The sequence below is a fragment of the Choloepus didactylus genome, chromosome 6 (assembly GCF_015220235.1).
Source record: "Choloepus didactylus isolate mChoDid1 chromosome 6, mChoDid1.pri, whole genome shotgun sequence".
Lineage (NCBI taxonomy): Eukaryota > Metazoa > Chordata > Mammalia > Pilosa > Megalonychidae > Choloepus > Choloepus didactylus.
This window is the reverse complement of record NC_051312.1, coordinates 89,573,676-89,714,195: the sequence shown is the minus strand read 5'-3', so window position 1 is coordinate 89,714,195 and position 140,520 is coordinate 89,573,676. Positions and strand designations below refer to the sequence as shown.

Below are 140,520 nucleotides of genomic sequence, written 5' to 3'. Positions count from 1 at the left end.
GCCACCACTGGTGACCCCTCCCAAACCAGGGGGCCTCAAGAGCCAGGACCCTCACATTCCAGGAAAAGCCAAGGCTACTCCACCTCATTTCATACCACCCAGCTCCTACCTTCAGCAGGAGGCTCAGATGCCCCCCAACAAGCCTATGAGGAGGCTGTAGCCTCAACTCCAGAACTGGAAGCACCTGGAATGCAAAGCTGGCCTGAACCCCCAGTGGATGCTGGAGGGGTCCCCAGGCCCCATCTCCTCCCTGGCCCCCGGCCCTACTGTCTTATCTCTGCTATCCCCCCAGACTTCTGGAGGCTCCTCCACTTTGTCCAGATCCTCCGGGCTTCCCATCCCGACTCTGATTTTTGCCCCAGCCCTCAGGCCCGCTCCCCCCATCACCATCTAGCTCGATCCCGAACCCTCCAGCTGGGGGCTTTGGGCTGGCCCCCATCCCTCCTGGGAACCACCCGCCCCTCCGCTCCCTTGAGCACCCCCAGGGCGCCAGGCGCTCTGCCCCGGCCGCTGCTGCCGCACCCCGGCGGGCGCCCGCCCCTCACCTGAGCCGGCCTGGGCTGCGCCGGAACGCGAGTCTCGCTCTCGGGCCGCGCGCGCAATCTACTCTCCACCCGCTCCCCCTCTCCCTTGGAACTATATATGGCGCCCCCACCACCACTCCCGCCCGTCCCGAGAAACTTCTGGAAAGTTGGAAAGGCTTCCGGAGGGCGCCCCTGCTCCGCCAAAAAAAGCTTAAAGACCTCCCCCAAACCGCCCGGGCCGCCGCCCCCGCCCTCTCCGCGCGCTCTCCCGGCCCCTGGGTCCTACTGCCCCCGTCATGGGTCCGGGCGGCGGGGACGCGGGGGATCCCGGCGCCCTGGACCAGGACGTCCTCCAGAGCGCGCGGGCGTCCTTGGATTGGAGACTCAGGATCCTTGCAGGGAGCTCGGGCCACTGAGCCGGAGGGGACACCAGGCCTCAGGGTCCCGCTCCCCCGGACAGGGGGCTCCCCCACACACACCCAGATCCCCAGCACAAGCCGGTCTCCTCCTGGCCGCACATTCCCACAGACGCCGCTTTCCTTTGCGGATGCTCTGCCCCAGAGTGGATCTATTCCCCCATTTTCCAGCCGAAAGAAAACTGGGTCTCCCTACAGTCCATCCTCTCCTCGTCCCCCCCCCCCCAGCTAGTGTCCTGCCCATTTGCTCAGGGGAGGAAGCCAGGCTTTGTGGGTAGCGCCCTTCAACATCTGCCGTTCATCCTAAACACCTTGGCTGAACTCAACCTCAGTGCCCGCAGGAGGAGAGGGGCGGGGCCCAGACCCACTACCTGACCTGACCCCGGAAATCTCAAGTCTTTCGGGTGACAGAGGCGGAGACATCTGGGCAATGTCAGGATTCACGGAAAGAAAAACCCTGGCTCCCACTAATAACCTGCTGTGTGACCTCAAGCAAGTTCCCTTTTCTGGACATGGGTTCCCTTGGCTGTGAAATGTGGTGCCACGTGGTCTTGCTTCCTTCCTCTGTCCTCTCTCTCCCCTTGGTCATGCCTGTGCCACTCTCTAGAGGCTCCAGGTCTTGCTGTCGACTCCTTCAAGCCCACCCTCCCACCACTGACAGCTCCCCAGGCTCTGAGTTAAGCTGGGGTATTCTTTTCTGTTCCAGGTGCTGAGAACACCATGGAGAAAGGACAAAGTCCCTGCCCTCAAGGCCTGTACATTCTGAGGGAGGTGTGTGCATCTTAGTAAGGAACGCAGTAAGGCAGAACATTATTTAGGACACCCTCCTACCCCCAGATCTTCCTTAATAGTGAAATGATAGCTAACAGATGGGCATAAGTTGGAAAGAAAAGGATAGGGTGGAGAGACACTTCATTCACTCATCCATTCATTCAGTCAACAAGCTGTTGAGCCTCTTCTTTCTTCCAGGTGCACTCGAGACTCCTGAGGTGCAAATGAATCCCAGCACCCAGCAAATGACTCTTCTGGGTCCCTGACCTCAGTCAGTTGCCTGGGGGGTGTAAAGGGTCCTTTCTGTTTGCCCCAGCCTGATGCTGGTGGTAACTTCTCAGTCTGGTTAGGCTGCCACTGCTCAGTCTTCTGGTTTCAAGGACTGTGGGAAAACGTAGATCCCAAAAGCTTCAGATGCTTTGAATCAGGGACAAGGAATTGGAGATTACTGGGAATCCTAAAGTAGTAATCATAGAATATATATTAAAGCCCCCATGGAATCTTACAGCTAAGAATCTTAGACTATTAAATTCTCAGAGTCAAAGGATCTACAAAATAAATATATTAAAGACTGTGGGCTGGAAGGAATCTCGGAGGTCAAGGATTCCTGTCCGCAGCCCCAGGCAGATCTTCTCTACAGTATCCCAAAAAGGCAAGCATCCAGACACCTTCAGGAATAGGGAACTTGCTTCCTTCAAAGGCAGCCCAGTGTTCTGTTTTAGGGCAGGTTCAGTCATTAACAAAATCTTCCATCTTTGGGGTGGCTTTCCTGGTTCTTGTGTGCTTCCTCCTGCATCAAATGTGCATTGCTTCTCAGGATGAGTCCTTGCTAAGGAAACAGCCTCCCTGCCCTGGCACTCAGTGTTCAGCCCCAGGTTGTGAGTTGGTCAGAGAGCTAAGGGCTGGGCTAGAACAGAGAGGGCCCATGGAAGCCGGCAGAATGGAGAGGTTGGCCTTGGTTTCCAGCAGGTCCAGATTTCAAAATCCCACTCTCACATTTCTTAGCTCTTAGGCCTCACCAACTCTTGAGGGGTACACTGAGAGTGCTATAACTATCCCATTTTGCAGAGGAGTAAACTGAGGCTTATGCAGTTAGATAAACTCAGAATCTTGGAAGGGCAGAGTAGAAAGGACCATGCCCTCTATTTACAGGTAGGGAAGCAGAGTCCCAGGAAGGGGGTTGGGTCTGAAGACCTGCCAGCCTCCCAGACCCCCAAAGCAGCCCAGACTGGGTCAGATGCCTCCTCTGCAGCCTACCACAATGCCTTATCACTCTATGATATACAGGTTATCACTCTGCATTGTCACTGGAGGCTCTGGAAGGGCAGGGCCTTCTCCTTGCTCTGAGTCCCCAGCACTTAGCACAGGGCCTGGCATGGAACAGACACCTGAGAAACGTGGCCACTGCCGCCTGATGGGAAGTGGCTGACTGAGCATACTGGGCCACAAGCATGGCCTCCCTGAGGAAAGAAAGGCAACGGCTCCTTTAAATTTCCAGGAGTAGCAAAAAAAATTTCAAGAGCCTTTGCCACATTATTCTTAGCTCTGAGCCCAGCCCAGGAGGCTGGCTGCAGCCCTTCCCCCATACTCTGAGGCTGCACTTTCTGGAAAAGCACTCTTTTGGGGGAGAAGGACTCTGAAGTGCAGAGAAGCTCTACCATTTCCTGTCTGGATTCCTTCAGTGCCTCCAGCTCCCGAGCTGTGACTGCCATGCTGCAGGAGCCTAGCTGGAAATCTTGTAGGTCCCAGGAGGTGTAGACAGTCAGAAATAGAAAACTGAGTCCAACTGCACTCACATTGTACAAAGAGGAAAACTGAGGACCAGAAAGGGACAGGAATTTGCAAATCAGAGGTGGAGTTGGGCCAGAGCCCACAGCTGTGGACCCCCAGCTTCTTTCTCCCACACCACCCCCTAATCGACCCAGTGAGGTAGATAGGCCCAGATCTGGTTTTGCAGAAACAGTTTTATTGACCCCAGAGGCTAGGTTCATGTGGTCCTTGCCCCATAGAATCCTAGAAGGGACACTAACATGTCATCTAAGTACTGAGCATGTTCACATTTGTTATTATCATTTAATCTTTCTGGGTTAGTAAGAATCTCCCCATTTTAAAGATGAAGAAACTCAGGATCAAGGAGGCTAAGCATTGTGTTCAAGGGCACATGGCAAGTTGGAGTCGGAACTGGGATTTGAACCGAGGGAAGGGAAGGGAAGGGAAGCAAAGAAAGGGGAGGAGGGGGGAGGGGAGGGGAGGAGAGGAGAGTGACATTTATGGGGCCCTTTGCCGTGGCCAGGTCCTGAGCTGGGCACCCTAGACAGTATCTCATTTTTAATTACAGGCCTTTAACTGGAAGGAAGTTTAATCCCCTTGTCCTTCTCACATAGGAAAAAAAATGGGGCCCAGAGAGGCTCCAGAAAGCTGGTCCACAGTCAGCCAGATCTTCCAGGGAGCCAAAGGCAGCTCCTCTTTGAGCTGCTGTCCTGGAGCCAAGAATGTGCTCTCAGCCCAAGGCATGAGTCAGGAAATTTGATTTCTGAAATCTCTGATTTTCAATCCTGGAGTGTGGGGCCCTCTGACTGAAGGGCCTGCCCCATGTACAGTGTTGCAAGGTGGGGGGCTGGGAGTGGGGTGGACACATGATTCCTTTCTTCTCCCAGAGCAGCTGCCCTGGTGCTGAGAGAAGCTACACGGGAACGGCCCCTCACCCTGGATACGTGACACAACACCCAGGGGACCCATGTCTGCCGACATGCTACATACACGTGTTTCCCCCCGCTCCCATGCAGAGCACACACAGCACACGGGCAGCACCTTCATGAAAGCCACATGTATACACATATACACGTATACACATATAGATGTATATGTATTGTTCTGGTTTGCTAATGCTGCCTGTTATGTGAAATACCCAAAATGGATTGGCTTTTATAAAGGGGGGGTTATTTGGTTACAAAGTTACAGTCTTAAGGCCATAAAAGTGTCCAAGCTATGGCGTCCACAAGTATACCTTCACCATACCAATGGTGCCTGGAAAACCTCTGTTAGCTGGGAAGGCACGTGGCTGGCATCTGCTGATCCCAGGTTGTGTTCCACCTACTCTCTCAGCTCCTGTGCATTCTTCAAAGTGTCCCTGTTGGCTGCAGCACCTCCTTCTGTCTGTGAACACTTTTATAAGACTCCAGTGATTCAATCAAGACCCACCCTGAATGGGTGAGGTAACACCTCCATGGAAATCATCCAATCAAAAGTCTTGCCCACAGTTGATTAAGCCACATCTCCATTGAAACAATCAAAGGATTCCAACCTATTCAACACTATGTCTGCCCCCACAAGATTGCATCAAAGAACATGGTGTTTTGGGGGACATAATACGTCTAAACTGGCACATGTATGTTTGGGTAACTCTCCAGTAAGCCACATGCACCACACGTAGCACATGTGTATGTGCCTCACATATGCAAGTCCACAGACACGGACTTGGGAGTGGGGAAAGGGATTCCATTTTCATCTCTTCACTCCTTACTTGCTGTGAAGCCTTGGGGATGTGTCCTCCCCTCTCTTGGCTTCAGTTTCCCATCTGTAAAGGGAGAGTGTGTGACTTCTCCAGAGCCTTTCCCTTGCCTCCCCACCCCCTGCCAGTTGCCGTCCCTTTCCGCTTCATCTCAAAACCTACAGGCATTCCTCGAGCATCTTCTATGAGTGGGGGTGCTGTGTGCAAAAACCCTAAAGGCAAGGATATTGTTCCCACTGGGAAAGGCAATGAGCCAGGTGCAGAATGCAGGGCTCCTGACCCCTAGCCCAGGGCTCCATCCATTGCAAGCTAAAGCCCTTCTGTGGCTCCCAGTGCCCCCAGGAGAAAGTCCAAGCCCCTCCCTTGCCCTCATCGCCTTGAATAAGATGTGCTGGTTTGCAAGTCCAGGTCCTTGGTGCCCCTGGGCAGAGACCCAGTGCTCAGGGCTAGTGAAAGGGAGGAAGCTCCCAGAGAAAGCTCAGCTTGTGGGGATGGGGGGAGCACATTTTACTTCTGAGTGGACTGCCCTTTCCAGCCCTTCTCTTGCAGCCCTTTGGAAATGACTCCAACAACCTGCAAGGCCAGGCCTGGAGGGCTGGTAGGATGGTTCTTAAGAACTGCTCTCATCTTTCTCTTCCCATCACCTCCTTCCCAGCCCCCAGCCCTTCTCCTCTCCCTCAGATGCCACAGGTGGCTGTAGTAATTGTGATGCCCTCCTGACTTAGCATATCTGACCCTCAGACCCACTGACTCCTGAACTCCCCCCCACACACACACAACTCCAATTTGCTTCCACCCAGCGCCACACACTGCCCCCACTGTTATTGGGTACAAAAAGCCCTATCTGGGGGTCAGTAGACTGGGGATCCTGTCCCAGCTCTGACACTTTGTAGCCATGTGCCATGATCTAGTTCTCTCTGTAAAATAGGAATAATAATCCCAAGGCTGACAAGAAGCACAAATAAAAAATGAATGGGAGAGCACTTTGTGAACTCTACATGACGGAGGATCTCCACTCCATACCTCTGCTCACCTCACCACCTGGTCAAATCCTTCTAACCTGAAGAAGCTACCTCTGAACACTCCTGCTCCTTCCTGTGGGTTCCACTCACCTGGCCTTGCACATCCACGCGAGGATAGCGAAGGGGTGTGGCTGCAGTGGGGCTTTCCTGGAGGAGGCTCAGGCAGAGGGTGGCAGCCTGCAAAGGGGGAAGGACCCAGCCTGGGGGTCAGAATCCATCCCTACCTCAGACTCTGTGTGACCTTGGATGGCCACGGTACACCTCTATGCCTCAGTTTCCTCATATGCAACATGAGAGTATGAGCAGGGCCTGGAAGCATCTGAAGGATTTAATGTTAAACAAGAAGAGTTCATACATACTGCAGGCTGAAGGAGAAACTGCATAACCTTTCACACTTCGTGGTGTGGGCTTAAAAAAATGTTACTGAATAATAATTCCCTGCAATGTTTGTCATAGCAAAAGTTGGAAACAACTGAACTGTCCGTCTGTAAGGAGTGTGAATAGCACAAAGCTGGGAAAAACAAAAAGTGAGGAAGTTGTTTATGAACTCTTAGAGAGGAAGAGCAAAGTGAAGAAGAGTGTATAGTATGCCACCATACAAAGTTATTTGTGTAAAAAAGAAAAAGTGTGGGGGGGCACGGGGAGGGGTATTTCTAATTGCTTAGATATGTGTGTGCTCTCTCTGGAAGGTCACATATGAAACTGGGAACATCCGCTGCAGGGTGGAATGTGCTGGTTTGAATGTATTATGTCCCCCAGAAAAAGCCATGTTCTTTGATGCAATCTTGTGGGGCAGACGTTTTTAGTGCTGATTAGATTGGAATCCTTTAAGTGTTTCCATGGAGATAATGACCCACCCAACTGTAGGTGATAACTCTGATGAGATAATTTCCATGGAGGTGTGGCCCCACCCATTCAGCATGGGCCTTGATTACTGGAGCAGTATATAAGCTCAGACAGAAGGAGCAAGCTTGCTATAGCCAAGAGGGGCGCTTTGAAGAACACACAGAATCTACAGATGAGAGAGTTTGAAGATGGCCATTGAAAGCAGACTCTTGCTCCAGAGAAGCTAAGAGAGGACAAATGCCCCAAGAGCAACTGAGAGTGACATTTTGCAGAGGAGCTGTGGCCTAGAGAGGAACGTCCTGGGAGAAAGCTATTTTGAAACCAGAACTGCGAGCAGACGCCAGCCACGTGCCTTCCCAGCTAAGAGGTTTTCCGGACACCACTGGCCGTTCTCCAGTGAAGGTACCTGATTGCTGATGTGTTACCTTGGACAGTTTATGGCCTTAAGACTGTAACTATGTAACCAAATAAACCCCCTTTATAAAAGCCAATCCATTTCTGGTGTTTTGCATTCTGGCAGCATTAGCAAACTAGAACAGCAGGAAAGAATTGGATGGGAAAGTGATGGAGAGGCGGGAGATATGTTTCATCCCTTAAAAATTTGGGGGCTATGTGATATATATTCTTTTCATATATTCTTTAAAATTTGGAGTTATTTGTGTTCATTTTGCAAAAAAAAAAAATCAACTTTTAGAAATTTAGCTTAAGGAAATGATTTTTAAAAATATGAGCTACATGTACAAGGGTGTTCATTACAGCTTTGTTACAGCTTTGGAACTATGAGAAATTAGAAAGAATGTTTGTCAGTAAGGAGGGATATTGGCAGCCATCAAAAAGGGGGAGGCAGAGAAAGATAGCCTGATGGATGTTTAATAAAAAATAAAGTAGTTGATAAAACAGTATGTTTACCAAAAGTCTATGTGTACATCTCTTTCTGGGTGCAGAGGTACAGACAGGATGTTCACATTTTACCAAAAAGTCAATGCAGGGTATGGGGTGATTTCCACTTGATTGTTTAAACATTTCTGCTATTTGAAAGTATTTTTTTTAATGAACATGTATTATAAGTAAATAATAATATATATAGAGAGATGTGTATAATACTCATTGAACATGACTAGAAGGAAATTCTTTTAAATGGTGTAAAAGTGTTTATCTTTGGACATGGGAATAGGGGTCACTTTATTTTCTCCCTTCTGCTTCTCTGATTTTTTTCAATAGCATGAAATATATTTTTAAAACATAACCTGATTCTTTTTTCTTGCTTTTAGAAAAAAAAAAAAATTGAGGTAAAATTCACATAACATTATATCTATAATCAGTTTTAAAACATCACTAAAGTGAATAGAAAAGAAACTTCTAGCGAGAAGTCAAGTCCAGCCTTGGGGTCCCCGGGTCAGATACCTGTTCACCCCCCTGCTGTTCTGAGACAGAAGGGAGAGTGGGGCTGCAGCCCCCCTGGCCAGGCCTGGCATTTTCCACCAGCGCAGGCCTACTGGTCTTGGACCTCGGGCAAGATTGAACTAGATACTGACAGGATTTCAGGGAAGCAGCCAGGGCAGGGCAGGAAAGAGTCCCGACAAAGGTCACCGTGTGAGGGGGTGAGGTATGTGTGGGTGAAGCTGCAGAAATTGGCAGTGCCGGGTCTCACGGGGCTTTGGGCCCAAGGAGCTTGAAAATTCCTCCGAAAGTACTTTATCAGGAAAGCGACCAGATCACATTGGGGTTTTTAAAAAGAGCTCTTTCCAGCTGAGCGGAGAATGTTCTGGAGGGGCAAGAGTGAGAGAGGGAGGCCAGAGAGGGGAGTGTCACAGTGACCCACGGAGACGGGCTGGTGCCTGGCCCTGGGCAGGGTCTGGGGGCTGCAGGGCTCGGGGCTGGAGTGGGTGTAGAGGACCCCAGCGGAGGGGGAGGGAAGGGAGACTCAGGTTTCTGGTGAGGGTGAGCACGTGGGCAGTGGTCCCCTTCCTGAGCTGGTGACTCTGGGTAAAGGCGGTGGGCTTCGGGGGAGAGATGGTTGACTTGTTTGTCTGTGGATTGGAGCCATCCGGGGGGGCTGTAGCATCCGTGTCTCCGGCACTCGGTAGAGCGCTGGGCTGGAGACCACGATTCCGGAGCCAAGCACAAGAGAGTGATGGCCGCCATGGGATGGAAAATGTGAGTCAGAGCAAGTGCACTGGGCGAGGAAAACAGAGGCTGGGGAGGCAGGACAGGCTCACCCCGGGCCAAGAGGGGTCTCTGCCACCTCCAGGAGGGGAACCGAGGTGAAGCTGCAGGGCCACTGGAGGGGGCAGGGGGCAGGGGGCAGCGGGAGGAAGGCCATGCTGAGAATGCTGAGGGAGCACCAGGGAGGACCAGACTGCCGCGTGGTGATTCCACGGCGAGTGGGGTGGGCCGGGGCCGGGGGCTGTACACTCGGCCCGGCCCCATTGGCTGGCGGGCGGGCGGGAGCCTGCGCGGAGACAGGCTGAGCTGACGCAACGTGGGCCTATCATCGGAGGCCCTGCTGAGGGGATGCAGCTGTGCTGGCGCTGCCCAGAGGTTGCAGCAGGGAGGGGGACTGGCCCTCAGGGCAGCCTGGGCTCAACGGCTGGCTGTTCCGGGTCTGCTCTGACTCAGGAGAGAAACACGCCTTGCATGCAAGCACTGGGAGCCCTCAGCTGTGTGTGTGTGTGTGTGTGTGTGTGTAGGAGCCTACAGCTGATGCTGCATATACAGCTGGTCCTTGCAGGCTCATTGTTCCCAAGGCCAGATGGAGAAACCAGGAGGGGCGCCTGCAGCACCAGGCACTTCCAGATCCTGGCCCTCTGGCCCGGAGTCTGCACTCAGCCTCTGACTCTGTGTGTGACTTTGGACAAGTCCCTGATCCCTCTGAGCCTCAGTTTCCCCATCTCTCTGGCAGGATCAGAGAGTTGTGATAAAGAAAGAACTCAGAGGCTGGGGGCTGGAATGGAAAGGAAGTCACTCAGCAGACAGGTGACCAGTCTGAGCACCCGAACCAGGCACAGGAGAAAGAGAACTGGTATTTTTATTGATGGTCCTGGAATCCAGAGGCTCCTGCGCTCTCTCTCTCTTTTTTTTTTTTTTTTAATTAAATTCAGTTTCATTGAGATATATTCACATACCATACAATCATCCATAGTGTACAATCAACTGTTCACAGTACCACCATATAGTTGTGCATTTACCACCCCAATCTATTTTTGAACATTTTCCTTACACCAGAAAGAATCAGAATCAGAATAAAAAATAAAAGTAAAAAAGAACACCCAAATCATCCCCCTACCCCTCATCCCACCCTATTTTTCATTTAGTTTTTGTCCCCATTTTTCTACTCATTCATCCATACACTGGATAAAGGGAGTGTGATCTACAAGGTTTTCACAATCACACTGTCACCTCTTGTAAGCTCCATAGTTATACAACCATCTTCAAGAGTCAAGGCTACTGGGTTGCAGTTTGATAGTTTCAGGTATTTACTTCTAGCTATTCCAATCCATTAAAACCTAAAAAGGGTTATCTATATTGTGCATAAGAATGTCCACCAGAGTGACCCCTCGACTCCAGTTGGAATCTCTCAGCTACTGAAACTTTATTTCGTTTCATTTCACATCCCCCTTTTGGTCAAGATGTTCTCAATCCCATGATGTCGGGTCCAGATTCATCCCTGGGAGTCATATCCTGCATTGCCAGGGAGATTTACATCCCTGGGCGTCAGGTCCCACATAAAGGGGAGGGCAGTGAGTTTACCCACCGAGTTGCTTAGCAAGAGAGAGAGGGCCACATCTGAGCAACAAAGAGGCACTCAGGGGGAGACTCTTGGGCACAGTTATAAGCAGGTTTAGCTTCTCCTTTCCTGCACTCTCTTTTAAGTCCCTCAACCCAGCTGTAAGGTAGGCATTTTAGCCCCTAATTTGGAAATGAGGAAACTGAGGCTTCGCCTGGGAATGATAGAGCCTGCATTTGAAGCCAGGTTTCCTCGCTTGGGGTCCAGGGTTTGTCGACTGCAGCCAACCACGCCATACCTGAGAGGGCACCCGGAGGCTCACGCTGACACCAGTGTTGCCAAGGACTCTGAGAGATGCCCAAATCTTGGGCATTCTCTAGTAAGTCTCAGGACAAAGTTGGCCTCTGAAGGGATCGCAGCCTAGGCCATCAAGAACTCAGGGGCAGCTCCTCAAGCTCCCTGACGCAGGGTCCCAGCCCTGGAAAACCAGCAAAGGTAGAGCTGAGAACCAGAAAGGGTCTCAGGTGCAAACCTAGGCATGGTCCCAAGAACAAGGCAGGGAGCCTGATTACTGAAGCAAGACAGGGAGCGCCCCAAGGTTAAGAGGTGCCCAGCACAGGGTGTGGCCCAGAGATGGAGCCAAATAAGGTCTGTGGAGTGAGCGAGTGAGTCAACAGCAGGCCCAGGTCGGGGCAGCACCAGCCCCAGCTGTGAGGGCACCTGGATACCAAAGCCCTGACATCACCTCACTCTGCCTTCACCCATGCCCACAGCACTGCCCCATCCCCACCTCCAAGCCAGCAGTTTGCTTGTGAGAGCCCGTAGTGTCCTGGGGAGGGGGGCTGGCAGAGGCTGATCAGGTCTGGGGCCCACAAAGCCGGCTCTACCACCCTGGGCATTTTCAGAGATGGATTCTTGCTAAATGAATACCCCTATAGGGTCTTTACCAAGAAACTTCTGGAGACAGGAAGACTAGATGCAAGACATCATCTTGACAGGAGAATTGCAACCACTGGCAGGTCACTCCTTTCCTGGCAACCAACTTTTCCTGGGCAACTATTTGGAGCCAGGCCCTGTGCTGAGAATACAAGTGCAGGGATCACACAGGCTGCTCAAGGATGTGATAGACGAAAGGAAGCAGAGGTCCAAAAGTACCGGAACCCGTGTGTGCATGGGGGATGGGGTAGGCAGTCAACGAAGACTTCCCAGAGGAGGCAACAGGTGGCTGAGGTTGAGCAGGAGATCATACCAAGCAGAGAAGGCAGACGGGGACTAGGGGGAGGAAAGTGAGGCACTTGTCACAGACACAAAATTAGTAGAGACCCCCAAAAATGTCAGTACACAAATAATATTTTAATACAATATACTTAAAAACTCAGTTAATGCAAAAACGCATGATGATCAGTAGAAACCATAGAGGCAAGAAGGAAGTGGTGTGATATATTTAAGATAATGAAAGAGAAAAACTGCCAACCAAGAATCCTATATCTAGCAAAACTATCCTTCAAATATGGGGGAGAGCTTAAAATATTCTCTGACAAACAGACAATGACAGAGTTTGTGAACAAGATACCTGCTCTACAGGAAACACTAAAGGAAGCACTGCAGACAGACAGGAAAAGACAGAAGTGAGAGGTTTGGAACACAACTTTGGGTGATGGTAGCACAACAATGTAAGTAACTGAACAAAGATGACTGTGAGTATGGTTGAAAGAGGAAGGTTAACACACCAGAAGGAAAAAAGGAAAATAAGGACTGGGACTGTATAACTTAGTGAAACCTAGAGTGCTCAAAAATTGTGATAAAATGTACAAATATGTTTTTACATGAGGGAGAACAAATGGATGTCAACCTTGCAAGCTGTTAAAAATGGGATGGTATTGGGAGAAAAATACAATCAATGCAAACTAGAGACTATAGTTAACAGAAACATTGTTTTATGTTCCCTTTAATGTAACAAAGGCAATATACCACAGCTAAATGCCTATAAGGGGGATATAAGGGAGGGGTATGGGACTCTTGGCATTGGTGATGTTGTCTGACTCTTTTACTGTACTTTAGTTTAATTCTATCTTTCCTTTTGTTGCTTTTTGGCTGTCATGTTTTTTCTTTCTTTTTCTTTTTCTTTTGTCTCTCTACCCTCTTTGACTCTTCCTCTTTCTTTGTGGAAGAAATGGAGATGTCCTATATAGACAGTGGTGATGGTGATGAATACATAAATACATGATTATACTGGGAACCACTGATTATTTACTTAGGATGGAATGTATGGTGTGTGAACAAAACTGTTTAAAAAAAATGGGTCAATGAAGAAACCTTGAGGGCACTATATTGAGCGAAATAAGTCAGACACAGAGGGACAAATATTGTATGGTCTCACTGATATGAACTAATTATAATATGTAAACTCATACATGAACTATAGGTTACCAGGATATAGAACGAGGCCAAAGAATGAGGAGCAGTCACTTATTATGAAGAGAATGTTCTACTAGGGTGAACTTTAGTGTTTGGAAATGGACAGAAGTGAAGGTAGCATGTTATTGTGAGAATAACTAACAGTGCTGAACAGTGTGTGAATGTGGAGGAAAGGGGAAGCTTTGAGTCATGTATGTCATCAGAAGGAAAGTTCAAGGTTAAAATATGGGAATGTATAAAACAGTGAATCTTGTGGTGGACAATGTCCATGATTAACTGTAGAAATATCAGAAATCTCTTTCATGAACTAGAACAAATGTATGACACTAACTAGAAGTTAGAAATAGAGGGGTATATAGGGAAAAAATATACCTATTACAAACTATGTACTACAGTTACTAGTATTTTAACATTCTTTCATCAACAGTAACAAATGTACTATACCAATACTGAGTCAATAATGGAAGGGGAGTGGTTAAGGGTATGGGAGGTGTACCGGTTTGTATATATTATGTCCCCCAGAAAAAGCCATGTTCTTTGATGCCATCTTGTGGGGGCAGACATATTAGTGGGGATTAAGTTGGAACATTTGGATTAGGTTGTTTCCATGGAAATGCACCCCACCCAACTGTGGGTGATAACTCTGATTGGATAGTTTCCATGGAGGTGTGGCCCCACCCATTCAGCATGGGCCTTGATTAGTTTACTGGAGCACTACTAAGCTCAGACAGAAGGAGCCAGTTTTCCAGAGCCAAGAAGAATGCACAGAAGCCGAGAGAGTAGCTGCATATGAGAGACAGTTTGAAGACAGCCATTGAAAGCAGACTCTCTTGCTCCAGAGAAGCTAAGAGAGGACAAACGCCCCAAGAACAACTGAAAGTGACATTTTTGAGGAACTGCAGCCTAGAGAGGAACATCCTGGGAGAAAGCCATTTTGAAACCAGAACTTGGAGCAGACACCAGTCATGTGCCTTCCCAGCTAACAGAGGTTTTCTGGATGCCATTGGCCATCCTCCAGTGAAGGCACCCCATTGTTGATGTGTTACCTTGGACACTTTATGGCCTTAAGAGTGTAACTGTGTAACCAAATAAACCCCCTTTATAAAAGCCAGTCCATTTCTGGTGTTTTACATTCTGGAAGCATTAGCAAACTGGAACAGGAGGATTTGAGTTTTCTTTTTTGTTTTTATTTCTTTTCTGGAGTAATAAAACTGTTCTAAAAATTTGAAAAAAAGTTAATTGTGATGATGGATGCACAGCTGTGTGATGGTACCATGGGCAATTGATTGTGCAGTTTGGATGATTGTATGGTATGTGAACAATCTCAATAAAATTGAATTTTTAAAAAGTGCAAAATGAAAAAAATATCAAAAATTTAAAAGAAGATAGGATCAGGGCCAGCTTCATGGGCCTGTCACCACTGCGGTCCCACAGGACCCCACACTTGGTTCAATGCTCTTCTACATCCTGTTGAAATTCTTAATTTTTAAAGAGGTGGCTCTGCATTTAAATTTTTTTTTAATTCAGTTTTATTGAAATATATTCACATACCATACAATCATCCATGGTATACAATCAACTGTTCACAGTACGATCATATAGTTATGCATTCATCACCACAATCTATTTCTCAACATTGCATTTAATTTTGCACTGGGCCCCACAGATTATGTAGCCAGTCCTAGACAGGCTCAGTAAAACAGTGCCATGTCAAACCATGTTGGAACATGTTCAAACCTGAGGCAGAAGGGGGGATAAAAGTATTTACAAATTTGATATTTTGTTCATCATGGATTTTCTGCATTAACTTTGACTTTTTAAAGTATATTGCATTAAAATATTATTTATTTTGATTACTGATGTATTTGTACCCCTTGAATTTTGCACTCACCTCCCCCTAGCCCCAGCCCTGAGAGAAGGCGAGGGGAGGAGCACCCAGGCAGAGGGAACTGCCAGGGCTAAGGCTGGAAGCCTGAGTGGCAGGTAAAGCTGGCCTGTGAGGCACTGGGAAGGCTTGAGGAGCAGGTGGAGCCTCCAGACAACTTCCACTGGGTTCTGGACGTTCCCCAGCTCTTAAATCATCATTCAGAGCCTCTGTGTCCCCATCTGCGAGGTGAGAACAATGGTTCCTTTCAACAGCCTGTTTTATCAGGTTGTTCTAAGGGACAAAAAAAGACACTGGGTTTGAAGTGTCCTGTAAGCTAGAAAGTGCATGCACAAGTTTTGTGTAAGGTGCAACTCCAACTCCCCCAGACCTACACCATGTAATTCTCCCTCCCCACTCCGGCCATGCCTCTCTCTCTCTATGCGGCAGCTCCTGAGACCCCTTCTGCCTTCTCCTAGCCTGGAGGAACCCCAGCCAGCTACAGCTCCTCCTTTCCTTTGCCCTCAGTGTGCACACAGAGGGAATCATATCAGTCATTCATTCATCCCTTCTTTTATGCAACAGGTATTTATTGAGAACCACTATGTACCAGGCACTGTTCCAGGCACTGGGACACAAGGGTGAACAAAACAAAGTGTTTGCCTTCAAGGAGCTCCTATGTTGGCTGGAGAAGACAGACAATAAACTAAGAAACAAATATGATAATTTCAGATAATGGTAAGGGCTACAAAGAAAAGGAACCAGGTGGTGGAGGTAGGGAAAAGAAGACTACAGAGCAGGCCTCTCTGATGAGGTGACATTTCAGCTGAGGGCTGAATGATAAGAAGCTGTATTAATTTCCCATGGCTGCTGTAACAAATCACCACAAACATAGTGGCTTAAAACAGAAACTTATTCTCTTACAGTTCCAGAGGTTAGAAATCCAAAGTGGGTCTGCGCTTTGGAGCAGACAAAATCTGTTTCCTTGCCTTTTCCAGCTTCTAGAAACTGCCTGCATTCCTTGGCTTGTGGCCCCTTCCTCCACCTTCAAAGCCAGCAGCATGGCATATTCAGGTCTCTCTCTCTCTTTCTTTCTCTCTCTCTCAATCTGATCTCTGCTCCTGTTGTCATATCTCCTGCTCTGACTCTTCTGCTTCCCTCTTTCATGGACTCTTAGGGTTACATTGAGTCACCCAGTTAATTTGGAAGATCTCTGCATTTCAACATCCTTAACTAAGTCACATTTAAAAAGTCTCTTTTGCCACGTAAAGGGTAAGAAAACAGGTTTTAGGGAGTAGGAAGTGGACATCTTTTTGGGGGGAGCGCTATTCCGCCTACTAAAAAAAACCAACCTCTTGAAGACCTTGGGGTGAGAGGAAAGTATCCCAAGCAGAGAGAACTGCATGCACAAAGGCCCCAATGCCAGAATAAGGTAGGCATGTTCTAGGAGAACAGTACAAAGACCAGCCTTTTAAAAAGTAATGGTCCACTGACTCCCAGGGCTGTAAATCTCCCTGGCAATGCAGGATATGACTCCTGGGGATGAATCTGGACCCGGCATCGTGGGATTGAGAACATCTTTTTGACCAAAAGGGGGATGCGAAATAAAACGAAATAAGGTTTCAGTGCCTGAGAGATTTCAAATGGGGTCGAGAGGTCACTCTGGTGGACATTCTTATGCACTGTATAGATAACACTTTTTAGGTTTTAATATATCACAATAGCTAGAAGTAAATACCTGAAACTATCAAATAGCAACCCAGTAGCCTTGACTCTTGAAGACGATTGAATAACAATGTAGCTTACAAGGGGTGACAGGGTGATGGTGAAAGTCTTGTGGATTGCAGTCCCTTTATGCAGTGTATGGATGGATGAATAGAAAAATGGGGACAAACTAAATGAAAAATCGGGTGGGATTATTTGGGTATTCTTTTTTACTTTTATTTTTTATTCTGATTCTGATTCTTTCTGGTGTGAGGAAAATGTTCAAAAATAGATTGGGGTGATGAATGCACAACTCTATGATGGTGCTGTGAACAGTTGATTGTACACCATGGATGACTGTAGGGTATGTGACTATATCTCAATAAAACTGAATTTAATTTTAAAAAAAGTAACTCTCCAGTTAGCTTGATTTCAATCAACTTCATCTGTGTGGCCAATCCTCCCTCTGCAGACAAGTGTGATATGCTCCGGGAGCCTTGAGCAAACAGACAACCTGCTACAGGGCACCTCTTGACACTCAAGGTCATCTCAGCTACCCCCCTGCGTCTAGCCGGCTGACCCTTCACATGCTTAGAACTAGAGCCTTGGGTGTTTGAATAAGGTGCCTGCCCGGGTGCTCACCTGGGACCACAGGCCAGGCTGGCTCTGGAGGAGGAGCAGGCTCAGCCCGCAGTACATGCACATAATCCTGCTCTTTCTTCCCTGCTGAAGGCCAGGATTGTCTGGTGAGGGAGGATGGAGGCAGGAAAGGCTGGACCTCAGGCAGTGGCAGAAGCCTTCAATGGCAATATTGTTAGCTCTGGGCCATAGCTGGGAGAGCACCAGGGTCTAGCTGAATGAGGCGTCTGTGCTCGCTAGGTCTGGATGCTCAGCTCAGGGGCTCTCCTGGGAGGTGCCTCCCACCCCCTGCACCCCACCCCATGCCCCCACGCCACACCCTGCCCCACCTCCAGCCTTGCCATTTGGCTTCCTCAGCATCTCTTGCCCTCTTCCCTCAGGGTCCACGGCTGTACCTGGCTGGCTCAGCGTGCCACTGGCCTTCCCTGTTAGAATGTGAGCTCTCCAAGGAGGCCAGGAACTGTCTTGATCAGCACCCAGCACCCAATCCAGGTACTGGTTCAGAGAAGTTGTTCCATACATGCATGCAGTGAATGAACAAGTGGACGGACGGATGCAGGAGAGACTGCTGCCACCCTACCTTTGCCCACTGCACCAGCCTCCTTTCCAGCTTCTCTGCCTCCATTCTCTCCTCCTCCCTGCCATTCCTCCTGCCCTCCCCGATCTTTTTCTCCCTTATCTTCTTAAAGCCCTCCTGGAGCTCCCTGTGACCCCAAAGATCTAGCCAAGCCCCACAGCCTGGCCCCAAAGCCCTTAGCAGCCCCTGCCCGCCTCTCCGGGCTGTTCACCCACCCATTCTCTCTGCCTGTGCTCCTTGGCCAGCTCGCCCACTTCGTCCAGCCTGATTCCTAGGCCCAGAATGCTCTCCCTCCCTTTCTTCCCACCTGGCTGACTCTATCCGTTGTCCAGGCTCCGTTCAGGTGACACACTCCTCCAGGAAGACTGCCTGATGGCCCCCTGCCTCCCGTGGGCTGCCCAGTCTCCGAGCTCCCCTCCATCTCAGCACTGACTGTAATTACCAGTTAACATCCTCTCCTTCTCTAGCTCCTGAGCCCCATGAGGGTAGGGACTGAGTTTGACCCTTGTCTTTTGTTGTCCTAGCACTGGGGACATGTTAGGCTCAGAGAAAATGCTCACTGAAGATGTAAGCCCATGCTGGAGGCATGGGTGGGTCCCAAGACCTGACTAATGGGTGCTTCTGCCCTCTGGTGGTCATTCTGGGTCACTGCATTCTCTGTGTGCTACTTGTGGGCCTCACTAGGATAATGTTCACCTGAAACCATGTGATTCTCAGAGTGCAAATTCTTGGGGTCCACCCAAGACCTACTGAATTAGAAACTGTGTATGGGGCTCAGCAATCTTTGTTTTAACAAGTCCTCCAGGTGATTCTGATGCGAGCAACCCTATTCAAAGAATCCTGTGCTTGGTTTAATGCTCTGCTGTTGACATCTTGAAATTCTTAAATTTTGAACAAGGAACCTTGCATTTTCGTTTTGCACTGGGCCCTGCAAAATAGCCAGTCCTAGGAAGGATCTTGTTCCAGTGTGCTAGAGCTGCCATTATGCAAAGTACCAGAAATGGATTAGCTTTTATAAAGGGGGGTTATTTGGTTAAAAATTTATAGTTCTAATGCCGTAAAAGTGTCCAAACTAAGGCATCAACAAGAGGATACCTTCACTGAAGAAAGGCTGATGGCGTCTGGAACACCTCTGTCATCTGGGAAGGCATGTGGCTGGCATCTGCTGGTCCTTTGCTTCTGGATTGTGTTTCAAAATGGCATTCTCCAAAATGTCTCTCTCAGCTTCTCTCTCTCTCAGCTCCTGTGCAGCCTTGCTTCTTTTTCCCAGGGTGTTCCACTCTAAGCACCAGGGGTCCTCTCTTAGCTTCTCTGGGGCAAACTCTGGGCTTTATCTCTTAGCTTAGCATCTCCAAACATCCTTCTGTCTGCATCTCCAAGCGTTTCCAAGTGTCAGCGTCTGCCTGCATCTGGGTCTGTGTCGGCTCTTAGCTTCTCTCTTAAATATTCCAGTGAACTAAACAAGATCTACCCTGAACAGGCAAGGTCCACACCTCCATGGAAATAATCTAATCAGAGTTCCACCCTAATCAACAGACTACTCAGTCTGCCCCCACAAGATTGCATTAAAGAATATGGCTTTTCTGGGGGACATAATATACCCAAACCAGCACAGATCTTTACCTAGGAAGTTTTCTCACCTGAAACGCCCAGAACCCAGAGCTCAAAGGTGAGGGGTAGGCCCTACAGCAGCTGACTTTGCCTGCGAGTTTTCCCAGCCACCTGTCTCACCTACATCCTCCACATCTCCCTTCCCAGATAGGTCAACCCTCATCCCTTCTCTTCAGATTTTGGTGCCCGTCTCCTCACTGTCTCGCTGCCCCCATTCTCACTCGTATTCCACCTTCCATATGTAAAGTGAAGTTCCCAAAATGTCTGCCCATGTCACCCTCCTGGCTCAAGATTTTTCTCTGGGTGTCTCCTTACAGCTGCTTTCTTGACACAAGCTGGCTGCGGGCCTGGAGCACTGAGCAAGGCTGGTTGCCTCATTGTCTCCTGAATTCCACAGTCCAGTGGTCCTGCCTCTGGCCTATGCCCTGGGGTGAGGGCAGGGGGTTGGGGTGGGGAGGCAGGGCCTGCCTGCAGCCTTGCATGGGGGCCCTGACCCAAGAAGAGCCGCTGCCTGGGGAAGCCCCAGAGGAGCAGGTGGAGCAGGGACTCCAGAGTGATTTGCTGAGTACATAGTACGTGCTGGGCTCTTTCCCACACAACAGTGAAAATAGAAGATATGAATGGAAACACAATGCTGAAAACAGCAGGTATGAATCCCACCTCCAGTGGAGTGGCTCCACGGATCCCTGCTGGCCTTGAACTTCTGATCCCAAGTTTACAAGGCCAAGGCCCTAACCCTAGTGCCCTAGTCAAACAGTAAAGGATACTGGCTCTTTTTAATTTTAAATTTTCAGAGGCAAGCAGGAAGTTGTGCTATTCTTTTGATAGCTGGATAAGTAGAAAATATTCAATATAATTCTTTAGTTGGAAAATGGTTAGTATAGTCTTCAATAGCCAATAGAGGAAAAAAAAAAAACTGCTTATTAAGATCACTTCACTCAAGCAGCTTTGAGTTATTCTGACCATGAAAAGCCCTTGTTAAAATAACTTGCTGTTGCTCTAATCTCAACAACAAAAACTTATTCTCTGCTCCCAGGAACTCTCCCAGCATTGCCTGCAGTAAGATATGAGGGATGCAACCATATGGTCTCATAATCAGTACCTTGAAAAACAAGCCTGATTGAGGGGAGGACCTGAAGATAACAAGAAGATGCTGACCAAACAGCTTTCTCTCTTCTATTTTTTTTTTTTTCCTTTCTGCTTTCTTCTGGCTTCTAGCCATTTCTTTGTCTGTTTGGGGTTATAAAAGCCCAAATAATTCTTCTCACTCTGAACTTGTCTTGGAAAGCTTTTTTTTTCCTCCAGTTCCTTGTTGATGCATCTTCAATAAACTCACCTTTTCACCAAAGTAAAGAAACTTGTTTCTCTATTTGATGTGGGATCAGGCGGTCCTAACTATTTAGAACCGTATTTTCAAACAGTGACACTTGCTCACAGTTGCTCTTTACCACCTGTGCTTTGGAGTTGCTCCTCTCTGCTTCTAGCTTACATCTCCAGGGGATGCATGGCTGTTTTTAAAAAATTAATTTGCATAAAGAAACCCAGTTTTAAGAGAATAATTCAATGAGTTTTGACAAATATATATGGTTGTGTCGCCGCAATCATTTAAGGGGCATTTTCAATCACCTTGAAAAGGTCCCTTGTGCCTCTTTGTAGTCAACCCTCCCTCCACCTGTGGCCCCGGGCAGTCACTGACGTGCTTTCTATAACTATACTTTGGCCCTTTCAAGAATTTGATATAAGTGGAATCATACAGAATGAGGTCTTTTGGGGCTGGTGTCTTCCACTCGGCATTGTGCTTTTCAGATCCATGCATGCCATTGTATGTATCAGTAACTCATTTCTTTTTGTTTCTGAGAAGTATATGCCACAATTTGTTGAATAATTTACCAGTTGATAAAGATTTGAGATGTTCCTAGATTGGGGCTCTTATGACAAAGCTGCTAGGAACAATTGAGTGTGAGGCTTGTGTGAATTATTGTGTTTTCAATTCTCTTGGGTAAATACCTAGCAGTAAGATCGCTGGGTGTTACGCAGGTACATAGTTAACTTTCTAAGAAACTGCCAGACTGTTTGCCAAAGTGACTGTGCCATGTAACATTCCCACCAGTGTGTGTGATGGTTCTAGCGGCCCACGGCCTCACCCACACTCGGAATTGTCTGTTGTTGGATTATAGCCAGGCTACTGGGAGTGTAATGGTATCTCATTTTGATTTTAATTTGCATTTTCTTAATGAGTAATGATGTTGAGCATCTTTCCATGGGTCTAAAATGCCATACTCATGTCTTCTGTGATGAATCATTCAAATTATTTTTTGCCCACCAGTTTTTTGTTTTGTTTTTGTTTTGCCCATCAATTTTCAGGTTGTCTCATTACTGAGTTAAAATAGTTCTGTACATGTTCTGTATACAAGATATATCTATTATAAATATTGTCTCTCAGTTTGAGGCTTGCCTTTTCATTTTCCAAAAGCATGGTTTAAAGAGCAAAAGTTTTTTTTTTTTTTTTTGTTCTGATGGAGTCCAATTTGGCAATGTTTCCTTTTACGGTTCATGGTTGTCTTCTATCTCAGAAATCTTTGCCTATCCTGAGGTCACAAAGATGACCCTGCTGTTTTCTTCTAGAAGGTTTAGAGTATTAGGTTAGACATTTAGATCCATTATTTCAAGCTAATTTCCATGAATGAGGTCCTTTTTCTCACTTGGCCCCTTTGTTGATATAATTTGATCACAAATGGGTAGGCCTGTTTCTGGATTCTATTCTGTGACATTGGTATATGTCTATCCGTTCACCAATTGCACACAAAGCTAATTATAATTAGCTTTATTTATTGAAATCAGGTGGTATGAATCCTCTGATTTTATTCTTTTTCAAGATTGTTTTCTGTTTCCAGATCTTTTACCTTTTCATAAAAGTATTAGAATCAGCTTGTCAAATTCAACAAAAAAGTCTTCTTGGATTTTGATTGGGATGGTATCGCATCTATAGACTGATTTGGAAATATCTTAAAAATATTGAGTCTTCAAATTCATAAGCACAGTATATCTTTCCATTTTCTAAAGTTAGTTTTAATTTCTCTAAGCAAAGTTTATAGTTTTCAATGTTCAGGTCTTATATAGTTTATTAAATTTATCATAAGAATTTCATATTTTTGTTGTTATAAATGGTTTTTTTTTGAATATGTAATGCTTCATGAATCTGTGTGTTATCCTTGCTCAGGGGCCATGCTAATCTTCTCTGTATGTTCCAGTTTTAGTATATGTGCTGCCAAAGTGAGCACATAAATGGTATTTTTACATTTCAATTTCCCATTTATTTAGAACTTCATTTCCCCTACTGCTAGTATATAGAAATACTAGTTTATAGAAATATAGAAGTAATGCCCCCCTCTGGTTTTCAACTTCTCCCCCAGCCATGGTTTTCAGCGGTTCCCTCTTTCTATTGGGATCTCGCATCGCCCCTGCCAAGTGGTCCTTAGCAGCTGGACACTGTCCGGCTCCCTTCCACAGGCCCTCACCTGCTCCACTGGAATATCAGGCGTCCTTTGTCCAGTCTACACCCGCAGTGTCAGTGCTTTCTGGAGTGGCCTTGGTCCTCCCCATTCGGCCACACCCACAGCCCCCTGCCTTTAGAATCTACAATGTGCAAGGCATTTCTGGTCCCCGGGTCCCCTAAATTCCAAGTGCACATGTTGTGATGGTTTGAAGCTGTATGTACCCCAAAAGAGTTCATGTTCTTTTAACCCATTCTTGTGGGTTTAGACCCACTGTGGTGGGACCTTTCGATTATGTTAGTTCAGTTGAGGAGTGCCTCGGGGTGGCTCTTAATCCTCTTTCTGGAGTCCTTTATGAGAAGATAAAAGACAGAGAGAGGACACAGGAGAAAGCCAGAGAAGTTCACAGGAAAAAGCCCCTGAGAAGCTCAGAGAGGAAGCCACGAAGCCAGAAGCTGGAAACAACGAAACCGGGAGAGAAGGGAGAGACCAGCAGACATCACCGTGTGTCGGTCTTCAGGGAGAAGGTATTGTCCTGTTGATGCCTTGATTTGGACATTTTCACAGCCTAAGAACTGTAAACGTGTAAGCTGATAAACCCCATTGTAAACGCCAACCCATTTCTGGTATATTGCATTTTGTAAACTTTAGCAAACAAAAATATGTGTCAAGTTGTCTGAGCAGTTACTTAAAACTCCTCATTTGGCTTAACGGGGAAGAGGGGCAACTCAGAGCCAACTGACAATTCTCTCCGAGAAATCACCGGTGGGTGATGGGTGGAGGTCGGCGGGACAGGTCTGGGAGCACACCCTTTGCCGGTCCTGCAAATGGCCTGACAATCCATTCAGGACGCGGGGTGCTTGGGCCCTCCTGTCCTCAGCCCCGGAGGCCCTGCTGAGACTCCAGCAAACCAGAAGAGCCCCGTGTCCCCTCCTGTCACATGACTAGAGAATCTTAGAGTGGCGAGAAGCTCCCCTCCCTGTGCCCCCTGAATCCTCCTGGCAAAATGCGACTCCTCTCCAAGCTTCCTCCCAAGCTCTGCCTCCTCCAGGACGAATTCTCTGACTACCATGGGCCCCCTAGAGACTCCCCTCTTCCTCGGTGCTCCCACAGCACCTTGTTCACTCTTCCATTAAAGCAACTGTTTCCATTTATTAATTGTCTTGTGTCACATCTCCCCATCAGACTGTGAGTTCTCTGAGGAGTCCCTGGATGGCTTCTGGTTGACCATCGGGTCCCCGGCATCCAGCTCAGGGTTGCCTGGCACAGAGAGGCTGTCATACGATAACAATAGCAACGACAACAACCTTGTCATGTGTTTGCTGTGTGCCAGGCACCGTGCCTCGTCTCATTAATCCTTGCTACAACTTTATGATATGGGTGCTGTTATCCTTTTTTACAGAAGAAGAAACAGAGGCTCAAAAGGGGAAATCACTGGGCCAAGGTAGGGTTGGGATTTGTCTCAAGCCTTTCTGAGTGTGAGCCCCTGTGCTGTACTGAGTCGGTGCCCAGCCAGGCTTGGTGGGTGCTTGGATGGAGAGATGGATGGGTGGGCACCTGCAGGGTGAGGAGCTCAGCTGACTGCCTCTGACCCCAGCAGGTAGACACTGCTTTCTTGGGCTCCCAAGATATGCAGAGTCAGGGGACAGTGGAGAGTCAGGACAGGTACAGGGGCTGCTGTCCTCCAAGGCCAGTGCAAGAGCAAATCAGGATGTAATTTGGGCTGTTACTTCTTGCTGGCCTAGCAGAGCCTCATTTCCTTAATCCTTTAACCTCCTGCCCCAGCCCTTGACCAGAAAGCTCTCACGGCGGGCTGGGGGCTGGGATGGAAGGGGAGGTCGAGGAGATGATTAAAACAGTTCACAAATGCCTGGAAATTGGCAGGTTATGATGGCTCAGGGTTGGGGTGTCCACGGGGTCAGCAGCAGGTACTGGATGGACTACGGCCAGTACCAAGGGGTTTCCTGGGACGTGGGACTTTCAGTGCTAAATTCAGGATAGTCGATAGTCCTGGGCAAACCAGATGGTTGGTCACCCTGGGACAGCCCTGACCAGTCATAGCTGGATTCTTCCTGCTTATTCGATGTTTTTGGACCCTGGGAAACTGAGGGGGTTGGTCAATCCAAAGCCCAGGCACCCAGATAGGTCAGCCTGGGTGTGGTTCCAAGGGCTCCCAGAGAGAGAAGGACCCAGGAATCAGAGCGACCAGTGCGTGACTCCACTTTAGCCTCACACTGGCAAGGGAGCCTTAGGTCACTCGCTTAAAATCTCTGAGCCTCCTTTTCCTCTTCTTTAAAATGAGGTGAGTAGCATCCACACAGCAGGGCTGTGTAAGTGACAATGAAAACTACAATTCATGCAAAGTGAAATATCACTGTAAGTAAGCTGTAACAGAACCCCAGAATAACAGTGGCTTAATTGAGAGAATTTGTTTTCCTCTCAGATAAAAAGCCAGAAGTATAGAATGTTCAGCGGTTCTGACAGCTCATGGCTCCACCATTCCTAGTGAGTGGACTTTGTCTTCAAAGATCAAGATAGCAGCCAGAGCACCAGCCATTACATCTATGTTCCAGGCAGCAGGTTGGAAAAAGGACCAAAGAAGTATACCTCCCACCCCCTTAAGGACACTTTCCAGAAATTGTCCACAGCAATTCTGTTTACATTGCATTAGCCATAATTTTAGTCACATGGCTACAGACAGCTGCTTGTGAATCTGAAATGTATTCTTTATTCCAAGGGATCATAAGCCCAGGTAAAAATCAGGAATGCTATTCCCATGGAAGAAGGAGGGCACAGATATCAGGGAACTAGCAGAAATGTTGGCCACGTGTGCCTAGCACAATGCCTGACAGGCATCAGAGGAATTCAGAAAACACGAGCTCCTTCTCCCTTCAACATTTTCAGAGAAAGGCCATGATGTCTAGCTCCGGAGCTAGCCAGGGTATTCTGGGTGCCTTGATGGGGGGCAGGTGGGAAGAGGAGGGAGCTGGGGAGCCGGGACTGGCTAGGAGGTAAAAGGCAAGGACATCCTTGGGTGGGCCCAGCTGGCTGGTCACAATAACCCGAGGCTCAGCATGTGCCACCCCAACTCGGCAGGACAGCTCAGCAGTGGGGCTCCAGAGTCCAAGGAATACTCAGAGCCCAAGTCAGGACCTGGAGGCAGGGGAGGACCCAGGGAGGGGTAGGTGCCTGGTGGCACCCAGCAGGACCCCCAAACCCAACCACATGCGGTGGGTTCAGGGTGGGGAGACACGGGCAGGCCCCTGGATGGAGCCCAGGCCTTTACCAATGCCTGACACGGAGAAAAGAAACAGCTGAGTGGAACTTGTCCTGTTTTATTTTAGAAGCATGTGAACACATGTTAAAAAGTAATTTAGGAAAAGTCGCCTCTGCCAAAAGGGCAGAAACATAAGTGCAGGGAGAGTAAAAATCAGACAGGGCAGCCTAACACCAGCTCTTATCAGCAAGATGGGCTCTCTGTTTTCTAACGAGCTGATGGTGACAGGGTCCACCCTCTGGGCATGTTACGGGCCCTGGCATTGGGCCACAGGAGCATTAGAAGACCACTCCAAAGAAGCTTTGCTAGACAAACCCTCCCCCCCGCCCTCGCTCACATTCTGTTCCAGTATGGAACAGGGAGGGGTTGGCTTTGCTTAAATATGTAAATACAACCCCAGAAGACTGAAACTTCCTGGGCCTGTTGCTTCTCCCTACACCCTGGCCAAAGTCATGTGGTCGCATGACCACACTGTCCTGCCTGGCCCACTAACCACCAGGGAAGAACTTGTAGTTCGGTGGAGGGGCTGGGGTCAGAGCCTCACCCCCCACCCCCCAACCTCCTGGTGCTTCATCTGTGTCCCCTGAGCCCAGATGCCCCAAGTACATTCACTTCTCTGGCTCCCCCACCCCCCCCAGCCCCAGTGCCAAAGTCTGGTCCCCACCCGCGTCCCAGCTGATGCTCTTGCTTCCTGATTCACTGAGAAAATGGAAGCAACCAGGAAAGAACCCCCACGGGCTCCCACCACCCCATCTGCCGACCACCTGACCTGTGTGGAAGGCTCTACCTGCCACCACCTCGCCTAAGGCTGCCCAAGCTCCTGCAGAGCACCCCTGTTCTCTGTGCTAGACGCCGCCCGCCCTCACCCACTCGGGCATCACTCCAGCATCTGCTCTTTCTCTGAGATCTTCAGCTTTTCTCTCTGGATCTTTCCCATCAGTACACACACATTCTATCTTATAAAAACCTTCTCTGGTTTTACCTCTTTAGCCCCCTTCTTTCCTTCCATTTACATCAAAACTCCTAAAAAGAGTGGTCTCTATCTCAGCCACCAATTCCTTTCCTTCCATTCTCTCTTAAGTCCACTCTCCACAGTCTCTCGCCTCTGTCACCCCACCGAGTCTGTTCTTTTAAGGTCACCGAGACCTCTGTGTTCCTAAATCCAAGACTGAGTCTCAGTGCTCCTCTCACATCTGCCCATGCAGGCCAGATCCCCGGGATACACATTCCTCACTTGCCTTCCGGAACCCTGCACGCTCGGCCTTCCCCACCTCCTGAAGGCTCCTTCCCGGTCTCTGTGGCAGCTCCTCCTCCTTCCTCGATGTTGGAGCCCCGCAGCTCAGGCCTTGGTCCTCTTCTCCATCCACCCCATTTTCTTGACAATCTCATCCAATCGCCAGGCTTTCAATATTTTCTGTCTGTCTACAACTCCCAAGTTTCTGGACCTCTCCCAGACCCCAGATTGTATAGCCAACTCTGTGCTCGACATGTCCACTTGGCTACCTAAGAGACACCTGAAAATGAACACATCCAAACCTGAAGCCTGATCTGCCCCCCAAACCTACTCCTCCTGTCCTCTTCCTTGGGTCAGACAATGGCAACGCCATCTTCTAGGTGTTCAGGCCAAAAACTTGGGGTCATCCTTGACTCCTCTCTTTCTCTCATAACATCCATGTTCAATTTGTCAGAAAATCCTGTGACTGTGCCTTCAACAGACATCCCAGAACCTGATTACTTCTCACACCACCACTGCCCACACTCTGAGCCCCCATCGCCTCCCGCCTGGGTTGCCACCTTCTGCTCTCCCTGCCTCTACCCTATGCCGCCATGGTCTGGTCTCAGTCCAGCAACCAGAGGGATCCTCTCAACTCACAAGTCAAAGCATGACACCCCCTTGCTTAGAACTTTGCAGTTGGAGTAAAAGTCAGACTCCTTATTGTGGGCTCCAGGCCCTCTGAGATCTGGGCCTCTGCGGCCTCGGAGACCTCATCTCCCCCCACCACTCCCTCCATTCCAGCCACGCTGGCCTCCAGCTTGAACATGCCAGGCATGCCCCACCTCGGGGCCTTTGCACTGTCATCTGCTTCAGGTTTTTACTCAGATGTCACTATGGCAGGTTGAATCATGTACCCCAACAAAAGACATGTTCTTAATCTGAATTGCTGTAGGTATGAAACCATTTGTAAATAGGACCTTTTGAAGACATCTTTTAAGGCGTGGCCAAATTGAATCAGAGTGGGTCTTAATCTCTGTTACTGGAGGTCTTATATAGAGAAGAAATTCAGATGCAGTCAGTCAATAGAAACCAGAAATTCTGGGAGTAGCCAGAAGACATAGGAGCCAAAAGTCAGAGAAAGCCACCGGAGACCAAGGACTCACCATGTGACAGAAGACTGCTGTCCCAAGAATGCCACAGACTCCTAGAGAAAGCATGACCTTCCTGACACCCTGATTTGGGATTTCTGGCCTCCAAAACCATGAGCCAATAAATTCTTGTGGATTAAAGCAAACTCACTGTGTTGTATTTGTCATAGCAACCCTGGCAAACTAAGACAGTCACCTTCCCTGACCACTTTATTTAAAATGGTAGCTCCCCTCACCTCAGCCTGCGCTGTTCTTTCTTTTGTCCTCAGCACACATCCCATCTAATGTACCATTCATTTAATTTGTTTTGCATATTGTCTATCTCACTCTGCTGGAAAGTAAATGTTAAGAAGGCAGGGATATTCACAGCTGGCTCCCCAGCATCTGGAACAACACGGAACACAAAGTAATATCTCTCTTTAGATCGATAGATCGATAGATAGATAGATAGATAGATAGATAGATGATAGATAGACAGACTAAAGAAAGGAAGGAAGCAATGAAGAGAAAAACTAATTGCTCTCCCCACCCAGGAACACTGGGCTGCCCATAAAGTGCAACAGTAAAAGGAGGCAACAATGGCCATGATGGAATGGTCCCTGGGTGCTGGGGACATGGGCTGCTGGGGAGGCACACTTGCAAACTGACATTCACAGAACCAGCTGGTAAATGAGTGGACAGAGGGTAGCACAGGGGCCTGTGAGAGTCCAGAAAAGAGCTTATGCTCCATGGAAGGCTTCCCGGAGGAGATGACACCTGAGCCCTGGCTTGAAGTCCCACTTGCCATTCTCTCACCCATTACACCCAAGTCCAGCTATGATTTCAAGTCAGCAACAAGATAGAAAAGTGCCGAGTTGGGAGTCAGAAAAACCTGGGTTTGCATATTGGTTTACATGCTGGGTGACTTTGGGCAAATCACTTCCTCTTGCTGAGTCTCAGTTCTCTCACGTGTAAGATGGGGCACCTGCTGGCCCAAGCAGTTCTTAAATCCCTTCGAACATTAGGCATCAATCAAGCTATGGAGGTTCACTGCTCACATCTCCCTTCAAGGGAGAACCTGCAGCAAGGAGGTGGTTAGCCGCAGCCTCCACTGCAGTGCTTTGGGACCTGCTGCAGCATCCAGGGTGAGCTGCACTCTCCTGGGTGGCCCCAGCTAATAACCCAGCACGGCAGGAGAACCAGGGCCCAGTCATTTCTGCCCAATGTGGGGCTCCTCTAACAGGTGATGTTTTGCTCTGGGGCTCCCCACCGAGCTCCCCGATTCTCTCAGAGCTGCACTGCAGACTGAGGCCCTTCCTATTGAATCCTTCCTTCCCACTTTCCTTGCATACTTACCCAGAGGCCGAGGGAAGGCATCCTAGAGGAGGGGACACTGGGGCTGGGTCTTCCAGGTGGACCAGGGAAAAGACACTCCCGGTAGAGGGTCTGGCATGTGCTGCTGAGGGTCCAGGAAAGGGGAGCCCCTGCAGAGTTTCAATCAATGGAATGTTACAGTCAGATCCGAGTTAGAAGGGGTGGGAGATGGACGGGGGAGGGCAGGAGAGGAGGCAGGAAGAGAGTGATGAGTCTGAGATGATGGAGCCCAGCCTAGGGCTGGGACCTTGGAGCCACAGGGTCGGAGAGTGGTTGGAAAGATGTTTAGTTGTTTTGGAGACAGAATCTCTAGAGTTGGAAACTTGGGGACTCCAGGAGCTCCAGTTGCTCTTTCCGAGTTCCCATGGCAGACCGCCTATGGGGAGTGGTGTCTAGGAGGACCTCAGGGTGCTGGCCTGGTGGCCAGGTGGGAGTGAGGGGGCTGTCACAGAGATGGGGAGCACAGGAGGAGGAGCGGCTTCAGGGGGAAAATGATGAGCTCAGCTTGGGACATTAGACGGTGCATCAGACAGGACGGTAGATCATCTAGAAGGAAGCTTCAGAGAGAGATCCTGGCTAGAGAAAGAGATGGTAATTAAAGTCGTGGCAGTAAAGGACAGCACCCATGAGAACTCATAATCGTGGATGGCTGTTGAAGAATCCAGGACCAAATATGGCAGGCTGTATCATTTGTTCTCAATTCTTCCTTCCACCATTGCCATGGTCCACTGAGCATGGAGTGTACTTCCCTGTCCTGTTGTCATTGGGTTTGGTTTGTTTGGGCCAATGGAACGTGGACAGAAGAGACAGCCTGACCAAGCCCAGGCCTTAGAGGCACTGCGTGTTTCAGCTCGCACCTCTTGAGTTTTGTCATTCACCATAAGAAAAGCATGCAACTAGGAACCATCCATCCCAGAATAAGAGACACATGGAGCCAGCCTGAGTCTGAACAATAGCCTGAAGCACAGCCTCCCGGGGCATTCCAGCCTATCTGCAGACCTGCCGGCAAGAAAAATAAATGTGTTTTTTTTTTTTTAAGGCACTAAGATTTGGTTTTTAGTTTTTATTGTGGTAACATAAATACAATAAAACATTTCCCATTTTAACCACCTCCAAGTATGTCAGTGACGTTAATTACATTCACAGTGTCATGCTATCAGCACCTCCATCCATTACCATAACTTTCTCACCATCCCAAACCGAAACTCTCTACCCATTAAGCAGTAACTCCCCCTTTCCTCATCCCGCCTGCCCCTGGTACCTGTAATCTAATTGAAATCAAGCAATATTTGTCCTTTTATGTCTGGCTTATTTCACGCAAGATGAGATCGTCAAGGTTTATCCATGTTGTAGCATGCTTCAGCACTTCATTCCATTTTACAGCTGAATAATATTCTATCATATGTATATTCCACATTTTATTCATCCATTCATTGGTTGATGGACACTTGGCTTGCTTCTACCTTTTTAGCTATGGTAGCTAAATATGCTGCTATGAACATTGGTATAGAGATATCTGGTTGAGTCCCTGATTTCAATTCTTTGGGGTATATACCTAGATGCAGGATTCCCAGGCGACATGGTAAATCTGTAGTTACCTTTCTAAGGAATCACCACACTGTTTTCCACAGTGACTGCGCCATTTTACCTTCCCACCAACAGTGCACAAGGGTTCCCATGTTTCTGCATCCTTGCTTATATTATTTCCTATATTTTTAATAATAGCCATCCTAGTAGGTGTGAAGTAGTATTTCACTGTGTAACAAACACCAAGATTTCTGAGTTGCTTGTTACAGCAATAGCTGACCAATACACCAAAGTAGAAGGGATCACAAAAGGTCACATTAAAAGTGCTGAATGTGTGAAAGTTATCATCACTTGGAAACACATATGAAATAATGCTAAGTAAAGTAAGGGAAGTCCATGACATTACATCCAAACCTCATTACAACCTTGTAAAAGACATGTCTGTGCATTGATCAGTGCAGGTGACACTGAGCAGATTATATGCTAAGCACCTTTTTCTGGGGATTGTCCCTGCCAGTCATAGATTTTCAAAGTAGGTTCCATCCTCCTGCAAGTTGACCTCTTGGCCTCAGTGACGAGGAGGAAAGACCAGAGCCAAGTGGGGCCAATCATCCCCTTCCCAGGAAATTCCATCTAGGACAAAGTGAAGAGTTCAGTTTCTCTTTGGGTGAGTGAACCATAATAAGATTAATCTAGGGCCTATTTTCTGGCCTTGTTTTTAGCTCATCCTGAGGTCTGACTGCATCCCTGCCCTTGGAGCTTGGGAGACTCCACTGTATCCCTCAACTGAATTCTGAAACTAGTGCACCTCAGGTTTCTGTTACAGACCAAAGAGGACTAATACAAACAGAGCCCTGTGGGAAGCAGAAGATGGAATTTTTGAGTCTATGAAATTCTATTTGATAAAGTGTATATTATTATGCTGCTGCCATTCCTCGAGGGCCAAGGAGAAGGTCTGATTCCACCTTGCATGTCCAGCGCCAGTCTCAGGCCTGGCATAGACTGGGTAATCAGCAAAGGTGTTTTGAATTGAGTAATTACAGGAAGCCGTGGTGAGCAGCACTATCCCTGTGGCTGGTTGGGGTTTTTCTAATTTTCTGCTCTGAAGAACAGCACCCAGGGTTCCCTCTTAAGCACACGACGTCAGGGGACAGGTTGTCACCTCCTCAACTCTCCTTTTCCCTTCCCCTCCCCTGCTGTTCCTAGAGATACGAGATGTGTTCCGGTTTGCTACTGCTGCTGTTACGCAAAACACAAGAAATGGATTGGCTTTGATAAAGGGGGTTTATTTGGTTACAAGTTTACGGTTCTAAGTGTCCAAACTAAGGCATCAACAAGAGGATACCTTCACTGAAGAACGGCCGATGGCGTCCAGAACACCTCTGTTAGCTAGGAAGGCACAAGGCTGGTGTCTGCTGGTCCTTTGCCCACGGATTGTGTTTCAAAATGGCTTTCTCCAAAATGTCTCTCTCAGCTTCTCTCTCTCAGCCTCTGTGCATGCTTAGTTCTTTCTCCCAGGGTGTTTCTAAGCATCTGGGGGTCCTCTCTTAGCGTCTCCAGGGCAAAATCTGGGCTTTCTCTCTTAGCTTAGCATCTCCAAACATCCTTCTGTCCGCATCTCCAAACATCTCCCAGAGTCAGCAAGCATTTCTCGGGGCATTTTTTTTGTCCTCCTGCTCTCTGTGTGAGCTCCCTTTAATGCTAATGCCTCCATTAAGCAAAATACCAGAAATGGATTGGCTTTTATAAAGGGGGTTTATTTGGTTACAAAGTTCCTGTTCTAAGGCCATAAAAGTGTCCAAACTAAGGCATCAACAATAGGATACCTTCACTGAAGAACGGCCGATGGCGTCTGGATCACCTCTGTCAGCTGGGAAGGCTCGTGGCTGGCGTCTGCTCCGGGGTTCTGATTTCAAAATGGCTTTCTCCAAAATGTGTCTGGGCTTGTCTCTCTTAGCTTCTCCAGAGCAAACTCTGGACTAGCATCTCTTAACTAAGTGTCTCCAAACATCCTCTGTCTGCAACTACAAGCATCTCTAAGCATCAGCAAGCATTTCAGTCCGCTCCTAGCATCTCTTAAAGGACTCCAGTGATCTAATTAAGGCCTGCCCTGAATGGGCAGGGTCAAATCTCCATGTAATCATTCAATCAAGAGGTCACACCCTAATCAAAATGATTAATAAGTCTGCCCCACAAGATTGCATTAAAGAATATGACTTCAGGGGGACATAATATATCCAAATCAGCACAGGATGCTCCTCCTTGCCTCGGCAGGATGGTACAGGGAAAAATACCAGATGCTTGAATCCTGGCTCGATCACCTACTAGCTGGGTGACTTTAGGCAAGCTACTTAACCTCTCTGTGCCTCTATTTCCTCATCTGTAAATGTAGTAATGGTGCCTACCTCACAGGTAGGTTTGTTATGAAGTGTCAGAGTAAAATGCTTGGGCCAGTGCCTAGTACACAACACAGACTAGAGCCACAGCACCAGACCCATTCAGGGGGATCTGTGAGCCCAAACTCTCTCACAATGATACCTAGGCATTATTTGCCTTTTTCCACTACATTGACCCTCCACTAATGGTGCAAAAGCAGTGGTGGGTAAAACTGCAGTCTCCATGCCCTGAATCAAGGCAGTGGCAATGAACTAGTTAGCAGTCTTTGAGTTCCTCACTGACATCCACTCTCAGTAAAAAAAACTGTCTGGACCGATCAAGAAAGCCCTTGATGAAGCAATAAAAAATATTTGTTTCAGTATATCTCAACCCTTGAATGCATGTCTTTTTAATATTCTGCATGACAAAGTGGAAGTATCATAAAGCACTTCTGCCCCATGCTGAAAAACAATGGCTGCCTCCAGGAAAAGCACTGGTGTAACTTTGAATTGTGAGCTGACCCAGCCACTGTTTTCATAGAACGACTGATAGCTAGATTACAGTTAGAAAGGCTTGGGTATCTGGCAGACATTTTCTCAAAAATAAATAAAGTGAGTAAGTCACCTTAAAGAAGACTGACAGTCTTGTTGCTAAGGACACAATTCAAGCTTTCAAGTGAAAACTAGAATTTTGGGAAAATTGTGCTCACTACTGTGAGCTCAACAACTTCCTAATACTTCAAAACTTTCCGATGAGATCAGTGGTAATATTAACAAATATGTTTTTTTATATTGTATACTGAAATTTGTCTATATTGAGAAGTTCCGCATAATTTGATGAACCCAGTTTTTTTTCCCCAAATGACCAGTGCGCATCATGCATGGGTAAAAGATACATTCAAGTTCAAAAAAGACCAATGGTCTTTAATGTAACTTCTACAAAAAACTCATGGATCTGATTTCAGATCCTAAGCTCAATTAACCTTCAAAAAACTACCACTTACTTGAAAGTGGTTAGAATGGGAAATTTTATGTTGTATATATGTTACCACAATAAAAAATTTTTTAAAAACCAGAGAATTGTACAACACAAAGAATGAACCCTAATGTAAATTATGGATTTTAGTTAATAACCTAATTATAATAATATTGGTTCATCAATCATAACAAATATACCATATCAAGGCAAAATGTTAATAATAGGGAAAACCACGTGTGAGAGGAGGGAGAGAACTCTGTACTTTCTCCATGATTTTTCCATAACCCTACAACTGCTCTAAAAAGTAAATATAAAACATTAAAAAGAAAAGAAACTACCCCTTATCTAATTGAGCTAGTATCATCAAAATCATTTTAAAATGCCATTAAAATACTTCTATCTTTTCTCCCCATATCTGTCTGAGCCTGTATTTTCTTCATAAACCTCAATCAAGAGAAAACATTGCATGAGACTGTAGGCAGAAACATATATGAGAATCCAGCTGGCTTGTACTAAGCAAGATGTTGAAGAAATCTGTAAACATATATAACAATGCCACTCTTCTAAGTTTTGGTTTTGGAACATATAGCTCCTTTTCATAAAAATATGTTATGTTTTGTTAATTGGTAACGATTCCGTAAATCTACAACTGCTCCAAAGGAATATCTAATTTAATGTTATTTAAAATGAATTACATAATTTTTTTTTAATTTCTCAGTTTTTATTACTGATAGATACAAATCATGTAAACAGAAGTTCTTCGGAGTCCTCCATAATTTTTAGGAACATAAAGAAGTCCTGAATCTCAAAAATTTGGGAACCACAGCTTCAGTAACCCTAGAGCTTAGTATTACTATTCTCTACCATCACCAGGCAGCAGGGGGCAGCAGAGGCAGCCAAATGAAGGCAGCCCCTTAGCCTTTAGTTAAAAGTATTGTGCGCCTCCTGGCGGAGACAGCAGCAAATCTGACAGACTTCACAGCTCAGGGGGTAACAGACTCTGGCAACCGAGAGGGATGGGGCCAAACGAGACACGCACTCCCGTGGGGAGTCTTAGGTGCTGGTACAGGGTAAGCTTGGAGTTACCGCAGTCATAGTTATTCTCATCGGCAGGTGGTAAAATCTGGTGGAGGGAGGGCACCCCAAGGACTGGGGGTCCGAGCAGAACATAAACCTCCCCAGCCCTTCGAGACTAGAGCCCGATCAGGCATCAGGGAAAATGAGAAGAGGGGCCAGGTATCATTTTTTTATTAACTTGACACAGCCATGTCCTGAAGCCACCATCCCCGGCCCCTAACGTCTCCACCATGTGAGGGGCCACCACAGATTCTTGGCTCCCACCTTGGCCAGGCTTGTTGCTGGACAGCTACCCTGAGACTTCCTGCAGCCCCGGCTGCCAGCTTCGCGCTTCTCCTCATGGCTCCTGCTCCACCTGGCCCTCTCCTGGGCAGCCTCACTGGGGCACCGTGGACCCCAGGCCTCACCTCCCCCTGTCCCCATCCTGACACGGCCATCACCCCAACATTCCCCAAAGAAAGTGCTGCCCCTCCTGGGTCCAGGTGGGCCCCTGCCCCTCCGACTCTTCTGGGGCTCACTCTGTCACCTCCTCTCTCACGCAGCTTTCCCTCCTCCTCCAACATCCCAAATGAAAAATGGAAAACAACAGGTCTTGGTGAAGATGCGGAGAACCAGGAATACTCGGGCATTGCTGGTGGGAACGTAAAACAATGCAGCCTCTGTGGAAGACGGTTTGGCAGGTCCTCAGAAAGTTAAGTGAAGAACTACCATAGACCCGGCAATCCCACTTCTAGGTTTATACCCCAAAGCAGGGACTCAAACAGATACCTGCACACCAACGTCCGTAGCAGCAGTATTCACAAGAGCCAAAAGGTAGAAGCAGCCCAAGTATCCGTCGACAGATGAGAGGATACACCACATATGGTATATGCCCACCATAGAATAGCATCTAGCAGTAAAACTGAGTGAAATTCTGATTCATGCAACAACATGGATGAACCTCAAAGATCACATGTTGAATGAAATAAGCCAGACCCAAAAGGACAAATACTGTATGATCTCACTTAGATGAAATAAGTAGAATAAGTACATAGAGCCAGAAAGAAGACTGCAGGATACCAGACTACTGGGGAAGGAATGGGGAGTTAGTGCTTAATGGGTGCAGAGATTCTGGGATGATGGAAAAGTTTTGGTAATGGATGGTGGTGCTGTAGGCACAACACTGAATATAATTTAACATGACTGAACTGTATACTTGAAAGTAGTTAAAATGGGAAGTGTTATGTTGTATATATGTTACCACAATAAAAAATTAAAGAAAAAAAAAATCCTAAACTTAAAACCTCCTCCAGCTTGGCTATCTCTTCCAGTTGCTCCCAAGCCTGCAGCTCTTTGTTATTAGCCTGAGGGAGCTCTCTGCACTGTCTCCTAGTGCACCCCTGTCCCTGCCCCCACCTCTGTGCTGAAACTGCTCCCCAAGTCACCCACAAGCCTAAGAGACTCCTAACTGCAGTCTTTACCCTCCCGGCCCTTGGAGACCTTTCCCTGAGTTCGGCTCTTCTCTCAGCTTCTGCTCTGCACTCCCCTCTATGGTTCTCTAATGGGCTCCAGCCCCCGGCCCACCCCCTTTGCTGCTGGTTTTCCTCATTCAGTCCTTAGCGTGCCACACTCCCTGGGGCGCCCCCCACTCATCCTAAAGGCTGACGACTCCCAGGCTGCAGCCTCTAGCCTTGACTCCTCTCCTGAAATCCAGACTTGCCTACCTCAGACATCTGCCAAAGGCCCCTCAAACTCACCATGCCCCAAACCACATCGCTGCCCTCCCCAATTCCTGCCATCTCAGGGTTCCCCGTCCCAGTGAATGGCAACCTCCCCCCTCCCCGATTCCCACCCCCTCCCACGTACCCAGCCCAACCCTGGGTGTCACCCCAGGCTCCTCCATCTCCTCCCACCCATCCCTGCCAATAGGGATGCAATCAGTAGGTCTTGCCTCTGTCCCCCTAGATGTTCTTGACTCCCCCACCCCATAGCCAGGACCCAGAATCGGATCCTCATTATCTCCTCGTCACCTGAACTCTTAAAAATAGTCCCCCAGCCAGTCTCCCTGCCTTTTCTAACAGTGGCCAGGACCATGTATCTTAAAAAGCTCATCTGCCTTGTTACTTACCCACACTCAGCCCCCCAGCTCCTGTCTGCTCTCAGCACAAAAGCTAAATTCCATGACAAGGACCTTGTGTGACAAGTCCCCCTGCCCACCCTCCCCAGCCATGGCCTTTCTTGACCTTTCTGCTGTGGCACTGATTTTGGCTTCCCACCCCTGCACCAGGCTGCTCCAAGCCTCTGGGCCTTTGCCTAGGCTGGCGCCTCAGCTTGCAATGTTCTTTTCCTCCCTCGTCCCCCAGCTAACTCCTATTAATCCTGCAAGACCCATTTGGGGCTCATTCTTCTTGGGAGGCTTTCCTTGGGTCCTAGGGATTGTCTAACATTTATCAAGCATTTCTGTGTGCCAGGCCCTGTCCTCAGCACATTACCTGTATTCACTCATTAGATCCTCACAATGACTCTATGAGGTAGGCACGATTATCATACCCATTTTACAGATGAGGAAACTGAGATGCAGAGAGCTGCCCCAGGTCACTCGGCAAGTAAATGATGGAGCTGGGATGGGAGCCCAGGAGTCTGGCTCTGGGGCTCAGTTCGTCAGCTACCTACCACCCTGTTCCGGTTTGCTAATGCTGCAATTATGCAAAATACCAGAAATGGATTGGCTTTTATAAGGGGGTTTATTTGGTTACAAATTTACAGTCTGAAGGCCACAAAAATGTCCAAATGAAGGTAGAAGGAAGGCCAATGGCGTCCAGAAAACCTCTGTTAGCTGGGAAGGCATGTGGCTGGCATCTGCTGAACCCAGGTTGTGTTCCAGCTCCTCTCTCAGCTCCTGTGCTTTCTTCAAAATGTTGTTCTTGGGGCATTTTGTCCTCTCTTAGCTTCTCTGGAGCAAACACTGGGCTAGCATCTCCAAAGCATTAGCAAAAGTCTGCTTTCAGTGGCTGTCTCCAAAATGTCTCTCTGAGCTGCTCTTCAAAATATCCCTCTCAGCTGCTCTGAGGTCCTTCTGTTTGTGAGCTTTTTTATAGGGCTCCAGTGGTTAAATCAAGACCCACCCTGAATGGGTGGGGTCCATTTCTCCATGGAAAGAATTTAATCAAACATTTCACCCACAGTTGATTGAGTCATATATCCATGGAAACAGTCAATCAAAGATTTCCAACCTAATCAACACTAATACGTCTGCCCCCACAAGATTGCACTAAAGAACATGGCATTTTAGGGGACATAATACATCCAAACTGGCACACGCCCCATCCCCAGGGTTCCCAGAACCTGGTGCTGGCCTCCCTGGTGGTACCACCGCTCCCCAGTGCAGCTGTGTCAGGACCTGCGTCCCACACCCAAGCTTGCCCTTGCCCTCCCACCTTCACCTCTAAGGCCCTAGCACCCAGTCCAGACCTGGCACAAAAGAGTGGCTTGGTGAAGGTTTGGCCGCCTGGGTTCTGGTCAGGGTAGGAAATAAAGAGCAGCATATCTGTGGTTATCAGTGAGCTTATAGTCTAGTGGGCTGGGAGGGTCCTTTACGCAGGTGAGGCCAAGTGGAGAGGGAGGCTGAGAGGAGGGGAACAAAGGAGCTTCCTCCCAGAGTGGCTATTTTAGGCTCACGGGTGTGGCTGGAGGGAGAACAGCAGGGCCCAAGCTGGGAGAGGCCCAGATGGAGGAGCAGATCCTCCGCCCCTCCCGCAGCCAAGAATTTTGACAGTCTTCTTGGAGCAGGCAAGCAGCCACACCGAGAGCTCTATAATCAGGCCACTGCCAGCGTGAGGCTGCCTATATGGGGCCAGGCTGGCCCTGCCCGCCGCCACCAGATTCCTTAAGAAACCTGTCAGAGTTTACACACTGGGAGGATTATGGGTGCTTGGAAACAGAGAATGTTAGAAACAGAGAACCTTAGCACCTTAAGAATGCTAGGATCACATGGTTAGTAGTTGCAGAGGGTTATAGTTATAGAATATTAGCAACATAGATTCTGAGTGTGAAAGAATTGTGGGGTTATGGAAGTCTGGAGCCGGGTGGACCCACTGAGTCACCCAGCCCAAGCCTGTCATTTGCAAAGGCAGCCGGAGAGAAGGAGATGAGGCCCTAAGGGCTAGGCGAGGGTGCGAGGCTCCTGACCCAGGCCGGTGTCCTTTACCAGCCATCTCATCTCAGACATCAATCAGCAAACTGCTGCTCCAGGCCATGGCCTAGGAGTGGGAGAGGGCCAAAGTGTGGGGGTGGTTCTAGAAATATAAAAAGATAGTGGCTCTAACCCTGAGGGGTTTTTGTTACAGGCCTGTACAAAAAATGACTAGTAATAAAGGTCACTAAGTGCTGACTGCTTCATGAAGGTGATCTCATTTAATAATAACAGCCTTATGAGGCAGACATCTAATTATTCCCATTTTATAGATGAGAAAACAGGGATTCAGAGAGGTTAAGTGACCTGCCCAAAGTCACACAGCTAACAAATGGTTGGTGGAATTTGAACCCAGGCAGGATTTGAAACCCACATGCATGACTCTAGATTATACTGCCCCCAGGAGTATGTTCATGTGACAGGATGTGATATGATATATGAAAATAATAGAATAACCATATGATTGAATAAGTGATGTGAAGAGACAGACAAAGCTCTGTGGGAACATAGAATCGTGGATTCCCCAAGGCTTAGGAGACCTCCCTGGCCACTGGTTGGACCCCTCTTCCTGGGCCTCCTGACAGGGTAAGCCTGCCTGTGCATCTCCAGTGATGAGATCACCCTCACTTGGTCTCAGATCATCCCATTCCAGAAAGTTCCATCCTGTACCAAGCCCAAATAGGCCATCCACTGAGGGGTTCTTGGCTGCCCTCTGGGCCACGAAGTGTACCCCATCCCTTTCGACACCATGACTCTGCCAGGATGGGATACAATGGACAATGATGTGTCCCCGCCACTTCGCATGCCGAGCTGACCTGCTCTCCTTTCCTGGCTGCTGGCCTGGTTCCTCTGGCAGCCACAGCCTGGCTTGGCGAGATGCCTCCTCTGTTGACTTCTTCCTTGTGTCTCCTTTGAAGCTATCATCTATTGAGTGCCTATTAGGAGCCAGGCACTTACAGATGGCAGTTTACCTCTAGCATCCTGGGTGGTGGGTGTCTGTGCCTGACTAACAGAGATGGAGACAAGCTCAGGGCAGTGAGTTACTTGCCCAGGCCACACAGTTGGGGGGAACAGAGCCAGGGCAGGATTCCAAGTCGGTGCAAGTCCTCGGCCCATGCTCTCTCCTCTTGCACGCTGATCTCATTTATTCCTCACCACTGTTGAGAAGGGCACCATTTTCATCTTCATTTACCCACAGGGAAGCTAAGGCACAGAGAAGGGAGGTGACTGGGCCAGGCGGTGCGTCTGGTTCTGAAGCCCCAGTACCACATCCCACATGTTCCACATCCAACTGGGCAAGTGGCTTTGTCACCCCCTTCCCCTCCTGCCTCCACCATGGGCATACTCTTACCCAGACCCCCCACCCTTCCAGCCCAGCCAGGCTCAGGTTTTCATCCTGCCAGTTCCCCTCCCTGACCTCCTTCGGCAGTAAATTGAGCATAAAGTTTCCCTGGGCGTGCATGTGTGCATGTGCATGTGTGTGCCCCAGCCCCCACGAGTCTCACTCTGCATTGGACTGATGCTTCAGGGCCACTGGGGGGCAGCCCCCAGCCAGGGACTGGGAGGGGCAGGAGGGCTGGGGGCCGGCAGGAGGCCCTTGGAATGTACGTTGGTGGGCAGGAGTCCGGCCAAGCCTCTTCCCTCCCTTTACTGCCCACCTCTGTAGATGCTCTGATGCCCTTAGGATAAAGTTCAAGCTCAAAGCTCCACCTCACACAGCCTCCACCTGCTCCTCGACCTTCATCTCATTTATCAGACACTCACATAGGGCCTACTGAGTGCCAACACGATCCTAAGTATTTAGAAAAATCAACTCACTCAGTCCTCATAAATACCCTATGAGGTAGGTACTAATATCATCCCTGCTTTACAGATGAAGGGACTGAGGCATGAGAAAGGATTCAAACTCCTGCAGGTGGCTCCAGCCTATGTTCTTATCTGCTCCATTACAGTGTCATGCTACTTAGGCCTCCCTGGCCACAACCTCAATTTCTCCCTTCCCGCGTCATTCCTGTTCCCCTAGACACACCAAACTTCTGTCCACCCGCAGTGCACCTGCCCATTCCCACGTTCACGCCTCTACCTAGAACACTCTTCCCCCGTCTATCTTGACAGGTTCAGCTTATCCTTGGATTCCCAGCTCAAGTGTTACCTTCCCTGTGAAGCTGCCCTTTACCCCACCCTGCCCTTCCCCTGCCAAATCAGGGAGCCTCTTCTCCACTGCAGAGAGCTCTGCTCCACACTTGTGCCTGGGACAGGCCTCGTCTGACTGTCCATCCCTTCAGGCCCCATGCCTGGAATAGGACCTCGTGCAGCTCAGGGGATGCAGTGAATGAGTGACTGGGCTGAGCCCTGCTGGGGGCACAGAGAAGCCAGATTCCATCCCTTGCCCTCTAGAAGCTCGTAATCTCGTGGGAAAACCGAACCATGAACAGCCCAAGATCCAAGAGAGTCCCAAGAGAGGCACCAAGAGCCTGCAGGTGACACTCTCTGAAGGAGGATTTGAAGACTGCCCACTGGGGATTCGGGGGACTCAGGATGTCGTGTGGGCCTTGGAAAATGCCCACTGACCAAAGGGGGCACCTGCAGGCAGGGGAGATGAGAAAAGGATTACAGGCTGGCACAGAGGTAGGAAAACACAAGGGATGTCCAGGGCTGGGTGAGTTCAGTTGAGTCGAGCAGCCCAGCAGCCAGTGAGCTGCAGGGGGCAGAGCATCTGCCTGATGCCCCGAGGTGTGCCCAGTGCCATCAACACTGAGCACAGAGCCTGCACGGAGCAGGGGCACTGTAAGGATTTGCTAGAAGCCAATCTCGTTGGGGTGAGAAGCCTTATACAATGTATACTATTTAAGAAAAATAATGTAAAATTACAACTATAAATGTAGGCATGAAAGTGAATGCTTATTTGTAATGAGAAATGGGAAGGAGCTGCTCAGTGGGAGGTCCCTGAAACTTAAACTGCAGTGGCTTCACAGTTATTCCACTTCTGGTTAGAATATAAGGAGGGTGGAAGGTTCTTGGGAGCAGTGGGCACCAGGCTCAAAAGGCTGGCATTTTCCCTCAGCCTAGAGGCACCAGTTCAGAGCAAGCCACCAAAACCATGACCATGTCATGCTACTTAGGCCTCCCTGGCTGCAAAAAGGCCCAATTCCCCCAGGTCAGGAGCTCCACCCCTACCCCAAGATGGTGGTCAGAGGGTGAATGTGGGCGTATGAGGCCTGTTTGCCTGTCACTTCCTGGTGACCTTGGGCACTCCTCTGCTGGGCCTTAGGGGTCAATGGAGGGGCTTGGCTGAAAGCCTCCTTTTCATTCCGGCATTCTGCTCATGTTGACCCACTGATGAGGCTCTCACAGCACGGACAGCCAGAGAACCTGTCTAAGAGCCTCATTCATTCATCTCCAAAGCTGAGGACTCGCAAGGGCTGGCAGGGCACTATGCTGGGGGCGGGAGGTCAGGTACTGCCCTGGAGGCGCCCCCAGCCCAGTGGGGGGAGCCAGGCATGGGATTAAATACAGAACTTTCAAGCCGAGGGAGCCCAGACCAAAAGCAGGCTGCCCAGGGGGGTCCAGGGAGGCTTCTCAGAGGAGGTGACATTCAATTTGAGAGATGGAGCATTCATTCAACAATCATTTACTGAACACCTACTACGTGCTGGGCTCTGAGGCCACAGCACTGAGCAGGACAGCTGGGCATTAAGCCTCATGTTTCTCTCCTTCAGCCCAGCAGGGGAGCAGGAATTAACTCAGGAGAGAAGGGGAAATGGCACCCCAGACAAGGGAAAGAGCAGGGGCAAACACATGGAGGAACAGAAGAGCATCCCACTTGTTGATGGAGCTGAGAGAAGCCTGGTGTAAGGGGAGAGGGGAGTGATGGGGAGATGCTGCTGGTGGGATCAGCAGAAGGCAAATATAATGAAGGGGCCAGAATGACAGGCTAAAGGCTTGATCGTGCTGGCAATGATCAAGCAGAGAAGCAGAGGGAGAAGTCATCAAGTTCAACACTTAAAGCAAAACTGCCCCCTACCAGCCTTCTGGCCAAGGAGGCCAGTCCAAGCTTTCTGGAACCACGCCCCCCCACCCCCACCCATCCCTGGGCCTGGCTAAAAGAGGGCACCCCGCTAGCCTGGCTTTTGGCCTCCAGCTTACCCACACCCCTGTTTCTTCCAACCAGACTCTCAGCCCTAAGGCTGGTGCACTCTAGAGGGGATTTGGTCCAGGCTTCAGCAAGGACTCTGAACCCTCCTCTGCCAGGCCCCCCACCATTTGCCTCTTGTGTACTTTATTTTCATGCTACCTGGTTTCCCAACAAACCTCCATCATTCCCATATCAATTCCTGGCTTCAAAACCTCCCAGATGTGAATATATCTCAATAAAATGAAGATTAAAAAAAAAACAAAAACCTCCCAGGGGTCCCCCTCTGACAACCAGTGAATCCAAACTCAAACTTCTTCAAGGCTTGAGCCTAAGCACATCCCTTCCGAGTTTGGGAGCATGAGGAAGACCCCAACAGAGCTCATGACCCTTAGAATCAAGTTCAAACTCCCTCCTGCCTGGCCACGTCTGCCTCTCCAGACTTCTCTCACCACACCACTGCTTCTGCTGTCCCTTCCTAGGTAGCTCCAACCACCCTGAGCTTCTCTAGGTTCTTTGAAAGGGCTATGCTCTCCCTCACCTCCAGGTTTCTGCCCCGGCTGCCCTCTCTATCCGACTCCTGTACATTCCCTGAGGCCCCCACTTAATCTGGCTACCCCCTTACTTCTGGCCTCGGCTTGCCTGTCACTCCCTCAGGGAATCCTCTCCTAAGCCCCCAGCCTAGGCCAGGGGCCCCGGAGATGTCTTTCAGACTCCACACCTTTGCATGTGCTGTTTCCTTTGCTAGAAAGTCCTTCCCTCCATCCTCTGTAGGTAGCCCTGGTGCCTGCAGGGAATTGTTTCCCTGGCAAGCAGCATCTTTATTCCCCCCTTATAGATGGGGAAGGCTCAGAGAGGTAAAGTAACCAGTTCAAAGCCATGCAACTTTTCCTGGGGGATGTGTGGATAGAACCCTGCACCAGCCGTGTGGTTTTGGGACCATCACTTTGGCCTCTCTGTGCTTCCGTGGTCTCATCAGTGAATGGGGGTACCTACTGCACAAGGATGGAGTGAAGCTTACGAGAGCTGTACTGTGCCACTTCCATTCCTTCACTCCTCAGGCTCATTAGTGGCTTCCACATCGCCCCCAAAGCACATTCAACACTCATTCATTCATGCATCAACCCCGTCCGACGCCTGCTCTTTGCTCAGCCCTGTGCAGGGCGCTGGGGCCCGGGAGATAAGTCAAACATAGCTCCCGCACCCACGACGCTGGGGGTGGGGAGGGGCGGGCATGGCCAACAGATACAGCACGATTCAAGGTCTCTGAGTGAGCTACCCTCGCGCACTCTGCTCTCGACTTTGTATTTTTAAAGCTGCGAATGCCGCTCCTCCCGGGGATAGGCGCTGGGAAAAAGGAAGTGTTGAAGAGAGAGCCGCTCTGTATTTTCAAAGACTCATTTTTCACCGCTTCCTGAAATCTGAACATTTCACACCACCCAACGCTGACCTCCGCGCGCTGAGCCCTAGAGACTTGGAGAGGAGGAAGAGGACCATTAGGGCGGGGTCTCCGGCTTCCCTGGAGACATCCCCACTCCACCCTGCCTTTCCCCTCCTTCTTTTCCTCCCCTCCCCCCTTCACATGGCAGGTCCCTAGGCCCCGTTTCAGACCCAGCAGCCACCTCCCCTCTCCCGCTACCAGCTTCCAGGTTCCCCCCATCCTCTCCCTCCGCTCTTTAGGAGCCCCCACTCCCTCTATTGTCCTCGCTCCAGCCGCACCTCTCCATTACCCTGCCCTCTCCCAGGCAGAGTACGCTTTCCGCAGCGCTCCGCTCTCTTCCCACCCTCTGATTGGCTTCTACCTCCCGATGGCGCGGAGCCGGGGAGGGGACCAGGAGCGCGCCCCCCTCCCCACCCCGGGGCCCGGGCGAGAGGCGGGGCCCCCAGTGGACTCCGCCCCTCCCGGGCGGGGCCCGGCTGGCTGGCGCACGGGCGCTGGGCGGCGCTGCTGCGGCTCCGGCTCCGGCTCCGGCTCCGGCTGCTGCTCGGGTGGGGGTGAGCGGCGGCGATGACAGCGGCGGTGGCAGCGGCTGAGGCGCGGGGCTGAGCGATTGGCGAGCGAGCCGCAGAAAGAGGAAGTGGAGCCGCGGCCCGGAGCCGGTTGCCGTGCCGAAGTCCGCTTTATTTTGTCCAGCGAGCAGAGTCCGGATCTGGGAAGACTTCCCCGCGGGGCTCCTACCGGCGCCCTGCCCTGCCCGGCCTGCCCCAGCCTCGGGCTCTGCGCCGGGACGCTCCCAGCCCCGCGGTCCCGGGCATCGTGGCCGGGACGCCCCGAGGCCCCGAGCCTGATTCGGTGAATCAGTGCGGGACGCCCCTGGTCCGGTGGTTGCCGGCTCCTTCCCAGCCTTTCTATCCATGTGTGTCAGAGACCCCAGCCCTCCGCCCCGGGGTTAACGCACGGTGCCCCTAGCTCCCCGACCTGGGTGCAGAGGAACCTGGGCGTCCCCAGCCCCTGGCTCGCGGAGACCTGAACCTTCAGCTGCCTCCGACCTGCTGTTTCGGACTTGGGACTGCACGACCGCCCGGCAAGCACCAGTCGGGGGTCCAGCGCCCCGTGAGGGGTCCGGGCGGGCAGGACAGTTGGACTGAACCGGACTGGGCTGGTGCTCGGAGCCCAAGCGGCCACCTTTTTTTCCGCCCCAGCTGAGGGACTCAGCGCTTGCCCCACAGAGGACTCGGGGCCAGCCTCCGCCCCGGCGGCCGGCAAGAACCGAGAGCTGCAGGTGAGAAAGCCCCAGATGGGGGCGAGGGCAGCCTCCGACCCCTCTGGGGCAGCGCCAGGGCCAGCTGCGGGCGTATAGGGGGCACTGGCGGAAGCTGGAGCTGGTGAGGAGGGGAAACGGGAAAGGGAGGGGGAAGGGAGAAAATGAAGGAGCATTTATTGAGCACCCATTGTGTGCAGGTCCGTGCCCTGCCCTTGCACAAATGTTCCCTCGTTTAAGGCTCCCTGGTACTAGGTGAGATATGTATCGTTATGGACACTTGCAGATGGGGAAATTGAGGCTTAACAGATTGTTCTTTTCACTCTGAGCTTGAAACTGGGGAGGAGAGAGAGTGGAGAGGGAAAGAAGCAGAGAGTGACAGGAGGAAGAAAGAAAGAGTATAGTGGGATAGTGGAAGTGGGGCTGGGGATCAAGACGGGAACACTGGAGCATCCAAAGGCTGATCCTGAGGCTGAGGAGGTGACTTCTCTTGGTCCCCTTCCCTCCTGCTCCCTGGCCATGTCACCTCCTGGGAAAGGTGACCCAGAGTTGAGGGCAGAGATGAGAAACTTCCCAGTTCCACAGCTTCCCTCTGTATGGGCCCAGGAGAGAGCAGCCTCCCCTGGCCCCGAGCCCAGATCCCATGTTCTGGGTGTGCCAGGCTCCATGGTCTCTAAGACACTGAGGTCCAGAGGTTCGGAGGTGATGCTTCTCTGCTGAGGAACTGGCTGTGGAGGTCCCCAAGCCAGAGCCTCTCACCCAGCTCACTTCCTTCACATCGCTAATGGGGAGACTGAGGCCCAGAGGGGAGCACCCAAGGTTCTCAAGTGAGTGGTTGAGCCAGAAGTAGATTTGAGAAAACCTTCCTGAACATCTGTCAAGGTGTCTACTTCTCCTCCCCTGTTACCATCCTCTGGGTGGTTGCCTGGGGTTTCCCCTACTCCTGATGTGAGGTCAGGTTGACCATGTGTGATGCTGCCGTGAGGGTCTGTGTGATCGGTGCTGCGATGTGCTAGCAGCCTAGTAGCCTTTGGGCCAGACAGAAGGTCCAGCCTCGCCCTCTGTAGGGTAGGAAACCCACAAGATATCTCTTGCCTTGGAGGTGGAGGGGGGGAGGAGGGGGTCTGATGGCAGGTGTGGGGCTACCAGGCTTGTGTGCACACAGCCCCAGATGTCTTGTATAGGGAGAAAGGTGTTATGAAAGAACCCTGGGCAGGAACTCTGTGCGCTGTTATGGGGGGGAGGGGGATGGCCTTGTCTGGTACTAGTTAACCCCTTTCATACCCAGTTTTCTAGAGTCACAGAGGAAGCCACCTTGGAAAGCCCCTAGGAAGCAGAGGAGGGTGGTGAGGGGTCATTTGAAGGCTGAAAGCTTAGGTCGCTGGGAATGGAGGTTTGGGGGAACTTGGAAGAGAAGGTAACTGAGGGGTTTGGGATCCCCCCCACCCTACCCTCAGTGAGGATTCAAATCCTTGTAATAATGCTTGTGCCTGAACAAAGCACCTCTTTGATGAAATAATTTCCCACCTGTGATCTCACCTCGTGGTGTGGTGGAAAGAGCCTGGAACCTGGAAGAAGCAGAGCAGGGTTGGGGAGCCACCTGGGACCTGTGGTTCCAAGCCTCACCTGTAAAATGGGATCAGGGCAGGCTGTGCCTCACCTACTCAGGTGATGGGGTGAGCACAGTCTGCTAACTACCAAGTGCTAAGAAGGAATCTGTTGTGTTTTCCAGGTCTGGGTTTGTTATTAATGGCTACATTGTGTGGGAAACTGAGGCTCAGAAAGGAGAAATGACTTGTCCAGGGCCCATGGGTTTGCTTCAGGAACTGAGTGCTGACTGCATACCAGTGCCCTGAAGGTTACCCAGGTAGAAAAGACAGTGTGACTACCAGCTCACGATCAGGTAGGCTAAGCAGAAGCCTGGAACCAAAACTGGAAAGAGACAGACAGTGGGAAGTTGCCGATCAGAGGACAGTGGGAATCTGCTCTGCCCTCCAACTGGACTGGCCATGGGGCAGGAGGCAAATCGCTTCACTCCTCTGAGCCAGTTTCTTCACCATAAAATTAGAATACCTCCTTTACCAGGTTGTTGTGAAGATTAAATGAAATGCAAAAATACAGCAGCCTGGCTAAATAGTGTTTGCTTCCCTGCGAGGAAAGGAAGCTAGAATTTTGACCAGGAAGAGTCTTTTAAATGGAAATCTGGAAAAATTCTCAGAGTTGTCTGTTGCAGGCTCAGAGACATGCTTTTGCTCACCGCTCAAGCCGTCACCCTCTGCCCACCTCTCCCTCCCCCGTTTCCATAGCCTTCTAGAATCTGCTCCGGGATGAAGGCAAGGGGCTCTGGATTCCACTGCCTCCCTCCCAGGCCGTTGGTTTCCTTGGGGCTGGTGTTCATTCCCTCTGGCCCATTGTCTGGCCTCCCTCAACACAAAGGTACATTTATTGCTCCCCTTACGCTGGGAGGCAGGCTGGGGAAATTGCACTGTGCTCAGCTGAGCTGCTGGATCCCACCAGAGGAGGTGGGTGGATCCTGTCAATGATCTTGGATGTGGGGATTGGGTTGGGGGTGGGGGAGAGGGGAGGGGACAAGGAGAAAGTGACTTATCAACCCGGCTCTTTCCTGTTGGGGGTGGGGTGTGAGACAATGGGAACTGCGCTAGCTGAGCTAGATTAAGCTGTGGGCTTCAGATTCCAAGTGGGTGGTGAAGGGGAGGAGTAAGGGTAAGGGTCCAGGGTCCAGGTTGGTGGGGAGAGGTCCTTGAGGACTGGAGGAACCAGGAAGGCTTCATCGAGGAGGAAGGTGTCCAGACTGGAACTGGAGGCTCCTAGCTATAGAGCAGGGGGTAGGGGTCCTCTCATCATCAACCCTGACCGTGGGCAAGACACTCGACCCCACCAGGCCTGTGTTTCTTTCTCTGTAAAACGAGCGTAGGGAGACCCACTTCCCAGGGTAGTTATGAGTGACCTTGAGGTCACATATGTAGAGCAGGTAGCATGACTGCTACTCAGCAGAGGGGAGCTTCATCACGAATACAACCGTGGAATGGGATGTAGAGGACTGGGGGCGAGTGGGATGGTGTAGTAAGCAGAGAGGTGGGGAGAACTCTGGGGCAGGGAACGTGGTATGAGGGGTATGGAGAAGAGGGGTGGATGACCACACTGTAGAGGGTCTTGAATGTCAGGCAGAATTCACATTGCAGAAGGCATCATGGAGCCTCCGCTCAGACCCCTCTGGGGCTGCTTCTTGGCTAGAAGGTGAACACCAGGCTCCTGGTTGTGGCCTTCAAGGCCTTGCCCACAGTAGCTGCTGCTGGCTCTCCAGCTCAGTGCTCGGCACTGTCTCCTGAGTCCTTCAAGCCAGGCATTGTGCAAGGTGCTTTAGGGATACACTCATTCACAACTCAAGGAGTAGCTACTGTTATCTTCCAGAAACTGAGAGAGGGGCCGTGATTTGTGAAGGTCACCCAGCAGGGAGTTAAGCCCATGTCTGTCTGAACTGGAAATCTCCATTCCTATCTGGGAGTAAACTCTGCCTAGACAGCCTATGGGAGATGTCCTGTTCCTCAACTCCACCCAGATACCTCAAGAGCATATTTTACAGTAAGAAGCCTTAGCTTGAGAAGAAGCTAAGAAAGGGCAGTGCTGGAGTCAGCGTGGGGCCCAGGAAGGAACCCCTCGGCTGGAACCCTGGGCTCTCAGCTTGATGCTAATGGCTATGTGACTCTGGGTGAATCAGCCCCTCTCTCTGATCCTGTTTCCAGAGAGCAGTTTGGTGTCTGAGCCCTGCCCTACCGCCCCCCCCCCCCCGTCACTTCAGCTTTCTGCAGTGTCCTTCTTGACCCTGGAAGAGGAGGAGGTGACCACAGCACCAAGGCCAGAGGATGTGGTGTGCCAGGCGGCTGTGATTTTTGGCCCTGCTGCTCTGTGGTTAGCTGCTGCCTCACCCCAAAGGAGGGTGGCGGCGTGGGCTGCAGGCAGGATGGTCATTAGCTTGGCAGAGGAGACCCTGTGATTTTGAGTCGGCTGGGACAGGGCAGGTCGGCTGGCTGGAGGTCGGCCAGCCCCGCCAAGGTAGGGTCATTGGCGGGGCAGCTGGCAGGGCAGCCAGCCGCTCCCTTTGCAGCTTGCAGGGTGGTGGCAAGCACCCACGCGGCAGCAGTACTTTGTAGGCTGAGGCTCACCCTTTCTCCTGTCAGGGTGGTTGTGGGAGGAGGGCAGTGAGGAGCCCAACCAGGCCCGAAGACACTTCCTCCTAGAAGCTTCCTGGGCACCTCCCAAGCGGGCAGCATTCAACCCTCCTCCTCTGCCACCCCACGGCCCTCCACTAACATGTTCTGGTCTGTGGACTGGGGCTGTGTCCTTTGTTTCCCTTGCCAGTTGTCAGAAACAGATTCTGTGCACCCCCCCGCCACCCCCCAATTCTCAACTTTCCTCAAGTGCCCGGCAGCAGGCCTGGCAGAAAGTAGCAGGCCGGTCAGTAGGGACAGTGTCAGCCTTTGGGCAAGTTGCTCAACATTTGCACTTCTGTGTCCTTCCCTGTAAACTGGGGCTGGTAATACGTGTTGTGAGGGTTAAACAAGAGGACGGGAGTGAGACACCCACCCAGGCCTGGCCCACAGGCAGGCCCTCTGTCAGCATGACTTCCCTTGCCCATCCCCTCGTTGGCCTCGTGAAGGAGTGACTCAGTAAGAAGCTGAATGAAGAGTCCAGTGAGTGATGCCTGCTGGGAGGGTGTGCCCAGTGCAGGGAGGACCGTCCATAGGAGGACGCTTTGTTGCCTGGAGAGGACTCCCGTGTGTCAGATGGGATTTTCAGAGATGTGATCCCCAGCCCCCTTCCCAGTGAGCCACAGTGTGTGAGCAGGCAGCTGGCAGACTCAGGGGAACCCTGAGCTAGGGTCAGGGCAGGGAGCCAGGTTGGGATGTCCAGGGACTGGGTTTCCTTCTCAGTTTAGCAGCAGGAGTGACCCAGCTGGGAGGAGCTGTCCTGAGTCCAGGCAGAGGATGCTGGGCAGAGAGTGTGAGTCCTTCCTTAAAGGTGCCTCTCTCAGTCTGTTTCTGTCTCTGGCTGTCTGTCTGTCTTCTCTCTGTCTCTGCCTCTCTCTCACACACACACACTATAACATGTTTGAAGAGTTTGGTCTGTGCAGGAAACAGACATTAAACTAGTAAACACTCAGATATCAAACTCCCAACTTGTGAAAAGTGAGTTCCTGAGGCAGGGGCAGGCCCACCAATGTCTGTGGATGTGGTTTGGGGTAGTGCTCAAAGCTCAGCCTGAGTTCGAATCCTGATTTTTCTGTTTACTAGATGTGTGACTTTGGCAGGGGGTTTAACCTCTCTGGGCCTGTTTCCTGTCTGCAAAATTGGGGACTGTTATAGTACCTGCTCTATTAGGTTGTTGTAAGGATTTAATGAGTTAATACACATAAAGCACTCAGAAAAATGCCTGGCACATGATAGGCCCTCAATGAATGTTAGCTGTTTTTTATCTGTATCTCCAGCACCCTGCAGAACATCTGAAAGAGAACAGGTGCTCAAGAAGGGTGTGTGGAATAAATTCCCAGCATAGTGCAACTGCTCTGTAAAATGAATGAATGAATAGCCTGGTAGGGAGGGGTGGACACAGAAGCTATGATAACACAGAATATGACAGGATGTGACAGGGAAGGCCAAGGACTGGGCTTGCCCAGTGCTGGGGGTGGGCAGTCAGGGGAGGCTTCCTGGAGGCGGTGCTCCTGGAGTTGCGTTCGGGAGTGTCATTTAACCCTCCCAAGCACCACTGTGAGGTCAGCACAGTGAATGAGCTAGGAGAGGACTGGTTCCTGCCCAAGGTCACATAGCCAGCGTGGGACGGAGGTTGGTCACACCCCAGACCTGCCTGCCTCCATGGGCCTCCCTCTGCTCACCATCCCATGCTGGCTCCCGTCTGTGACGTTCTGCTTCGAGGGCATGAGGCCAGCGAGAAGGCAGGTGGGGAGGAAGTGCAGGCCGCTGGTCTGAGAGTCCCAGCTCTTCCCGGGCCTAGGTCCAGATCTCCTGCAGAAGAGAATAAACAGGCCTTGCTTGGAGTTCTTTCATCTTCTGGCTCCCAAGGCACACCAGCAGCAGAAGTGGTCTTCCAGCAGCCGTTCAGCCTTTGAAGGAGTGGACTCTTAAAGAAAAACGCCATGAAGAATTTGTCTCACCCTCCCACCCAGGAGGCTCAAAGAGAAAGTTTTATCCCACTGTTGAGGGAGCCAGGACCTCCCCCTCCTCCCCTGTCACTATAAAGGGGCTCACCCCAGAGGCATCCTGAAATCAGGGGTCCCCTCGTGCTACCTCCGCTTGTAGCTGGCTGTGGGACTCTGAGGCCTTATCCCTTTGATCTTGCCTGGTTTTTGCCCCTCTTGTAAAATGGGATCTGGGTAATAGATGCCGTCTTCCCTTAAAGAGGTGTGGGCTGGGGAGCTTCTGAGGTCGGAGGGGCTTTAGTGGACATCTAGACCCACGGCTTTCAAACTCTGCCATGCATTAGAGCCACCTAAGGTACTTTAGAATATCCTGCCCGGGCTCCACCCCAGAGTCTCTGGGATGGGATCCAGGCATCAGCAGTTTCGGAAGCTCCCTGGATGGTTTCAGTGTGCAGCCAAGTTTGAGAATGACAAGTGTAGGCCACCTGCCTGCCCTCTGAGGCTTGCCTCCTGCAGCGTCCCCAGGAGGACACTTGTACATCTTCCTCATTCCCTCTGAGGCTGTTTCCTTCCTCCGTGGTAGTGCCCTCCCTGGGGCCTCCCTGCTGTAGAACGAGGGAGAGTGGAAAGGCTTTGCAATCCGATAAACCGGGTGCCAACATTCCTGGGCTCCCTACTTGGGTGTCTTCTCTGAGCCTTGGTTTCTTCATCTGCAAAACAGGAATAGTAATAACCTCTGTCTGAAAGGGCGGTAGAGACCACCAGGGGCCATTCAAGGAAAGCACCAGCATCATCAGTACTCAGTAAAAGTCACTGAAAGAGCAACAGAGCAGAATTAAGAGTCAGACCCCAGATTCCCCATGCGGGCTCTTCCCACAGCCCCAGCCACCCGAGGCCAGGTGTCAGAGGTCGGGGCTGGTGGGGGCAGGGGTCTCCAGCCAGTCCTCGGGCCCTGCCCACTCCTCTCCTCCACTCTAGGAGATAAGAAGGGGCAGCACGCATGTTGTTTTGCTTGGTTTTGTTTTAATGGCCGAAGTGTCTGACTCTCCTTAACAATGAAGCTTTGTCTGAATCTGCTTGTTTTTCCAGTCCAGATACCCAACAGCACCGCCTGCTTGGGGCCCCTGTCCCACCTGGGAGAACTGAAGAATGTCAGAGGTTTTTTTTTTTTTTCCTTTCCTCCAGAGAAGGGTGTTGGGAGGACATTAGAGGCCTCTGCAGGCTCTCACTGATAATCGACTCCACTCAAGGCAGCCGCCTCTTGTGAGTCAGTTCTATAAAAAGTATTTCAGTGTAGTTACCAGGATGGGTTTTGGAGGCAGAAGAAGTTGCATTTGAGTCCTGGCTTTGTCACTTACCATCAGTATGACCCTTGAGGTGTCATTTCATCTCTAAGGACCAGTTTTCTCTTCTGTAAAATGCATAGGTAGGATTTACCTCCTTGGGTTGTTCTCAGAAGCAATGGGGGTATTTGGGGTGGACTTGCAATGCCTGTGTTATGATCAGTAAGAATTAAGGAGCCGGACTCTGCCTCCCACCCCTCCCTTCACAGGCCAAGCCCCTCACAGGTCTGAGCACAGACTCCCTGCTCTGTGCCTCCTTGTCCCCATCCGGCACCACGGCCTTAGCCAGGCCCAGGCCGAGGCATTGGATGCCTGGACACTTCAAACTGCGATTCTTTAGAATTTGTTCATTGGAGGATCCGTGGGCTCTTCAGGAGACTGGAAAGGGGAGCCAGCTTCGTCTCCTCACTGGCTCTTCTGCTCTGTCCCCACCCTGGCCCCACCAGAGAAGGCAGATCCATCCTGGGTGAGCCGCACAGGCCATAGAGGGTGGAGAGCCAGCAAAGGGGAGAGCAGTGCTGGGGCCAGCAGCAGCTGGGGGCTGTTACTGGCCGGCTTGAAGGAGCATGGGGAGGAGGTGGGGACCTATATGGGCGGGAGTGTGGCCTTCAGTCAAGGGACCCAGCCAACCCAGAGTCCCAGCAGGGAAATAAAACTTCAACTCGGTTTCCTCCTTCCTCCAGTCCCATTGGTGCTTCCGTTGGATTAACCTACCCAGAAGCCAGCGGCTCGGAGCCCAGTGCAGTCCCTGGAGGCCAGCCTCTGGGGCCCTGAGTGGGGAGGAGAGCAGATCTGGAGAGGAAAATGGAACGGTTCCTTACTCTGTCACCAAAAGCTAGGGAATGCACGGCCTCGCCCTCCTCAGCACACGGGTGCAGGTTCATTTGTTGTTACTGGGCATACCCCTTAAGGAAGGGGAACTCGACCTCCACCCCAAAGGTGAATCAAAGCATTCCAACTGGGCAGCCCTCTTGGGGAAGGGCTTCTGGGGAGCCCACCTCTCCATCTTTGTCTCACCAGAGGTGCCTCAGCACCTGCAGAGATTGGTGCCCTGAGCCCCACCCGTCGTGCCCAGTCCTGAGCCCAGGCCTGCCCCGCACTGGTCCTCAGAGGACCCCTGGCCCTGAGTGTTCTCCCACCTGAACACCTGTTTCTGGACAATCTTCAGTGTGGACAGTGGTTAGAGCACAGCCTCAGAAACTAGACTTTTTCCTGAAATTCTGAGTCTACCATTTAATGTAGCTGGGAAACTATGTAATGTGCCCCTTACTCTCTCTGTGCCTCAGTTTCCTTGTCTTTGAAATGGGAATAACAACAAAGAGAGCCTCCTAGGGTTGTTAGGAAGATTAAATGGGTGAAGACAGGCCAGGTGCTTAGAACAGTGGCTGGTGAGCGGGAGGGGCCCACTCAGGAGAGCCGTTCCTATGACCGGGGGGTCCAGTCACAGCGCACAGCTGGACCACCTGCGGGAGGACAGGGGCCCTCCCCTCCTTCAGTCCAGTCCCCACTCTGGTGACAGTTCCCTGCAGGCTTACCACTTTGTTGAAGCTCACCTGTCAGCTCACCCTCCACCCTGAGTTCTTGCCTGCAAACCTCGTCCTGCAGCAGTGGCCTCTTCAACCAAGCCTCAGCTCTCCCATCTGTGTAAGAAGGAGGTTGGACCAGATGTCCCCAAATTCTGCCCCAGAATCTGTGCTGGGAGCTGTGGGTGGAAGATGAATCAGGTGCCCCTGCCCTGGGGAGCCCCAAAGCTGGGGGGGGCGGCAGGGTGGTGGTCAGGGCACAGGCCAGTTCTCTTCGTCACCAGGCAGGCTGGGCAGTTGTGAGCAGGAAATGGGCAAAAATGGATGAAAGAAATCAGGGAAGGCTTCACGGAAAAGGGGGCATTTGAGATGAGTCTCAAAGGCAGGCTAAGACCTTGACTGGTCCAAACTGAACAGGAAAGGGGTTCTAAGAAGGGGTAGGAATAAGCATAAGGCAAGGGGTGTGACCACAGGGTCTGCAGTCAGGGCGTGAATGTGTGCAGGGTGCCAGAGCATACAGGAGGGATTCCAAAGGTTGAATGATGTGGCAGGAAAAATACCCAGCTTCTGGAATACAGCAGGCATGGGTTTGAGTCCTGGCTCAGTTTCTTATTGGCTTTTTGACTGAGCAAGTGGCTTAGCTTCTCTGAGCCTCTGTTTTCCCAACCATGAAATGGGGATAAGGTCCTTGGAGGGCTGGGTCAATGAGATGCCAAGTGCTCAGTATGGCTGGGAGAAGTCAGGCTGCAGAGGGGAAGTCAGGGACCTCAGGGGCCTGCCTCAGTCCCTTCTTCCTCCCCCAAATCAGGCTGTAGGTGGCTGCCAGGGTGCCCTCGCCAGGGGCAGCCTTATCTCAGGAGTGGGGTGAAGGTCTCGGGCAGGCGAGCTCAGGTACACAGAGCAGCAAGTTCAACCCCAGGCTGGTCCAGTGTAGTTGCTGTATACACTCTCCTCAGAGCTGGGCTCCTGGCGGCGGCTCTAGGGGCAGCCCTGGTCCCAAATCGGCCTCTGACTCCCGGAAGGGGCCATGCCCCAGAGCTCAGCCGGCCCTCCCAGGAGGCTGTGAGGGCCAGATAAGGGGAATATGGGGCCTGGCAGGCCTGGGCCAGGCATGCATGGAGGGGTGGGGCTGGGGTGGGGGTGCATCGTCTTGACCGTTCACACTATTCTTCCTCTTTGTATTTGTTCCGTGATCCCAAAGGGGCCACTCTGGGGCAGTGGAGAGAGCCCTGGGCTGGGAGGCTTCCATTCTTGTGTCCATTTTACCCTTGTTTTGCTGTGTGGCCTGGAGCCAGTTAGCAACATCTCTGGGCCACTGTAGGACTGTGAGGATGCCTTTGCTCTGGGGTTCAGGTATCTCCAGTGAACACTTTCTGCAGTTCTATCTGGAGACCCTTTCCTGACCTCTCCCCCTGCCACCCTCAGGCCCCAGCCGACCTGGAAGGTGGCAGATTAGGTCCTGCTGGTGGCCGATGACAGTGGGAGCTGAGCCCACCTCTCAGACCAGGGCTCCCAAGGGCACACCGTGAGTTCAAGGTTAGATGGGAATTCCTGGTGGATGGGGTAGTACCTTCCTCCTCAGAGTGGGGACTTCAAGAGCCTGGAACTTCTTTTCCTACCTGCCCAGCTAAATACATCCAACTGAAGGTCACTCACATTTGTTGAGGCCCTTCTTTGAGTAGACCCTTTCCCATCCAAGATCTGCTTTAATCCCTCATTTTATGGGTGGGAAATCGGAGGCTCAGAGAGGTGAGATGCCTGCCTGAGGACCCACAGCCTGTCAGCGGGGAGTGGCGAGGGCCCTGGAGCTCTCTGATTCCACGTGGCCACCGATGGCACCACCCAGGCCCATGCCCTCTAGGACCTTGGCAGGGCTGGCAGGAGAGGGAGGTGGTCACAAGTGAGGCCGTCTTCTGGCCTGGGAGGGGGCCCTGTGGTGACCCGGGGGAGCCCTGCTCTCCAGGGCCGCTGCGCTCACCAAGGGGCCCTGCCGTGGGCCATGAGGGGTGAGCTGGAGCTCCTGGGACTGCTGGGTCCCTTTCCTTGGGGGGTATGGACCAAGGAACCCAGGAGTCCAGGGCCCAGGCCAGTTCTGAATGCCCCTGTAAACTTCTGGGTTTGGTTTCATGGAGGAATCAAGACTCCTTTCTTGTTGGCTTTGGACACAAAATAGTTTAACTTTACAAAGCACTTTTATATCCATTCTGTCACCGAACACCCACAGCAACCTGGAAGGAGGCAGCGTGGGTCTTGTTTGGGAGGGCAGGAGAGGGTGAGCTCTGGAATCAGGACAACCTGGATTTAAATCCTGACTCCCACCAACTCTCAGACCTCGGGCAAGTTAGTAACCAGCGAGCCTCAGTTTGCTCATCTGTGGAAAGACAGCACTATCCCACAACTAATGGTTCACAGCACTCCCCTTGCTGGCTGGTAGCATAGTGGTTCAGTGTCTAGTGTGGTATACTCATTTTCTCGATTTTTATCATCAGCCCCACTTTCTGGATGGGAAGGTGAAGGCTCAGAGAAGACTGACTCCCTGAGGTCACGTGGCAATTTAGATGGTCCCTCTCGCCCTCCTGTCCAGGGCTTTTTTCTACACCACCTCCCTTCCTGCCTTCAGGTGATCCAACACCTCATTTACCCAGAATCTTCCCTAGATAATGCTTTCGGACATGTCCTTGTATTCTGCAGTGCCTAACAGCACTTGCCTGGCACACAGCAGGTGCTTTTAAAATGCTGTCCCATGCACGAAGATGCTGATGAATTGGTAGGCAAGTCTCATGTCCCTCAGACTTCCTTCTGCTGCTTGTGCCCTTGTGAAGAGGGTCAGTCACTTCCTTTCTCTGCCCTGGTTAACCTCTCAGGGGTGGGCCTGTGAGCGCTGCCTGCTTTGCTGGGAATGCTGAGACCTGTTGGCCCTAGGCCCTTGGCTGCCCCACGTGTTCAGCTGTAGTTTCTGCCTTCGGTAGATTCTGGCTCTTCCCTCTCTGTCCCTTCATTCTGCTGCCCACAGCCTGCCTCCAGCAGCCTGGCACCTCTTTCTTCTCCCCTCCTGCTCCTAGGTGTGTGTGTGTTTCCCTGTCCTCCCTAATTTGTTGCTTCTACCAGTTGGGAACTGAGAAATGGGGCAATTGAGTTTATTAGAATTGGTGTGTTCGTTCATTCATTTATTCATTCATTCATATCTACTCAACTAGCCATTTATGATCCTGGGCCTGGCTAGGGATTAATTGTTCATTCATTAATCAATCAACCCCAATTGAACACCTGCAGAAGCTTGTTCTTAATCAAAACATGACGACACCAACCTGACAATGCATGCTGGGAAGTAATGATGGACGTGGCAAATGTTGGTACAGCACTTTATGGTTTATAATCTGCTTCTGTGAGCATTGCCACACCGAGTCTTCTTCACAGCCCTGAGAATGGCATTATCCTCATTCTGCAGACAAAAAAAGCAAAACTCGGCAGCACGAGGCCTCCTGCCGACCTGCGGTAACAGCTGACTTACTGCTGGGATTCAGTCTCCAGCCTGGCCTGTTACTTTTTCTGTCCTCCAGACTCCATATGCAAGTTGTCTGATGCCTCATTCGTTTCCTTTGTCACAAAAGATTGTCTGTGGTGGCTTGAATCATACTTCTGCCTCTATAGCACGGCACAAGGAAGCGTGGCTTTGGAGGGGTGCCAGCCCGCAAACACCCTTTAGTGAGCAGGCCTCGTCCCGAAGTGGACCTGGGATACCCTGTACAGGCCACGCTTCCCAAGCTGTGCTCTGAGGAGCCCTAGTTCCATGGGATGGTAATAGATTCTGGAACATGTACGCAAATTTGGGAAATGCCAGATCACATAATGAGCACAGAGCCTTTAATGCATTAATGTGAGTTAGGGATCCCCAATAGGTGGCACAGTGGGCCAGCCTTTTTTGATATGAAACTCCTCTTTCACAGAGCAGGCGTGGGACTAATATTCTAAAGAAATCGCCTCGGGAAAAGCTGATCCGTCAAACCCTCACACTCCTGTTTTGCACGTGGGAACCTCCACCTGAGCTTGTTTCTCGGCCCAGGGCTGTTTATGTTTTGAGAGACTATCACAGGGAGCATTTGTTAGCCCCAGGAAAGATTTGGTAATAGTGATGGGATTTCAGGCTGCATGGGGAAGTGGAAGGTACAGATATTTTTGTTCTTCATCCAGAGCCTTGGAAATGCCAAGTCGAGTCTGACAGCCTCCCATTTCATCTACCCGTGCACGTTAATGTTTTTTGAAGAAATCCAAATGCAAGCCTTACAAGGAAAAAGTTATTTCTAATTGTTCTAGGCCTCCATGGTGGGTGGGTGGGTGTCACCTTTGCTCAATTCAATGGAGCTTTTCTGAGACTCCACTCAGGACACGGTCCTAACAGATGTCACATCTGAGGGGAGCACATTAGCCGGTTCCAGGAACGGTTCCCTCAAGCCGTGTGCATCAGGCTGTGGAGAGGTCAAGGGTGTGGGGAGGCTCAGAGGAGGGAAGGAAGCGGGAGGAGGTGAGCATCAGCCCTGGAATCCCTCAGCCTGAGCTTGGGAGCAGGGGAGCGCTTGAGTGGGGTCCACACAGAGCTGCAGTTAGGGTCGGGGAGGCAGGCTTGGTGAGCTGGGCAGGGCATTCCTGGAAAAGTGACTGTAGGAGCAACGTGGGTGGGAGCATGTGGGATTGCATCTTTGGGACATTGGAAGAGCCTGGCAGGATGGAAGCAGGAAGAGGAAAAGGGAGGTGGTCGGAGACGGGCTGGAGAAGTGGCTGGGGCAGATCACGGGGGCTCCAACGCCAGCTGAGCACGCACCTTCCTGAGGTCCGGGACCATGCCACATTCATCCCTGCTTCCCCAGCACCTGGCACCATGCTTGTGTTTGTGGGTGGAATGGGCTCTTCCATTGTGGGAACTTGGAAAAGCCCCTTCGCCTCTCTGGGCCTTGGGCTCCTCATATTTACTTTCAGGCAAGGACACCTAACCTGTCCCTTTCTGCACTGAAGGGCTCCAAGGAATTCTTGGCTGTGTGTGCAAGGGGCAGACTGGACCACGTCTCCCCCAACCTCGCGGCCCCCTCCCACTGTCCCACCTGGGCAGGCCCTAGAGGCTCCTGGGGCGGAGGTCAGGTTCTCCCCTATGAGGAATTTATTCCTCATTCTCTCTTCCTTCAGCAGTTGACCTGCCCAGCTCAGGATAAAATGCCCTGGTGTCCTAACTGATGGCTCTTCTACAGGCCCGGACGGTGTGTGTATTGGAGGTGGGGATGGGGGTGTGTGTGTCTCGAGCCAGGCTAGGGTCGAGGGTTGTGTGCATGCAGCAGTTTGCTGCAGGGTAGGAAGTTCGAGCTTTGGGGTAGGTTCTGCTTTTTCCATCTATGTGAAAATGGGCGTACTTAACCTCGAGCCTCAGTTTCCTCATCTGTAAAATGGAGAAATAGTAACTCGCACAGGGCTTTTGAGGATTCAGTGAGATAAAGTTAATGAAAGTCTGTTGGAAACAGACTTACCCCATACATTTGTAAATTGCTTGTGTCATTAATAATAATGTGTCTGATTTCTGGTCTCTGACCCAATCACCTCCTTTCTGAGAAGGGATCCCGGCAGTGGCTCACTATTCTCCAGGGAGGCTTCTCCTACTGGATCCGTTTTATCCAGGCCAAAGTGATAGGAGCCCGTGAATTATGCAGGAGTTGCACACGCAGGTGGAGGCTGTGTGTCTGCATTCTTGTGTCTGTGTGCGCTGAAAAGGAGGAGAAACGGCAGCCTCCCCTCCTGCCATGGGCCTGGAACCAGACACTTCCCCCTCCCCAGCTGCAACCCAGGGGCCTGCAGAGTTTTGGGTTTTGGCCTCTGGGGAAGGGTGAGGAGCAGATGTCGGGAACTATTCCTTCCCCCCACCCCAACTCCTCTGCCCTGCTCGTGGGCTGGGTCTAAAGGCCTGCTCACCTCCGGGGGACTCGGGGTCCCTGGGCCCGAGGGGCAGAGCAACACAGACCCCCTTCATCCCCTCCACTTCCCAGTTGGTGCCAAGAGGTGTCTGGCGGGGCCACCCAGAGCTCAGATGTGGGTGCTGCTTTAGCTGCTTTATTTCAAGCAGAACCTGGGCACCCACTCTGGGGAGCCTGCAGTCTGGAATACAGAGCCACCCCTGCCCAGATGGAGATGCCCTTGTCCCCAAGAGGCTCCCAGATGGTGTCCTGGCCCCACTGCGGCTGGGGCTGGGAGTGCAGACAGCTGGGCTGGGCTGGCACCCGGAAGCATCACAGATGCTTCCTCCGCTTGGGCTGGCATGAGGATGGGCGGGAGCAGGGAGAAGGACCCAGTGGAGTGTCAAATGAACTTAAACAGTTTATAGAAAAAAGAACCCAGAATATCAATATCAACTGATGCCTCCCCCAGCTGGCCCCTGGAATCTGACACCCCTGGGGTCCTGTCCTGGCTCCACTCCTTGGGTTTATGACATGACGTCTCTGAGCTTCAGGTGCCCTCCTCCGTAAGGGGGTGAGAAGGCCAACCTCACGAGGCCGCTGTGAGGTCAACTCAAACAGCCCAGTGGGGGGCACCCAGTTGGGTGCCTGGTGCATAGTAGGCCATTGATTTGCAGAGAGGATCTAATTCCAGCCCAGAGCCTAGAACTTGGGTGCCTTTACATCCTTGATCTGTGGCCTCTCTAAGCAGGAAAGGGGAAATTTTCTGTTCAGCTCCTTGAAACGGTTGGTGCAGCTTAGACAAATTCTCCTATTTTATGACCCCATCAGAGGAGCCTCTAACACCTGGGTGTTTGTTGAACTTTCCCCCTGGGGTCAGGTAAAGCTCTGGAGCCAGACAGACAGACGTGGATGGATGGTCTGACTCTGCCATGTTAGCCAGCAACCTTGGGGGAGACCCTGGTTTTCTCTGTCCCTCGGTTTCCTCCTCTGTAGAATGGAGGTTGTTGTGAGAATCAGATGACAACTAATCTATAAAACCCAATTTATTTTGAAGCTACTGATATGTAGTAGGTGCTTGGGGGAGGCTGGGGGTGGATGGCCCGGGGTACAGGCCAAGGGCTGAGGAAGCCAAGGATGGGTCCCCGTTCCAGAACCGTCAGGCTCTGTGATGCCCAGCCACGTGGAGCCTAATTTGCTCTCCTTAATGGGACAGCTGTTTAATTAGCCTCTGATTGTCGCTGACATGTGGCAGAATCAGCCCTCGCCGGATAGTGCATGTGTTCAGCTGGCCAGCCTTGGCCGTGAGGATGTGGGGGACTCAGGCTGGGACCCACTCTCCCACCTCCAAGCTCACCACTCAGCCCCCGGTGAACCTTGCGGACCAGTCACTGTGTCCTGGCGCAGGGGCGCCCGGGGAGCGGGAGATAGCCCTGCCCTAGGATCTCCAGTGCTGGGCAGGTGCAAGGAGGAATCCAGAGAAGCATCAACGGTGGGGACCTGGCTGGGGGGTGGGGGGCGGCCAGTGCACCCCCAGCCTGGGAACAATTCTTCCTGGCTTTGCCACCAACTCCCCATGTGACCTTGAGCACCTGACCCTCCTCTCTCTGGACCTCTGTTTTCCCATCTAAAGGAGGATGTTGGAAGAGCTGGTCACAGGGAGCTGTGGCCTAAAGCAAGCAGCTTGCGGTGAGGAATGACCTCAGAAACCAGGCCCGGGCTCCTCCTCCCGGCTCCTGCGCATTCCAGCCTGCGGCCTTGGGGGTGTGCTGGCCCCACTAGCACAGAGGAGACGAGGAGGTGGAAACCCTGGCCCAGCAGTGTCTGCTGGGCCTCAGGACAGCTTTGGCTTGTCCCCTCCTCTTTTGCCCACTTGTTCTGCAGCCTCCGGAAGGTCCCCAGGGATTCCTGACCCCATCTAATCAGGGGAGGAGGGGTGTTGTTATCTGGGCTGTATATACAGCTCCCCTGGAGCCTAGGGTTGGGATACAGCTATCCATCCTCTTCCTTTTAAGACCCCATTGGGGAAAAGGGGAGGAGGGAATGGGGGCACCCCCTAAGCTCAGCCTCCAGTCTCCATTGGCATCCGGAATCTTGGTCCATTAGAACCATGGAATCTCGCTACCCCCAAATCACTCAAGTGCTGGAAACTTAGAATCTTGGGTCTTTGAAACCAAGACTTTGGGAACAAGACTGGAATTGATCATGACCTTGGAGGTCATCCATGTCTCCATCCAGCCCAGACAGCCCCTCTGCAGACTCTGAACACCCTAGCGGCAGTGGGCTCACCATTCTGCAGCCCCTTCTTGTAGGCTCAGTCTTCAGGAAGGTCAGGAACATCTGCTGCCCATCCCCACCTCCTGTCGTCATGTTCCCCCACCTGGATGAACTCGACCCACCGGAGATTGACCCCAGCCCTGCCACCGTGGTTGGCATCGGTGTGCCTGGGGCTGGTCAGCACTAACAGGCAGCTGGGAAGGAGAGGCCCCTGCTCAGCTGAGCAGAGAAGGTGTTGTGCGACTTAACTAGCAACCTGATCATATCAGACCTCCCAGCCAGGCCGCAGGTAGCCTTCCTTGGTGGGGGAGGGAGAGGGCAATTGAGGGGTGCAGCAGCAGCGGCGACTGGGGCTTCCCTGGGATTTTTCTCTCATTTCCCCTTGACAATGATTTTTACTTTTAACATTGGGCTGGAGGCTCAGAAGCTTCCTCCCTGGGGCTGACTGGGGAGCTTCACCCAGTGGTCCTGAGGGAAAACCTCTTCTGGGAAGAGTCCAAACAAACAAACGGGCCTCTGAGAGGAACAAACCGATCGATGAAAATGGCTTTGTCTGAAAGAAAAGGATGGATGATGGCAACCATTTGTCGAGTGCTTACTGTGTGCCAGACCCTGCCCCATCTCACCCTCACCAGGGTGCTGTGAGGAGGGTGCTTATCCCCACGAGGCAGATGAGACGCTCAGGCTTGGCGAATATGTGGCAGAGCTGGGATTAGAACCCAGGGGCTGTTTTATAGAGATCCCAGATCAACTTTATAGAGATCCCAGAGCTGGGATTAGAACTGTCCCACCTGATCAGTCTAGGGGCAAAGCTTGTGGGGGAGAAACTGAGGATCCTTGAGAGTCAAAGGGAAGATATGAGAGTCAGAATTCTTGGAAAGAGCTCTGGGCATGAAGGATTTTCTCTCTCGCTGCAGTGAGTCATGCTTTACCTTATGCCCTAGTGTTTCCCAACTTTGGCATCCTGGAGTGGGAGAAACAGCCTGGGTAGGAAGGAAGAATTGTGACCCTTTCACAAACAAGTAGGTGACTGGGGCAAGTAACCGAATGTCTCTGAGCCTCAACTTTCTCTTCTGTAAAATGGGCTGTCTTTCCCCATAGCAGGCACAGGCACCTGTTTGTTGAGCTTGAATTAAACCAAACCTCCTTGGGACTCAGATTCCCCTGGCTGTGAAGTGGGCAGAATCTGCTCTGGGCAGTGTCACGAGGCTACAGCCCGAAACTGCTGGTCTTTTGACCAGGGAGTGTCCTGATCACCCCTCTCTGCAGGCCCCTTGGTCCCCCTCACCTCCTGTTCCCACTCAGAGGTTATTCCCAGTGTGAGAACTGGAAGGACGCATCAGAAGCCTAGGTCACCCTGTAGAGATGGGAAGACTGAGGCCCCATATGGACAGGGTCCGGCCTCTGGTCACACCGTGAATGGGTGGGCCTGGGAGCACAAAGTAGGTTTTCAAGAAGTTCCTCCTTCCTTGCAGGCGAATTCCCGCTCCCCTCTGGGGCAGGGCTTTAGTGGTCTGGAGAGCCTGGGCAGGCTGGGGGATGGAGGCAGACAGAAGCCAAACATTGATGCATCTGTCTGTAATGCCCAGTGCAAATGCCCTCTGTTCTACAAAGCCTTTCTGGACTCCCTGCCCACTCTAATCTCCCTCTCTTGCCCAAGCATTGGAGTTTTGAAGTTGAACGAGCCTGAGTTGGATCCTGGCCTCCTGCATTACTTTAGCTGTAATGTAATTTCCTCATCTGCAACTGCATCTAGCAGGGTTGTTGCAAGGGTTAGAAATTGTGCCTGTAAAAATGCCCGGCACACAGCAGGCTCACAGTGAGTGGAGGGTGGGATTCATTCTCGTCGTCCACATCTCTCCTAAGAATGGATCCCTTTTGTCCATGGGTTATAGGACCCATACACCCACACAGCTCACCTCAACCCCCAACTGTATGAGGCCAGCTCAGCATCTGGTGAGTTTTAGAATATTGGACTGGAGAGCGCCTGGGTCCAGAGAGGGATGGAGCTTGCATAGCCAGTCACAGCCAGTCAATGGCCATGCCAGGACTGAAACCCAGGTCTTCAGCCTCCCAGCCTGAGGACCTTCCCACTGCTGCTCCCCAGGGACCACAGGCCTCGTCCTCAGGCGGAATTGGCTCCTCAGGGGCCTGTGTCTAATCCTGCAGCATTCAGGGTTGGGGGAGGTGGAGAGCAGGGAGCATCTCAGGAAAATCCTGGAAGGGGGTAGAGGCAGGGGGCATCGATGTGCCAGGCTTCTCTTATTTGCTGCCTTCTTCCAGGCTGTGGACTATGGAGCTCCCGCAGGGATGAAGGTCTCGTGTCAGGCCCGTTTGCATGATGCAGGCTTGTGTAAGGTCCTTGCATTGCTTCTGATTGCTCATTCACTGCTTTTGCTCACTCTCATTCAGCTAGTCATGTGCTTATTCCTTCCTTCAGTCATTATTTAGCAATCTCTCCCTGAGCCTTCATGTGGATTCAATGACCAGTCAGTCCTGGGAGGCAGTTAATTTGGCATAGCAGTGAATAGTGTGAGTTCTAGGGCTAAGTCCTGGCTCTGCCAGTTACTAGCTCTGTGACCTTGGGCAAATTGCTTGGCCTCTCTGTGCCTTGGATTCTTCTTCTCTAAAGTAAGGATAATAACATTTCCTACTTAATAGAGTTGTTGTTCCAATTACTATTGTTATGCTGCAAATCACTCCCAGACCTCCTGATTTTAGACAACAATTGTATTATGTACAGTTTCTATGGGTCAGAAATTTAAAATGGGTTCAGCTGAGTGGTTCTGGCTCAGGGTCTCTTGGGTAGTTACTTCTGATTGTGGCTGGAGCTGGGATAGTGGTGATCTGGAGCAGCTGGAGGTTGGCCAGGCTTTTTTTCTCTCCATGTAGTCTCAGGACATTCCCATGTGGTCACTCCCTGTGGCTTGCTTGGGCTTCCACACAGTATGGCCACCAAGGAGCAGTCGGACCAACATGGTGGCACAGGGTTCCAGCAGGTGAGCTCACCTTTGAGGACCTGGCCCTGGAAGTCACCCAGAGTCACTTCAGCCATTAGTCACAAGGCTTCCCAGATTCCTAGACCCCATCTCTCCATGGGAAGAGTGTCAAATTACATGGTAAGAAGAGCATGTGGGATGGGAGATATTGCTGCAGACATCTTTGAAAATACAATCTGACACAGTTGTGAGGGTTAAATGAGTTCAAACACGGAGAATGTCTAGAACAGTGCCTGTATGTAGTCAAGGGTGATTTTGACCATGGCAGTTTACTTGTGATGTACTGACTTTAGGGCCTGATTTCTACCACTGATGCCAATCCACTGAACAGCGTTTCCCAGCAGGGTATTGAAGGATGCATAGTTTTTCACCAAGCAGAGGCAAGTGGGAAGGGATTCCATGCAGAGGGAAGTAGCTGTGCAAAGGTGTGGAGGAGGGACTTAGCTCCACTTGGCAGGGGCTCTCCTGAGGCCAGGAGGGGGAGGCTGGGAAGGTGAGTTGCGTCCAGGTTGAGAAAAGCCTCATGCTGAGGGTTTGTACATGATCCTCTAGGGAGTCCTTGGCTGTTTTTCCTGGGGAGCTATGAGGGTATGGAGTGCCATAATGGAGAACCACTTCTGAGGTCTAACTGACAGGGCTCGGGGAGGGACTGGACTTGGGAGCTGTGTGTAGGGAGAAGGAGGTCAGGAATCTCAGGGTTCACATCCAGGTACTTCCCTCTGGTCATTTGCATCAGTTTTGCATGTGATAGGTCTGTCCACCCTGGCTGGCTTTCCTTCCTCCGCCTGTTGGGTACTTGGTTGACTTTTCCCCATTCAGATTGGCTGTCCTGAAGGAGAGGGTGGGAGAGCAGCTTCCTTGGCAGAGGGGCCTGAAGGAGCCTGGCAGCCAACCCTCAGATCCCAGCCCCATCTGTGGAGAACAGCCCCTGTTCCCAGGGTTTCTGTTCTCCTTACAGCCTCTCAGGGTCCAAACGGAACAGGTCATGAGGGATTGTGGGGCCAGCCACTGATGGGGCCAGTGACTTGCCCCAAATCCCACAGCAAATTAGAAGAGGAGCGAGCCTCAGGCCCTTCATGCAGCTGCAGCCATGCCCAGCAGCGCTACGGGCTGCCTCAGATTCGGGAGAGATGGGGTGGCTCTTCCAAGCCAACCTTGACTCCTGAGCTGGGGCGCAGGGTGAGGTTGGTGCCCCAAGGGAGGCAGCGGCCGGGGTCCACACAGGCCCGTCTTTGCCCATTGGTGTGTACTTCTGTGAGCCCGTGTGTCTCTATTTACCCATGTCTGTCTGTGAACATGCACTTCATGTTTTTGGGTGTCTGCATGTATGTGAGTGGGGCCCCTTTGGTGCTCTCCAGACTCCATGGGAGATCTCTTTGTAAATGGCAGGCAGGTTAGTGTATTTCTAACCAGGGGGGCTAAGTGCCCATGTGCTTTGATCCCTGAGGAGGGGCAGAGCAAGGAGATAAGTTTGTGTCCTGGGAGGATCTGTGGGCTGAGGTAAGAGCCAGATCTCACCAACAGAGCAAATTCAGGAGAAATACAAGTTCCCAGATTTGAGAAACCTTTCCTGGGCCTCCTCGGTGCTGAGCTCGGGCTGGGCACTGGGGACCCAGAGTCAGATCAGACACAGTCCCTTCCGGAACCAGACTGGGGCAGTCAGATGTGCAGCTGGACACTGGGATGGCTGCTGAACTTTGGGGTGTATAGGGCTCAGTGAAAACAGAAAAAAAGCATGCTGGAATCTGCCTGGGGCAGTCAGGGAAGGCTTCCTGCAGGAGGAGTTTGAGTTGAGATTCAAGGAATGTTTGCTGGGGAATGAGGAGAAGGGGATAGAGAACGGAGCAGGGCTTGTTGACAGATGGGATTCGGGGGTTTGAGGAGGAGGGAGGTAGGGAGGGTGACTTCCAGCTTCCCGGCCTGGGTAACTGGGTGGATGGCAGTGCCTTGAGGTGGGGGAATAGGGAGAGGAGCAGGTTTGAGTGGAATGTCCAGGAGGAGCTGGCCAGAGGGTCAGTGGATACACGGGGTCTCCAGCTGTGTCCAGGCAGAGGCAGATTGGAGAGCCATTAGTGCACAGGGTGGTTGAAGCCCGGGGAGGGGATGATAACCGCCCAAGGAGAGTGTGAAGGGCAGAGGGGCGGGGGAGGGCTCAGGCCAAGGCAGCAGCCCTGGAGGCCTGGGCTGAGAGAGAGGAGCAGCCTAGGGGCGGAGGAGGAGGGGCGGGAGAGGGAGGAGAGAGGGAGCTGTCAGTGTCCAGGAAGCCAGGGGAGGAGGAAGCCCCTGGAGGGCGAGATCTGCGCAGGGTCAGCCAAGGATTGAGAATGGCCAGTGGATTTAGTAATGGGTAGGAGAAAAGGAAGTGGAGACAGGAGCAGAGACAACGCTTCCAGAAGTTTAGATGAGGAGGAAGGAAAGAAAGGGAGTGCTTATTCCCTCCGGGGATGAGCTGATGAGAGTCCAGCCTGTTGAAGGCTGGCTGGAAGGAGCCAGCAGAGAGGAGAGAGGAGATGCAGGAGGGAGGCCGAGATGCTCATCTCTAAGCACCCACCCAGTCCTCTGCAGCGGGGTCCTGAGGTGCCTACAGGGGGAGACTTTCTGGAGAGCAGAAGGTTGGGAGTGGGCAGCCTCACTCTTGCCCTGAGCCCAGGCTCCAGGGCCTCCATCTTCAGGTCTGTGGAACCGAGGCCACCATGCTGGGGTGTGGGCAGGGTCAGGGGCCCTCGCCTGAGGAAACTTTTGACGTCCCAGGAGGCAGAGGCCCCATAAACTCAGAGCATCCTCATAAATCAGGTCCCAGGTCAGTACTTGAAGCTTCCAACTGGGTGGTGTTGGCACCAGGTGGTTTTGTGACTCCGGAACCAACTGAGGTGGCCTCATAGATGCTTCAAACAAGAAAGATCTGGGAAGGTCAGGCCGGGGACTCACCTGCTTCCAGAGAGGCCGTGCCCAACCCTGTCCCTGGGCCAAGTTCCCAGTGCCTGGGAAGTTCTTCCTTTGGGTCTAGTCTAAGTCTCTCCTGCTGTGTGTTCCCTTCTTCTGAACTTGCCCAACCCTGCGTGACTCCACGGGGAGCCAAGCCTATCAGCCCGACTGCTTTGAGTGGTGGCCAGTGTTTTTACAACTTGTTTTCATGAAGGAGGTTTGACGTCTCATGCATTCCCAGAATGTCAGACCCGCCCTGATTCACAAGGATTGACCAAAACAGGGTCTGAGCCAGCGAGAGGAATCTGAGGACTTAGTCACCCCCTTGGATTGTCCATAGATTCCCCTCCTTCCTTCCAGTTAAAAAAAAAAGCCAGTCCAGATGACCAGGAGGGGACAGCATTTGGGGATGTAAACAGGCGGTAGACAGTGGGGTGGGGCCGAGAGGTCCGTGCTGGGGTCAGTGCTCAGTCTTTGGAATTGGGCAGATCTTAATTCACGTTCTTGTTCAGCTGCTTACCAGATGTGGAACCTCTCTGAACCTTTGTTTCCTTGTCTCTGAGATGGGAACATTAATGGTACCTACCTCTGCGGTTGTGTGACCTAGAAGTAGACCCTGAGAAAAGGATTCATGTGAAAGTGATTAGGAAGTCTTCTGGGAAAAAAAAAAAAAACGCTAAGGGAATAGGAAAAGAAAGACCAGACAGAGGAGGAAGAGCAGAGTGCAGTTTCAAGCCAAATCCTGTGGAGGGGAACTTTGCTGCAGTCCTGCAGAGGGGCTCTGGGGACAGTGTCAGTCACCCCTGTTGGCCCTGCCAGGGCCATGTCACTCATTGGCAGAGGGCTGCCCCGGGGGATGGCGTGCCTGCAGGTGAAGGGATTCTGGCAGCTGAGGATCACTAGCCCTCGCAGAGCAGCAGGTGCTGGCTGTTGGGAGGGAATATGCAACTCCATATACCCCCAAATGATAAAGGGGTCAAAGGGGGATGTGGTGGGGCATTGCCAGTCTGCTCCTGGGGATTAGTGTGCAGATCATATGTGACAAAGCATGTCAGGTGCTTATCGCGCAGAACCTGGCAGGTAGGAAGCCCTCAATACATGACAGCTATGCTTTAGAAAGGGGGTTTCCAGGAGTGTGTGGTGAGCAAGGGGCAGTACCTCTTGAGAGCTACCCTGTGTTCCCCTGCCCTGATCCCCCAGCCCCAGGCGCTGACTCTCTCTTGGCTTCCAGAGGCAGAACGCCACAGAGCTGCCTCGCAAGACCCACCTGACCCCAATCCCCAGTGTTCTCCAGACAGCTTGGCTTCTGGTAACTTCTGCCTGGTGGGGTCTCCCAGCCCTAGGGGCTGTGCCCTTTGCTTGCCCAGCCTGGAGGGTGTCAGTGACGAGCAGGGAATGGCAGGGCTGGAGCTATGGGTGCAGGAGAAACAAGTTTGCTGACTCTCAAGTATTTGTTGCTGCGTGTGGTGGGTCCAGACGCTAGGCTGGGAGCGAGGCTGGGAGACAGCTTTGATCCAAGGCAAAGCCCTGCCGCGCCCCTCCTCCAGGCTCCTGCTTCCCTTTGTTCACCCCGCCCTCCTGATGCTTCTGTCTACACCAGGAGACCGCGGGCTCCTCCAGACGGGAGTGTGCAGTCACTGTGTGTTTGGTGACTGGATTTATGGTGTTTGGGAGTCAGAGCGTGAATCCTGGCTCTGCCACTTGCTAGCTGTGCCCTTGACCAAGGGCCCTGAAACCCCCTTGTGCCTCTGTTTTGTCACCTGTAGATTACCCACTGCGATGGGAGAAATTCCTCAGAGGAATAAATGAGGTGCTATCCATAGAAATCTTAGCTTCTTTTCCCTCCGTAAATGGTGGGTGACGGCGGGTTAGATGGACTCTAAGCACTGTGCCCAGCAGCATGGGAAACAAGAGACATGGGTTTTAGGACCCATTACATTGTTCAGCACTTCACAGTTTACAAAGCCCTTCCACGTCCTGCTCACTGGATTCCCCCACTAGTCCCAAGGAGGAGTCTGGGCAGGTCATAGTGTCCCTCTTTGACAAATGAGCCCAGAGAGGATGCTGACCTGCCTTCCAGTGGCCCAGTCAGGACCAGAACCCACGTTTCCCAGCTCCGTTTCCTGCACTCACTGCTGCCCCCCTCTCCAGAGCCCCATTCCCTCTGGAAACTCTTTGGGAAAGATGCTGGGGAGGAAAGTAGTAGGCCGGAACCATTGGCCTTTGCCAGCGCAGTTGTGAGTGGGTAGAGGGTGTATTTTGGTGGATTCAGTTAAAAGAGAGATACTGTGGCCAAGTACGACCAGAGTAAGGGGCAAGAGGTAGGGTGAGGTGGAGTGAGTAGGGCTGGATAGGGGGAAAAACCAGTTATGGGGCCCCAGGTCCTCAGGCCCATGCACCCAGCCTGGACGCCAGGCAGCTCCCAGCCTGGAGGACCAGAGGCTGCCGGGCCCCAGTCTGTGGTGGCTCCCGACCTGCTCCCTTCCCAGCAGGGTGGCAGCAACAAGGGCCCAGAGGGGACGCTCTGGACCCTGGGACCCGGGAGGCCCAGCACCCTGGCTGCTCTGCAAGATGGAGCTTTAGGGTCAGGACTTTAAGGAGCGCTGGCTCTGTGTCAGGTGTGGTCAAAGCCCTTGAGGGAATTTGAGCCTGTTCTGGAAATAAGGCCCCACATCTGAGCATAATGACCCTGTCTGTGCAGAGCACTTTCTAAAAGGCAGACTCCAGGGCAGCCAGCGCTGGTGTCAGCCCAGCTGATCCTAGAGAGGTGAAGCCCCCGCTGTGAGAAGACGTGGGTGGGGCATGGACGGGCCTGCCTTCAAATTTGCAGAGTCCAGGGCAAAAATACAAATAGAGGCTCATGTATCTTTGTCAAATATTTGAAGGTTGTAAGCTAAGCCAAGAAATCATTATGTAGAATAGGTGTGATTCTCCCACCTTGACAAATACAACTTCATTAAGTAAATTGAAATAGACGTGTAAAGTTATGGTTTTATGTAACTAAAAGTAAAATATCAGTGGTGACATGTAATTATTGCATGTGTCTGGATGTTTTGTTGATGGGCCGGTGATGTTCAGATGAGTAATAAGAGTTAGAATTCATACATTATTACTTATTTATTCATTAAAATGTATTTTGTCTTCATTGTGTCAAGATCACTAATTATATTGTTATAAGCAAGATTGTCAAATCATTTGTGTTTTATGGACAGTAATGATCTAGAGGATTAAAAATAAAATATTTTATTTAAAGTGTATAGAATTTGAATATATTTTAATCAAAATGTAAATTAAAGTAAACATAAGCAAAGGAAATTCTTATATTTCCATAAGTTGTTTTTATTCCATAAAATTATCTACTAAAATTTTAAATATCTGTTAAAACATGTCTATTAAAACAATACACCTCATAGTTAATGAGTATCAGATTTTAAAATGGAATTATTTCAATAGAGATAAAATATTAATTCAGAGTTCTGAAAATTTTATAAAAATGAATCTATTCACTGTTCTGGTGTCCAATGTCCATCTAGTTGCTGACGTAAAAAGTTAGTATCATACCTCGTGTTACCTTAATTTGAGTAACACGAATTGTTGCATATGAGAAGATGTACCTTGGCCGCCCTGTGCAATTACTGTGAATACCCCACTAATTCATGAGTCCCTTTAGAAGCACAAATTGGAATGTGAAGAAAAGAACCCTCACAGAGAAAAGACGCTCAGCATGACAGGGAGACATACTTTCTTATGCAAGAAACTGCTGCATATTGCTACCTGAGAGAAAGGGTTTTGACAAGTGAATCTGTCCTTTCCCTTTACCATTCAGCCCCCTAACCTCCCCCCGGCTCACACACACATGCCCCGAAGCAGTGTCCACCTCCCAGGTCAGCAGCCACACACCCCACAGACCTTCCCCTGGACTTCTGGACAGGATCACCGTTTGTTCGTGAAGATCAGACAGAGATGGAGAAGATCTTCCCTGGGGCATGAGTGGTGGCAGTCATGAAGCAGGTGTTTAGGATCACAGCTGACAGAGGTGCTGCCTGTTCTCTAAAGGATTTAGTTCTGCATGTGTGTTTGCGTTGGGTGGGGCTCAGGGAGGCGGCCCCCCTTCCCTTCCTCTAAGGTGATTCAGGGGGCACATCTTGTGGGCGAGGAGCTCTGTCTTGTGTAGCATAAGTGGTGCATCTTATGCTACGGCTGGAATTTAAATCTTAATTCACTCATATATGCATTGTTCATTCATTTAAAAACCTATATTCGCTTCCTCCGATCCTTCATTTTATTTTAGAATGCCAAACCATAGCAGTCTTTTAGTCCGGCCCAATGATTCCACAGATGAGGGACTTGAGGCTCAGGGAAGGGCCCTGATGTATCTAAAATTACACAGCAAGTCGCAGCACAAGACCTCCCGGGCCAGGTTTCTCAGAGCAGGGGCCGAGTGCCAAGTTAGAGTTTCAGGTAAAATCTGAACAGGTGTTGCTAACTCCCAGTCAGTTTCCCATCCTTCACCAGAGTCTCCCACCCGGCCACCAGCCCCAGGCCCTGGGGAGATCCTGCAGGGGGTTTCTGCTTGAAGAGCTACTTCCTGTTTGGGGCCTGAGCACTTCCTTCAAGTGACTCACAGGCTCCCACGGGCCCCGTGCTGGGAAGTCAAGGTGGGGGTGGAGACAGGCTGGGCGTGCCACCCTCTGCCTGCGACCCCAGCTGGGTGCCCCGAGACTGAGCAGTGGCCACCAACTGGAGGTGGGACACGGGTAATGAAAGGAGGATGCTAAACTGCCCCGCCAACTCAGCCTGGGGGAGCAGGGGCTCTGGAAAGGACAGGAGAACTCAGGAGAGGGTGGGGGGGAGAGTGCAGCTAGGGGCTGCCCTCCTCATCCGGCCATTCCCACATCTGGTTTCTAGGGTAGCGAGCACAGGTGGGGACTGAGGGCAGAGCTGGAGCCCCTCAGGGAAGATTTGTGGCCCTTTCCCCTCCTTGCAGAAAGAAGGTGAGGTCTGGTGGAAAAAACACTGGCCTGGAGTCAGGACTTGGAATTCTAATACCAACTACTGGTGACCCTGGACAGTTTCGTGTCCTTTTCTGGGTCTCCGTATCCATGTCTGATTAAGGGGGGAAGCACTTGCTGACCATGACATTTAGTGGCATACTAAATAGTATTTAAAGGTATTACAGAGTTTGCAGTAAGAGATTTGGGTGTGAATTCTGACTCTGCCAACTTGCTGGGTGTGTCCATCTCTCAGAGCCTCTGTTTTTAATTTTGAGATAATAGTAAGAATTGCTTTAAGTATTTTACGTATGTTAACCAATTTAATCCCCATATCAACCCTATAGGGTACGTTTCATTATGATTATTATTGTTTTATATCCAAGGAGAATAGGGCACAGAGAGGTTAAGTAACTTGCCCAAGGTTACACAGTAAGAATTAGCCAAGAGTCTAGCTCAGGCAGTTTGGCCCCAGCACCCCTGCTTTTATCCGCTGTCCTCACTGCACGGACCTGCATCATCAGCATCATAAGCATCACCTGGGAGCTTGTCAGGTCCCATCCTAGACCTACTAAGTCGGACTGCACTTTAGCAAGATCCCCAGGTGATATGTGTGTGTGTGTTCAAGCTTGAAATGCTCTGGTCTATTTATATTCCCTCTGTCACTTGGGCCTTAGGATCACTGTGGGAGATAAGGGAAGTAGGTTTTATAAACTGTGAAGTGCAGTGCCTTAAGGCACTATGAAAGCTTCGGGCCTGGAGGTGGAGAGGGGCAGGGCCAGGGGACCCAGGTATCTCTCTCCACTGCAGGGTGTCTTTCCCACGTTGTCTCTGAGCCAAGCTGTGCCCACCTGTGGTTTGAGGCTGAGGCTTGGCTGGATGTTTCTTGCTGGTGTGTGGCCCCTGGGTCCAGCTGGGTTGGGCGAGAGTCCTCATTGCAGGCCTGGGCTCTGGGCTGGGCACCAGGCCTGGGCCGCCACTGCCCAGGGTCTGCAGGGCACCAGGAGGCCTGGGTCCCAGGCCTGGCCCTGCTTCTGACTCCCTAGGTGACCTGGGCAGGCCCTGGGCCCTGCCAGCCTCAGTGTCCCCATGCAGGCAATGTGGTGACATCCTCTGAAGCCACATGGTGCTGATGTGGAGCCCCCTCCCCTCCACTCCCCATGGCCTGCCGATGCCGTCTCTCCTCCCAGCTCTTGGTTAGGGGGACTGTGGGAGCCGGAGGTGGGGGAGGCAGTGCATGAGTCAGAACTCAGGTTCATAATTGTGGTGCCCCAGATCCCGCCTCCGGCCCGCCAGCCCTCCCTCAGCGGCTGCTTTAGAAGAACAGCTGGTTTGGCAGCTACCTCTGGAGCAGCAGGTCCCTGGGGCAGCAGGAAAGGGCCTCTGCCCCATCTCCCCACCCCCCAGGAACCAGGTGCAGCCCCAAGATTTGCCCCAGGGTGGCTGGGCCTTGGACCACGGTTCTGTGATTCCTGGAAGGGGGACAAAGGTGATTCAGAGAGCAGGTTGTACTGGGCTTGGGGTTGGGGCTGGTTTGTGGGCAGCCCGAGTGGAGGTGTGGTTGCATGTGCTGGGTCTCCTGGCCCAGGACTGAATCCTGTGTGTCTCCTTGGCCGCCCCCCATACCGGCGTAGGGGCTGGCCATCACACCCTGCACGGGGTGGGCACAGAGCTGGGCTCCCCAGGGGTGTCACGAAGGGTCTGGGGGTGGGTAGAAGGCAGGGTGGGCTGATGAATGGTCCGACTGGCTGTATCCCCTTGTCCTCTCAGCTCTCCCAGTGAAGTGCCGTTGCCACCTCTGTGGGCAGGACGCCCCCAGGAGCCCAGCTCACAGCCACTGGTACCTTCTTCCAGGTAAAGAAAAAAGAAAGGAAGGAGGGCTGGAGGGAGAAAGGAGTTAGAAACAGGCTGTAGAGAGCAGCCCACTGGGTTCTAAAACAATGCCAGCCTCTCCAATGGAGGCAGCCCTCGACAGTTTATGAAAAGAGGCAGGGGGGACGGGAATCGTTGTCCTATTTTATGGACGAGAGAAAAGGTGAAGCTCTGAGTAGAGCTGTCTCCTGCTCAGTACAGCGTACCCTGCATGTATGAGCTCATTTAATCCTCACAACAGCCCATGAGGTGGATGCTATTCTTATCCCCACCTTAATGGTGAGGAAGCCAAGGTATCGAGGTGTTAAGAAACTTGCTCAGTTAAGTGAGCGGTGGAGCTTGGTTTTGAACCCAGGCAGGTGGGCTCTCAGGGCATGTTCTCACCCACTGTGATTTTCTGCCGCACTAGAGCCAAGCATTGAACTCAGTTTCCTTGATTTCCAATTCTGGGGTTTAATGGGCTCCCACAACCAGGGAGATTCGTATTTTAAGAGAGAAGCTTGCAAAAAATGATGCTTCAGCAAAAGGAATGAATGGCAAATGGTGGAATTGGAGGCCTTTGAATCATGGAATTGGCATGAACTTCAGGGTGTGCTGGGCCTGCCAACTCCTGGGGCGTGAGTTTCTTCCTCAGCATTCAAGCAAGGCTGGGGCTTTTAGGTCCGCAAAGGGAAACCTGGTCATTTGTAAAGGGAGAAATTTAGAGCCCATGTTCTCAAGCTTGCCTAGGAGCATAGGGGCGGCTGCTCCCTACAGAACCCCATGAAGAAGAGAAACTTAAACGGCAGGGATGTGCTAAATCTGAGGTCATCTTACACATCTGGTATAGAAAAGGGCAAGAAGACATCCAAGGCTTAAGAAAAATTTGTGGGAAAGGAATGCCTAATTAAGAGTATTTTTTCATATTTAGTAACTTAATTTTTTTCTGTAAATTGGGAAGAGACTAATCTAACTCAATTTCTATGGCAGAATTCAGACTGGGCTCAGAAGCGGCCCTGCATATGTGGGATGTGAGAGGCTCTGATTGGCCCCTTCCTTCCTTCCTATATGAATTTAACCAACTTTACCGACCGATATACAAATGGGCGCCTCCTTGGTGCCAGGCCCAGTGCTAGGGGTGCAGGGCTGTGTCTGATGGGTCCCCAGCATAGTGGCTTCTCAAGCAGGAGCAGACCTGGGGCCTCTCGTGTCCCCGTCACCCAGTGCAGGGTCGCAGACACTGAGTCTTCAGAAAAACTCGGCCAGGTGGATCTGCGTCAACCTGGGGAAGCTCACCGTCTGGTGGGGGAGGCAGCCACGGAAGCAGATAATTGCTGTGCACAGAGGCCTATGATCAAGTCTGCAGAGCTCTGCCAGATGATGTGAGCCCAGAGGGAGGTTCTGTCGGAGGAATCAGGCTGAGCTTTGCACGGGATTTGGATGGGTGGGGATGAGGGGTGGGAAAGGCTTTCCCAGCAGAGGTTCCAGCACGGGCTAAGGTGTGCGTGTGGGAAAGCTGAGTAGCTGGAGCCCCAAGGTAGGAGAGGTAGGTGAGAGAGAAGGAAGAGAAAGAGTCTTTAAATGGTAGCACTTGCTTCTCTTCCCATCCCCAGGGCTTGCTTGGGAAGAATGTTTATGTAATAACTCCGCTCTTTCACATAAATAAATAAAATAAATCATTGCGCCACATACCCTCAGGGGACAAAATTGGGCAGAGGCAAGTTTGCTAGGGGCAAGTCTCTGCCAGTCTCAGCTTCTTCTTCTTCCTCCGTGTGGGGGGCCCCCTTCCCTGGGACCCAGCAGAGACATCAACGGAAAAAGCCAGCCTGGTCCCTAGTGGACCCCTGGGCTCCTGGGAGGGCTTGGGGACATCAACCCCAGGGTGGGAAGACAGTGATGGGGCTGGTCTCCTGCCCCACCAGGCCCCTGGGAGGCTGCCCCTGAGGCCACTGGCTCTCCCTGCCTGCTCCGTAGAGGACCTGTGCTGGGGGCAGATCTGGTTGCTTGCAGAGGAAACTGTTTGGCCCTGGAGGGAGGGAGGGCCTCGTCCCTGGGAGTATGCAAGCCCAGGCAAGCCGCCTGGCTGGGGAACCACCACCAGGAGATTCCTGAGTGGGAAGGGAGGCTGGAGGGAATAGGGCCAGGTGTTGCCTGACACTGACATTTTGACCTTGATAGTCTGCAGTCCAGGGATTGCAGAGTTCTGAGACCCTGGATGGATTGCTCCAGGATTCCATGACTGAATGAGTCTTGGGTGGGGTGATTCTAAGACCCTGATCTGGGGAGTTTGCAGCCTGAGATGCTAAGCTGAGACACCAGGTCTCCCTGGTGACTCCTCTGCCCAAGCTAATAACCCAGACCTGGGAAAGGGAAGTCCTTTCTATGCCAAGAGAACCCAGGCAGCCCTGGACCTGGCTCCTGTCCAGCCTATAGCTACAACTGTGTCCCAGACATGTGTTCGTTGGCCACAGGGGGCTTAACTGACAGTGAGGCTCAGCAGGCAGAGCCCGGGAAGGGCAGTCAGGACCCCTGGTTCTCAGCCTGGTGCTGAGTAAATCTGACCTCCACCAGCCTCCGCCTCCTCATCTCTGCAGTGAGACCTTGGTGCTTACCTGTGGAATTGGTGCGATGCTTCAATGGGATGATGTAGGTGGAGGCTCTTTGTAAACTGCAAAGCACTGTGCATCTTTCATCGTCGTTGTAGCTACCATTAGGCTGTCTTCTTTGAAAGGAAGGCCCATGTCTGATTCTCTGTGAACCCCTCATGCCTCCCCAAAAGTGCAGTGGGGGCTTCTTACACATTTACCGATAGAGCTAGTGAGCCTGAGATGGGAGGCAGATGGTACCCTGAGGCTGCAGCTCAGTGGGGAGAAGCAGGGAGAGTGTCCTCAGGGAGGGCAGGCAAGAGGGTCAAAAGCCCTGCGGAGCCCCCAATTGCTCTGACCCCAGCTGGGGTGAAGCAGGCCTCTGCCAGGGATGATCTGATCTGCCCCAGCCTCAGCCCTGCCAGCCTCAGAGGTCTCTTGGGACAGATGTGTTGGGTAAACAGGAGGCTCTGGCATCATCGCAGAAAGAGATTAATAATGACCCTAATTATGGCACGATTGATTCTTTGAGGGCACCAGCTGAGCCTCAGCCTCGGCCACTGTGTAACTTTTCCCCCAAAGAATGGGCAGGCATGACCATGGGACTGGGGGATTCTGGTCCACCTTGACCTTTTACCTCTGAGGCCTCCCACCCTGCCTCCTTCCCCGACACCTCTGCCCCCAGTGTCTGCCCCTGCCCTAGATCCAGCTGCCTTCTCTGCCAATTTCATTAGAATCTAGGGCTTTCTCAGAGGCCCAGAGAGGTGGAGCGATTTCCCCAAGGCCACACAGCAATTGGTGGCAGCCCACATCTCAATTCAAGCCATCTCATGATGGCCATGCCACAGAAAATACATGAAACCTATAAGTGCTTTCCCTAAGCTCCACAAAAGGCTGGTATGGAAGGGCCGTGGGGAAGGGGGCCTGGGATTGGTTGGTCTCACATTTCTTCGGGTTTTTCACAAGCCTCAGGGACTGGGAAATCCCAGAATCAGCCTTATCCTCTCACCCGCTGCCCTAGCCCTGGCCCCAGAGATTTGTTTTGCAGGTCTGGGTTTGGTTTTTGTTGTGGGTTTGGGCAGCGACCTAGCTGGTGACCTGCTTGGGGGTGTACCCTGCTCTCCCTGGGCCCCAGGAGGGAGCGGAAGGTTCCTGTTGGCAGCAAACTCTGCCACCGGATGGAACCCAAACAGGAGCTTAACTTGCTGGCCCTGTTCCCGGCTGGAGCCTGGGGTTGCCCTCTGCCCTGGGGGAAGCCCTGCTCACTCCTCTCCCCTGCAGCCCTGACTTTGCTTCTCCTGCTCCCCTCCCCCAATCTAGAATGCTCTTCCTTCTCCCCTTTGTGGTACAATCCTTCCTTATTTCTAAGTTCTGTTTAGATTCTACCTTCTCCAGTAATCATGTGGTGATCATTGCTGGGATCTGAGGGAGCACAGTTGTGGGATCTAGTCAGGGAGGGCTTCCTGGAGGAGAGGCTACCTGAGCTGAGCTGAGTAGGTGTTTGCCAGGCCTTGATGCTTGGGTGAGAGGTTTGGACTTTCAGGAAACGTGAGGCTAGGCAGAGGGCTTCCAGTGCCAAGATGTCTTACAGGTGTCTTAGTGTGCCAGCCTGCTGTGATAAATACTGCACAGTGGGGTGGGCTTCAACACGCCTGTATCGGCTCATGGCTTTGGAAGCTAGAAGTCCAAAATCAGAGCATTGGCAAGGTGCTGCCTGCTCCCCAAAGTCTGTAGCATTCTGGTGCTGACTTGCTGCAGTCCTTGGGGTCCCTTGGCTTGCAGCTCTACCTCCCGTCACGTGGCCATCTCTTTCTCCCTGGGTCTGCTCCTCCAGTTTCCTGCTGACTTTCGGCCTCTTGCTCCTCCTTGTGTCTTTTTGGGACTTCTGGCTTCTGGTTTCTTCTCTTTATAAGGCCTCCAGCAATAGGGATTAAGACCCACCCTGATTCAGTTGGGTCATACCCTAACTAAAAATAATACCTCCAAAAGATCCTATTTACAGATAAGTCCACATCCACAGGAAGATGGATGAGGATTAAGAACACTTCTTTCCTCTGGGTACATAATTCAAGCTACCACAGCAGGCACACCTGGATTGGGAGCCAGGGCCTGGGGAAGCCGTGAGGTGGGACCCCAGGGAGGCCCTGACTACACTCCGAGGCTGCGTTCCCCGAGCCCCATGGGGAGGTCTCCGTGGCCGTGTGTCTTCCACACCTTGGGTTTTACTCCGTGTGAAGTTTGTGAGTTATCCAGGCCATAACAGGCCTAGTAGACTTTCGTCCCTATCAGAGGTGGTGGAGGCACGTGGGGCAGGGGCAGAGGGCCAGCCTGGGGCTCGGCAGGACTGGACGTCTCACTGGTGGCAGGCCTCCCTGCAGCTCTCGTCCCCATTGTGAGCTGGGTCCCAGGAGGGCGACTGACATCCAGGTTTGCCTGGACTGCCCCAGTTTTAGCACAGAAAGTCCCACATCCTGAGAAACCCCTCAGTCCTGGGCCTCCTAGAGTCCAGGATGGTTTGTTACTCTAGTTCTAGGTGAAAAGTGAAGCCCAGGGAAAGCCAAGGACTTGCCCAAGGTCACACAGTGAATCAGTGGAGGATTCTGGGCTCCCAGCGATTCACCCTGGGAATGCAGGAGGCTCTTCCCCAGTCAAACCTGGGAAGGACCCTGGTGTTCGTCCTTCCATCCTCCTTGAGTAGCGTCATCTCTCATTTTCACCTCGGGTTGGGGAGAGAGCAGTGCTTAAAGGGTTTTAGAAACTGGGTGCTGGAAAGACTATTGGAGATCATCCAGTGATGTTCTATCCTCCTGTGATAAGGATGGGAAAGCCAAGGACAGAGGGCTGTGGAGGTCATCTGGCCTGCTGGTGGCTGAGCTCAACCCAGACCGTCAGTCCTGGGGCAGGACAGGCTGAGACCCTGCAAGAGCAGCCACTGCCAAGAAGGCATGTGATTCTCCTGCCTGCTTGCCTGCCTCCTTTCACCAGGCCCAGGCAGGCTCCTGGAGGACAGGCAGGTCTCCACCTCCCCCAGGCCTGGCACCCACTGGGGGTTTTCCCTTTTCCTCCCCCAGGTTCCTGGCCTCACTCTGTGCCTCACTCCCCTGGTGCCAAACAAACACTGAGCTTGGCCCTTTGAGGTACAGTTTGCAGTTGCGCTGACGCTGGCACTTGCACGGACACAGAAGGTGACAGAATCTTGGGCAGACCCTCCCATTAAAATCCTGGCCCTCAGCGATTAGCCGTTGGGCCTTGGGAGAACCACTTAAGCTCTTGGGCCTGTGCTTTTTCATCTATAAAAGAAGACTATTGATCTCCACTCTGGAAGGTGTCCTCAGGAGATAACACATGCACAGCGCTCAGCGTGGGGCCCAGCAGCCAAGTGGTAGCACAAATACTGCAATTAGTAGTAATAACGCTATACACATGTTAGTTCATTCATTTGCTGAACTCATTTATTGAGTGGTCACCACTTGCTAAGAACTGGGGACACAGTAAATATCCTTTTGCCAGTCAAGGGTTTTTTTATTGCTAACAACAGAAACAATTCAGGTCAACTTGAGCAGAGAAGAAGTTCCTTGGAAGGGTATGGGGTAGTTCCAGAATCTGAGGGCCCCAAGATCCCTGGTCTGTTGCCCCATCGCTGCTGACTTTGCAGCACCTCCACAACTGCTGCAAATAATCTTCACCCAAATTCCAGACCTCTTCAGTAATCCTGTGGTGATCAGTGCTGGGATCTGAGGAAGCACAGTTGTAAGCTATAGTCAGGGAGGGCTTCCTGGAGGAGGGGCTACCTGAGCTGAGAAGGTGTTTTGTTTTGTTTTATTTTATTTTATTTTATTTTATTTTATTTTATTTTATTTTATTTTTATATAATAGCTTTATTGAAACATAATACATATTGCATACAATTCACCCATTTAAAGTACACAATTCAATGTTTTTTTTAGTATAGTCACAGAGTTATGCAACCATTCCACAATCAATTTTAGAACATTTCATCACCCCAAAAAGAAACCCCCTACCCATTAGCAGTCATTCCCCTTTTTTCCTCCAATGCCCCTAGCTCCTGGCAACCACTAATCTACTTTCTGTCTCATAGATTTGCCTATTCTGGACTCTTCATATAAATGGAATCATATAGTATGTGACCTATTATGTTTGGCTTCATTCACTCAGTGTAATGTTTTCAAGGTACATCCATGTTGTAGCATGTATCAGAACTTCATTTCTTTTCAGTGCAGAAACGGGATTTTTCACTGGGCATTTTTATGTGTCACCTCATCCAACCCCATTTCTCAGATGGGTAAGATAGGGCCCAAAGGATGCTTGACCACCCAGCAAGTCAGATCACGGAACCCAGGCACTCTGACACCTGGCCTGAGACTTTCCACTCAGGAAAGAGAGCTGGCTTGAGGACAGGGGTGGTGAAGTCTGGCTGGCTCCGTGGGGGCAGTGAGAGCCTGGCAGCCTGGCCTTATGGGAGGGAGGAAGATGTAGGAAGCAGGTCAGGCTTGCTCCAGGATGTCAGGATGGGAGACCCAGGAGGAAGGGGCCCACCCCCAACATCCTGCTTGCACTCTCTCCATCTCAGGCAGGAACTCTTGGAAGCCCCTTCTCTGTGCAAACAGGAGGCTGTGGAAGTTCAAAGCAGGGACCAGGAATTCAGAGAGAAAATGGGACTTTGGGCTGGGGACGGGCCTCAAACATCAGGCTCAGAAGTGAGGGCTTTCGTTTGTCCCAGAGCCAGTGGGGGCCCTGGGCAGGGAATTTCCTGGGCACTTGGCTGGTATCAGCAGCCCTGCGAGGTGGTTTGGAGAAATCTATTGCTCCTCCTTGATGTCATTAGCCCAGGCAGGAAGGGGGAGTGATGGGCTGGTGGGGGCAGGGTGGGGGGAGTCTGGTCTCCATGAGCTAGTCCTGACTGCTGTGTCTGAGCAACACATCTCTGTTAGCTGAGCTTTCGGATCTCCCCTCTAGTGATTCCCCCCAGCCTGCCCTGTGCTGGTCACTGGGGGCAGTGGAGGATCTCATATCCAGTCCTGTGGGTGAGATGGGCATGTCCACAGTGTCTACCTGGGGTGCGAGGTGAGAATGAGGGGCACACAGGGCTAGGGGAGATGGAGGAGAGCTGGGAACCCAGGAGAGCTTCCTGGAGGAGGTAACATCAGCGACTTGAAGGATAAAGAAGTATCAACCAGAGGAAGGGGCAAAAGTAATGGAGAGGTGAGGCCAGGGGAGCAGGAGGCCCGGATCCTGATCATTTGCATGTTAAACAGCTCACACTGGCTGCAGATGAGAGCTTGGACTGCAGGGAGACCAAAGAGGGAAGAGATTGCCTGTCCGGTTGAAAGGAGTGGTCTGGACCAGGGGATGGCCAAGGGGTGGTGAGATAAAGGCATGTTTAGAAGCAGGTTGTGAGTGGGGAGGTGGTGATTGTGGCCATACGGGTTCTATGGGGCCTGGGTGACAGCCCTGGGGACAGCCAGGAGCTGCTGGCTATGATCCAGAGCCCCGACTGGGGGGCCCTGGCTGCACCCAGTGACTGAAACCCTGGAAACAGGTGAGATGACCCCAGGAGAACATGCAGAGGAAAGAGAACAGGTTTACTCTCGCAGGTGCCCAGGCCGAATGAACAGTATGAAGATTCACCTGGGAAAGCGCAGATTCCAAGAACCCAAATCAGTGGAGTCCTAGGCCAAGGCATGATCATGAAGTTCTACTTCCCTTTTTATCGAGATTTGAAATGAAATCTCCATTCCTGAGCATGTTGTAATGCTCAGCCGTGGGGGTGGTGGAGTGGGGAGGGCAGAGGGCACATGGCAGTCAGCCCGGGGTCAGGGAGGCCTGGGAAGGGCATGTGGAGGCAGGCGACGTAGCTGTGGGCTCTCCCACTCACGGAGCGTCCACCTGCCATGCCTCGGTCGTTGCAGTGACGCCTCCCTCCCGGCACCTTTCCCCCATTTCCTCCTCATCTGGTCTCCTTCGGAAGTCAAGGCAATGGCTGTTACCCCATGTTACAGATTCAGAAACTGTGGCTCAGGGAAGGGCCTCAAGCAGCCGCAGCCACAGGACAAGTCAGTGGCGGAGGCTGGCTGGACCCAGGCCTTTCTCCACATTAGCCGCCTCCTCCCTTCCTGGGGAGGTGGGAAAAGGTGTGGCAGCTGGCCTGACAGTCAAGGCCCTCGCCCAGGGGCTGTGCAGGGTGGGATCTGGCTTTCTGGCTCTGGACCCCTGCCTTCTACCCTTTCTGAAAGGCTGTGAATATTGAGTATGTGTATGGGCACACAGGGCTCGCCAAACCTCCCGAGTGGAGGGAATTGAAGCCAAGAGGCCCCACTGCAGCTGAGCCTGGCGCAGCGGCCCCCCCACCCCACAGGGTCCCCTGAGCCATGCTGGGCTTGGTTCCAAAAGCCCCAAGCAGCCACACCAGAGTCCACGTGCCTCCCCAGGGAGCCACCGGGCCAGAGGCTGCCCCAGATGAGATTCCCAGCAATTAGGAGGCTCTGGGTTGGTCGATATTCCCGGCAAGCTCCTAATGTATCTTCTCCCTCACTCTGGAGGCTATAATCCCAGTGCTGAGGTCAGCATTTGTGGGGTTTATGAGGCGAGGAGAGGGAGAGACAGAGGCCCTGAGGAAGGCCAAGAAGTGGAAGTAGTAGCAGGTGGGCTGTGATGTTTTCATGGTGCAGCCGCTAAGCCACTTAGTGAATGTCATTGTCGAATGTCATCCTACAGGCCCCAGCTCAGCTGCTTCCCTGAGTGTGCCCCGACCCTCCCTGCACTTTGCTAAGTGCCCCCCAGCCTTTCCTTACTGTCTCCTGCATGTGTGCACTGAACAATACTGGCTCACGGGCCAGACAGCCTAGTGGTTGCAGGGATCAGCAAACTTTTTCTGGAAAGGGCCCGATAGTAAATAGTTTAGGCTTTGTGAGCCACATGGTGTCTGTTATAACCACTCAGCTCTGCTGATGTAGGGCAGAAGCAGCCACAGACCATATGTAAACGAAAGAGCATGGCTGCATTCCAATAAAACTTTATTTATAGACACTGAAATTTGAATTTCATGTAATTTTCACATGTCATAAAATAGTATTCTTTTGATTCTTTCCAACCATTTAAAAATGTAAAAACCATTCTTAGCTTGTGGCCCTACAAAAACTGGCCGTTGGCTGGATTTGGCCCATGGATTGTCGTTTGCCAGCCACTGGGTTAGAACGAGGCTCCTGGAGCCAGCCTGCCTGGGTGTGACTTCTGACTCTGCTGCGTGACCTTCAGCAAGTGGTGAAACCCTTCTGTGTTTCAGATTTCTTATCTGAAAAATGGGGGTGATAATGGTAATACTTTGGGAATATGAAATGGTGCAGCTACTTTGGAAAACAGTTTGGCAGTTCCTCAAAAAGTTAAACATAGACTTAATGCATGATCCAGTGATTCCACTCCCAGGTATATAACCAAGAGAAATGAAAACACATGTCCATGCAAAAACTTGTATGTGAATGTTCATAGCATTATTCATAATAGCCCAAAGGGGGAACGACACAAATCTCCATCAACAGATGAATTGATAAACAACATATGATGTGTTATTTTGGAATAGTGGAACAACTGACTGGAATATTATCTATAAAAAGGAATGACATACTGATACATGCTACAGCATGGCTGAATCTTGAAATCATTATGCTAAGCAAAAGAAGTCAGACACAAAGGGCTACATATTGTATGATTTCATTTATATGAAATGTCCCAAACAGGCAAATTCACAGAAACAGAAAGTAGATTCCTGGTTGCCAGGGGCTGGGGGGAGGAGGAAGGGAGATTGACTGCGAATGGGTATGGGGTTTCTTATTGGAGTAATGAGAATGTTCCAGAATTAACTAGTGATGTGTTGCACAACTTTGTGAATATACTAAAAACCACTAAATTATACACTTTTAAAGGTGAATTTTATGGTATGTGAATTATATCTCAATAAAAAAATAACGCTCGTGCCAAGCCTGTAGGGTCGTTAGATTGGTGCAGGGCACACACCTGGACCCGAGCCTTGAGCACGTGCCTCTCTTTCCCCCTCTGGTTCTGTGTGGCTCCTGAGAGGTCACTGTGTCCATCCTGTTTGCAGTTGTCTACAGCGACAGGACATAGGGTGTCAAGGTCCTGAAGTCCCTCAGAAAGGGGACTTCTCCTTTGGGCAAGTCCTTTTACTGCTCTGAGCCCCAGGTTCCCCATCTGCAAAACAGGACAGTAATAATAATAACAAACTACCTCCTAGGGGTGTTGAGAGCCAAATGATGCCCAACACTCCGGACGTGCGAGGTGCCCCAAGCCAAATGGTCCCCTGGCCCCGCTTGCCCCACCCTGGCCTGCGTCTCCAGGGTCCCAAGCAGGCCAGGGCTGCTCCTGGCAGCAGCAGGTCAACTCAAGACGCCTCCCACAGGCCCCCTGGGCTGGGGGCTCCCTGCCTGAATGAATGGAGGGAGAGCAAATTCCCAGATCTGCCACGCTCAGCTGTGTGGCCATGGGCCAGGCACAACCCCTTTCTCTCTCTGAGCCTCAGTTTGTTCAGCTGTCTAATAGGTTTAGTTTTGTCGTACCTGCCCTTTGGGTAGTTATGACAATGAGATGAAATAATAAATGTAAAGTGTTTACACAGTGTATTTTTTAAATAATTTATTTTTAATCGTGGTAAAATATATCTAACATAAAAACCATTTTAAGCATTTAATGGACAATTCGTTGACGTTAAGGACACTGACAATACTGTGTAACTTTCACCACTATCTACTTCCAGACTGTTGTCATCATCCTGAACCCAAACCCATATTCATTTACTAATAACTCCCCATTCCTTCACCACTATCTACTTCCAGACTGTTTTCATCATCTTAAACCCAAACCCATATTCATTTAGCAATAACTCCCCATTCCTCCCTCCCTTCCCCACCCCTGGTAATCACTATTCTGCTTTCTGTTTCTATGAATTTGCTTATGGTTAATTATTTCATATCAGTGATATTAGACAATGTTTGTCCTTGTGTGTCTGATTTATTTCACTCAACATGATGTCTTCAAGGTTCATCCATGCTGTCATATGTTCCAGTACTTCACTTCTTTTTACCACTGAATAATATTCCATCATATGGATGTACCCACATTTTGTTTATCTGCTCATCTGTTGCTGGACCCTTGGGTTGCTTCCCTTTTTGGCTATTGTGAATGATACTGCAGTGAACACTGGTGTACAAGTGTCTGTCCGAGTCCCTGCTTTCAGTCCTTTTGGGTATGTACCTAGGAGTGGAACTGCCAGGTCATATGTTAATTCTAAGTTTAATTTTCTGAGGAACTGCCACATTGTTTGCCACAGCGGCTGTGCCTGGAGTATTTTGAGTGCTCCCTACATGTCGGCTTTGATGATATTTCATACTAAAATATTATTTTGAAAGTCTGTGATGTGCTAGGTACTGGGGATGAGGCAGAGAATAAAACAGACAAAAATTCCTGCCTTCGTGAAACTTACGTCATAGTGGGGTAGACAGACAGGAAACAAAATGAGTAAGTTATATTTTAGAACACGACTGAGAAAAATAGAGCTGAGAAGGGCTTTGGGAAGTGAGCAAAGGGATTGCAGTCTTACAGAAGGTGATCTGGGAAAGTCTGGTTGAGAAAAGGACATTTGCACAAGGACTTAAGGAGGGGAAGTGGGGAGCCATGTGGGTTTCTAGGGGAAGAGCATCCCAGTCAGAGGAAGCAGCAGCGGGCTGGGCCTGTATGAGGAAAAGTGAGGTCAGTGTGGCTGAAGTGGGGTGGGAGGATGAGGCCAGGGGCGATGGACAGGGGACAGGTCTAAGGAACCCACAAGGGTGGGCCTGTGACTCCGAGGGAGATGGGATGCCTGATTTAGGCCACAATAACCTGTGCTGTGTCTGGGCCTGACTCCCACCCTTCCCCTGCCTCATGGCCCTGTGCTTTCTTCTGCAGGACCAGCTGGGGGCCCCCATGGGCGCATGAGGGCTGGGCGCCGGGGCCGCGGGCACGAGCATGGTGAGACACCAGCCCCTGCAGTACTATGAGCCACAGCTGTGCCTTTCCTGCCTCACGGGCATCTACGGCTGCCGCTGGAAACGCTACCAGCGCTCCCACGATGACACCACACCGGTGAGCCACGCTGGGGCAGGGCCAAAGGGACCCAGGAGCCCCAGCAAGCTTGGGGGGTAGGATGGGGGGCAGTATGCGTTAGCTCTGTCACTATGCTGTGTGGCTCTAGCAGGTCACTGCCCCTTCTGGGTTCAGTTTCTACCTCTGTAAAATGGGCCTATTGTAATTCCTGAATCCACCTGACCAGGTGGGCAAGAAGCATGAAGCATTAACTCTCCTCTGACAGCGTGGGGGCCGGGCTCTCCTGAGGTCTGGGCAGGGAAGAGAGCTCCAGGAGGGGGGGGCCATCCCAAGGTGAGCAGAAGTTCTCAGCTTCCTGGCAGATCCAGATCGGCGGGCGGGTGGCCAGGGAAGAGTGAGGAGCTGGGCACAGCCGTGCCGGAGTCGGGGAGCTGGCAGGGCCGCCGCCTGGCACCAGGGCCCAGTCACCTGAGCTCGAGCCTGCCAGAGCTGGCAGCAGGTGCTCAGCCATATAAAGCCTCCTTCAGCACCCGGCTCCACAGGCCAGACCCTGAGTCGCGCTCTGTTCCTGGGGCACTACCAGCCAGCAGATCTAGTTTCTTCTCTGAAGGAACCCAATTCCTACGTGGTGTTTATCTAAAAGCTTTGCTGCCGGAAAACAACTTTCCTCCTCCCTCCTGCTTGTCCGAACAAAGAAGGCAGCCTGTGGATTCAGCCAGTCCCCAGACAGGCTGGAGTGGCCAACGGGGTGGGGCAGCCGAGGTCAGAGGCCAAGTGCAGGCCTCCGGTTAGGGAGGTCAAGGAAGCTTGTCTGCCTGTCGGCTGCACATCTGCCCTCCTTCTTTGCCTGTGGTGGGGGGACAGAGCACTGGACTGAGTCAGGAGAAGTAGGTACCCCAGATGGGCACCATGTCCCCACTCCCAGTGCTGGACCTGGCACACGGGGGACCTCGGAGCCAAACTGAGGCAGGGAGGAAGGGGCTGCCTCAGGCCATCGAGCAAACCCCTGGCAGTACTGGGACTTGCAGTGCCAGCTCTCTCTACCCTCGGGCCTGTCTGGAACTGCCTTCCGAGGAAGCCTTCTGGGAAACCACACGTTCCAGCCTTTCCCTTTTACATGGACAGAGAATTCCCGCACCGTGGTGAAGCGTGTGGGCTCTGGAGGCAGACGGACCTGAGGTTCAACTCGTGCCTCTTGACTTTGAGCTTCCGTCTCCCAGTCTGTGAAACAGAGGTGATGGCACATGCCTCTCAGGAACCTGCTGTGAGAAGTACACGAAATGACCAATGTGAAGTGACCAGCACGGGCTTTCTGGGTCTGGTCATTTAGACGATCATTCCAGAGCCCTGAGCCTCGGCTGCACCTCTGAAATGGGACAGGGGGTGGGTTAGAGGACATCAGAATTCCTCGGCCCCTCTGCCTTCCTCCAAGCTGCCATCCGGCACCCGGAAAGGCCGGAGCTCGGCATTCGGTCGGCACCTTGGTGATGGACTGCACCAGGCCCTGGCAAAGCCCTGACATGCGTCCACTCACTTGTTCCTCCCGACACCCCCGAGCTGGATATCAGCATCACTCCTTTTCACAGATGGGAAACAAGCCAGGGGCCGGAGTGACTGGCCAAGGTCACGCTGCCAGCAAGGGGCAGAGCTGGGATCTGGCCCCGGGTAGTTTGTGGACCCAACGCCCTCCGCGCCCTTGGTGGGGATGGGGGCGAGAAGACGGTTGAGGCCAAGGGAGGAGAAGGGTGGCTGAGTCCCCAAGCAGGAAGCCCCTTGGCCTTCGGGGCAGTCGCTGGGGGAAGCAGCATCTCCCAGGATGTCACACGCCCCTTAGTGGGCCCTGCACCAGCCAGTCACAGACCCTGGAGTCAGGAAGTGACGGCTCTTGGCTGTGGCCAGCACGAGGGTGGGGGAAGTGGTGAGCCAAGGCCAGTTTTGTGTTGACTGGGAGCTGGGGTGGTGCAGACGGTGAAAACACGAGGGTCTGGGACGCCAGGTATGGGGCAAAGGCTGGAGGGGCAGCAGGAAGCTGCAGACCAGATTGGCTGGGCGAGGGGAGAGGATTTTGCAGCAGCTCTGGGAGGCAAGGAGTCTGCAGAAAGGGCTGAGCTCACCTCTGGTGATCCCGAAACACAGCTGAGGACCAGCAGCCTCTCCCCCACCCCCCAGTCGCTCACCTTGTCCCATGTCTCCTCCCACTTCCTGGCTTCCGGGCCTCAGCCTGCTCATTTCCTCTCTTTCTCTCCTCTTTTCTCCCCCCATTCCCTCCTTTGACAGCTGGTGTCACAGAGACAGGGCTAGTGTAGTAGGTGCTCTGTATGTTTTGCTGAAAAATAGAGGCCCAGGAGCAAGCTCTGGGCGTGCTGGTGGGGTCGGGAGAGGAGAACTGCTTGGGCTTCGGGGTGGGAAGAGAAGCCTCTGCAAGGAGGCAGGGAGGCCAACAGAGGGCCTCTGGCTCCTTGTGTCCTTCTTTGGGACCCCATGCCCCTGGCCCCACCTGCATCCCCCAACTCAGACAAGCCTGGGCTCAAGCCCTTCCTCTGTGGAGCCTGATCCCTCTGGGCTTCCTCTGGGAAATGGGGCTCCAGACAAAAGGGCGAGTCACAGAAGCATTTGGCTCCCAGTCTGCAACTGGGAAATGAAGTGGGAGAATATAGTAGCCGTTAACATACATTGAATACCCATCGTATGCTGGGAGCCTGGCCAAGTGGCTTACGTGCATTGCCTGTGGGGCATGTTTGTTATCCCCATTTTAGGGATGTGGAAATCAAGGCTTAGAGCTGTCACACAGGGAGTCCTCGTAGATTTGGAGTGATCTCTGGAGGATGAAGGCTGGGGTGGAGAGCATGTGTATTGAGTATGTGTGTTTACATGAGAGCATATTGGAAGGAGGAGAGGCCAGAGGGGGACTTAGGAAATTGCCTGTTGGAGGATAAAGAGCACTTGACTGGGAGCATTTGGGACAAGAGTGAGAGTGTCCTTGAATGCCAGGCTAGGAACCCTCAGCATTTCCTGGTGGAGATCTAGCTCCAAAGATCCTAGGGCATGTGGAAGGTGGAGAGAGCCTGGGAAGGAGCCCTCTTCTCCTCCACCATGCTGGTCTCCTTCCTTCCTCCCAACCAGCCTGTCACATCCCCACCTCCTCCAAGCCTTTGCTCACACTGCTGTCACCCCCCAGGACACACATCTGACAAATAGAGAAACAGGAAACTGAGGACCAGAGACGCAAAATGACCTAGTCTCCTGCCCCAGATCCTGGAGTGGTGGCGCCTGGCAGCAGGGGGCCGGGCTCACTGGCCAGCAAGGAAGGGGAAGCAAAGCTTTTTATAACCAGGGATAATTAATTGGTTGTTGTCTGTGACTCATTACTCAAATACTGCCAATTAAGGGCTTGGTGGGTTGGCACACTGTTCTCAGGCCGTCCCACTGGGCTCCCTGAAGACTGTGTGTCTGTGGGAGGCAGTACAGTGTCAAAAGCAGCTTCTCTGTGGCAAGAGGGATATAGGTCAGATGCCTGGAGGAACTTCCCAGCCAGGGACACTGAAGGAGATAGGACAATGATAGTCAACTCTCACTTGCAGTTCTATAGTAGGTTTTGCCTTTTGAAGGCTGTTTTAAGCTTATTTGACCAAGATGGGGCTCCAGGAAGAGTAAATGCCTCCTGATCACATCCCCAGTCCTCTTGCACACTCCCACACCAAACAGATATGTCTGGGATTCATTGGTTATTTATTCAGTCAACAAACCTGTCCTGATACCTGTTCTGGGCTAGGTACCTGGGGGTCGCAGGTGGATCACGCCCTGCTTCCTTGAGGGGCCTCCAGGCTAGAGGGGGAGCAGTCAGACGCTGAGGCACCCAGACCACCCAGGGTGATCATTGCAGAGGCCAAGAGAAACCCCTGGGGCAGGGAGCCTGGAGCAGGGAGAGCCTGGTGGCTATAGCCCCATCACTCCAGACTGAGGCAGTGTTCAAGGCAGGGGGAACTGAATGTACAAGTGTCTCCTGTCTGGGAACTGAAAGTAATTCAGCTTCAGGGTGGCGAGGGGATGAGGAGGGGGTCATGCGTTGCCACCTGGGCCCCAGAGCCTGGAAGCTGGGCAAGGCGCTTGGACCCCCTCTTGGCCCTGGGTGGCAGGGAGCTGCTGGAGGGTTTTCTGCAGGAGGTCCCGAGTCAGACTCAGGCCACAAGGACCACTGGTAAACCCTAGAGAATGCTTGAAGGGGCCCGTGACTGCCCCCAGCTGAGGCCCACTCCAGGCCCCTTCAAGGGGAGGATGCCAGAGAACCTAGAAGGTGTCATCAACCGACAGAGAGAGGGGGGAGGCTCTGATGGTGTCTCCCTGCTCTCCACGGGTGAGGAGAGACCAAGCATCTGACGACGTCGAGTCCAGGAACACCACAGTGCAGGAGGGTGGAGGACAGAAAAAAGCCCACCCAGCCCCACCTACCTGCCCCCTCAGATGGGGAACTCCCTCTTTCCATGGCAGGAAGACACCTGCCAGGAGGAAATCCACCAGACCCCTGTCCCCCTTCCCCTCCACCACAACAGCCAGCCAAGCGTCTCCCCGTTCCCAGCGCATTCCTCGCCCGTTGACAGCGCTCTGTCTTTGCTCATGCTGCGCCTTCTGTCTGGAATCCTTTCTCTCCCTCTTTTAAAATTTATATTGTGGTAGCACATATCCAACCTCAAATTTCCCATTTTAACCACTTTCAAGGATGCAGCTCAGTGGTTTAATCATATTCACGATGTCGTGCTCCCATCACCACCAGCCATTACCAGAACTTTTCCATCTCCCCAAATGTTGTACCCATTAAGCATATAGCTCCCCACTCCCTCTCCCCAACCTGTAACCCATTTTCTGACTCTATGAATTGGCATATTCTGGTTATTTCATGTAGTGCAATCATACAATATTTGTCCTTTTGGGTCTGGCTTATTTCACTTATTTTACTTAGAGGTCCATCCATCTGGCCACGTATATCAGAACTTCATTCCTTTTTATGGCTGAATAATATTCAGTTGTGTGTATTACCACATATTGTTTATCCAGTCATTTGTTGATGGATACTTAGGTTGCTTCCACCTTATGGCTATTGTGAATAATGTTGCTATGAACATTTGTGGACAAATATCTGAGTCCCTTCTTTCAACTCTTTTGGGTATATAACTAGAAGTGGTATTGCCAGGTCATATGGTAATTCTATACGGAACTTTCTGAGAAAGAACCCAACTGTTTTCCACAGCTGCTGCACCATTTTACATCCCCACCAATGTACAAGAGTTCCCACTTCTATGCATCCTCACCAACACTTTATCTTCCATTTTTAAAAATAATAGCTATCCTAGTGGGCAAGAAGTGGTATCTCATTGTGGTTTTGAATTTGCATTTCCCTAATGGCTAATAATGTTGAGCATCTTTTCATGTGCTGATTGACCATTTGTGTATCTCCACTGGAGAAATGTCTATTCAAGTCCTTTGCCCATTTTTAATTGGATTGTTTGCCTTTATTCTCTTGTCTCTGTCTCTCAAGACTCATGGCAAATGTCTCTTCCTTAACAGTCCCTTTTCTCCAAAGAAAAGGACAGTCATCCCTCCTAGCCTCCCTCCCTCCCTCTCGTCCTTTCTCCCATGGGCTCCCACAGCACCTTGGGATATGGATGGTGATCTTCTGTGTCTCCTGCTAGACTCTGAGTGTGTTGAGGGCAAGGGCTGGGCCTGCCCCTCTGAGGGGCCTGTCTCAGAGGAGGTGCTCAGGCAAGGTTTGGAAGAATGGCTGAGCAGCTGAGCTGAAGAGCAGATGTGGAAACCAGTTAGGGAGCACAATGCACCTGCCATCTTGCTGACCGTGGGTGGAGAGGCAGGACGCTCAATAAGCTTGTTGTGTTCCCCTCCTCTCTCTCTTCCCTTCCCAACCTAGTTTCTAAGGCCCAGCAGGTGTAGGGTGGTCTGGAGAGGGACGGGCATTCATGTGTGGATGGGTGCGTGCTGCATTCCTGGCTCCGCCTCCCCTGCCCCTGGCTGTGGTTGGCAGGAGGGAGGGTGCTGATCAGCCACAGGACCTCCTAGGCACCCTGGGAGCTGGGGTTGGGCTCTGCCACTGGGCAGGAGGAGGGGGAAGCAAGTGTCCCAGCTGGCTCCCCACCTACTGTCCTCTCAACCAACCGTTTGGTCTTGTGTCAAGGATGTCTGGCCGTCCTGAGGGAAAGGGGTCTGTCCTGGAGGGGGGAGGGGCAGTTCCTAACAAGAACTTCTCCTTCTGCATGTGCAGTAGCAAAGCACTGTCCTGAATATCAGTTCGGCTAGTGGGAATAGAGCTCAGGCATGCTAAGATCTTTGTTGTACAGCTGGGGAAACTGAGGCCCATAGAGCCTACTCCACATCCCCCTCCCCCTGCACTCCCAGTGAGTGGCTCTAGCTACCACAGTAGTCAACTGCAGACTTAAAGCCAGAACCCAGACCTCCTGATTCTCCCTTCAGGGTTAATTCTCCCCTTTGTTCTCCCTGGCCTCCCAGGGCAGTAGAGAGAGCACTTAGGTGTAGACACAGCCCAGCTCCACTACCTGCATCTGTGTAACTTTGCGTGTGTCTGGATTAGGGGTATCTCTGTCCTCTCAGAGCCGCTTTCCCTCCTCTACCCAGCATGGTACCTAGAGTGACGGTGGCCTGGCAACCTGCTCGTCTGTCCTGAGGCCAGGGCTGGGTTTGTGGGTGTTAATGTTAACGAACATTTATGGAATCAATAAAAGCAATCCCTCTACCTTTGAGCCTCAGTTTCCGTTCCTGATGGATGGGGAGAGTTATCACCTTCTAGAAGGCGAGAAGAATTAAATGAGATGGTCTTTGTGAACACCTAGCTCATAGTAAGGGCTTTACCAACAAAATTCCCGCTGTTGCAAATGGTTCGCAGCCCTCAGCCCTGCAGCAGACATACCGTCAGCCCTCCAGGCATCCTTCTATGTGCCGACTTGTGTTTTCTTGGTGAGTCAAGACTGGGAGTCCAGAACCCAAGCTCCTGTTCTCAGTGAGAACCTTCTGTCCCCTGTGGGCACCCGGTGGGCCAAATGACCTCTTGAGGTCTCTTCTGATTCTGGAATCTCGGGTTCCCTACTCATGTCCTCTTGCTGTTCCCTCTTGGGTGTCACAGCCCTGGAAGGGAGAAGGAAAGGAAGGGGGTCCTGTGGGGAGGGGTGGGCCCTGAGTCTAGAGTCCTCCCTGTCCTCCCCCATCCCCCACGCCAGATAGAAGGCCCCCCTCAGCCCTGAAGTAGCTGCTGGGGCCTCTGTTCTTTAAGTGAGGCTGAGGAAGAGAATCTCAGCTCCTGTGACTCCCATGCTCTAGGCCCAAAGGAATCACTCAGGAATCAGGGTGGGCTTCCTGGATGAAGCAGCCTCCAAGATAGACTCCAGGGTATGTAGGCATTCCCGGCTGGGGCACGTGCAGCCCGAACTCTTACCTTGCCTCTGCCACTGACTCCCTGCATGACCTCAGGCACGTCCCTGACCCTATCTGGGCCAAAGCATGCTTGTGTTAGATGGAGATATCAATCCGTGTCTTGCCTGAGGGTCCAATTAGGTAATGGATACGAATCCGCTTTGTGTCCGGAACAAGAAGGGACCATTGTTCCAATCCTGGGAAAAACTTGCCCTCTCTACAGACTTTCAAAGTGATGACGTTCTCTTCTTTGGCGCCCTGGGGAAAGTGATCCAGCAGGGGTCAAAGATGAGCTTCAGTTTTCCCTCTTCTAAAGTGAGAGTGATAATGCCTTCTTATTGGGCTGCTATGAGAATAGAAAAATGGGAGATGATATTATTATGTCCCTGAAAGAGAGAAGGGGCCGGCTAGGGACTGGTTTTTTACAGCGTGGGGAGCTGAGGATTTATCGAGGCAATAAAGACATACTGTCTCTGGCTTTGAGGATCCCCCACACTCAGCCTAGCTCCCCTTGAAATGGCACTGAGGGTACCTGGCTTGGCCGTGCCAAAGCTGCTAAGCCCTTATTTATGAAGCTCCGTGAACACCTTGTGCATCGGGTCTGTGGGCATGGATGGAACAGGAGATGGTGGGCCACCAGCAGAGGGGCTGTGGCCCCCCACCCTGTGACCTTGGCTTCCTGAGGGGTTCTAGGGTGTTACTTCCTAAGGGTCCCCCCGGTCTTCCTCTCTGAGTCACTCCCACGGGCTGATGCAACCCAAGGGATGGCGGGGGAGGGGAGCTCCAGGCTGTGCCTGATTTCATTTTTCTGCCTAATGAACCGCTCTGAGTGCACCCCAGCAAGGGCAGACAGAGGCCTAATTGCCCAGCTCTCTGTAGCCCAGAAAAATAAATCCAGCCTCCTAGGCTGCTCAGGAGCTGGGTGGGGGTGGGGATCCTAATCCCTTTCCCTGCTTGGCCCTAATGCTATAATACGTCTTAAACCGCCCCACGCTGCCCTCTCCCCCAAATCTCCTGGGGTCAGGGCCAGGGTAATCCGGCCAGGGCCTGCGTGCCCCTCCTTTCCTGGAGCTCCCAGCTCCCTTCCCGCTGACATTTCCTAAGCTCCTCCTGTACACCAGCCTCCCTATTTGGAAGAGCAGACTGAGGACTAGAGTTGCCCGGGCTCCTGAGGGCAGGCTCAGTGGTGGGACCCCTCAGTCACTTTCTCCCACCGCCTGCAGGGCTGGGTGGGGCTGAGGGCACAGCTGAGCTCTGGGACCTCAAAGCAGAGCTAGGACTGTGGGGGTGACACAGAGGGCAGGGCTCAGTCAGGTGGGAAGAAATTGTACCAGGCAGAGCTGGCACACAGGGGCTGCCATGGGACAGCCTGGAAAACCAAAAAACAAGTCCACGCACGTATGAGAATGTAGTGTGTGGTCAACGAGTGTGGATATCACTGCAAATAGCGTGGGGACAGCTGACTATCCATTTTTGTGAAAGTAAAATTAGATCCCTACCTCTTACCTCAAACCCAAATAAATTCCAGATGCATTAAATGATTTTTTTTTCTGTTTAGAAAGATAGCACACATTTATTGAGAAAATTTAAACAATTTGGAAAGGTGTAAAGTCAAAGAAATTCTGGTCTTAATGCTTTAGAAACAACACTTTCAAACCTCACCCCATACACATGTACATCTGTGTGGAGCTATAGATGGATGGGTGGATTACAGGTTAAATGTAAACAATGAAGCCAAGAAACTACCAGTCTAAAATATGAGTGAAATATTTAATTTTGAGCCACCTTTCTTAAGCACAATACCAAATGCAAAAACTATAAAGAGGGATAGATTTGATTACATAAAAATTTAAACTTTTAATGCAAAAGTATCATTAAAAAAATCAAGTCAAATAATAAATTAAGGAAATAATAGATAGTAGATACGGAATTTCACTCCCTTACAGAGGGAGAGCTTCTCTAATCCCATAAGAAGTCAATTCTCCAAAACAAAGCCTGCTTTGCTCTGTGCCTTTGCACCTGCCGCCCCCTTACTCTGCCTGGATTGAGGCTCCTCAGCCTTGTTATCTCAGCAAGCCCAGTTTCTTCCAGCTTTACTTGCAGTCCCCTCCACTTCCAGGAAGTCCTCCAGGCCACCTCTCTCCATAATCGACAACGTTAAGGATCTGGCCTCTGTGCTTCTAAGCAGCCCATGCTTGCCTCCCTCACCAAACTCATTTCCAGGATTGGAGTTGCCTGTTTGCTGCTCATTTTTCTCAAGAGGCTGCTCAGCGTGGAGTTGGAGCCTGGTGTCCAGGTCCCAGCAGGGCCGGCGCAGAGAAGGGCTTAGTTCATGTGTGTACAATGACTGAAAGAAAGAGGTGGCAAGGATGGGGAGGGGAGAAGCTGGGAATCAGTTTGGGATGGGGTGTAAGGTAAGGATTGAACTTTATTTTTTTCCAAATGGATGGCCAGATTTCCCAACACCATCCGTTGAATTCTCTGTCACTTCTGCACTAATTTAATATGAGCTAATCATGTGTCCATGTTTCAAGGTCATCCTCTTCCAGGTTCTCCATTTCTTAATTGGACCTTTGGAGGATGAGGTGAGATGGTCTTTGACGTCTTTTCTAACTGAAATTCCAATATAACCCCCCTGGCCCTGCCTGCATCTCACAGTGACTTCTCCTTGTGGCTCTGAGGCCATTGGGGACACTGGAGGCCCCCAGACCTGGGTGTGAATTCTGGCTCCACCATTATTTGCCCTGTGTGACCTTGGGGAAATCACTTCACCTCTCTGAGCTATAAAATGGGAATATACCACCCATTATGCAGAGCTGTGGAATGGGTAGAAAGGGCTTCTCTGTGTCCTCCCCACTCCCCGAGGGTCTTGCCTGGGTTCCGTTCTCTGCAGCTGGGGATTCTGGGCTGTGAGGTGGGATGGGGTGCTGCCGAGCCAGGGCCTTCCTCCGTCAGGGCTGGCGTCATGGGCTTGGCCTGTGGAGCCCGGCTGGCCTCTGGGTCTGCCTTGGCCACAGTGCCCACCTGGTCTGGAGGGCAGGGCAGTCGAACTGACCTTCCTCAGCAGCTGGAGAAATTTGGTATAGGAAAGTTTTGGGGGAGGGTGAAGGTTGATCATAGTCTTTGGATAATTAAAGGGCTGTCAGACAGGAAATGATAATTATAGGAACACTCATGGATTTGGCGACTTCCAGCTTACATCTGTAATCGTGTTTGGGCCCTGCAGCCCTCCTGGGAGTGGCGGTGATGTCATCCTCGTGAACCAGGGAGGAAGGGGAGGCCCAAGGTGCTAAGAGATTGGGAGAGGGCCGGCAGCTAGCACCCAGTTCTATATTACTCCCGCAATCCCAGGTCATCTGACCCCGAAATTACTCTGTGTCTGTGGTCTCACTCATCCGCACAGCATGCTGGTACTGTTGTCCCCATTTTACAAGCAGGAAGCTGGGGCTCAGAGAAGTTAAATGTTCTTTCCAAGGTCACTCATCTGGTAGGTGGCCAGCCTGAAATTCAAATCCAGTGTTGCTAGACTCCAAAACCCAGTCCTCCCCCATCAGGCGGCTTGTCTGAGAAAGGAAGGACTTTCAGTTGGAAGGAGGAACAGGCACATCCAGAGGGAGAGAGTTCCCATCGCCGGAACTGCTGGAGCAGTGGTAGGCTGAGCTCCTGTCACTGAGGCTGCAGCCTCTGCCCCAGGGGTGACAGGCAGGGGAGCAGGAGCCCATCTAGACAGCTGGCTCCCAGACACCGTGATTCTGAAGGTCTGCAATGTTGCCAAGGCAGGGCAGCTCCTGCTCTGGCACTGTCCCCACCGCAAAGCTCAGACACCAAGTTCTGTTTTGGGACCCAGGGAGGTGCTCCTGACCCTATGGGGTCTCGGGCATGCAAGAGGCGGCCTTGTGCGTCCCAGCCTGGGGCACAATCTGGGGCAGCGGGGACTGCGGTGTGTGGCAAACGACATCCGCTTCCTGGGCTGGTGCTCGTGGCTGCAGTCGTGCTCTGTGGCTGCAGGAGCCCTGGCTGCTAATAAGCTCTCTTTCTACCTGTCCTCTGAATGCAGCTGGCTCTAGGGTGGGAGGGGCAGGACAGAGGCAGAGAAGGATGAGGAGAAGCCGTGACAATCATCAGGAGGCAGTGAGGAGGTGCGGCAGCCCGCAGGAGAAATGGACACCCCGCTGCCCTAATGGACACCCGCTGCCCTGCTCGTGGTGGGGGGGTCTCAGCTTCCTGAAGGGTGGGTGCAAGAATGGGAAAGAGGTGGGCTGAACCCCTATAGGCTCTGGGGCTGGGGTCTCTGGGATTCTCCATCAGACACCCCCGACCTCAGCCTCCCCTGCAGGGGGCCAGGACACAGCCCAGGGTCATCCCCCTCCCCCAGCTGCTCTCTTCCTCTCTGATTTCTCACGAGAGCAGCCTCTTGTCCACTCCTTGTCCCTGCTGCAGACTGGGTCAGCCCAGAACTGCCAGGTCCCAGGAGATAGCCACTCCCTCAGCTCCTGCCCGCCTCATCCTTCATCCTGCCCCCAGGCAGCTAGGAGAGCTCTAAAGGGGAGGAGGCCCAGCATTGTGGGAGCACCTTCCCTGCCTTCCCTTGGGATCCACTGAGGCCCAGGTCTGAGCCTGAGGATGAGTCTGGGGCTTGGACAATGACCCCGTCCACAGGTGGCCCCAAAGCATCCCTGCGACATACAGTCTTGCACTCACACCTTCTCCCATTCCTGCACCACCCTGCACCTGGGCTTGATGCTGGGCCCAGGGGATGGAGAGGCATCTCAGACCATCCCTGCCCTGGAGGGGTCCACAGCCCATTGCACCATCCCTTATAATGTACCTAGTAGGTGCCACTGACATGTAGCACCTTCTTTAACAGCATCCATCAGAGGATGAAGAAACTGAGGCTCAGAGGGATTGAGTACCTTGCCCTGATACAGAGCCAGTTCTGTCTGCCCCCAGAGCCCACGCTCCCTCCATCTCCACAATTCAGAATGTGACTGAGGGTCAAACTGGTTGGTTCCAAGAGTCTGTGGTGGAGAGGTCAGAGGGAGGGAAAGGCTTCATGGGAGAGAGAAGTTTGACCTTCCCCCAGAAAGAAAGGGGAAGGAAAGGATCCAAGAGAGCCAACTGGGCCTGGGATCGCCATACTGGGTCCCAGAGTACAAGGTGGGTTTTGAGGGGAGCTGTTGAGGGCTGGCAGAGGCCTGCCTCCTGTCTGCACACAGGTTCACATATCACATCTGCACTCTTCTCTGACTCACCCCCACTTGCCCATATCAAGCCTTTGTGCAAATTAGCAAAAGGTGCCCCTTCCTCAGGATACTTGACCGCCGCCTGCTGGGAAATTTCCCCAGCAAATATGCTCACTTATGGTAACCACCATGCAAGTGGCACGTCTTAGTGTTGGGCAGTGTGTGACTTGCTCAACCATACATAGTAGCTCTTCCCTGAGCCTTGCTGTCTTCATTTGCTCTCAGATGGGGATAAATACCCGTAAATAAATACCCCGGGCAGTGTGCAGATGATGAGAGATGGCGGATGTCATGGAGCTTCCTTTCCCGAGCCCCCCCACTGTGCCTGGAGAGCCTGTGACTCCCGCCCCCCCTCAGCGTGGCGGGGTGAGGCGGTGATTACCACTGCACGTCTCCCGGGAGCTGGGCCAGGTTGGCTGGTTCATGTGAAGAGCAGGCTCAGGCTTTCTTCTGTAATAGGTCCTGACAAGGACCATTAGAGCCATTTGGAACCTCTTTATCAGTGGAGCTGCTCCCGCTGCCCACTTCCTCCCTCCAGCTCCTTGCCTTCCCCTTCCCCTTTCTCCCAGCCCCTGCCACTCAGCTTTTCCTCCTATTGTTCTTGGAGTGACCCTGCTGCCTCCTTTCCCCCCTCCCCTCCCCCCTGCATCTGGGGCCGCTGCATCCCCATCAATAGGCTTCCTGTGGCAGTGTGGCCTCCAACCTCCAGCTCCCAGACTTTAGCCCTACAGCTGCCTCAACCCTCCAGCTCACCCCCCAATTTGGATAAAAGGATCCTCAGTCCTCATTGCCTGGGCCCTGGCCCACCCCTGCCATGCTCTGGGTGCCTCACCCATCTGCCAGCTCAGAGCTTATCACCCTGGCTTGCTCCTGGCCTCACTTCTGCCCTGCCCCACTGTAAGGACCAGGCCAGGTGAGGACAAGGACCGTCCTTGCAGAGGACCCCTGCAGTCTTCTGGCCACCGTCAGCATCCCCCATGGCTGCTGCATCTCACCACACCATGGGACGTCTCCCAGCACCCAGGCAGGCCCTCCGCCCTGCTGCTGTCCCTGCAGCTGCCCACCTGGTCCCACCACCTTGGCCTCCCTTGCCTGAGACAGGGTCTGTCATGGGCCAAGGCTCACCCACCCCTTCCCTGGGCTCCTCTTGGAACATTGTCTGCTGAGCTAGAGCAATCTCCATGGACAGATGGCAACTCAGCACTGCCAGGTGGGCCCACAGGAGGCCAAGGGCTGCTCTCCATGGTGGGGAGTTAAGCCCCCAGTGGAATCTCTCCTGGGTGGGTGGACTCATGCTGGTGGTGGCGGGGAGCGGGGGCGGTATCCTCACTTTCCATTTCATTCAAGTCTTTCTTCAATTTCTACCAACTGCCACACGCCCCACCACTGGAATATGAAAGCCACCCATATCTTTAAGGCATTCACAGGATAGGATAGCAGGGGAGACCGACATATGAAGACACAGTTGTAGAACTGTGGGGTCTGTGCTGTAGCAGAGATGGATGCAAGAGGTTCTGGGAGCTCTGAGGGGGAGGGGTTAACTCTGCTGGGAGACAGGGAGGGCCTCAGGGAGAAGGGGACTCTTGAAGGAGTACAGATTTGCCCAGTGGACTAGAGTGGGATTGTTTTCTAGATGGAGGGTATGGCTTGTGCAAAGGCATGGAGCTTAAAAGAGCCTGTTTGGGGAACTACAGGTAATTCAGTGCATGGAGCATAAAATGCATGTGTGAGAGCAGAGACGGGGGCTGGGGATGCAGAGGTTGGCCTGGGCCAGATGGATGAACCCTGGATGTAGGACCGAGGGGCTCAGGCCAGTGGGGACTCTTGAGCAGGGGCATGGCATGGCCAGAGGTGAATCAATCTGGGGGACATGGCCCATCTTTTGGGAGACCCAGATATTCAAACTACCCATGAGAAAATAAGAATTCCAGGCAGTGAGAGAAACTCTCGAAAGGACAAGGCCTGGGGGATGCTGGGTCTGGAGACTGACAGTGCCCCAGGCCCAGGGCCATTCAAGGTGGGAGTGGATGCAGGGAAGGTGCTGGCTCACACGCAGCAGTGTGGGCCAGGTCCTCTGGAGCCAGGGGGAGCCCTGGGCGGTGAACCCCAGCCCCATGGCCCAGCCACGGGAAGCAGGACTGAGCCATGGTCCTTTTCTGCTGCCCCAGACTGCCCAGCCATGCTCTGGCCGGTGGCCTTCAAGGATCTGTTGCTCTGGGAGAGTACGTGGCCTGCCCTGCTCCTAGATGTGGTTGCTCCTTTCCTAAGCAGGGTTGTCCTCGCTGAGCCTAGAGCTAATGCTGATTAGTGGTCTACCTTCTGAGAAACTTGACCACCAGCAGCCTACCCCATGCTCACCTTCTGGAAAGACTGGGTTCCATCTCTATTTAGGTACAAAGCGGGGCCAAGCCAGGCAACCTGGGTCTGCACACAGGTCCATGATTTGTGCTCAGTGAGTGGTGGCGGCTGCTTTAATTACCTTATAAGCATGAACGTCCCTGCCCAGTGCTGGGCATGGAGCAGGTGCTCAGGTGTGGCCAGCACGGGCCATCGGGGTTTGCAGGCCTTTCTCGCGTGTTGGAGAGGAGCTGAGGAGGCTTGCCAGCATGCTGATGTTGCATTGCCTTCTTGCCTGGCTGCGTTTCTGACTTGGCTTGTATTGTCTCCTTTAATTCTTATATCATTCCTATAGAAGGCTGAGGGCCTCCTCATTTCAGAGATTAAGTAGCTTGCTGGAAGTTCTGCAGCCTGTAAGTGGTGGACAGGAATACTGCACTCACAGCCACTCTATCTTTTGTCTCTCGGCACCATAAAATGGAAATATTCTGGGCAGTGAATTTCCTCTCCTGTTCTCTCACACCGCTACCCGCAGTAGTCACGTGTGCTAACGGAGTGCAGACAGGATGAGGGAGCCCACAGATGCTGGGAGAGAGTCACGTGAGCAGACCATGTTGCACTGAGTGATGAGTTTAAAGACAGGGGCATGCTGATGTGGTAGGAGCCGAGAGGAGGGCACGGGGGTGGGAAGGGTGTAGTCCTGGAAGCCTTCATGGAGGAGGTGACATTTGAGCTGATTTGCAAGGTAAAAGGGAATGTTAGGAAACCAGCCTAGATAGCCAGCCCACCCTTTCGGGGTGAGGAAACTGGGAAGGAGGGGGATGAAGCTGGAGAGATGGGTGAGGGGGGCATACCCCAGAACATCCCTGCCAGCCTAAGGAGCAATAAGGAGCCATTAAGAGGCTAAGCTGGGGGATTAGAATCATAATTTGGGGGAGAGAGATCAGAGAAGCTGAGGTAGGGGGCAGGGAGCCCAGCGAGGTGAGAGATATCTGGGCTCGAGTGACACGTCCAAGAGCTGTAAGGAGGTCAGAGACACAGCTCCAAGCCCTGAGCCCCCGAGGGCAGGGTGGTCTTGGTTCTCTCTCCACTCGGTTCCCAACACTCGCACTGTCTCCCCCCTCCCCCTGCTCGAGGGGGTGTTGGTTGTTCTGATGATCTCAGCAGTTTCCCAGAATGCAGGATATTCCATGCTTGTGGTGCTTCCGAGATAAGGAGGACGGGTGAAAGCAGGGATAAACCAGGGGGCCCAGCCGGAAGCACCTGCAGACCTCTGAGCCCCCCTCGGGAAGCAGCCACAGAGGGGTCAGTGCCGGAGACAGAGCCTAGCCCTGCAGGGCCGGCGTCTGGTGGGGGCGTTTCTTCAAGTCCCAAGACCGGGCTCTTGTCTTTAATCCTCCGCTAACTTGCAGTGTGACTTGAGCAAGCCCTTTCGCCTATCTGGGCCTCCATGTTTTCATCTGCAGTACGGGGCAGGGGCCGGGAGGAACTACACCTGCTTTGTAGGAATGTGCGAGGATTGGAGGAGGTGAGGGATGTGACTTCACACATTGCAGACCCCTGGATGAGTGCAGAGGCTTTAAGGCAGATGTGGCCTTACATGTGGGGACCGTCCTGGAAAGGGCTCGTCTGCAACATAAAGAGTCCAGCTCTGGGGCGGAGCCCTGGCACCTGATCCCAGCTCCCTCACCATTTTGTGACATTGAACGGGTCACGTCCCCCTCTCTGGATCTTGGCTCCTCACCTGTGCAAAGAGGGCAGTGATCCCTGCCTACTGGCAGGTTTGGCTACAAAAGGGGAGCAGGGGAGAAGGTTCCAGGTGGGAGGCGGCTGAGGGGGCAACCCCTGACCCCACGTGAGCCCGCGTGAGCCCTCCCCTCCCTCTGCCCTTCCAGTGGGAATGCCTGTGGTTCCTGCTCCTCACCTTCACCTTCGGCCTCACGCTCACCTGGCTCTACTTCTGGTGGGAAGTCCACAACGACTACGATGAATTCAACTGGTGAGTGGGTGGGTGGACAGGGTGGACTGGGCCTGGGGGCTCAGGTTGGAGCCTCTCTCCCAGGTTGGCTCTCAGAGCCCTGCTTCCAGCTCCCCGTATGTCCCTGGACCAGGCCCAGCCCCCTCTCCGAGCCTCTGTCCTGTGCACCTCCCAGGCCTGTACTGAGGCTGGTGTGAGAACGTGGCTGGGAAGAGGACCAGTATCACAGGCTGGCAAGAGGGATGGCAGACCTGGGTCCTGTTCCCCAGGAATTCCCAGCCTGGCAATGTGGGTGGTATTCAAAATAAGAAACCTAGAAAATAAGAGTTCCATGCTCCAAGGGGAGTCTTGCCAGGGACTTAGGGAGGGCTTCCTGGAGGAGGTGGCGGCCTGGGGGCTGGGCCTTGATGGCTGGAATTGGAATCCATAGAGCTGCAGCTGCTGGTTTCCTTGGAGGTCCCTTGCTGTGTGCACAGATGCCTCAGCCTGCCTGCCTGGCCTCCAGAAGGCCGGTGCCTTAGCAACCGCGATGAAAAGACTCTCAGGCAGAAGCTGAGGTGAGCTGGGGAGAGACGGGGAACTCCTTCCTGGGGCTGCTGTGTTGGAAAAGAGAAACTGTAAGACTGAGGGTAGGGCTCAGGGCAGGGCTGGGGTGTCACATTGCCTCCTTTATTGACAAGGAAACCAAGGCCCAGAGAGACCAAGGCCTCAGCAAAGGAAGTGGCCCCGGACCCCAGGCCTCCTGGCTCCCTTAGCTGGGCTCTGGGTGGGGCCGGTAGATGCTGTGGTTCTGGGAGAGCCCAGGGGTCCTCTGCAGGCACCAGCTCAGGTCCAAAGGGCAGGGATGTCTGAGGCGGACACCTGGGGGCAAGGGGTGCCTGTTTCCTCCACCCCACCCTCTACTGCTGCCCAGGGTCCCATGGGCAGCTGGGGGCAGAGTTGGGGCTTGGCTGCTAGGCCTCCTCATTCCCCACCCAGTGCACTTTTGTTTGATCAGAAGTTCAGCTCTGGGTGGTCATGAACAAGTCTCTGGCCCTCTCTGAGCCTCAGTGTCCTCTGACCTCACTGGGTCTTTCTGCGGAAGAAATGAGATGATGGATGGGAGGGAGTGCAAAGCTGTGAGGCTGCTTTCTGGGAGGCAGACTGTCCAGCTGGACGGTGGTCATGACATTAGGATTTGAGGTTTCTGAGACTCAAGCTCTGGAATTCTGTGGTGATCCCAAGACTCCATCTGTGGAGTCTGGGGGGTCCATTCCCCTCTGCCCAGCACCACGCTGTGTCCCTGTAATTAACGAGCACCATATAGGATGTGCTGCTCTCCGCCCTCCCTGTCCTCCAGCAGCCCAGCAAGATGATCTGACTCCCCAGCCGAGTCCCAGAGGTAGCTTCTGGCCTTTATTAAATGCCGTAAATCAATTATTCATTCTCGCAGATGTCCATAGAACAGGGCTGCCGTGGGTAAATGGGGACGTTCCCTGTTGGCCCTCGACCTCAGACCCTGGACAACTCTGCTGCCTGGAGGATCATCAAGTCCACTCCACTCATTGTATAGATGGGAAACTCAGGCCCCAAGAGGGGCAGGCTCAGCCATGGCCACAGAACCAGTCAGTGCCCAAAACACATGTTAAGGGCAGGCTGAGGGAACCAAGGCTCAGAGAGGTTAAGCTTCCTTTCCAAAGCCACACAGGAAGATGCAGACAGATCTGGGATGGGGACTTGAGCCTGACGGATTATGTCATGCTATCCACAGAGCCGCTCTGCCCCAGAGAGCGAGCTCCCTGTCCCTGGGGGGCTCAGGCAGAGGATGGGTATCTGTCCCTGTCTGGGAGGCAGGGGACTCAGGGATGGCCTGGAGACTGCCAGCCCTTGGGCTTTGTCACCTCCATTTCTTGGAATTGGTGCTGGGGTTCAGGAGATCCTGGCCCGGCCCTCATGGTCTCGAGAGTCTTTGGGGCTAGGGACGTTCATGCAGTAAGAGGATGCGAGTGAGGCCCAGGTGGTCAGGGCTGGACCAGGGGGCGTGGAGAGGGGCCCTCTGAGCTGGTGCTGTTGGAAGGGCTCCCTGCCAGAAGTGGTCACACCTGAGAGACTAGTGGGACCAGAACATCTTTCAGTGCAGTGACTGAGCTAGTCCCGCTCCTCCTTGGGCCTCAGTTTCCCCAACTGTACAGTAAGATGAGTGCACTCAGTGATCTTTCAGGCAGATTTTCCCCTGGAATCTGAGGGTGAGGGCCAGGGAATGGCATGGGGTGGGTCCTCCTGGTCTCTACCCTGGACCCCCCACCAGGGCCCAAGATGGCAGCAGCCCTGACCCTGCCTGGTGCTCACTCAGGTTCTCCAATGACCTTGAGCAAGCTGCCGCCTTCTCTGAGCCTCAGTTTGTCCAGTGGTACAGGAAGGATGTGAATATTTCAATCTTTCTGGAGAGGAACTAAGCAGTATCTATTGAGATCCTTCAAACGTTCATCCTCTTTGACCCTATAATTCTATTTGTAGGAATCTCCCCTAAGGAAATAATTCAAACACAGAAAGATTTTTGTACAATAAATTATGTGCCATTAGTAGAGAGTGGGTTACATGAGTTATGATATGTTAATTCAATGGAATGCCATGTGGCTGTTAAAAATCATATGTTCTTAGGAGTTTTACTGACATCAGTAAATGCTCATATTTGTAAGAAAAGCATTCATTGAGCACTTGCCATGTGCCTCGCCTTACCTCATCGTCTTGACAGCTCAGTGAGAGGGATTATGTTCTTACCGATGAGGAAACTAAGGCTCAGAGAGTCAGGTATGACATTTTATTAATTCTAAGACCCCTTATTTTCACAGTATAATGTTGAAATAGAGATGAATCTCACAATCAGTGGCATCTTAGAGTTAATGATGCCTGCTACCTCTGCAAGTTCCTACAAGCCAGGAAGGGGCAGAGTGGGGATTTGAATCCAGCGTGTGCACTTCTCTCCAAAGCCTTCTGGGCAGTAGAATTACAGGGAATGATGGTTTTCTTTATGCTCCTTGGGATCCCTAGGTAGCCCATCGTGAGCAGGTGTGACTGATGACCAGGGAAACGATACGCATCCCGACCGCACGGGAAGGGCCTATCACAGCCGGCCCAGGGTCCGCCTGGCTGCGTTAGAGCCGGCAGGACCGTCCTGGGTCCTGGGCCAGGCGGAGGCCCTGGTAGAGGTCTGACCCCGGCCCCTTCTCCTCCTGGCAGGTACCTCTACAACCGCATGGGCTACTGGAGCGACTGGTCCGTGCCCATCCTCGTGACCACAGCCGCCGCCTTCACGTACATCACAGGCCTCCTGGTACGTGGGGGCTGTCTCGGAGGGGCAGGTGGGCCTGCTCCCAGGGGAAAGGGAGTCTCGGCCTGTACCAGGCTGGTGGAGGAGCCCACCCAGGTCTGAAACGGGGGCTGGTTTTCCCCGAGGCCTCTTGGACTGCTGCCGCTCTGAGCTCCGGGCCCTCCAAAGGTGGGAGGTCGTCTTGCCTTTTCCTGCCTCCCTCAGCTGTCCCTTCCCGGAATTTTCTGCCCCTGACCCAGTGGGAGCCAGCCCAGCCTTTAGGGCCCACTGCAGACTTCCCTCTTCTGGGACGCTGTGGATTGGCTTCCTGCTCCCAGTACTCGGTTCACGCAGACTCAGCTCAATCCCATGCTGGGCTGGGGCTCCCTGGGAACAGGGCTCAGTCTTTTTGGGACCCGGGAACTCTTCAAAACATTTTGATGGGTTAAATTGGGCAGTCTAAGGGCAGCAGGACCCAGTGACCCCTTACAGGATAAATCCCCAGAAGGGGAATCTCGAGGCCTGGAGTAGCCTGGGAGGAGGCCAGGCCTGGGCTGGGCTGGGCCTTCCCATCACCTACAGGGAGGATTTGCTATGAGTTGGACCCAGCACAGCAGTGAGGTGCAGGTGGAAGGCCCCTGGTGGATGCCTTCCAGTGCATGCAGAGCCTGACTGTCTTCCCATGGGCCTCCCTCAGATCCTGGCACTATGTCACATCGCCGTGGGGCAGCAGATGAACCTGCACTGGCTGCACAAGGTAAGGGCTGCCTCTGCCAGGGCCGGGAGAGGGAAGGGGAGGCTTAGGGGCTGCAGAGGCAAAGGAAGAGCCTGGACTCATCATCCCTTCCCTAGAGGATGTCAGATTTGTTCTCGTAGCTGATGTGGAGCACTCAGTGTGTGCCAAGCTCTATTCTTACAACCCAGCTTCTATTAACTCATTTAATCCTCACTGCAACCCTGTCATCCCATTCTACATTTGGGAAAACTGAGGCACAAAGAGGTTAAGTGACTTGCCCAAGGTCTCCCAGTTAAGTGGAGGATCCAGGATCCAGCTGTGTAGCCATACAGTTACCCAGCCTGGTTCCCAGCTCGTGTCTCAGCACCAGCTCTCTGCTAAGCTCTGCCTCAAATCTCACCCTCCCCTCTTCATTCTTTAGGTGTTTAAAAACCCTGATCCAGCAGTGCTATTCCCCCTGCTTAAAGCCCTTCCCACAGCTGCTGCTGCTCCCAAGATGATCTGAATTCTCAGCCCGGCGTCAGAGGATCTGGCCCCAGCCAACCTCTCCCAGCTCCCTCAGCTTCTGAGGTCCTCCCAAGGCGTCTGCCTCTTCTCCACTTTTAGCCCGTTGCCCTTTCCCTCCGTTTCTCTCTCGGTCACACCCTCTCCTTGACACTCCTTTCCCATGCTCACAGATTTCTGGGGCTCCCCCAGCCCCTGCAGGCTCCCCTGCCACATGCCTGAGCCTCTGCATTGTTGGTTTCCAGCTGACTCCCCATTCCCACCCCAGTCTGGCAGCTCCTTGCAGGCCAGAGTCAACTCCATCCATGTCTGTGTTCCCGGTGCCCCACTCAGAGCTGGGCCCCAAGCAGGTGGGCTGCATATTTTCCAGAACCTTGGCTTGCTCACTCACCGTGACTTGCATGCGTGGTGCTGAATGTGTTTCCGATGCCTGCTGTTTCTTGAGCACTCACTGGGTGCAGGGCTTGTCCAAAGCCTACTTAGAGCCCCTTCTTCCTGCAGGAACTCCTGGGCCGTGATGGAGGGCTGGGTTTCTCTTTTCCCAGAGCCTGGCTCAGAGTGTTCATGAAGTTTAGGAAAGGCAGAAACATCCAAAAATAACCATGGGCCAGGAGATGGGTCCAGAGTGACTCTGAGAGTAGGGCCCACTTTTGGCTGGAAGTGGGGTATGAGGCAGATGCAGGAAGAGGGAAGTGGTGGGCCCGGGCTGGGCTGTGTGGAGTGTGAGGTGCCTGTGGCCTCTAGGAGGGGCATCCAAATGGGTTGATTACCCAGGTCTGGAGCTCGGGAGATAGACCGGGGAGCCAGGAGTCGTCAGCACCCAGATGGTGCTCAAGTCTTGGAGGGGTGAGACTAGCAAGCAGCCCCTGGTCCCCTCCCGCCTTCTTCCTGCTTGTCACTCGATCCGGAGCTGTCCTCTGGGCTTCCGTGGCCCCCTCTGCGAGGCACTTTCTTCTCCCAGCTGCAAAGCTGACACATGAAACAACTGCACCAGCTGGCAGCCCGGGTGGGGCTGGCACGCTCTGTGGTCACGTCCCCTGGGCCATGCCCGGTTCTCAGCAGGTCAGCTCCCACTTGCTTGATCCCAGCCGAGAGGCCTCTGTGGTTGCCAAGTCAGCCAGAGGCAGCAGATAAATGCTGAGCATCTTCTCCCAGGGGCAGGAGGATCGGAGCCCTTCATCTGTGCTGGTGCCAGCTCCAAGGTACCCGTGCTGCCTGCCCCCCCACCTGCCCCCTGTGTGATCTCCACACAAGGAAGGCTCCTTGCAGGCCCGGCTGATCCACATGGTCAGGCAGGGGCTGGAGAGGCTACTGTTCCTTTCCAAGATTCTGTGATTTGATTCTAAGATCCGAAGCAACCCTTATTCTTTTTTGTTTTGTTTTAATTAATTTTCCACCATGTGATACATTGACATGATTCAAAATCTGAAGGAGCAAAACAGTACACAGCGGAAGTCTCCCTCCCATCCCAGATCCCAGCCACCAAGCTTGTCTCTTCAGAGGCAACCATGTGTTCCTTTTGTATCTTTCCAGAGATATTTTAAGCACATACAAACATTAATTTATGTATACATATACTTATGCATATACGTTTCCTTTTTCCCACGGTTTTTGTTTTGTTTTAATTTTTGCTGTGGTTCTCTATATACAACATAACATTTCCTGTTTTAACCACTTTCAGTTGTACAATTCAGTGACGTTAGTTACATCCACAATGCCATGCTGCCATCACCACCGTCCATTACCAAAACTTCTCCATCACCCCAAACAGAAACTTGTCCTTTTTCTTTAAACAAAAGTAGCAGCTTCCTACACTCTATTCCGCAAAATCCTCGGGGCCTCCACGTTGGTCTCCCACACTTACTCTGCTTCTGTGGTCTGGACGTTACTTAGCTATTAGCTGTCCCTGACTTTCCGCCTGTTTTCAGCCCTTTGCCCGTCCAATGTGTCACTGACCCGGAAGAGGAACTGCTGGGTAAAGCATGTATACTTTTGTAATTTCGATCATTCTTGTCAAATTGCCTTTGAGTGCCACCAATTTTCGCCCCCTCAGCAATGTCTGACTGTTCTGGTAAAAACACTGTCACTAGAAACATATTAGCAGATCTCTTGACTTTTGTCAATCTGATGGGTGAAAAGGGGTTCCTCCATAATTTGTGTTTGTAATTGCATTGTAATTTGTATTTGCATTTCCCTTATTATGAGTTATAACAAGCATTTTCCACATGCATAAGTCATCTGCATTTCCTTTCTACGAACTGTCTTTTCATATCTTTTGCCCCTTTGGCTTTGGAATTTACTTTTTGCTTATTAGTTTGCTAGAGCTCTTTATAGATTTGGGAAATTAGCTCTTTGTCTGAGGAGCCTCAAATAATTCTTCCTAGTTTGTCATTTATCTCTTGACTTTGCTTACAGTGTTTTTGCCATTAGGAATTTTTAAAATTCTCAGATGCTTAAATCTAGCATCTTTTTTCATGGCTCCTGAATTTTGTGTTTTATGTAAAAAGGTCTTTCCCGCTCTGAAATTATAAAAAATTTTCTCTGTGATATCATTTGGTAATTACATATTTCCACTTTTTTAGTGTTTAATATTTTTTTATTTTTGGGGGAAGTTATTTTGCAGTGTAGTGTGAGGGATGGATCTCACTTTGTTCTTTTCAGTTGGCTCCTCCATGTTCCCAACTCTCCTGGATAATCCACTTTTCTCTCTCTAGTTCAAGATGCCACTTTTATTGTATATTAAATTTTTGTCTGTATTTAGATCTATTCTTGGACTTCTTTTTTATACTTATTTATCTGTCTGGTCTTACACCAGGACGGTTCTGCTTTAAATACCAGAGTTTTATAATCATGATCTCCATTTGGAGAGTCCCTGGGTCGCCCCGAGGAGTCGTGAGTAGCAGGGAGGCTGGAGGACAGAGGTGCTCAGGATACGGGGGAACGGAGCCATTTGTGGGTGGGTACTGTGCGCATGTCCAGGTGCCCACTCGGGGGCCCTCCGCACTCCTCTGCAGCCCTGCCCTCCTGGGCTGTCCCCCGTCCCAGCACTGGACATCCTGCATTGCTCCTGCCCGTGCTCTCGCCTGCCCTGCCAGACTGGCAGCACACCCCCGTCCCGCCAGGGCAGGCCAGTCTGATTCATCTGTGTGGCCCCAGCCCCCAGCCCCCACCTGCACAGAGGACATATCCACGAGTGACCCAGCCTGAGCCCCGAGGAGCTCCGAGTTCCACACAGTCCCATGGTGAATTCCTTCTGTCCGCAGCCCAGGCTCAGTCAGCCCTCCTCTTGCTGTCCCTCCACGTTCACTTCATCAACACTCCCAGCAAATCCAGACCTCTCTCCAAACGTCTGACCCGGGCACCACAGTTCTTCCTGGTGTCTAGCCTTTATCCCTCCAGCTGCAGCTTGATGGGATGAAAGTCACATCCACCTGTGTGTCAGTCACGGCGTTAATTATGACAGCCAGAACCATCGTGTATTGGGCACATCCTACATGTGCCAGGCATTTTTCACTTAGTATTTTATTTATTCCAAGCAGTCTTCCTGTTCATTTGACATTATGACTCTGGCCATTTAAAAAATTATACCAGTAACATTTAGTAAGCATTTAGTATTTTGGTACCAGCTACTGTGCTGAGCACTTCACTTGCATTTTCTTATTTATCTTCCCAAAACCCCTTTCAGGGAGGTATTCACCATCCCTCTTTCACAGCCCAGGAACTGATGCTCTGGGAGGTTACTCCTCCCCTGTTAGGTGCACAGCCGGGATCTGGCCGAGGGGTGGCATTTGAGCCTGGTCTGTAACCCTGGGCCAAACCGTCTGCCACTTGAACCATTGTCCTGGCGGAAGCACAGAACCCAGGGGTCAGCAACCCCCAGGAGGCCGGCCGTTCCACTCAGGTCCCAGCACCCGGGCAGAGCTCACTGAATGAATGCACCTATTGTCCCCACCACCCTCCCATCCTACCACAGACCACAAGTCCCACCACGAAAGAAAACCAGAGGCCACTTTCTCCAAGGAGGACGGTGGCTTGTCTCTGGCCTTCTGGTGTGGGGTTGAGCTTCCCCAGTCAGATTTAAGGAACTGTGACTGCATTGTTGGGAATCAGTGCAATGACTGTGGCTTTAGGTCACGCTATGGGGGAGGCAGAGGGTGGAACATTGCAATAATGTTGCCGAGCATAATGGTTGCCACTACAGTAACTGTAAACCTCAGAGATAATGAAAAATTTAATTGCATTAGGATTTGGGGAAATCAGTTTTATGACAAGTGTTTCCAATAGCAGTTACGAATTGTAGTAAGATGCCCTCAGCAACGACATCAGAGATGCTTGCTATATCCAGGGATACCTCCCGTGCCCACCAGGGGGCAGAGGGGTGTGGGTGGGGGGGAGCACCAGGCAGAGACGCGGGTGGTCTTGCAGGCCCCCCGGAATTGTGATGGGGGTGGGGGGTGAGGATTCTCAGGGACGGTCACACGCAGCATGCTGTGTGAGAAAGGCCTCTCAGACAGGCAGAGTGCAATCTGAATCCTGGATCTGCAAACCCGTAACCCCTCTGCGCCCCCAATTCCTGTGTGTGAAATGAAGATGAGCAGACCTTACCCAGGCTGTTAGGAGAATAAGTGGAGGAAAATGTGAGGGGCCTCGCACAGATCTGGGCACACGTGGTCTGTCTGCAAACCTGCGTGTCCTCCCTGCAAACCTGCGTGTCCTCCCCTTCCCTTGACTCCCGAGCTGGCATCTCACAGCTCGCAAAGTCCCTTACCTGTCTCAGCCTTATTACTGATTCTTATTGGAACATTCGTTTCCAGGCCAATGGGCTGGAATGACAAACCTCCAAAGGAAAACTTGATCCCAGGCAAGAATTAATCTCCCCTACCTGGAGGGAACAAAGATAGGCCACTGTCTCTGCCCCCCAAGCCTTGACAGTCAATTTAGTCCTTGTTCAGTCGTTGGCGGGTCTCAGTGCCATGGATTCCAGGAAGGGCGTTGCGGGGGGAGAGGGGTGAGTCCTTGCAGGGGGCAGCGTGGGGAAGTCGGTAGGGACAGGACATGGCGGCCTCCATTGGCTTGCTGCAGGGAGTGGAGACTGCGGAAGGCTTTGGCAGGTCTCGCAGTGTGGGGAAGGTAGGCAGAGTGAGATTCGGGGTTCAAGAGGGGTGCTGCAGGCTGAGTAGTCAGAAGCAGGCTTCACCTAATTTGGGGGAGCATCTTGTGTTGCATGGTGCTTCAGATCCTGTCTGTCCCCAAAGATCTCTGTGTGTGAAGGTGCCACTCAGTCCTCCATCAGAGCTGTGTGCCTTGGTTTCTCCAGGTGGCTGCTGGGAGGCCAGCCCCCATGACACACTTGGATTTGGGGAGCAAGCCTCGGGGATGGAGCGGGCAGGACAGGCTTGTGGCCGGAAGCGCCACGGGTGTGGGAGGCCGGGCTGGGGTTCAGGTCCTGCATGAAACCCAGGATCCTCAGCCTCCTGCCCTCTCAGCAGAGCCTCGGGTTTCCTTTTATGCCATATGGGATGAAAGGCTCTTCCAGGGTGCTGGGTGTGCCAGGTGAGGCCGTGGGTGTGACTTGCCACTCAGGGCAGCCCCCCTTCGCTCCCTTCCTCACACCCCCAGCAGGGCTGAGCCCCGTGGGTGAGCCTCTGCCTTACCCCAGCCCCCTTCTCACCAGGCCTTCTCTCCTCCCTCCTATTTCTCTTGCTGTCACTTTCTTTCTGGGTCTGTCTGTTTCCTCCTGCCTCTGTCTCCCCATCAACCATCTGTTGGTTTCTCTCTGGCTTCCTTTCAAACTGTCCTTCTGTCTGTCCTTCATTCTCTCTTCCCATCTCTTTGTGCCTCTCTCTTGTGCTTTCCATTTCTCTCTGTCTCTCTCTCAGTCTCTCTCAGGCTCTATCTCTGACCCCGTCTTCAGACATACTGGTGACCTGGGGCTGTCCAGGCCCACCTGCTCTGACCGTCTGTCTGGTGACCCTTCCCCCTTCCAGATAGGGCTGCTGGTCATCCTGGTCGCCACGGTGGTGGCCATGTCGGCCGTGGCCCAGCTGTGGGAGGACGAGTGGGAAGTGCTGCTGATCTCCCTGCAGGTGAGTGGGGTGCGGGGGGCCCAGGGTCACATAGAAGTCAGAGGTAGAGAGGGTACAATAAGCCGGGGTCCCCAAAACTCCCACTTTTCCCAGTTGAATGATGGAGATAGGGGTGGGCTGTCGGGATGTTGGTGACCAGGGGCCTGGGCATGGTGGGAGTCACCAGGGGCTGCCACCATCGCACCCACAGGGTACGGCACCGTTCCTGCACGTGGGGGCCCTGGCCGCCGTCACTGCGCTCTCCTGGATCGTGGCTGGACAGTTTGCCCGCGCAGAGCGGTCCTGTGAGTACAGCTGGGCAGGCCTGACCTCCCGCATCTTTCCAACTTCCAAGGCCAGCTTGCCCTGCCCTCACTGGGTGGCCTGGGGATGAGGTGGGGCCGACACTCACTGTGGGTGTTCTGGGCCATGGTGGCCCACAGAGTTCACAGAGGGTTGCAGCCTTGGCCTGCCTGGCAGTGTTTTTGTCCCTTGCGTCTCTGTCTGCATGTGCACAAGTGTGAGTTAGAGGTCAGGTTTGCCTTCTCAGCAAGAATGGAGGCTGCCCGAGGTGCCGGGGCCCAGCCTCCTACCCCCAGCCTGCCCAGGGCTCTCACTGGGCCTGGTGGGAGCAGAACGGCTTGCCAGGCGGTGCTCACAGCCCCTTGTCTCCAGCCTCCCAGGCGGCCATTCTCTGTACCTTCCTCGCCGTGGTGTTTGCCCTCTACCTGGCCCCCCTCACCATCTCCTCTCCCTGCATCATGGAGAAAAAGGACCTGGGCCCCAAGCCCGCCCTCATCGGCCACCGGGGAGCCCCCATGGTGAGTCTGCCTGCGGGTCCCAACAGACTTTGGGTGGGGAGGGCTCAGCGGAGCTGGGCAAAGGCCTGGAGGAAGGACCTTGTTGGAAGATAGATACGATTTATGTACTACAATAATAACATTTTTTAGCCCTTTGGGAGCGTATGGGAAGAACTGGTGAAAAATAAGGCTGGGGAGCTTGAATGGGATCAAATCCTGAAAAGCCCTGAAGGCATCTTGCTAAAATGATTTAACCTTTATACCGAGGGCCCTGGGGATGCCCTGGGGATGTGGGTGGTTTTAGGCCAGGTTGTGGAATAAGAAGGGTCCTTGGTGGTCTGTGTGGAAACTGGCCAGGCAGGCAGGGGAGAGGCAGGGAGGCTGCTGAGGCTCTGAAGAGGCTGGAGCAGCCCAGGAGAGAGATGCTGGGTCGGGAGCCTGGCAGGCTGTGACCAGGCAGCAGGAGAACCCAACAGGATGTGTGGGGCAGGAGGGTGGGTGCACTAGAAGGCAACTATTAAATGAAAGGTGAACTGGACTGAGCTGGGGGGGAGAGGAAGGGTCCAAGGGGCCGTCTCAGCCATGGCCTTGCTGTGTGAGCCTGCAGTGGAGCTCCTGGGTGAGAGGGCCATCTACCGGAGCTGTGCTCCTGGGTTCGAATCCTGACTCTGCCCCTCAGCAGCTGTGGGACCCTGGACAAGCTTTCCCGTTCTGTCTGTGCCTGGTTTCCTCCTCCGGTGTGATGCGAATCGCAAGTGCCCGTGCCCTAGGGTTGTGAGAATCCTGTGTGTTCACATATGTAAAGTGCCCGATACGAGCCTGGCACACAGCAAGTGCTCAATAACAGTGAGGCATTATTGTTACCTTGGGCAGCCCCTCAGCCTTCCTCCAAGGGTCTCCTCACCCACCAAAGCCCCGAACCAGAGGTTCTCAACGGGGGCTTTTTGGGACTTGTTTGGTTTTCACAATTGGCAGTTACATTGGGTCATTTCATTTCAAGATGTAAAGGGGCCTTTACAAAGTAACCATTTTAAAAGGAGGTGTGTGGTCAGAGAGGGCTGAGAAGCTTCCTTACAATGCTCCCCCCGCCCCCAGTGGGGGGTGTTATTGTCCCCCTTTTCTGCTGGACCCTTGTCCCCTCCCACTAAACTCCGTGCTGGGCCCAGCACCTCCTTAGGAAGATTTGGTAAAAATCAGGATCCTAACACCATCTACACAGCACATATGGTTGATTTGTATCCTCTAACTTACACCAGTTCCCTTTCCCTGTTTTCCTTGTGCTGTTTATTTGGTGGAGAAACTGAGTCATTTGTCCCGTGGAGTTTCCCACATTGTGCATCCTTGTGGTGATGTCTGTGTGGGCTTTTGAGGGGCCCGTAGGGGCCCCCACAGGTGTCCTCTGTATGTCTCTGCGAGTACACGTGCAGCAGTGTGCACACCTGTGTGTGTCCGCAGGTGGGTCCTCAAATGGTTACCTGTGGGGTCCTGACTCCGTGTGTGGCTCAAAGGCACATCCGTGTCTAGGAGGCAGTCCATGCGCCCTTGGGCATGTTGATCTGGGGCAGGCGTGCCTCCGTGTGTGTGCACTTTAATATTTGGTCAGACCCACTCCAAAGCTGGGACTCTTGGCCAGGATGTTGTCCCGCCCACCTGCATCTGTAACCACCACCACCACTCCCCACCACCACACGCATACATGCTCCGGACGGCAGCGCCCACCCTGGGCTTAGGCTTTCAGGTCGGTTGAAGAGTTCACCCTGGAATCCCTGGCTGCTCCGTGGGGTCCCCCCTGGAGTCCCAAGGCTGGCTAGGGAGAATGAGGTTTCCACGCTCCTGCCTCCAGGAGGTCAGCAACTGGTCCCGGGAGAACTCAGCTGGGTGCAAAAGCCTCAGAAAAGAGGCCAGCCCCCTGCCAGAAATCTCATCTGCCCCTGCGGGGTTTCAGAGGCCCTGGTGGAGCTTCACGGTGTCTACCTTCAGCCCACCTTCTGCAGCGCCAGCCCACGTGGGAGGGGGCAGTGTAGGTCCTGAGTGGCGGGAGGCCCAGGGCAGGAGGGAGAAGTGCATGGGAACTGGCTGAGTCGGCGCCTCTCCCCTGCTCTGCCTCGGGGTGGGGCCTCGCACAGCCCCCTGGACAGGGAGATGGAGTCCGTGTCCCCCGAGGCTGCTCTTGCTCTGCTCCGGGGAAAGGGGAAGAAAGGAACTCACACTCTAGAGACCCTGCTGTGCACCAGACTTGGGACTAGGGCCTCTGACGTCTGTCTTACCACCGAGGTTGATAACATTAAACATTAGCCTGTTTTACAGCTAAAGAAACCGAGGCCTGGGAAGTGAGGCGATTGCCCAAAGTCGGTGGCTGGGAAGTGGAATTGTTGGATTCCCAGTCCTTTCCCAAGCCCTTGCCATTCCCTCGCACCCCGGTGCCAGGCTGCCTCCAGAGGATGGGGAGTGTTGCATGTTGGGGAGCCAAGTGGCCACAGGGAAAGAAGATGGGAATGAGCGTGTCCTGGGTAGGGATGAGATCAGCCATGGGATCCCTTTCCACCTCCTCCCTTCACTGGCAGGAATCCTCCCTTCCTCCCTTCCTCCATCCCTCCATCCCTCTATCCCTCCATCCCTCCATCCTCCCTCCTCGCAGGCGCCCTGTCTTAGCCCGATCCTTGGTTTGGTGCTGACCCCCAGTGGCAGCGACGGGCACGACAGGGTCTTCAGACGAGGCTGAACAAGGGAAGGAGACTTAGAACCCTGACTCTCCCAAATGGAAGGGCCCTCAAAGAACAGAGTCCACAGCTTCCCCCAGGGGTAAATGGGGAAACTGAGGAAAATAGGTGAAAAAGATGCACCCATAGCTAGTTAACGGCAGAGTCGGGGCTAGAACCAGGATCTTCTGATTAATACACAGTACTCTAGGGTTCACAATTGCCATTTATGAAGCACCTACTGTGTGTGAGGCAATATGCTAGAGGCTTTTAACCCAGGTAACAGCCCAGGGAGGGAGATGGTATTTTCAGGCTTGTATAGATGATCTGTAGATGAGGAAACTGATCACCTCCTGGCACTCTACCTCCCCCTCCCTCCAGGATCCCACTGGGGGTATAACCAGAGGGGGGCTTTGCATTCAGCCCCATGACTTCCACAGAAACCCAGGGGACTGTAACAAGTCCTCCATCCCCCCATTTTCTAGCTCAGTGCCCAGAATATGATAATGATAATACAATGTTCAGAGCTATGTATATGCTAGTGCTAGCTATAATCAGGCATCTACGTACACCAACACTAAGCACCCCAAAACAAGCCTGTGAGACATGATTGTAGAGATGAGGAAACTGAACTTCAGAGAAGCTGAGTGGTGTGTCCAGGGTCACATAGCTACTGCGTGGAGAAGCCAGTGTTAGAACCAGGCCCCCCCCTACCTCCCAACACGGAAGGCTTTCTGTTGGCCAGGGAGGGGTACGTTCAGCTGGGTCTAGGCTCTCCCCTCACTGCCGCCTTCCCCCTAGCTAGCCCCAGAGCACACGCTGATGTCCTTCCGGAAGGCCATAGAACAGAAGCTGTACGGGCTGCAAGCTGATGTCACCATCAGGTACGTGTGTGTGTGTGTGTTGGTGGGGGGGGATAGCACCTCTTCCCCTCCCCACTGCATCCGGTTTTCTGCTGCATCCCAGAACCTCCAAGATGGGGGGAGGCGCATTTCTATTATTCACGCACACGTTCTACTTTAACAGCACAACTGTTCATGCAGATGAATCTTGTGCCAAACCCCAGGAAATAAAATAGAGAAAACAACAGACTCTCTGGTTCAGGCTGGGGTGGGGGTGGAGCCCTGGAGCCCTGCCATAGATCTACTTGAAGGAAAAAACTAGATCTATATATATGGCTCAGCACGATGAGTGAAAAAACAAATGGTAAGGTGATGCATTCACTGTGATGCCAATGATATTGAAAAACATCACACAATAGAGACATATAATTTTTCTACATGGAGATATTATATAAGTATATAAAAGTATAAAGGGCTTAAAGAATCCATACCAATCTCATAGCAGAAGTTACCTCTGGGAAGGGAAGGGGGACAGGGCTGCCATGTCTAGTCGGGCAGGTTGCGTACTGAACAAGGGTACCACATATGTGAGGATACCATTCCCACCACAGACATTATAGAATGGTGTATTTACCACAACTTTCTAGTAGGTGGTGGTAAAATGTCTTGAGGAAGGGGCACAGGTGCCTTTTACTGTATCACACTAAGGTGCCATATGGGCTGCTGGCAGCCCTGGTGGGATAAGGTGAGGATGTGGGGAGTAGGGTGAAGTTTGTCAACGGGCCTTGCATTTGCACTGTTACTTCATTATGGCATCAGATGGACCTGGTTCCAAGCCAGGTTCCACTACTTACTGGCTTGTGGGCCTTGAGCTAGGTACTTCCTCTTTCCCAGCCTCAGTTCCTCCATACTTACTATGGAGGCCCAGCCTTTTCTCAGCCCTCCCTCCTCAGCTGTCCCCACTCCCATGAGACCCTCACAGAGCCAGAGGGAGTTGGCCCTTGGGGTTTGCCAGCCAGCACACCTTCCTCTCTGCACAGATGTGGAGCCTGAGGAGCAGGGCCTGCCGAGGTTCCCTGGGGGTTGTGTAAGTGGGTGGGAGGAATGTGTTTCTGGGGGTGGTTCTGTGGGCAGGTGAGGGACCTGGGTGGGCAGGTGACCTGTGGCACCCCCCCCCCCCCCCGCAGCCTGGACGGCGTGCCCTTCCTCATGCACGACACCACCCTGCGGCGCACCACCAATGTGGAGAGGGAGTTCCCGGCGCTCGCCCGCAGGCCTGCCTCCATGCTCAACTGGACCATTCTGCAGAGGCTCAACGCCGGCCAGTGGTTCCTGAAGGTCTGACTGCACCTGGTGCCAGCCCTAGGCACGGGGCGGGGGGGCACGGGATGGGGATCCATGGGGGTGGTGCAGGGGTGGCCCCAGGCCAAGCGGTAGCAGCCTCCTCTGGGCTCTGCTTGTTCTGAGGCCTTCTCCCCCCACCAGAAAAAAGTTGAGGATTATGATGATAGTTAATAGTTAAAGTCATTAATTCTGTACAACTCCAGAGGGAGGTTGATTCTCGGATCTGAAATGCTGCTGTAGGAGGAATGTGCCAGGGTCTGGGAGACATTCCAAGCAAAGCATTCCTTCAGTAAGCAGCGGGTGCGGTAGACACATTTAGGGTTGGGGTCTGCTAGAGCCCCCACAGGGCCACAGGAACAATTTGCCTGATGCACACACCAGCAGACACTGGCATCCCTGGGGTTGCAGCCACATATGTCCATGTCCCTGCCAGGCTGACCCCTTCTGGACGGCCAGCTCCCTGTCGCCCGCTGACCATAGGGAGGCCCAGAACCAGTCCATCTGCAGCCTGGCCGAGCTCCTGGAGCTGGCCAAGGGCAACACCTCCCTGCTGCTCAACCTGCGGGATCCGCCGCGGGAGCACCCCTACCGCAGCAGCTTCCTCAATGTCACGCTGGAGGCTGTGCTGCGCTCGGGCTTCCCCCAGCACCAGGTGAGGCCCCACCCTTGGGGAGCCCCAGCCTGGTGAGTCCTGCTCTGACAAAAAGCGTGGTGTCCCTCCTCACACCTCGGGTTTCTCGTTTGTAAGATGGGGTAGCATGCCCCTCACCTCCCTGACCGGGGGACAAGAAAGGCCTTTTAAATATACAAAGGGCAGGAGCAGGCCCGGGTTCTCCGGTTACTACCGGGCAGTGTAGTCCACATCATTGTGGCATAATATTTTGGGATCAGAGGAATCCGACACCAATTCATGACAGCACCAATTTATGGCCCCAGGCAGAGTAATTGATATCTGGGCTATAAATCTTGTCGTGACAAAGATCTAGAAGGGAGGTTTCCTGAATTGTTGCCAGAGTGATTCACAGCCCTGGCCGGGACCAAGCAGTCCCTTAATAGTGATTGCTACATTTATGCTTTCACTGGGTGCCGGGTCCCACCTCATTTAACCCCAGTTGTTGCTCTACGAGGTGTAGGTGCTCTCATGCCCATTTGGCAGAAGAGAAAGCTGAGGCTGACTCCCTCCTGCCTGCAGGTCATGTGGCTGCCTAACAGGCAGAGGCCCCTGGTACGGAAGGTGGCTCCTGGCTTCCAGCAGACGTCAGGCTCCAAGGAGGCGGTGGCCAGCCTGCGGCGGGGTCACATCCAGCGGCTGAACCTGCGCTACACTCAGGTGTCCCGCCAGGAGCTCAGGTGCCTGCCCTGCGCCGCCCAGGCTCACCTGGGGAAGGGATGTCTGGGTCTCCTGCATTCTTGTCTCCTGGCACCCAGCCAGGCACAGGGCTGGGATCAGAGATAAGAGGTGGAGGCCAACCTGGGTTTGTGTCTGAGCTCAGCCCTCCAGGACTGTTGGGAGGATGCACGAGGTTGTGAGGGGGACACGCTTTACCGGCTGCCCACATGGGCCTGGGGGGGCAGTGGGGACGGCGGGGACCTGCAGGCCAACCAGCCTCTGCCCCGCCCCACAGGGACTACGCCTCCTGGAACCTGAGCGTGAATCTCTACACGGTCAACGCACCGTGGCTCTTCTCCCTGCTGTGGTGTGCAGGGGTCCCCTCTGTCACCTCCGACAACTCCCACGCTCTGTCCCAGGTGCCTTCCCCACTCTGGATCATGGTGAGCTGGGGGATTGTTGGGGGGCTGAGGGCACCTTGTGGGGAGCTCCTTCTGGTCCGCCCCTACCACTCAGGCTAGCTCTTTCTGCACCCAGGGTGTCTCCAGGGAGGGGGCAGGGGGCTTTGCTTGAGGACTGAGGAAGATCCCCATGGCCTGCGGGGCCTGCACTAAGGTGCAAGGCTTGAGGGGAACCTGGGAGAAATCTTAGATCACTAAGGGCCCTAGAAGAATAAGAAGCAACTTAGGATTTGGAGAGTTTTGTTTTGGTTGTTTTCTATTTTGTTTTAAAGGAAAGGAGATAATTGGAAACAGAGGTTAACAACAGGACAAGAACAGGGAACATTAAAATCTGTTGAGAGAAAACAGCGAATAAAACCATTTTTCACTTGGTTGACCAAGCGCCTGCAGACAGGCCTGAGCTCCAGTCCTGGCCCTGCCCCAGGGGGTTTGAGCGAAACCCTCGACCTTCCTCCTGGGCACCAGGGTTGTGGCTGCTGCCACTTTCCTGCCACGGGCATCCATGCGAGGACCAGACAAAGGGAGGGAAAGGGCAGGCAGAGGGTCTTGTTATGGCTCAGATGCTCCAAGGCCACTGAATCAGATCTAGGTCATGGCTGGTGAGGGGGAGGAGGGGGAGGGAGACGGCCTGGGGAAAGGGGAACACGGGAGGAGGGGGCAAGGACAAAACTAAAAAGAGGGGCTGTGAGAAGAGGAGGAAATGGGGACCTGGGCACCCAACTTCAGATGCTGGGATTTATCTGCACCCCTCTGAAACCAAAGATGGTTCTCTTCAGCTCTCTACCTGCCCTTTGTCCTTAAAAACCTCTGAAGGCTCAGGGCTTAGCTCAGAATGAGATGAAATAACTTCCTGACTGTGGCAGCAGTAGCGATGAGCACACGCCAATTTTCAGGTCACAGGGAGCTGCCCCACCAGTAAGAAGTGGCTCCCCAGCCCCCCACCTCCACAGTCACCTGAGGTTGAGGTGGTTTGAGGATGAGCTGCCACCAGGTGGCTTTGCCCTCTTCGGCCCCTCTCCAGAGTCCCCACGCTCCACACCCACAGTCCTCGCTCAGCCACACACACCCCTGCGGATCATGGCGCACCCTCGCATTCATGTTCCAGTCTATCTTCATCAGCTCCTGCCTTGAGCCCCCTTAAGCCTCCAGGCCTGATACACACCATTTCTACACTGAACGTGTTACATCCAGGTCTCCTTTACCCTGAGTGTGCACATGGTGCACACATGCATGCACACACACAAACACACACGCATCCTTTTCCAGCCCATTTTCTACAAATACCCAGAAATGCAGGCACACCCCTCACTCCAAATCCCAGACCCACAGTGCCAAGAGACACTCCAGCAAATTACAATCTCAAGCCCCTGAGCCCCCTCAAGCCCTGGTGGTCCCACGGGGTCTTCCTGCCCGTGGCCCCTCAGTCCGGAGCTCCGGTCTGGACTGGCCATGACCAGAAGCTGCCCACGGGCTGTCTGTCCACAGCCCCCCGATGAGTACTGCCTCCTGTGGGTCACGGCCGACCTCATCTCCTTTACCCTCATCGTTGGCATCTTCGTGCTCCAGAAGTGAGTAGGCCCTGGCCGCCTTCCCTGGCCTTCCCGACCCCCACCCCGCAACAGGCCCAGCCCCTGCCCCAGCTTCCCGAACCCAGCCCGGAGCCCCTGTGCAGGGGAGAAGGAAGGACTCCCAGGGGACCCCAGACCATCCTCCGCCAGCCAGAGCCTGAGGGTTTCTGGGGTGAACACCCACCCAGCTGGGAGCCCAGGGCCAGGCTCAGCATGATTGGCTGTGTGGCCTTTGGCAAGCGGCAGCTCCTCTCTGGGCCCATCTCCTCAACCGTCCACCAGAGGTTTCCTCGTCATGCCACGCTGAAAACCCCCAGCCCCTCAGGATGCCCGATGGGATGGCGGTGGTGGGGATATGTGGTTGGTCCGGGGGAGGGTTTCGGGCCAGGCGGGGACCCCAGCCCAGTCATGAACCAAGGGGCTGGTGTTTTTTCTTTCTTTTTTTTAATGCAGTTTTATTGAGATATGTTCACACGCCATACAAACTGGTGTTTTATTCTTGACTGACGTTCTCTCTCTGTCCCATACCGCTCTGATCCGGCGCATGTCCCTCCTCTCTCCCCCCACCCTTACCCCTCCTCTCTCTCTGCTGCACTCTGGCATCTCACAGCTATCACTTGATCAGGTAATTCTGGTGTGGTCCTCCTCCTCTCCTCTTTCTTCCTCCTCCCTGCCATCCTTTTCTCATCTGAAAACCCGCCCTGCTCCGGGCCTGTGTCTGGGTCAGGTTCCCCTCACCGGGGTCCCCACCGGGTCACCCTCCCAGACATGTGCCTTGCCTGAAGCCGCCTCCGCCCCCTCCCCGCTCTCCGTCTCCCCCACCCTCCCTGAGTGCCTTCTCTGCTTCTCCCATCTTGCTGTGTGTATCCCTCTGCTCTCTACTGCTACAGCTATTTCTGCAGACGGGGAACCAGTGTTTCCTTGGCAGGGTGCAGCCTTGGCCTCTCCCAGCACCCAAGTGTTTCCCTGTGGGGGAGGGGCTCTGAGCACCCCAAAACCCCCAAGTCACACTCATGGGGGCCTTCACCACCTTCCCAGCGCAGACCTATCAAGTCTCTGCCTCTTTCTTTCCCTCCGTTGGCTTCTCCCTCTCTGGGTTTGGCCCTCCAATGCTCAGTCTTGTTTATCGTTCTCAGTGTCTCTCCCCTCTTTCCGTCTCTGACTCCCCCACAGCCCCAGCCCTTCCCCATTCCCTGTTCCCAGCTTTGTCCAGTTCTGCTTCTCTCTGTAGACTAGCACTCACATGCCCCCAGGGACCTCGGGGAGGACCCCACAATGGCTGAGCTTCTTGTCCTGGATGTGCCTGGCTGCAGAGACCCCGGCCTGACACTTTCCTTCGGGAATCTAATGTTCATTTCCAAAACCAGACCTAGGTCTCAGGGATCCAAGCCCTCTGGGTCACATGCTTTGGGCCCTCCTGGGTCAGGCAGCTTTGGTGACCAACTTCTAGGAAGAGAAACTGCACCCTGGCTATGGGACTGCACCCAGCAAAGGGACATTACCTATCACCCAGTCAGCGGACATTCCCTTATGTCCAGCTTGGGTTGATGCAAGCTCACAAGGAGCCCACACACTGTCTGGTGGTGGAGGCAGACCCCCCAGGAACTCTGACAGACATGCTGGGCCCTGCTCAAGATACAGCCAGGGTGGTGTCATCATCTTCCTGGCCTTCAGGAGAGGCCTGATGGAGGAGGGGACCCTGGGGAGCGAGGCGGTGGAGAAGACTGCACCCCCAAGGGCCTCTTTCTTCCATTCATTCACTCAACAAATATTTACTGGGTGTCGGCGACATGGCAGCATGGAGGAGGTGGTGGGGACCCAGTGTAAAGGAGACCCAGTCGCTGCCCTCCAGGACTTGCAGGGCAGCCAGCACAGCCAGAGAGCAGGCTGCCTCCCCGCTGCCTCTTGCTTTCCCCGTGTCTGTCTGCTCTGTTTATCCGCCTGTCCATTTCTGCTGTGCTGACCCCATCTAGAAATTCACAGCAGAGTCCTTGTGGAATCTTGGCTCCCTCCACCCACCCAAGCAAAGCTCAGGCCCTGGGAGGTTGGGTTCTCGTTTCTGATCTGACCACCTGCTCCTCTTGGTAGGCAAAGGTGGGGTCCAGTGAATCCTCTGTCTAGACACCAGAACATTTCTAAGTTCAGAGGCCAGAGGTTTGAGGCTAATTCAGAAGAACTGCAACAGCAAGAACAGTGTCCTGGGCTGGGCGTGGGAACCGTAGTCCCGCCCCCCACTTCAAGCTGAGTTCCTGCATGCCCTGTGCACATCCCACCTCTTAGCCCACTCCGATTGAGTTCACCCCCCCCTTGCCCCTGCCTTAGTCACTGGAAGGATTAGTGCTCCATCCTGCTTCTCAAACTTAGGAATATTCTCTTCCAGTGTTGTCAGAACAGAGGAGCAGATGGCTGTGTGCCACGTCACTTTAACTCCCTTGCCTCATGAACCATGATGACCAGTTCTGAGTATAGAACCCCTGCCATCTCCCCTCCCCTCCCTGCTTTCCTTCATTTCCTCGGTGGGGCCTCCCCTCTGGCTCTGCTCATTCTGGTCATGATGGTTGAGCTGTGGGAGACATCAGCTGGGCTCCCCGAGAGAGTCGTGCCTGCTAAGCCCCAACCCCACATTTCTCCCACCCAAAGAGAGCCAGGCACATAACTGAGGACACCTGAGACAGAACTAACCAACCCCAAGCAGTCTTGCTGGGCAAGGGATGCTGATTTAGGGTCCTGGAGATTAAAAGGAAGGCCAGAGAGCCCTGGGTGGGTCACTAGACCCCGATTTCCAGCTCTAGCTCCGCCCCTCTCTGGGCTTCACTCAGTTTCCCCATCCTTACAGTGGGACAGGAGTCTTGCTGGTCTCTCAGGTGAAATCCAGAGAGGCTCCAGAGGAAGTGGGCAGGGTCCCTGCTGCAGGGGAGGGTCTGGGAGGGACCTGATGCCTGCGGGGCCATCTCTGCAGGTGGCGCCTGGGGGGCATACGGAGCTACAACCCAGAGCAGATCATGCTGAGCGCCGCGGTGCACCGCACCAGCCGGGATGTCAGCATCATGAAGGAGAAGCTCATCTTCTCAGGTGCGCAGCCCCTGCCCCAGCAGGTTGAGACAGGCGTGGGGCTCAGCTCTCTCTCTGTACATCCCACAAGCACACAGATATGTAAGCCCCCACATTCACATGCACTGCACATATGGGGTGCAGCCACTCACACATAGGCACACAGAGAAACATACACACCTCCACACACAGCCAGCAACTCCGAGCCTGTGGCTCAGCATTGGCGCCATGGCTGATGGGCCGGGGTGACACACAGGGGATGGGGTGGAAGCAAAGAGTCTGCTTTGAAGGCCTAACCCCCTTTAGCCTGGTTCATCCATGGACCCCACACACACTGATTTCGTCCCTGTTCGGTGGCAGCCCCTGCTGACATTCCCAGTCTGGTGGAGGAGGCCGATGTGTCAACAAATACACTGAAGGTTGGGAGTCACCAGAGCTTTAACATACGGGGGTGCTGGGTCAGTGTGGGATGCAGAGGAGGAAGTGGTCAGAGCTCCCTGGGGCCATGAGGAAGGTTTGACAGCCCACTTTGCAAGGAGGTGACATAGTTGAAATGGGAAGAACGGGTAGAAGGTGCCTGGGTAATGGGCTTGAGGTGGGGGGCGGACAAGCAGGGGGCATTCCAGGCACAGAGCCTGTGTTCAGAGGGAGTGAGGGAGCACTGCCCAGCCGGGCATCAAGAACTAAGTGTCATCCCACATGGCTTAAGGGGAGGGGCCTCTGGCTGGCTCACCCCAGGATGATGCTGGGAGATGGAGGTCTCGAGGGCTGTGATCAGGAGTGTGGGCTTTATTCTGAAAGCAGAGGGTCATGGGCAGATTTGTCTTCGATCACTTTTCCAGCAGGGGGGAAGGAGAATCAGAGGGGGAAGCTGGAGGCAAGGAAACCAACCATTCCGGTGAAGGATGTGGCCCTGGGGATAGAGGGAGGAGGAGTGATTTGAGAGATCCTGAGGTGTACCTGGATTCAAATCCCAGCTCTGTCCCCGACTGGATGTGTGAACCTGAGCACGCTGTCCAACTGCTCGGCATTGGCCTCCTTTGTAAAATGGGCTAACACCCCCCTTACAGGGTACATGGGCGGCTTAGCCCCCTGCTTGGTAATCACTGGTTGAATGAATGAGGGCCCAGCTGGGACAACTCTAATTTCGAATGGGTCCAAGAATTGTGTGACCATCCACTCAATCATTCGCTCCATTTATCCATTCGTTCCACCGATACAGGCCAGGCACTGCTCTAGGTGTATAAGACACACAGATTCTTGCCCATGTGGCACTTCTGGGAGCTTTCCCTGAGCCCCAAGGCTGGGGTGGAGCACCCGCCCTAGTGTGCCATCGCCCTCCGAGCACTTCTCCAACGAAGCTCTGACCACACTGGGGAGCTCCTGGGAGGAGGGGCCAGACCAGGGCATCCGGGGTCCGCAGACCCCTGCAGTGTGCCTGGCACGGTCATAATGGGTGGTCAGAATGAATGGAAGGCAGGAGGCTGGCCCCAGGCAAGCAGGTTCTGCCCTTCCAGAACTGCCTCTTCTCCTGGTAATGCCAATCAGTCCTTTAGCAGCCAAACGCCACTCACTGACCCTTTCTTAGTGTCAGGCTTGGAGGGTTCAGCCTCGGTCCTCAACCCCTCCCCACCCCAGGTGGGCCCAGCTCCACCCGGCATACCTTTCCCGAGTCTCTGCCGTGTGCCCAGTGCAGTGCTGGCCCTGCGAGCATAAAGACCCAGGTGCCACCTCTGCCCTTGGCTGGGTGCCTGGTGCCCAGTCGGAGGGGGGCACAGACACCAACCACACAGGCTGTGATTGGGGCCAGGGTGGTCACAAGGAGGCCCCATCCCGGCCTGGGAGCTCACAGGAGGTGCTCAAGAGGCTGACATAACACAGATGAGAAGAATTTAGCCAGATTTTATGAAACGGTGATATTGACAGGCGCATCCTCCTGGCAGAGGGCCAAGGTATGCAAAGGCCCCGAGGAGAGCCAACACATGGGTGCCATGCTCAAGAGGGTGCAGGTGGTTTTCTGTGGCTGGAAGGTAGACCTCCAGGGGAGAGTGGACTGAGGGGAGACCAGAGGGTTCCGCAGACACCAAGGGGGCCTTGATTTCAGGCTCGGCACCAACCTTGACCCCAGTAGGCATGCAGCCCACTCATCCTCGTGGACCCCTGTCCACCCCACTACTCACATTCTGTCTCCCTCTGGCCTGACAGAGATCAGCGAAGGTGTGGAGATCTCTGACGAGCTCTCCATATGTTCAGAGAACAATTACGACACTTACGCCAACAGCAACACCACCCCTGTGGCCCCCCGAAATGGGGGCAGCCGCACCAAGACCCTCATGGAGCGGAGCGGACGTTAACTGAAGACGTGTCTGTCCCAGCTTGTACATAAAGTAGGAGCCAGGTGAACCCAGGAGGGCTGGCAGAAGCATGTCTGCACTGGGAGTGTTCTGGGAGCTGGCTTTGCAGCCCTTTGTGGGCTCCAGCCCCTTGTTAGCCATGACACCTCTTGGAGGAGCTCCCCTTGTCCCTGAGGCCCGGCTGGTCTCTCAGACGCCCCCGCAGGCCCGGGGCTCCTTGTTCTGGGAAGGGCAGGGCCTGGGCTGGTCCCCTCCTGAGGCCTCCCCCTGTATCCCCACCTGCAAGCCTTGATGGGTCACTGGGCCATGCCCCTGTGGCAACAGGGGATGTGGATGCCCGCATGTGCCCATGCATGTCCATCCTCCTGTTGGTGCCGTGGGGGTACTCACTTCTCCATCATGCTCCTGCCTCGAGGGCCTGGGCTGGCCTCTACCCCCAGCAGCCCTGCTCTTCATGTCAGACTCAAAGCACAAAGGCCCAGCCCGAGAGGAGCGCCTGCTGCAGTGGTGGAGACCTGTCCTCCTCCCAGTCATGGCCCAAGCCATGTCCCCCAGGAGCAGCTGGAGATGGCCAGAGGAGAGGCTCAGGGCCACCCAGTCCCACACCCAGGTGTCCAACGGGCCCAGGACGGAGAGGCCCTGAGGCCCAGGAGAGCCCCGACTGCCACAACCTCAGAAGATTCCCATGTCAGTGGCCACAGAGCAGGGGCCGCCTAGGAAGTGCTGTGGTCATGGTCAGGGGTGGGTGTGTGGCAAGGAGGGAGGGAGCCCGAGGGGCCTTGACCAGGATGATTAAAGCTGCCATCTCGATATGTGTCGTGTCTTTCTGAAGCACCAGCAGGAGGGTGGAGACAGAATGTGCTGGGTTTGGGGTTCAGTTCTGGCCATAGGGAGACAATCTAAGCTCCCCCTGGCCAGTGGAAGGACAAGCTCTCAGCCTGGAAATGCCTCTTCCCACAGGGCTGGGGTTTGGCTTTGACTTCTCAGGGCTTTGGACCTGACTAAGGGGGCACCGTTGGAGCACGTGATCTGAAAGCCAAAATACAGCTCTTGGGGCCACAGATGTTCCTTTCTGTCTTTCAGCCCCAGGGCCCCGTGACCTTTGCCTTCTATGGGAAGTGGTCAGCAGAACACTCAGGACAGGTCTGTAACTCAGATGTTTGTCCTAAGGGAAAAGGGGAAGGCTGAACCCCAGCTCCAGCCTGCATTAAATAAACTGGAGCTTCCTGGAGCCAAGGGATGTGTTTCTCCTCCGAACAGGGGTCATCTGGATAGGCTTCTCGGGGGGTCTGAGAGATTCTGGCATCTTCCTGGAGGAAAGGAGCAGAGGCCCCTCCCAAATGTAGGAACCCAGACTCCATCCCCCACGTTAACCTCTAGGGCTGCCCCTCGGAACCATGAGGGGGCTCCCCTCCTCCACCACCTCCCTTTCTGCTACTGCACTCAAGGGCTTCCCCTCCTGAGGCAGAAATCAGCTCCCACTTCTCCCAGGGCACTAGGGAGTACCAGTGGAACCCAGAACTGCTGGGTCAGGGGTGGAGGGCAGTGCCCTGCCCGATGCCCCAGAAGCCTTTGCTACAGCTTCTGGCAGACCCACCCAGGAAAGTGAATTTTACTTTTCATGCCAGCCCCCCAGGTCCCGTCAGCCCCCTGAGCCCACTGGCCAGGTGTTTGAGGTTCTTGGCCACCCTTGGGAACGCAAGTCATCCTGGAGTCTTCGGGAGGGTGGGAGTAAGGCGGGGCTGGAGGGGCTGGCAGTTCTGAGGGAAACAGCCAGTCAGCATCCCACCATCACCAGGACTCTCCCTTCCCCAACCCAGGGGCTGTCCAGCTGCCTCACTCAAACAATGGAGGTCTGTCAAGCCTGGAGCCCACGATCAGTTCAGGTTCCTCTCCCTTAACCTGAAGGGTTACTGCAGACTCCCACCACCCTGACCCCTTCCCGTCTCCTCCTGTTGTCTGTGGGGACAGCCTGCTTCCCACCTCACAGGAAAACAAGAGAAAGGCCTCCCCACTTCCTGCCACCACCTGCAAAGCCAGTGGCTCCTCACTCACTCCTTCCTCCCCTCGGACCTCTCAGAGACGATGAGCCCCTCCCCCTCAACCCTCAGCCCCTGCTTCCCAAATACTAGATACAAAGGTGTCCAAATCACTCACATCCTTTAACAAGCAGCAAAACATAAAATCCATTTATGGGGAGGGGGCAGGGGACAGGTACCCCATTCCCTGGAGTGGGATCTACAGAGTAGAGTCTCCAGCCAGCATCACGGAGCCTTCCACAAACTCTGGGCCCGCGCCCAGGGCTTACTGCAGGGCTTCAGCGAGGGCAACTCCACGGCACAAATCGCTTTCACTCACAAACGCTCTCCTGAGTGTCACAGTAACCCAGTAAGAGGCATAACAGGAATCAATTATCCCTCCCGAGATGGAGAGCCAGGGCATAAGGGTGGGCAGGGGCCAGCCAGTGTCCGCCTGGGCCCCCGGGGCTCTTGTCGAGCCTTTCTCCTCCCAAATGTGCCACCCTTTCCATGAAGGCAAATCCCCTCATCCGCCCCACAGAACCAGGCCCTACGGCCTGTGGAGTCACAGCAAATGATCCAGTGGCAGCCCCTGGAATTACTTTTCTCTGGCCTTGCTCATCTCTCCACCCAGCCAGGCCTGCCCAGGACCACCATGCCCAGGGAGTGGTGTAGAGTGGGCAGTGGAAACCAGCTGGGCTGGAACCATACACAGGCTGTCCACACACAGACAACAGACACGGGGCCACATGCTGTCCACACACAGGGATGACTGATGTGGGGCCACACACTGTCCACACACAGATGACAGAGCAGGGTCACATGCTGTCCCAACACACAGACAGACACATGGCCACATGCTGTCCACACACAAGGATGACTGATGTGGGGCCACACACTGTCCACACACAGACAACAGACATAAGGCCACATGCTGTCCACACACATGGACAACAGACATAGGGTTACACACTGTCAACACACAGATGACAGACATGGGGCTACACGCTTGTCCACACACGGATGACAGACACAGATCCCTGTCATGCACAGAAATGAGCAATCACATAGAGATACAGGCACAAAGAGACAGGGACACACAAGACATATAACTAGACACACACAATGCCACAATTATATAGTCTTGTCTGATGTTAAGGAGGAACACAGAGAACAGAGTCACACAGAGGCACAAAGAGGGAAACCGAGAGCTATGAACTGTGGCTGTCACATCCCTGGTCACCTCTGCAGCCACATGCACTCCAGTGCCTTCCATGCAATCGCCCTCCATACACCCTCTCAGAAACCTGGAACACCTGCACGCTCACACCACAGGCTTTCACCTCCTCTGCCCCCGGTAAGCCCCCACCCCCACACTCCCTCACACGCCATTCAGGGGCACAGCCAGCCCCAGGCCATCCCCAATCCCAGGCACAACTCCATGCTTACTCCCGCCCCTTCCCTCTCTCTCCCTCTTCCCTCCTAAGGCTGGTCCAAGAGGGAAACAAAGCCCAGCGTCCCCTCCTCTCCCCCCTCCCCTCCCCCCTGGCGTCCAGCCCCTTTGTCCTACCGCAGCGGAACCCGAGCTGAGTCGGGCCGCGCGGCTGGAACGCTGGAGCCTGGCCGCCAGGAGTGAGTGCTGCGGGCACTGGCGGGAGCAGCCTGGGCACCTCGCAGCAGCTTCAGAGCACCCAGGAGAGGGCACAGCCAGGTAAGCACCAGGTACATCAGGGTGGGGTGCAGGGTCTCCCCAGTTGGGCAGTGTTGGCAAGTCTGAGTGTGGGGGGTGTGAAAAAGAGAGAGGGATGGTAGCATGTGTGAGTCAACTTTTAGGGGCTGGGTTCCTTGGTCGTGTCAGAACCCTTAGATTTAGGCACCTTCCCCTTCTTAGGCTCTCAGCCGGAAAGGGAGAAAGTAGAGTGAGTCCTGCCGGGATGGGTGTAGTTCCGAATCCCCAGGATGGAAACAGGGTCTGATGTCCCCATGGGGCCACAGCACCCAGAGAGGCAGACAGCAGTAGAATGAGTAAGTTCTGGGTACTTCTCCAGACAGGTCTCCCTCCCCACCAAAGGCAGCCCCCTTCCAATACCGATGAGAGCCGTCCCTTTAGGTCTCAGCTCAGAGCGTAGCTGTTTTCTTGGCCAGCCAAGGACAGTCAGACGGGGGTGGGGGGGTGGGGCAGCCCTAGTGACCTGTTTATCTCCCTCCTCTGGTCCTGGGCTGTTCCCCAGGAGATGCCCCCATCCTGGCAAGGGTGGCGGAGTGGCTGGAGCCTGCACCAGATGGGTTAATGGCCCAGCCCCTCCACCTGGCAAAGCAGTTAACTTCCCCAGGAAGCTCATCTCCCTGTGATGCTGAGGCAGGACACCATGTGAAAGCTGGGCTGACACTGGCCACAGGCACGTAAGACCTCCAGGGCAGAGTGGTCTGCAAAGGAGGCAGAGCAGCTGGGATCGGGGGATGGAGGGAGAGGCTGCACTCCCCAGAGTAAGCCGCCACAGAAAGGAGTGTGTGCAAGCAGAGGCTCTATGTTCACAACCAGCATGGTATAACTTCCACTTGCTCCTTCCGATCCACTTTCCACTCCCCTCACCTTTGCTTTGTCCCAGCAAAGGCTGACCTGCATCACGGGCTCCCCTGCTCTCTAGATTCCTTTGGGTTTGGCCAATGGGAAGCACTAACAGGAGCCCACAGGAGACAAGACGGAGGGATAAGAGGGAGGTAGAGTTATGACTCCTCCTTCTGCTCTCTGTGGGATGAGCAGAATCCATTGACCAAAGGCTCCTATCAGTTGTTCTTCCCTGTATGGGTATCTTGTCCAGGTTCTAGTAACCTCCCTGCCGTGGCCTCTTCAGTCTTTGGGGCAGTAAAGGCTCCCTGACGTTTCTAGGTATGTGGTAATCCCCTGTTGAAGACCCTAAACACTACCCACATCTTTGTAAATCGTTTCTTTATTAGATTCTCCTCAAATTACCCTATTTGAGAGCTGCCACCTTTCTCTTGCCGATACCCACAGGAAAAAGCTTAGCGAGTTTGAAGAAAGTAAAGGGTAGTATGGTCAAAGTGAGCAAGAGAGAAAGTGATACTGTTGCTAAGGCAGGGGCTAATACTTTAGATAAGCAGGGGCTAAATAAGGAATCTGGACGGATGGATGGAAGGAAGACTAGCTGAATGGATGAAAGCACACATGCATAGGTGCATGCATTCATGAAAGAATGAGTAAACGAGTTAATGAAGGAAAGAATGAATGAATGGGATGTGCTGTGAGCTGCGCCCCAGTCAGGTGGATTTACCGACGCTATTTGAACTCCCTATCTGGCAGGATGCTGGAGGCCCCCGGGCCCGAGGAGTTGGAGCCGGGCTTCGAGACACCGTGCGCGAGGCTCTGCCACGCGCAGCGCGTCCTGCAGACCCTCAATGCATACCGGCGAAACGGCATTCTCACCGACGTGGTGCTGCGCGCCGGTGGCCGTGACTTTCCGTGCCACCGCGCCGCGCTCAGCGCGGGCAGCGCCTACTTCCGTAGCCTGTTTGCGGCCGCGCGACCGGAGCGCGGCCCAGCCGTGGTGCCCGTAATACCCGTGGAACCAGAGGGGCCGAACGCCGGGCCGGGCTCGGGTCCTGCCGGGGCGGCAGCGGCCGCGGCGCTGGCGGTGGTGCTCGACTACGTGTACGGAGCGGGCGTGCGGCTGCGCGCCGAGGACGAGGCGGCCGCGGTTCTGGCGCTGGCTGAGCGGCTGGGCGTGGCGGGCTTGCGCGAGGCCTGCGTGCGCTTCCTCGAGGGTCGCCTGCGCGCCGCCAACAGCCTGGCGCTGCGCCGCGTAGCCACCGCCTTCTCGCTCGCGTCTCTGGCCGAGCGCTGCAGCCACGTGCTGCGCCAGGCCTTCTCCGAGGTGGCGCACTACGCTGACTTCCTGGAGCTGGCGCCCGACGAGGTGGCGGCGCTGCTGGCCGACCCGGCGCTGGGAGTGGCGCGGGAGGAGGCCGTGTTCGAGGCGGCCATGCGCTGGGTGCGCCACGATGCGCCGGCCCGCCGCGGGCATCTGCGGCGCCTGCTGGAACACGTGCGCCTGCCGCTGCTGGCGCCCGCCTACTTCCTGGAGAAGGTGGAGGCTGACGAGCTGTTGCAGGCCTGCGGCGAGTGCCGCCCGCTGCTGCTCGAGGCCCGCGCCTGCTTCATCCTGGGCCGTGAGGCCGGTGCGCTGCGGGTCCGGCCGCGGAGGTACCGTCTGCCGCCGCTTGCCTCCCGCCCTCTGTTATTCCCGCGTTTTTCATTCATTCACTCCTTCCTCCAATATCCCTCCTCCAGTCACCTAATTGTGCCTTTTGTTTGAGATTGTCATTTATTCAACATGCATTTCGTAGGTTCGGTGTTGGGAATTCTGCTCTTGAATTAATAGTCCAATGGGAGAGAAGCAGGGATCCCACACCCTGCACACATTCTTTCTCTTGCCCATCCTTCCCTCCTTCATTCTTTTCACCTGTTCATTCCATAATGCTGAGTTCTTACTTTGTGCCTGGTCCCAGGCTGGGATCCCAGGACTCAGGGGTGTTTTGGAAACACACTGCCCTTCGGAAGCTCACAGATTCTTAAGGTGCCTATTAATAGACAAGGGCCTGGAAAATCCCATCCCTGGAATACCAGACAAGCAGACTTGGGGTGGATGGTCCAAGACAGTCTGTCAACTGCTAGGGATATAAGGCAGGGACCCCTCCTCCAGCCCCCCACCCACTTGATTTACCAGTGTCCCCAACACTAAGTAAAGGGCCTGCTTGTTGTTTGTTGAATGAATTAGACAGGAAACCAGTAGCCAGGAGGTTTGGAAATTATGGTGGGTCAGAAGTCAGAGGGCTCAGTGGGAGGGAAGACCACTTCACTGGAAGGGGGAGTGGCTTGGTTCAATGAAATTAGATGGATTTAAGAGATAGTTATAGGAGGAGAGGGGCAACGGGATTAGTAGTCAGGATGGAGATCAGAAAAGAGTGGTGACAAGAAGGGGTTAGAGTCAAACAGACCTTGAAGTCTCAGCTCTGTCACTTACTGACTGCATGACTTTGGGCAAGCCAAAGCCTGTGATCCTCAGTTTCCCCTTCTGTAAAAGGGATAATCCCTACCTAATAGCATTGTTATAAGGATTAAAGATTTTTTCTCTGTAGGGGTAAGGGCTCTGTAAAGATTCTTTTCCTGTAACTTAGAGGTCAGCAGGATAAAGATTAGGGACCCTATTCCCATCAATAGCCAGAGAGAAGCAGAAGGGCATGGAAGGGGAGCAGGATCCTATAGTGCAACCAGCAACAGGTGGGAGGGAGCCGCAATTTGGGTATGTGTCAATGGGCATTGCCTTTTCCCCACTCCAGATTCATGGACCTAGCTGAAGTGATCGTGGTCATCGGCGGCTGCGACCGCAAGGGGCTCCTGAAGCTGCCCTTCGCGGATGCCTATCACCCAGGGAGCCGACGCTGGACCCCGCTGCCCAGCCTGCCGGGCTACCCGCGTTCGGAGTTCGCGGCCTGCGCCCTCCGCAATGACGTCTACGTCTCTGGTGAGGGCGGGGCCGCAGCAGGAGCCCCGCGGTATTGGCCCGCCGCCACCGCACGTCCGCCCACACCCATTGTTCTTTTGTCCAACCCGGAGCGGGAGGCGGCATTTTTCCTGCTGTCCTACAGTTGTTGGCTAAAGTGGTTTGTGGTCCAGTAGAGCCAATCACTGGTGTGACTGCGCCCTTTATTCAGCTACATCAGCTTCAATTCATTTTAACGTTAATCACTTCTCTTTCTGTAGCCTACTACGTGCCGGACATCATGCTAAGCGGCTTGCATTCGTCATTTCATTTAATTCCCCCTACATCCCTAATGAAGCTTTGATTATTATCCGCATTCTACAGATGAGAAAATAGGCTCAATGAGGTTAAGAATTTCTCCCTTGTCTCAAAAATGGCAAAGCTAGGATAGGAAAGCAGATCTGTTTGATGCCAACAAACTGTGCACTCCCAGAGTTTCAGGCCAGGGAAACTAAGATGGATAAAAGCCAGTCCTTGCCTAATTTAGGGAATGAGGCAGAGAGACTCAATCTGGTCACCAGGCAGGTTGTGAACTGAACTCTCCGAGTCCCCAACTGATCTGGAACCACAGGAAAGAATCAGTTAAATCCCTCTCTAACAATCTGGCCCAACTTCATGGAAAGGATGACTTTTCAGCTAGTCCTTGAAGGGAAAGTCAGAAGGAACAACAGAGGCAAAAGCATGAAGTCACGAACATGCAGAAAGTTTTCTGGCACTCGGGGCTCTGAAGCACAGGCTGAGTGTACCTAGGAGAGGAGGGGAAGCTAGTGCAGTTGAGGCAGGAGAGGAAGGCTGGAGTCAGATCTGGGAAGCCTTGAATTCTGGCCTAGGAAGACTGCATTTGATATTGTAGTGGGCTATGGGGTGCCACAGGCTGGGAAGCAGGGGAATGAGCTGGGGAGGCCCCACGACCATCCAGACCACATATTACCACTGGACAGCTTATCCAAGGTCACTGGTGGCCTCTGAATGACATGTGAGGCCTCTGCTAGGCACCATTAATAATACACAGAGTCAGAGGCTACAGAACAGAGTTCAGGCTGAGCGGGTGCAGTCAGGGGTTGTCCCTGGGAAGGCTGCTCCTGAGAAGTGCATCCCTAGTCAGGAACA

The 140,520-nt window shown here is 52.9% G+C and overlaps 3 protein-coding genes and 1 non-coding gene across 8 annotated transcripts in view; 2 read left to right on the top strand and 2 right to left on the bottom strand.

Annotated features, from left to right (window-relative positions):
• Positions 1–637, bottom strand: part of SERPINH1 (serpin family H member 1) — a 9,657-nt gene extending 9,020 nt beyond the window's left edge. The window contains exon 1 of one of the 2 annotated variants that reach the window (XM_037841038.1): positions 546–637. The gene's annotated coding sequence lies outside the window, so the exon portion shown is untranslated. The remainder of the gene's footprint in view (positions 1–545) is intronic. The other variant, XM_037841039.1, reaches the window with a different exon arrangement.
• Positions 638–22,805: 22,168 nt separating this feature from the next.
• On the bottom strand, positions 22,806–22,911 carry LOC119538983. The gene has a single exon (XR_005217758.1). It is a non-coding gene; the product is annotated as a U6 spliceosomal RNA (small nuclear RNA).
• Positions 22,912–46,326: 23,415 nt separating this feature from the next.
• On the top strand, positions 46,327–132,643 carry GDPD5 (glycerophosphodiester phosphodiesterase domain containing 5). Of its 4 annotated transcripts, none has more exons than XM_037840690.1 (17): positions 46,327–47,102; positions 89,659–89,835; positions 106,706–106,809; positions 110,008–110,101; positions 110,775–110,834; positions 117,305–117,403; positions 117,594–117,687; positions 118,058–118,203; positions 121,683–121,765; positions 122,911–123,061; positions 123,501–123,719; positions 124,260–124,417; positions 124,693–124,840; positions 126,344–126,426; positions 127,037–127,051; positions 129,386–129,498; positions 131,683–132,643. In XM_037840690.1, the coding sequence occupies exons 2-17, from the start codon at positions 89,719–89,721 to the stop codon at positions 131,829–131,831; spliced, it is 1,833 nt and encodes a 610-aa protein (XP_037696618.1). In that variant the 5' UTR covers positions 46,327–47,102; positions 89,659–89,718; the 3' UTR covers positions 131,832–132,643. The 4 variants fall into 4 exon arrangements, with proteins under 4 accessions (XP_037696618.1, XP_037696621.1, XP_037696620.1 ...); XM_037840692.1 differs by lacking the exon at positions 46,327–47,102 and adding an exon at positions 77,021–77,101; XM_037840693.1 differs by lacking the exon at positions 127,037–127,051.
• A 4,335-nt stretch (positions 132,644–136,978) lies between these two features.
• Positions 136,979–140,520, top strand: part of KLHL35 (kelch like family member 35) — an 8,176-nt gene continuing 4,634 nt past the window's right edge. The window contains exons 1-2 of the mRNA XM_037839955.1: positions 136,979–138,071; positions 139,208–139,392. Coding sequence (XP_037695883.1) covers positions 137,101–138,071; positions 139,208–139,392 — 1,156 coding nt within the window. The 5' untranslated portion in view covers positions 136,979–137,100. The remainder of the gene's footprint in view (positions 138,072–139,207; positions 139,393–140,520) is intronic.

Bases quoted from the DNA above. Each gene is read 5' to 3' on its own strand.
- GDPD5 (XM_037840690.1), top strand. From the start codon at position 89,719: ATGGTGAGACACCAGCCCCTGCAGTACTATGAGCCACAGCTGTGCCTT. The intron at 121,766-122,910 runs GTACGTGTGTGT...CCCCCCCCGCAG, and splicing joins CAAGCTGATGTCACCATCAG to CCTGGACGGCGTGCCCTTCC. The intron at 124,841-126,343 runs GTGAGCTGGGGG...GTCTGTCCACAG, and splicing joins CTTCCCCACTCTGGATCATG to CCCCCCGATGAGTACTGCCT.